Source organism: Gigantopelta aegis, chromosome 3, assembly GCF_016097555.1.
Source record: "Gigantopelta aegis isolate Gae_Host chromosome 3, Gae_host_genome, whole genome shotgun sequence".
NCBI lineage: Eukaryota > Metazoa > Mollusca > Gastropoda > Neomphalida > Peltospiridae > Gigantopelta > Gigantopelta aegis.
Window position 1 is genome coordinate 69,550,757 of NC_054701.1, and position 111,518 is coordinate 69,662,274.

At 37.7% G+C, this 111,518-nt stretch overlaps 3 protein-coding genes across 4 annotated transcripts in view; all 3 read left to right on the forward strand.

The window, feature by feature from the left end:
* The first annotated feature begins 35,164 nt into the window (after nucleotides 1-35,164).
* LOC121392071 lies at nucleotides 35,165-49,542 on the forward strand. The gene is made up of 3 exons (XM_041523457.1): nucleotides 35,165-35,441; nucleotides 40,110-42,063; nucleotides 49,483-49,542. The coding sequence occupies exons 1-2, from the start codon at nucleotides 35,185-35,187 to the stop codon at nucleotides 41,749-41,751; spliced, it is 1,899 nt and encodes a 632-aa protein (XP_041379391.1). The 5' UTR covers nucleotides 35,165-35,184; the 3' UTR covers nucleotides 41,752-42,063; nucleotides 49,483-49,542.
* Nucleotides 49,543-55,705: 6,163 nt separating this feature from the next.
* Nucleotides 55,706-87,375, forward strand: LOC121368986. 2 transcript variants are annotated; one of them, XM_041493770.1, is made up of 8 exons: nucleotides 55,706-55,837; nucleotides 57,455-57,614; nucleotides 74,276-74,336; nucleotides 77,686-77,807; nucleotides 80,000-80,137; nucleotides 84,610-84,656; nucleotides 86,495-86,535; nucleotides 87,279-87,375. In XM_041493770.1, exons 1-7 carry the CDS (start codon nucleotides 55,823-55,825, stop codon nucleotides 86,531-86,533), a joined length of 582 nt encoding a protein of 193 aa, XP_041349704.1. In that variant the 5' UTR covers nucleotides 55,706-55,822; the 3' UTR covers nucleotides 86,534-86,535; nucleotides 87,279-87,375. The 2 variants fall into 2 exon arrangements, with proteins under 2 accessions (XP_041349704.1, XP_041349705.1); XM_041493771.1 differs by having other exon boundaries at nucleotides 57,455-57,608.
* A 23,079-nt stretch (nucleotides 87,376-110,454) lies between these two features.
* LOC121368810 (potassium voltage-gated channel subfamily A member 10-like) overlaps nucleotides 110,455-111,518 on the forward strand; it is a gene marked incomplete at its 5' end in the record, with an annotated part of 9,635 nt that continues 8,571 nt past the window's right edge. The window contains 1 exon segment of the mRNA XM_041493556.1: nucleotides 110,455-110,496. Coding sequence (XP_041349490.1) covers nucleotides 110,455-110,496 — 42 coding nt within the window.

Below are 111,518 nucleotides of genomic sequence, written 5' to 3' on the forward strand. Positions count from 1 at the left end.
ATACTGTTGCCAATACATCTATATTTAATAAGATATGGACAATAAATACTATTGTAATTTTGAACTTGTAAAGTAACAACTTTGCCATTGTTTAATTATTACATATTATTTGGAAATAAAATAATTATTAAATCATAAAAATAATTACTTAATCATGCATACAAATTTTGATATAAATACAAATTATATATTTTGTAGCCCACATCATAATTATTATATTAATAATTATCTTATCATTTCAAAAATTGTTAAAATTTATAATTAACATTACCTGAAAATTGCATCAACAAAATTATATTCTGCCCAACCTGCCCTGTCCCCTCGACATTCAAAGTACACGGAAACACATCGGTACTAAATATAGATTATACTAATTCAGATTCCCGTTGTTCGTTTCTCTTATATGGCAACCCAAGCTGTTATAATACACATAAGACGTATTGCAACTATGTGTTAGCTACAGAAAATAAATGACAATATGTAAGGCATGTAAAAAGTTAATATGATAACTTTATTCTATGTAAACCAGTAATCACTAAGGCTTTGCTTCACCCCCAAAGACCCGGATGATCGGTAACAAGGCCGTGTGACGTCACGCCGGTTCCGAGAATGCATAATCCCGCCCACTTCTGTTTTTACCCCAAACCTGAGACGCGCAGCTGACCGGCGCCTCGCAGCGAGCCAGGCGTTAGAGTAATGCGGTCTTTGACGCTAACTTAATCCATTACACACTACATGTCTTTTGGTGTCCGGTCTCCTTTAACATTCGGCCATGTGCTGACACGTAAACATAGATCTGGCACTTCGCCAGATAATAAGCGACCCTGGTTCAGTAAACGGTGCAAGCTTCTACGAACAAAATATTTTGAGGCAAAAAAAATGTTTCTCGAAACATAAAACTATAGCAAATAAAATGAACTTAACAAACGCAAGTAAATGCTATAAGAAATATATATTTAAATCTTATTCTCATTACAAATTTAAAACAAAGCAGAACATGAGGCTATTAAAAACAAATGACTCCAAAGAATTCTATAAAATAGTTAGAGACAAAAAGCAGGACAGAAAGTGTACCACCGGTTGAAGACTTTGTTAATTATTTCAGTGAATTAAATAAGGACCTATCGGCTGATACAGTGCCCGACATAAATATTGATGATCTCGCAGAACAAGTAAGCAACGATGATATCATAAATGGAAGATTCAGCGAGGACGAAATACTAAAATCAATAAAACAACTAAAAAACAATAAAGCAGCAGGTGTAGATAAAATAATTAACGAATATATTAAATCGACAGTCCCATTGCTCCCATTCTATGTTAAACTCTTTAATACACGTTTAGACCATAGTGTGTATCCAGAAGAATGGCTGACTGGAATAATTATACCAATCTTTAAAAATAAAGGTAGTAGTTCATCCCCTGAAAACTATCGACCAATTACATATCTATGTTGCTGTTCAAAGTTATTTATAACAATATAAAATAACCGGTTAATTATTTTTATTGAAGAAAACGATGTTATGAGCGAAGCCCAGGCTGCTTTCCGCAGAGGTTATTCGACTATAGATCACTTATTTACACTTCATTCACTAATTGATATCCTGAAAAAAAAGAGAAAAAAAACTATATTGCGCATTTGTTGATTTTGAAAAAGCTTTCGATATGATCCCAAGAGCACATCTATGGCACAAGTTACTAGAAAATAACATAAATGGTAAATTCTTTAGAATCATATATCAAATGTATCAAGGTATAAAATCATTAATATTTGTAAATAACAATAAATCACCATTATTCGCATGCCATAATGGTATACGTCAAGATAAAAATTTATCCCTGATTTTATTTTCCCTGTATCTAAATGATCTAGAAACCAATTTACTTAACCACGGTTGTGAAGGTGTTTCTTCCATCGCAGATAATAAAAATAACACACTAGACATTGGAATACATCTTATGTGCTTATTGTACGCTGACGATACTGCTTTACTAGCAACAAGTGCGGTCAATTTACAACACACATTAAATATATTCGATCAATATTGTAATATTTGGAAACTTAAAATAAATACTATAAAAACAAAAGTCTTAATTTTTAATGGAAATTCTAAAGATTATAAATATACTTTTAATATTGGAAAAACTACTCTCAAAAATGTCAAAGAATACAAATATTTAGGTGCCATTTTTACTAAACTAAATAAATTCAAAAATACTAAGATTAGACTTAAACAATAGGCGACAAAGGTTATGTATTTCGTTCTGGCAACAATCTAAACCATCTCTATTATTATACAAATCAATGATGAGAGACCATATTAGCAATGGAACTAACTATAACTGGATTGCTGCTGTTAAAAATATATTAGATCATCTAGGAATGAGTAATATATGGCTACCACAAACCTTTCTACCGGTAAAATGGCTATCACAACAAATTAGCATACGACAAAACGACCAGTATTTACAAACATGCAAAAATAATATCTCAGAATCGTAGAGAGGTAAAACCTACGAATATTTCAAAGACCAATTAAATTTGGAAAATTATCTTAATATTATTCCTGAAAAATTATGGACTGTTATGATAAAATTCAGGACTTCTAACCATTATTTACCTGTTCAGACAGGACGTTGGAATACAGTTTTATTAGAAGATAGACTTTGTACTATTGGTGATGAAAACGACATAGGAGACGAATTTCATTATTTATTTGTATGTAGTTTTTTCAATAATACCCGGAAAGAATGTTTACGTCCATATTATTATATACGACCAAATATATATAAATTTAGAGAACTTATGAGCAGTAAAAGAATAAGCACACTAAAAAAATTAGCTAAATTCATGAATATAATTTTTCAAGTATTTAAACGCCCATAACAATAACAATACCCAACAACAACCAAAATTACCATACATTAACCAGTTAATGAAACTAAAGGTCAACATACAACTATACTTGATATATTTTAAATCGTATTACATTATTTAATGTCTTATTGTTATTTTATTAAAATTTAATTTTTATTATTATTATTATATATTTATTTTATTTATATCTATATATTTTAATACCAATAATTATAAAGTACACAGTTGTAACTGAAATTTTCTGAATAATTATATTTTACAATATACCTCTACTCTGTTACATCGCAGAATGCATCTATATTATTAATACACATATCTCTATAATGTAATATCATGTATTTATATTACTAATACACATATCTTTATAATGTAATGTAATGTTATGTATTTCTATTTGTATTCATATATGTACCAAGCAATGCATTCCTATTATTTGTATCCTCCTGTTAACCATCTTGTCAAAATCAGAATATGTATGTTCCTCTTACGCCGTTGCATAACGGCCTGAGTGTAATAAAGTTCTGTTCTGTTCTGGATGCCTTCTCTTCCGGACTACGATGCAAATTTAAGTACAAAAAAACCTTTCATGTAGTAATTAGCTCTGTTTACACCGGCCCCTGCGCGTGCTGTAACCTCACCGTGGTGCAGGGGTGTAACATTCTCTTTGAGAATGGCCAATGCAGCACAAATTGAAATTTTGAGTAAAAGTCAGTATCTATCTGTGATATTTGTATTTTTGCAGTTCTTTACACTGTTTTTATTTAAATCTTGAAATTTTATATTGATGTTGATCATCACGTTATTTGTTTGCATTACCATAGTTTGACACCCAATAGCCGATGTATTTTTCGTGTTGGGGTCGTTAAACATTCATTCATTCATTCATTCATTCTGTCTACACCGGCGTGCGATCCTGCCCCATTACAATCTACACCGGCATGCGATCATACCTACTGTCTGCCAGTGGTCACCGTTTAACAATGACGGCAGTTCACCGGTAATTAGGACACCACAGAAAGTGTTATGAAATAATCGCGCCTTTTTGAATGCTTAAACAATGAAGAACACCTGTAGTAACGGGTGTTGATAGCAAGAGAAATTGTATTATTATTTGCACTGATTTGTCTAAGACAATAAATTCAGATGCCTATTTTATGTGATATTAATCAATAAAATAATGTTATTTATTCTGCTTGTTGTTTTAAATGCGTTCTGATCTGAACACATATTTTTATTACCATCAAATGTTAATATCCCACTTTCAAAAGAAGGGACTGAAATTGTGTCCTGTTTTTTACAGTTAGGTAGGTAACTAGGTTAACGTGTTTATATACCACTTCCTCATCAATCGAGGTACCATTAGAGTAGATGTACAAATGTGTTAAGACCAAAATGTCCAAACTAGCGTCTGTTAAGAATCAGCTGTTTTTCGAACAATCGTTCTCTGCTAACTAACTGAACGCCTGATGCTACGTCACAGGTCTGAGGCGGGTCAAATCGACTGAGCAGTGGGTTTTTCCCCCAAGCGTTTTACAAGAAGTAACTTTATTAATAACTGGGATGGTATTTTTGTTTTTTATTTTTAATACTGTAATGTTTATGTATTTGTTTTATATACTGTGTATTAATAATGTGCCATGATTGTGGACCTTTAAAACAATTTCGACTAAGCTGTCGGCCATTTATATCAATTTAGTAGAAGTAGGACAAAAAGACACAATTCTATAGTTTTTGGAAACGGTTGGCAAAGTTGCCAATCTGATTGCAACGTTGCTAGCGATAATTCCCCTTGGATAACACTACTTACAATTTTGTTTCTGGATGTTGTCAGTTGTATGTGGTATTCGTGTGTTATTACCACACAGATGCAGTTCATATATATTTTAAAATACATTTTATTACAAGTTTTAAATGGTTTGTGTGGCGAATCATGGGCGTCGATCGGTTGGGGGGGGGGGGGGGGGGGGGGGGGGGGGGGGGGGGGGGGGGGGAGACGCGTCCGCGTCACTTTTCAACGCCGGGGGACAATCTATATAAGTGTCCCACCCACTTTTTCGTTTAGCAAACGCAACAACACCACCAACAAAAACAACAACAGCAACAACAAAAAACAAACAAACAAAATTTAAAGTTTAACCACTAATGTGTAGCTTTATGATTTTCATTGACATTCCTTTATCACACACACACACACACACACACACACACACACACACACACTAACACGAGACAACGCCCCCCCCCCCCCCCCCCCCCCCCCAACACACACCCACACTTTTAAAGCCGGATTGACGCCCATGTGGCGAATAGAAATGTGTGATTAGTAGGTAACAAGTAGACCTACTTACAACTTACCAGAATTGTTTTACACTGCCTAATAACCACGGTTAGTAGCTTTAAGATATTTCTTTCGGACGCTAATGATTTACCCCAAAATATATGGACACGACATCCATTACTGAAATCTCAAAATTACCATAATTGTAACAAACAAATAAATATAAATCATGTGTAATAACCGCACAATATTTTACTCTAAACCACACAATTATTTACCCTATAAATGTTTTTTACCTAACTGCTTTACTCAAAAAACATAACCTTCAGTTAGAAAAACGTTGCTTTATGGCGTGTAATACAATCTACATAACTGTAACTAATATTTATCTTTGAAAATATGTTTGCACTAATTGTGCAGTAATTGTGTCTGTTATATATCAATACTTATGAACGAAAATGCAGCCAATAGTAGGAATAAACATGTTCTTATAATGGATGTAATGGCTTCTCTCATTCAAATACCAAATTTTTTATCTTGATTTTATAGAACAAGAAGAAATATACTGTGATAATACTCTCAATCTTATTGTAACACAAATATGGGAGAACTGTTTGAAATCAAAACTTTACTCGTACACCCCTTCAGTAGGGTGCCTGGAAAAAATTTGTATATAACAAAACGTATGGGTTTGCAGAGTATTGAATGTGGTTATGCACCTGGCGTAAGATTCAGGATTTAGGCTTGGGTCCACACTACATGGCCGATGCTGACTGTCGACTATTTTGTGGCATGAGGGATGCTCTCGCCTTTTTTGCCATTAGGTGGAGTTTAGGAGGATATCGAACACCTTAAAGCTGTCATGCCGCAAGATCCACCTGAAGTCGAGGACTTACTTATGTACTTTGATCGTAAATACGTCAGTGGTTCTTTTCGACACATTGAGCAGCCACTCTGCTCCTGTCCTGTGGAACGTTCATGATGCCACAACCATCCTCGTACGAACAACTTGTGTGAAGGTTGAAACAAAATGTGGGCTACTGTCGCACCTCAACCTGACGGGTTATTGAATTGTTTCAACATGAGCAGGCGACAGTGAGCACCATCATCCAGCAGGATGCGGTTGGCAACCCACCTCGACGACAGGTTCGACGACGCTATGTGCAGTTGCAAGAGCGCCTTTGCAACCTGTGTGTCGATTGTCTAAGCCTGTGACAGAATTTCTCCGTCGCATCGGGTGGAACATCCGTTTAAATCATCAACATTGAAAACAAAGAACATTGACTAAAACTCTCAGTGACAAAATGTGTTCGATCTGTCTTTCATTTCTTAATATATTTTTTAATTACAAGTTGTGACTTTTTCACCTGTGACCTTTTTTCCTAGATTCTTCAGTAGCATGCAATCTCTCAACACCGCAGCGTTGTCGATCCAACAGCTATTGCTTTATCCGTATGACCAACGTGAACATGTTTGCAAAGCTGTATGACTGAGCAGTTTCGAAGGACAACTATTTATAACAGTAATAATGACATGCGAGTCGCACGTATATTTCTTGGAAAAAAGAAAGAAAGAAATGTTTTATTTAACGACGCACTCAACACATTTTATTTACAGTTATATGGCGTCAGACATATGGTTAAGGACCACACATATTTTGAGAGGAAACCCGCTGTTGCCACTACATGGGCTACTCTTTCCGATTAGCAGCAAGGGATCTTTTATTTGCGCTTTCCACAGGCAGGATAGCACAAACCATGGCCTTTGTTGAACCAGTTATGGATCACTGGTCGGTGCAAGTGGTTTACACCTACCCATTGAGCCATACGGAGCACTCACTCAGGGTTTGGAGTCGGTATCTGGATTAAAAATGCCATGCCTCGACTGGGATCCGAACCCAGTACCTACCAGCCTGTAGACCGATGGCCTAACCACGACGCCACCAAGGCCGGTTCACAACTGGTCAAAGGCCGTGATATGTGCTTCCCTGTCTATGGGAAAGTGCATTATAAAAGATCCCTTGCTGCTAATGGGAATTACCAAATGTTTGACATTCAGTAGCCGATGATTAATTAATCGATGTGCTCTAGTGGTGTCGTTAAACAAAACAAACTTTAATGCATGCAAACCAGTTACACTGATTAGAAAAGGGGTCAAAATCGTATTACAAATTCAATTCAGGTTATGTAGTTGATTACAATTTAGGGCAATTCTCGTCCGGTGCATGGGTCGAAATTGGCTGAAATTCCTCCCTAATATTCGGTATGGAAAGCTACAAATTCTGCCGGCCTGAATCAAAACCTACCGAAACAAACATGATTGACATGATGTGTGAAGACAAAAAAAAAATAAAAAAAATAATTGCCAGTCCGACGGAACGACAGGCAAAAAAATCTCCCGACCCATGGTGATGTTGATAGGCAAAAAAACCCTGAGGTGGTAAATAATTTAGCTAACATTTCAACAGTGGCGTAGATAGCGGGCACGGGGGCCATGTCCCCCATCCTCCCATCGCATCTTTTACTTTTTTTACTGTATTAAATGCCATCAATAGTGGGCCCCCCTCCGCCAAACACACACAACGCCAGTGCATTTCAAGTCAGGGGCGATTTGGCCTAAGATACGATGGGTCGCAGAATCGATCGCCCTCATAGTACTCGAAGATTTCCCCCTCACCAAACCAGCATTCCACGGCAGGTATATCAAACGCCGTGGTATGTACTATCTTGCCTATGATAACATATGAAATATCTCTTGCTGCAAGGAGTAGGAATTCTGTTTTAGCCTATTTGATTTAATCTATGTATCTGTATTAATGTAAATAATATGTAAGGTTTTCACGACGCTCTGTGTACAAAAATAATATGCTTTGTCAAGAAGCTGATGGACCATCAAGGTAACCTTTTTTACTTTTGTGGAATGTAAATTATTTACAGTATGTATTGTTGACCCCAGTGCCAAATGAATGGGATTAAACTTCCATATTAAATAAATATATATATATATATATATATCTATATTTCTTTTTTCTTTTTTTAGAATATCAGTGTCTGTATATTCAATGTGTTTCTGGTCGTCTCAATATTTGTAAGAAGCCTAAACTGGAATAAAATATATTATAGGAAATAAAATGAAATTTAACCTAGTTCAAATATTAGAACGATCAGAAACACGTTTAATATACAGCCACTAATATTTTATGCAGAAAAATATATTTGATATGTAATTACATATGCAGCAAACTCAGGAATATCCCTTTAACTTTATTTGAACTAGGTTAAATTTCATTTCATTTCCTATAATATGTTTTCTCGTACGTACGAAATTATTTGAAGACAAAATCCAGTTTGGGCTTCTTACAAATATTAATACGATCAGAAACACACTGAATATACAGAACTGATATTCTAAGCATGAAAATATATTTAATATGTAAGTTTAATCGTAAAAATATTTTATTAGTCGGAAACATCTTGAAATGCAGCAAACTCGGGAATGTCCCTTTAACCAAAGGGTCTATTTTCACGGGTCTGCGACTTTGACAACAATTAACATGAACATTTCGAATGTTGTGTACCTGATAAAGTAGATTTTATACCTTTGGGATCTTCGCTGTCTGTCTCGTTGCATGTGGGTCCATGTCGACCTTTCACGCAGTCATTGGTACAGTCCGATCCATCGAAAGAGCACGCACCGCCATAACACTCTTTGGGGCAAGAGTTGTTGCAATATAGTTCAAAATAGCCATTTTTGCATAGAGTACAAGTGCCAGTTGTCTTGTTACAACCATCTATAATGTCACAGTTGTTGGGGCATCTCAGTGTACATTTATCGCCATACCATCCGGGAATACACGCCTGGCAGTCTCCGTCGCACGAAGAACAGTTGTAGCTCCAAGCGACATTTATCTTGGAAACATCTGAAATTAACACAAAGGTCTAATACGATTATACATCAGGTCCCCGTCCCACAAAGCGATCTTAGCTTTAAGATCACCTTAAGTATATAGCTACCTTATGCACTAAGGTGATCTTAGTGCTAAGATCGCTTCGTGGAACGAGGTCCAGGTGATCAACCGGCCTCGGTGGGATCGTTCCTCCACTGTAGATGATGGCATTCATTTAAATAATTATGTTCAGGTTGGTATATGTTTTCATCTGTACATAAACAAAAATATTTAAGGCTGGAAGGTAATAGATTCGTATTCCGATACCGACTCCCACCGGAAGTTGATTATAACGATTCGATGCAGAGGTGTATCCACTACATTTTATCTAAATGTATTACAAGTTTGTAGATTAACCAAACTTAGTGTCCATTTTCACAGGTTGAAACTAGGATCTGCGACTTTAACGAATAAGCTAATATGCATATAAAACGTTTTTGGGTTGTTATTTTGTGTGTTTGACGACATTTTATCCAAAACGTCGCTTCACATGCTACGGCATAGCATATAAGGTCATTCAAAGATAAAACGAGACAGTGTGGGGGTGGGGTGGGGGTAAGGGTAATATAAAGAGTGGGTATGTGTTTTGCTTACCTCTATCTTTTGCAGGGCAGCTACCAGAGAATCGGTCACAGGCACTATTATTATGACACCGGGGGCACGGTTTGTTGCAGATGTCCCCATAGTATCCGGGGATACACCGTAAACATGTCCCAGTACAAACGCTACACTTTTCGTCATCTTGGGGTGGTGTAGTCTTTCCTGTAAAAAAAAATATATATATAATGTTAATCAGTTATAGAAGCAACAACTATTACAAAAACTACCAACACGCTATTGCTGGTAGTCATTTTACAACCATATTTACGTTGAAGGAGGTAATGTAATGTAAATAATAATTATATTATGATTTTATTTATATTGCTAGATGCTAAGTAGGCCTTATAGTAGGCCAGCACTCCCCACCCCATTCGGCTATGATAGCATCTTTACATAGTTAACAAACATACATATTTCTTTGGGAATCAAGTTTATTTGTGCATATGACATATTAAATATAATATATTATAAGAAAGAAAAGTTTGTTTTGTTTAACGACATAACTAGAGCACATTGATTTATTAATCATCGCTATTGGATGTCAAACATTTGGTAATTTTGACTTATAGTCCTAGAGAAACAAATACGCTACATTTTTCCATTAGTAGAAAGGGATATTTTATATGTACCATCCCACAGACAGAATAGCACATACCACGGTCTTTGATATGTCAGTCGTGATCCACTGGCTGGAACAAGAAATAGCTCAATGGGCCTACCAACGAGAATCGATCTTAGACCAACCGCACATCAAGCGGGCGATTTACCATTGGGCTACGTTCCGCCCCTACAAAAAAGCAGCCACTGCACAAAAAGCTTCCTTGTTCCACTTGATTTACCCTCTCTTTTTGAGATGCAAGATAAAAACAATAACATGAAAATTACGTATGTTGTTGGTTTTTTCCAGTTCAGTGGAAATAGGAAATTCCGTCTGGAAAGTGTCGCTGACTTCTCCGTTCTTACCTTCACTGGATAAAGCCGATACCTACGTTATCTCCTAGATAACCATACACGTTTGGTAGCTAATCCTCCATGCACTACGATCGTTGTCAACAAGTATCCAATCCACCATCCCCTCCCAAACCAAACCATGTATAGTGTTAACCACTTACCATTAACTGCACGCACTTTTATTTAAATATAACGCAGAACAAATTATAAGAAAAACATTAATGAACATTCCATTTTGAAACGTCACGCTAGTCATACGGATAAAGCAATAGCGGTTGGATCAATTACTCTGCTGTTATGGCGCCAACTTGGAAAATGCGATAGGTAAAGAGAAATGTTTTAATTTCCTATAGATTTTTTAAGTTATTCTTTCAGAGTTTGCTTATGATTTGAAACGAAATATAGTTAAATAAGTGTGTAAAGGTTGGAAGTGATACCGTTGATATTAAGTCTGCAAACAAATAATATGTTTTCATAATGATATATTTTCAGTAAAATTCAAGTTTTATCCCCTGTATTCTTACATTTAAAGCCATACAATGTAATACCTGTTATACGACTAAAATTAATAGTTATATAAGAATATATACTGAAAATAACAAGGTGCTGTCTGCTCTGGAAATATACGCAATATTAATTCAAACAAAAACATTTGGGCTCTTTTGGGATAAGATATTTTGTGGGTAGAAGTAAAATATAGTGTGGTTGCGTATTTTCATCGAGTAAAATAACTTGCGGTTAATTTGGGGGGTTTTTTCAAAATAATTTATAATTCTTTTTTTTTCTCTGTTTTTGACTAATTAAATATAGCCTTTTTAGCGATTTAAATTACATACCCGATACATTTCGTTTTTTGGAATACCAGTGTTATTTTACGTCCTAATACGTATGTGTGTGTATGTATGTGTGTGCGTATATATATATACTACTCAAAAGAATTTAAGGGTCAAAAATTTATAACCAAATAAGTTTCAGAGTGTATTAGATTGATGATGTAAACTACACCAAAAATTTAATTTATTGTTCCATATTTACAAAAAAACACAAATAAACGTCACTGTATACAAGAAAGTCACATGACATGCTGTCAAAGTTGAAGGTTGTCAAACATGGATTTTACACATTAGAACATTCGTTTAATAGTGTGTGAATCCACCCCTGGCGCGAATACACTCGACACATCGTTGCCTCATGCTGTTGATCAGACGTCTGAAGAACTCTTGGGGAATCGCCTGCCATTCTGCCATAAGAAGTTGACCCAGATCATGAAGGTTGGCCGGAGGGGCATGGTTATCCCGAACTCTCCTGCCTAATTCGTCCCAGGCGTCTCTATTGGGGCCAAGTCAGGCGAATATGCTGGCCAATCCATCCTGGCGATACCTTGTTGTCTGAGAAAGTCCGTTACCACCCTGGCGCGGTGGGGTCTGGCATTGTCATCCTGCAGAACTGCCCCGCCGCCAATCTGCTGAAGGCCTGGGAGAACCAACGGCCGGATAATCTCATTCAGATAGCGGATTCCATTCAGATTGCCATCCACCACATAGAGGGGGGTCCTGTGGTGGATAGAGATGCCGCCCCACACCATGACGCTGCCACCACCGAACCGGTGACGTTGTCTAATGTTAACATCAGCGAAGCGCTCCCCATGACGTCTGTAGACACGAACCCGACCGTCGTTGAACTGGAGACTAAACCTGGACTCATCAGTGAACATCACTCGACCCCACTGAACACGTTGCCACCGCAGATGAAGCGTGCACCAGTGACGTCTGGTCATTCTGTGACGTGGTAGGAGTGGTGGTCAACAGCCTGGCGACGGCAGCGTAGATTATTGGCTCTCAGACGATTGCGTATGGTTTGATCAGACACTCGAGTTCCAGTCGCAGTCCGCAGATTGTCACGTAATCGGCGTGCAGTGGTTGTGCGTTGACGTAGAGCCATATTAGTGATGTAGCGGTCCTCTCTATTTGTAGTGCTTCGGGGTCTTCCCGAACGTGGACGATTTCGAACAGAATTCGTTGCTTGGTACCGTTGCCACAGTCGGCCAACGACACTCTGACTGACACCAAGTCTCAGAGCAACATTTCTTTGCATATTGCCATCCTGAAGCCAAGCAATAGCCCTTCCTCGATCTTCGATAGTCAGCTGAAGTCGTACCATTGTCGAATTTGGAGTGTGCACCGTACACGAACGCAAGCTCCAATTATACGGAAATTCAGCATTGGGAACATGGAATAAACGTGCAAAGCGTGCAAATGAAGCGCTTGTGAAAAAGCAAGTTATGGGCGTTATGCCGCCCCTTTTCACGTTTGGCAGCCCCATTTGTTTTTCTGCACCCCTCTTTATTTTTCGGCATCCTGTTATAATTTGCAGCACCCAGCTCCGCTATTTGAAGACACACAGGTTTTTTCACACTGGAAAACATCAATCAGTCTGCACACGGGGCATCAAAGGAAACAAGCCGCGTTGTGTACGAAAGCCCGGCTGACGAAAAACTTCAATAGCTTACGGCAGTTACCGTAACGTAATTTAACACTATTTTTAACAGCCTCTGTTGTATCCTATACCAGTATCAATTTGTATGTTTGATATACACAATAACAGTTATATTTTATTTTAGCAATGAAAACTGTCACATTTTATTTTTATCGTTTCAGCAATCTCCAACTAAAGCGATTTATTTGGCGCATAATTTGTCACATGATCAGAACGGTCATTCTCTCTTTTGTGTCTAACTCGTGTCTGATATTTTAGCCTCAATTGCAGATTTAATTGGTCGTAACTGATGATTTTTACTTACTGTCATTTGTTTATTCAGCAATTCCTGATAAAATATTAGAAACGTTTAATGTTTTAATTTTTTTTTTTGGGGGGGGGGAGGAGGTATATCACCGCTTATAAATACAAAAGTGGTAGTGTTCATTATTAAAATCATTTATCTTGGGTGCCAAATAGTATATACACCGCTTTTACAAAAACGAAACTACTTTTTTATCGATCAATGCGATCGATTCACTCGGTGAAGATGGGAACTAAAAAGAATAGAAAAATGTTATCCCACAGTAGGGGATCGCTTAAAAAAAAATGTCTTTATTATTTTTCAAATATCTTAAAATCTTTATTAAAATAATAATGTTAAAACTTTATCGGTTTTGAAAAAACGAATACCTGTGAATGTCGGACCGACACTCTGTTTTAACTGAACATAGTTTTAACGAACAGTGCACAAAAAAATAAGGCAGCTTGTACATGGTACCAACTCTTCAGTATAAGATACCGAGGGGCAAAATAAAGGATAGGTATTTCCACAAAGTCGACCAACATACAACGATATAATGGTAACCAAACGTGCCTCTTTTTTAGCTTTTCAGTTGTTGGTTGGTTGTTGTTGTTTTTTTTTTTTTTTTTTTTTTTTTTTTGGGGGGGTTGGGGGGGTTGTAGGGGTTTTTTTTAAATGGTGGGGTGGGGTGGGGGACGCGCGACCATCCTCCTTTAATTTTCACCCAGCGAGAACACTGTATATAATTTAATGTTATCCATAGAACAATTTTCATGTCATATTCATCGAAAACTGGTCTCAGAAACACCAGGTTCCGTTAAATGTTAGCTTATGCTAGTAGTCAATTTATAATAAATTCTTATTTATTGAAGTTTATTGACATTGGTTTATTGGGCCCGTTCACAGACGGCAATTTGTTTTGTTTTTAATTGCCGTGAGTGATAAATTCTTAAGTTCGAGCCCTGTTATATGGATGTAATGGCTTCTCTCATTTCAAATACCAAATTTTTTATCTTGATTTTATAGAGCAAGAAGAAATATACTGTGATAATACTCTCAATTGTATTTTAACACAAATATGGGAGAACTGCTTGAAATCAACACTTTACTCGTACACCCCTTCAGTAGCATATCTCGAGACCGCAGCGTTATTAATCCAACCGCTATCGCTTTATTCGTATGATCAGCGTGGACATGTTCGCAAAGCTGTATGACTGAGCGGTTTCAAAGGACAGTTATTTATAACAGTAATAATGGCCTCAGACCACAATTAATTTCGCTATATGTTTCTATATAGCCTTAGTGGCTATAACATTTTTATTAATATCAGCAGGCCCATGAAGTTTTGTATGTTCCTTTGCCTGCATGGGGGACACATACCCTGAAAAGGACAGCCCCTGTTGTCCAGCTCTTTCTCCCAGCATATTGGTTTAAACAGACACACCCTCTAAACCAGGCCGGAGTACACCCATTTTACACAAAAAGCACTACTTTTGCATGGGCCGGAATTACCACAAACAAGTCTTCAATGTCAACAAGTTACACATGTTTACAAACTACATGCTCTCCCCTGTCACTTCAGTCAAACAGTTGCCACTTCATAGCTGTCTGCCATGAAATAATCACAGTCAAACAGCAGACTACTTGCGCTGTGAAACTTCCGGATTTTGGACAACCAAATGGGAAGATAACTGTAATCTGAGGCCTAATGACATGCGAGTCGCACATATATTTCTTGGAAAAACGGGTAACTATAGCCAACCCGGGACGCACGCATTTCTTGATTGTCGACCTGTCATGGTTTGTTGATTTAAAAAAAAGCCCGTACGGCTATGAAGGCACGTAATAACTACTGAGGTGGTGGAACGATGTTAAACAGACACAGTACGGCGTTTATTGCATGCAAGGGGCGAAATTCAACAGTGACGTAGATAGGACGGCACGGCGGCCATACCACCCGAAATCGAATATTTTACTTTTTACTGTATTACATTTTACACACACACACACACACACACCCGCCACATACACACACACACAATATACACTCCAGGCTACGCCAATGCATTTCAATTCAGGGACGACTTGGCCTAAAATGCGATGGGTAGCAGAATCGATCGCCCTCAGTACTGGGGACTTCCCCCCTCATCAAACGCCGTGGTATGTACTATCTTGCCTATGATAACATATGAAATATATCTTGCTGCAAGGAGTAGGAATTCTGTTTTAGCCTATTTGGTTTAATCTATGTATCTGTATTAAAGTAAATAATATGTTAGGTTTTAACGACGCTCTGTGTACAAAAAAAAATAATATGCTTTGTCAAGAAGCTGATGGATCATCAAGGTAACCTTTTTTACTTTCGTGGAATGTAAATCATTTACAGTATTTATTGTTGACCGCAGTGCCAAATGAATGGGAAAACATTACATGTTCTATTAAAGGGGCATTCCTGAGTTTGCTGCATTGTATGATGCTTCCGACTAGTACAATATTTCTACGATTAAACTTCCATATTAATTTTTTTTTAAATTGTTTAGAATATCAGTGTCTGTATATTTAATGTGTTTCTGGTCGTCTTAATATTTGTAAGAAGCCCAAACTGGATTTTGTCTTCAAATAATTTCGTACGTACGGAAAAACATATTATAAGAAATAAAATTTAATTTAACCTAGTACAAATATTAGAACGATCAGAATGAATGAATGAATGAAGGTTTAACGACACCCCAGAATATAATTCAATTTGCATGTATAAGCATGTGAGCTATAAATGAAATATAATTTAATTGTACAAATATGTATATAATGTATTATTAAAAGCAAACATAGATCGATATTATCAAATTTGGATTATTAATAGAACGACAAAACAAAGTATGTGGATAAAGCCACATTTTACAATTAGGTCATCTAGGAATAATTATATTGTACTGTATAATATATGTGCTGATATGTGATGATGGGAATAACACACACACACACACACACACAGACAGACAGACAGAGATACGCACACACACAGATACGCACACACACACAGACATACACACACACAGATACGCACACACACATAGACAGACACACATACACACACAGATACGCACACACACGCACACACATACACACACACACACACACACACACAGACAGACATACACGCACATACACACACACACACACATACATACAGACAGACAGAGATACGCACACACACAGATACGCACACACACACAGACATACACACACACAGATACGCACACACACATAGACAGACACACATACACACACAGATACGCACACACACGCACACACATACACACACACACACACACACAGACAGACATACACGCACATACACACACACACACACATACATACACACACACACACACACAAATACATACATGCATACATACACACACGTACACACACACACACAAATACATACATGCATACATACACACACACGTACACACACACACACACAAATACATACATGCACACACGTACACACACACACACATACACACACACAAATACATACATGCATACATACACACACACACATGGACACAAATGCGGAAGCACAATGCCAGACAGACATTTTATTAACGTTTCGCCTTATGTACAAAATAAAACAAACATAAAAGTATAAAAGTCATTCCTTGTGGAATTACGCCAGCAAAATAATAAAAATGTCAAAACTTTAAAAGTATGAAATGACCACTTACCATTTAATCCCACTATTAAAACATACAGGAGCACAAGCAACGCCATTCTCCTATCCATTTGTGAATAAACCAGACCCCAAGCACGTCCTCGAAATAAGTGGTCAGAAAACGACAATATCTCAGTTACACGGTTACAAGATGGTTGACAAAAACAAAAAAGATTCGTTTCTATAAGAAGGAGGAAAATAAATCCTTTGATCAGATCTACGACCCCAAACAGTGATTGTTGAATACCGCTCGAGCTTAAGCGTGGAGAACGAATCCGACTAACAGTGTGGGTATGTTGCGTCTGCTAACATTATATGCATAGCTCGGGAATACCCGGCACTTCTGTTTAGAAAAGGTCACTGGGTGTATCTCATTCATGGACCTACCGTTGGCAATGTTGGTCTTTATAAAATAGCAAATACGCAGAAAACGAAAAGCGTCCGGACACTCATGATATAAAATATCAAGTGTTTATCTGTGGTCGTTCAGTCACGAGGACTGCACAATGCTGGTATTACACAGTGACAGTATTGTTATGCTAATTATTGCCGTTTGTATGTTACTGAATAATACTGAATGACAAGATGGTTTACAGTAGGGTATAAATAATTGAAATACATTGCTTGGTACATATATGAATACAAATACAAATACAGTACATGATATTACATTGTAAAGATATGTGTATTAACAGTATAAATATATGATATTATAGAGATACGTGTATTGGATACATTCCGTGATGTAACAGAGAAGAGATATATTGTAAACTATAATTATTCAGAATATTTCAGTTACAACTGTGTACTTTACAGTTCTTGATATCACAATATATAGATATAAATATTTTGTGTATTTCAGTTTTTATAAACGTGTATAATTTGATGTAAAAAATCAAATTAAAGTTTCATAAATTAACACTAAAGATGTAAAATAATGTAATACGATTTAAAATATATCAAGTATATTTGTATGTTGACCTTCAGTTTCATTAACTGGTTAAAGTAAAGTTTGTTTTGTTTAATGACACCTCTAGAGCACATTGATGATTAATCATCGGCTATTGGATGTCAAACATTTGGTAATTCCCGCGACATTTTCTTAATGCAGAAAGGGATCTTTTATATGCACTTTCCCACAGATAGAAAAGCACACACCACGGCCTTTGTTCAGTTGTGGTGCACTGGTTGAAATAAGAAAAACCCCAATCAGATCCACTGATGTGCATTACTTGGTTAAAGTATGCTAATTTTGGTGGTTGTTACACATGGCGCAGAGCCTCGCTACGTAATACATAATTACAGACACAGTCTGGTTAACTTCAAATAGCACTTGTAATAATTATTAGCGCCGTTTCCTTCTTTCTTTTTTCTTCTTTTTAAAAAAATAAATGTTATTACGATTACTTTAGAATGTCACGATTACGATTACGATTACAAGATAATTGAAAGTAATCGATTACGATTGCGAATGCATTATCTAGCAATCATGATTACATTTCCACAAATCTACTCAAATAATGAAATGATGTTACCACGATGAAGTTATGCATTTTATTTTACAACCATTTCATTCATTAAAAGACATAATGGATAATTTTGGATTATTTATTAAATTATTACAAACATTTATAAACGTATGTATACTGCAGGGAGAGAATCAGTTTCCAAAACCAGATTTATTATTCTTAAATTTGGATTATTGATGAAAAGGTACCCATAACCATAGGTATAAATATTGTATCAATGCATAACATATATATATTTTGTTGTATTATTGAAATAAACCATAATTAGTAATTGCAAACTGTCTGATCACTATTACTTCTTTTTTTTTATTGTTTGTAGAACGTATACCATTTAATACCATCCACAAATTATTATTATTATTTTTTTTTTAAATCTATAAATGAAGAAATAAAGAACGAAAGAAAGAAAAGAACAAACAGGTAAATAAATAATTAAATTGATATCTGCATACATATACATGTGCACAAGTTGCTTATTGCATTTAATTGTTGACATTCTAAAAATGACTATTATTAATGAATCGATTTACAGTCATGCTTGCTTTGTGCCATATTATAAGGATCCAATTGTATCGGTGAAAATTACAAGTGTCTTGGTCTGGGTGTGTTTATTTTGGTATCATTAGAAGCGCCGCGTTTCGTAGAACATCTGTTAAAATCAGCTTTCGGGAATTTTTATCAGACCCCAAACAGTGAGTGTTGAATACCGCTGGCGCTGAAGCGTGCAGATCGAACCCGTCTAACAGTGTGGGTATGTTGCGTCAGATTACATTGTATACGGGTACCTATATATAGCTCGAGAATACCTGGAAATTCAAACACCTGGACAAAATTCCCCGGAACAACAAGCCTTGCCTACCGGTGTCAACACAATTGCACGAGTCTTCCCTGGGTTGTCATGCCACGGCCAGAAGAGGTCAGGCCCTTTCTAAAGGGCCCTATGGGCAACCTAGGGAGACACCACAGCATCATAGAGGTCTAATTAACGAGCTACTCTCGATTCACTAATGTCAACCTAGGGAGACACCACAGCATCTTAGAGGTCTAATTAATGAGCTACTCTCGATTCACTAATGTCAAAACCTATACTAGCTCTGCCAATTACTTTTTGACCGACCGTTCAAAATTGCGCCAAATTTCCTCAATCAAAATTGCGCACCTTTTCTCTTTGGCATATAATTGTTCCATTCAAAATTCCATAGCACACCCCCCCCCCCCACCCCCTCTCCTCCCCTCAATCAAAATTGCGCACCTTTTCTCTTTGGCATATAATTGCTCCATTCAAAATTCCATAGCACCACCACACACACACACACACACACACCCTCCCCCCACCCCCACCCCCACCCCCGCCCCGCCGCCAATAACGACTTGGTCGGGATGCTGGTGCTCCCTTGCACCTGCCAGTGCAGGCGGTAATCTTCGTAGAAATTTCTACTTTCTGTTTTGGTATTTTTAGTCTACTGCCTTGTGGTCTTTTTAATTTTTAATTTTTTTTAGGAGGTGAATTTCTTTAAAAACGTGAGGGGTCGCACGTTTTTATCCACTCGAATCTCTCGATACTACTAACAATGTCTCAAAAGAAGACGCGGGTGGGGGGGATATCTATACTCTCGTGGAGCGTGTGCAGGTTACTACCAAATAAACTGTAAGAAACTAAGTCTTTAGATTTCATTTGTAAATATGATGTAATATGTCTGTATGAATGTTGGATAGATTCTAGTGATATATCAATTCCTAATTATAGCACATGCACTGTACACAGAGAGCACGTAAAGTCAACCAACCAAACTATTTGCATGCCATTATTACCTACCTGACCGGCCTCGGTGGCGTCGTGATTAGGTCATCGGTCTACAGGCTGGTAGGTACTGGATTCGGATCCCAGTCGAGGCATGGGATTTGTAATCCAGATACTGACTCCAAACCCTGAGTGAGTGCTTCGCAAGGCTCAATGGGTAGGTGTAAACCACTTGCACCGACCAGTGATCCATAACTGGTTTAACAAAGGCCATGGTTTGTGCTATCCTGCCTGTGGGAAACGCAAATAAAAGAGCCCTTGTTGCTAATCGGAAAGAGTAGCCCATGTAGTGGCGACAGCGGGTTTCCTCTCAAACTGTGTGTGGTCCTTAACCATATGTCTGACGCCATATAACCGTAAATAAAATGTGTTGAGTGCGTCGTTAAATAAAACATTTCTTTCTTTATCACCTACCTGAGCCTATCTGGTGAAGATATAGCAATGCCGTACTAATTTCCTATGCACCTAGTGGTGCATATTGACAGGTGCATTGTTCATTGCTGGGACTGGATTTAGCGCAGTCGGTTGAGTGCTCTCCTGAGGTGCTTGCGTCGCAGGATCGAACCACCTCAATGGATTCAATGGATGATTGTTTTTTCTCGTTCCAACCAGTGCACCACAACTGGTCAAAGGTTGTAGTATATTATTCCTGTCTGTGGAAAAGTACATATAAAAGATCCCTTGCTGCATTAGGGAAAATGTAGCGCGTCTCCTCTGATGACTACAAGTCAGAATTACCAAATGTTTTACATCCAATAGCCGATGATTAATTAATCAGTGTGCTCCACTGGTGTCGTTAAACAAAACAAACTTTATCTTTTTATTTGCAATAAATGAACAGTCCATTATGATTGGTTGGGCAGTAACTATGTTAACATAACGGGATTATTTTTTCATTCGTAAAAAAACTTTAAAGAGACATTCCTGAGTTTGCTGCATTGTATGATGTTTCCGACTAATAAAATATTTCTACGATTAAACTTACATATTCAATATATTTTCTTGTTTAGAATATCAGTGTTTGTATATTCAATGTGTTTCTGGTACTCTTAATATTTGTAAGAAGCCCAAACTGGATTTTGCCTTCAAACGAAAAAAAAAAGATTTTAAGAAATAAAATGAAATTTAACCTAATAGGCTAATACACATATTAGAACGATCAGAAACACGTTTAATATACAGCCACTAATATTTTATGCAAAACAATATATTTGATATGTAATTACAATCGTTAAGAAGTCTCTGTTAGTCGATAACATATTAAAAAGTGCAGCAAACTCAGGAATGTCCCTTTAAGGTCATTAACATTCCACAACTTTTACTACAAATGGAATACAACTCGCTGTTGCAGGAATTAAATTTAAAATAGAAATTAAAAATAAGTAATGATTAGGAAAAACACCATTAAATAAAATTATTTTCACAAAAGAAAAACAATACATGTTTAAAACAAATGTTAATGAATTAAACAAAGATATCACCGCTAAAACAATATCCGAAACAATGCACAAGTTAAAGTAAAATAAGGCATGTGGTTACCATAATGTTTTTAATGAATATTTTATCAGTTGTGGTGATGTCTTTGAGCCCTGCTTATTGCTAATATTTAATAGTGTTTTTAAGTTGGGTCATTTCCCACATAGTTGGTCGGTTGGTTGTATTATTCCTATTTTTCAAAAACGAAACATTAACGATTAAGAGATTACAACAACATTTAAAATATTAAAATATTGGATAAACCTGCGAAATTGAAATACTTGTGTTCTAAGAGAACTGTCTGAGTTAACCACTATGTATTAAGACAACTGATTAATGAATGTTAAACGGGAACTAAATGAGCTTGTTTTAAACTATATATAGGATTTAACACAGGTTAATAACAGTAGTTACAATAGTATTAAGGAAAGGATACGCGACACATGTAAGAAGAATTCATTTCATTTCAACTTATTTTCGTGCTTATATATCCAATTAAGGTGTCCTGGGCACACACCTCAGCTATCTGGGCTGTCTGTCCAGAACAGTGGGTTAGTTGTTAGTTGGTTAGAGGTTAGTGATGTAAGAAGCTTGGATACAGCCAAACAACAGCAATACCAAAGGAGAATCTCTATTAACATCTGCTAAATGAATTTAAATTACAAATGTACCTTCGAAAACCAACAGACAATTAGCATTTAAAGGAAATAGTACAAATTTGAATATCTGCTCATAAACTAAATGTAGACTCCGGCCGGTGTCACATATAATTTGCACTCCTCAGGATTTGCACTCCCCAGTCAGCATTATACGTAGAATAAGCACTCCCCAGTGCATATTATACATGTAATATACACTCCCCCAGTCTATATTTTATGTATAATATGCACTCCCTCTGTATAATATACACTCCCCCAGTCTATATTGCAGGTAGGCTATAATAATTTTTAAACACTCACATAATGATATTTTGTTAGTGTTGTTTAGGTTTGTATGACCAGTGCACTTTGTAAACTTTGATATGCATCTCTGTGGCGAATCTAGATGGGTATATGAATCAGAGGCGGACCCAAGGAGGCCAAAACGTTCCTGGATCCGCCCTTGCAAATTTGTAGGACAAATGGATAGACGGAGAGAAAGACGGATAGACAGAAGGACAGAGATGAAACCTATAACACTCTCCGGTTGGACCGATAGGCAACTGATAATGAATGTGCATTATGTTCATTGAATAGTACTTAAATTATAATATATCCAAAGTTCTTTAAAAAGACAATTAATGTAATCAGTATTTAAAGGGACATTCCCGACTTTGCTGCAATTTTTAAGATGTTATTGACTAACAGATACTTTTTAACGATTGTAATTACATATCAAACATCTTTTTCTGCATAAAATATTAATGGCTGTATATTAAACGTGTTTCTGATCGTTCTAATATTTGTACTAGGTTAAATTTCATCTTATTTCCTAAAATATTGTTTTTTCGTACGTACGAAATTATTTGCGGACAAAATCCAGTTTGGGCTTCTTACAAATATTAAGACGACCAGAAACACATTGAATATACATACACTGATATTCTAAACAAGAAAATATATTTAATATGCAAGTTTAATCGTAGAACTATTTTATTAGTCGGAAACTTCTTATAATGCAGCAAACTCAGGAATGTCCCTTTAAACATAGTAGTGGAGAGTGCATACTATATGTATAATAATAACAAAAGGAGTGCAAATAATTCAAGAGGAGTGCGTATTATACGTATAATAATAACTGGGGGAGTGCAAATTATACGTATAATAATGACTGGGGAGTGCATATTCTTGGGGAGTGCAAATTAAATGTTACACCGGTATAGAGGTATTAATAGGCAAGAAAGAGTATGCACATTTTGCAATAACAATGAGGTAGAAGATGAGCATCATTTAATTATTCAGTGTTCAGTATACAGTGTTTTAAGAGAAAAGCTTTTAAATGTTTACATGCTAGTGTTTTCATACTTGTTCAGCTTCTATCCATAGAAAACAACAAAGACTATTGCAATAATATAAAATCATACAGGTCGGTTTGTCTGTCTCTATCGGTGTTTATTTAAATGTACCTTCAATGTATATGTATATTTATTTTGTAAACTCACATAACATGGTATATAATTTATATAAAATAATTTCTATTATCACTTTTTAATATTATTGTTACTTTGTTTTACGTTTTATTTTACCTATTTATTTCTGTTTAGTTATATGTATGTGTGTGTTTTTAGTTTCCTTATACACATGAGGTGTTTATATTCTATATTTTTCTTTATTTTTCTTAGTATGTATGATATATTTGGTTTATTTTATCCATATATTGTATTTTTATGCAAGAATGTATTTTTGGATAGTGCTAAAGCTAAAGCGCTCCTTACCATTATACAATATTGTAAATATGTATTTATCATAATAATGCTGTTTTTATTATAAAAGAAAGAAAGAAAGAAATGTTTTATTTAACGACGCACTCAACACATTTTATTTACGGTTATATGGCGTCAGACATATGGTTAAGGACCACACAGATATTGAGGGAGGAAACCGCTGTCGCCACTACATGGGCTACTCTTTCCGATTAGCAGCAAGGGATCTTTTATTTTCGCTTCCCACAGGCAGGATAGCACAAATCATGGCCTTTGTTGAACCAGTTATGGATCACTGGTCGGTGCAAGTGGTTTACACCTACTCGTTGAGCCTTGCGGAGAACTCACTCAGGGTTTGGAGTCGGTATTTGGATTAAAAACCCCATGTCTCGACTAGGATTCGAACCCAGTACCTACCAGCTTGTAGACCGATGGACTAACCACGACGCCATCGAGGCCGGTCTGTTTTTATTATAAAACTTATAACTTATAAGTTTCCGCCTCTCGATGATTACCTTTGTGGCTTTACTTCTGAATGCCTACGAGGTTCTATTTTATCACGCCACAAGGTCAAATTAATTTAGTAGCAGCCTTTCCGACCCCTCTTTCACGAGCTACTACAGTACTTAGTCATCGAAACCGAAACTACCGTACTATTATGCAAGACTACAGTAAAACCTGTGTTAAGCAGCAACTTTATAAATCAACCACATGTCTTAAGAATCCACCTTACGTATCTCACACTATCTAATATAATATATCCGGAACTGCAGTAATCATCCACGTTTTTAAAGATGCTCTTTCTATCAGTCTAATAGGTTGCTGCATTGAAACGGGTGTCACTGTATATACCCGGGGTAGATTTCCGGGAAGCTAACCTGTGATTTTCCAGAAATAAATGATTCACCCGAACAGTTATCTTGTTGTCAAAACAGTTTAGCTAATGTCTGGAAATATTGTCACACATATTGCATATAATATACGGACGCTCAAATGAGATGAATTCGGGATGATAGAGGTATGTTTATTGAAATGATCCTTCTCGTTTTAATTTAGCCCCGGTCACATAGCGCAGTCGGCTCAGGCTTGTATGGTGACGTATCTCCGCCATGTTTGGGGCGGGACGTACCCAGTGGTAAGGCGCTCGCTCGATGCGCGGTCGGTGTGGGATCGATCCCCGTTGGTGGGCCCATTGGGCTATTTCTCGTTCCAGGCAGTGCACCACGACTGGTATATCAAAGGCCGTGATATGTACTACCCTGTCTGTGGGATGGTGCATATAAAAGATTCCTTGCTGCTAATCGAAAAGAGTAGCTCATGAAGTGGCGACAGCGGGATTCCTCTCTGAGTATCTGTGTGGTCCTTAAGCATATGTCTGACGCCATATAACCGTAAATAAAATGTGTTGATTGCGTCGTTAAATAAAACATTTCTTTTTTTATTTATTTCTCCGCCATGTTTATTCACTGTAAAACGTTTGTCATTTATACTGTAAAAGGAAAATATTATTTGTATAACGGAAACTCGCTACATTTGAAAATATTATGATTGTACCGTAAACGTAGTACATACTGCATTTAAGACGGTACTGTTTTGTTTTGTTTTGATTTCAATTTAAATAATATTACAATTCATATTTACAATTTATACCATACAAAACATGCACCGGGAACAAAGTGAGGAAAGGGTCTTTCACTTGGAGCTTCTTGCCATTTAACCGCCCGGCTAAGAAACAATCTCGGAAGCAATCCCCTAATTTAGAACCCGCAGGACCAGGAAGTAATCAGCTGAACCACATAATTGTGGTATTTGGGGAGGGGGCGGTTGTTGGGTTTGTGTGTGGTGGTGGTGGTGGTGTGTTTTGTTGTTGTTGTTGTGGTGGGGTTTTTGGCGGGAGGGGGGGGGGTTGTTATAGTGATGATGTTGTTGATTGTTTCGTTGTTTTTTTTACCTCTTTTATTTTCTTATTGTTGATTGTCTTGTTGAGATTTGGTGCGGTTTTTTTTTATTATTATTAATTTGTTTTGTTGTTTTTTGTTGTTGCTATTGTTGTTTTCTTTCGGGGTTTTTTTTTGGAGGGGGGGGGGGATGTTGTTTTTTTGGTTGGATTTTGGTATTTGTGGGAGGGGGTTCTCGACTGGAGTGCCCTTTCTAACAATTAAAGGGACATTCCTGAGTTTGCTGCACGTTTGAAGATGTTATATAGAATGACAAAGACTGTTTAACGATTGTAATTACATATCAAATATATTGTTCTGTATAAAATATTAGTGGCTAAATATTAAACGTGTTTCTGGTCGTTCTAATATTTGTACTAGGTTACATTTCATTTTATTTCCCTTTTTTTTCTTTTCTTTTTTTCGTACGTACGAAATTATTTGAAGACAAAATCCAGTTTGGGCTTTTTACAAATATTAAGACGACCAGAAACACATTGAATATACAGACACTGGTATTCTAAACCAGAAAATATATTGAATATGTAAGTTTAATCGTAGAAATATTTGATTAGTCGGAAACATTTTACAATGCAGCAAACTCAGGAATGTCCCTTTAAGAACAATTCATCATTCACAACATACAACTCTAAATAACTGCCCTGAACACACGTCTCTGAACATTATTATTTATTTTTTTAAATTGGAGAGCATGCCTTGCCTTCGACAACTCCAATTTGCCATTTTTAGAATTTTGTGACTCTACTTTACGTAATCCTGGACCCGCCCCATATCTCTTAATAACCGTAGTTTAAACTAAACATCCATTTCTCTTTTTCAGGTGGTGGAAGTCGTCTCACCGAATGTGTCTCTGTCGGCGTGTTCTTCTAGCTTACTCGGTAGACATTTGTTTCTGTTCACACAAGTAAACTGAGATATACCATGGGAAATGCCAAAATTGCTTTCGGACTTTTCGTTTTGTTTTTTTTCCTGGATTTCTCTCTCACCTTGAGGGAAGAGGATATTAAATGCCTGACTGCTCGTCGCGAGAGAAACCTGATCTGTCCCGATGGATGCCAGGACAAATTTTCGGGTAATAACTGTAACATGCCATGTCCAGTTGGGTGTACAAAATGTGACAGAAGCAATAGAAACTGTAATTATAATTGTGTTAACAAACGTTTTGGATTTAATTGCAACTTCCCTTGTCCCCACTGTTCGCAGAGATGTGATAAACGCGGTAATTGTTTGCATGAAATAACGAAGTCCGTTCAACCCACTGTTACCATAAGCAGTACAAGTAAGCAGACGTTTTTGTTTCTTTGCGACATGGCATTAAGCAGCTGAATGATTTGTAAAGTGCTTAGTTCCTTGCTTAAAACATGATTTTGTGCACAGCCATGCGCGCATTCAGACGTCTATTTGTTTATTTAAAGGTAGGATCAACTCAAACAAGAGCCTTATGTGTTGGAAAGATGCATACCCGGACTACTTACACATACTGACACTTTAACAAATGAAAAACCCGTAATTTTAGAGTTAATAAAAACACATGATTATTCCTGCTAACTGGGGGCAGCCATTTTGTTTCGTTTTTGTGACGTCCGGTTTGTATAGCTTGGGGCGAAGTGACGTCAGCTCCGTCCATCTTCTCTATGCACAGTGTAAACAAACGCTCTAATTTACGACAAGGCGCTTCGCTTTCATCAACCTTACTTGTAAAACAACATAAATGACTTGATAGTATAATAAACTATTTAACTAAATATATTTCAGGTTACATCAATAGAACGAAATAGTTATAGTATTTTTCTTTTTTTTTTAAATCCAAAGAAAAAAATGCATACTATTAGGCCTATTGGTAGGGCCCCTTCGAGCAAAAACTACCACTCACGATACCCAAGTGATACTTTTCTTTTCTTTGGGACGACGTAATTGGTCACTTTTGTGATTTTAGATGGGAATGTCTACTTAATCAAGGGTTTTACAGAATTACTTACAGTAATAAAGCAGGGCGGTTAGTAATGTCCATTACGATTTGAGGTGTATCCGTGCTGTTATCACACAATACCCTGTGATCTTCATAAAAGAGGCACGGCTTTTTAGTGTGTCTAGACACCTGCCAATGAAGGAACCACAGAAAGGCCACGGAAAGAAAACCAATTAACCAAGAAAACACTCCCGATTATTGTTTCAGTACGTGGGTTAATTTATGTACGAAACACAATACAGTTATTTCAACACTTTGACAATGGGTGGTTTATTTTGTATTGCAAAATAATATATCATTGGTGCTGGCTTACTAGGATGGATATAATTACAGAACATTGCGATCCATCTGCAAAAATCAGGTATGTTTTGTTTCTTCAGTTCGAAGACTAATTCCTGATGTGACACGTTAGGTATTACGTAACCACCAGCTCGCCAGAGGGCGTATTCACTGGGATGGTACAAAATGGCTGCGCCCGTTATATATAATAGCTGTCACATTTAACCGTTTTATTAATTAACTATACGATTATACTTGTTGATATTAAAGGGACATTCCCGAGTTTGCTGCAATGTTTTAAGATGTTATCGACTAATAAAATATTTCTACGATTAAACTTACATATTAAATATATTTTCTTGTTTAGAATATTAGTGGCTGTATATTAAACGTGTTTCTGATCGTTCTAATATTTGTACTAGGTTAATTTTCATTTTATTTCCTAAAAATATTTTGAAGACAAAATCCAGTTTGGGCTTCTTACAAATATTAAGACGACCAGAAACACATTGAATATACAGACGCTGATAGTCTAAACAAGAAAATGTATTTAATATGTAAGTTTAATCGTAGAAATATTTTATTAGTCGGAAACATCTTACAATGCAGCAAACTCGGGAATGTCCCTTTAAGCAATAATATGTATTATATATCGTTGAATATGCATACCAGGCCAAATGCCTTAATTGTCCCCTCCTTTAAGCGGTAGGACTGTTTTAGCGACTGCACTGGTGCGCTATAAAGTGGCACGGCTCCCACTGGAGTTAGAACCGTATATCCTAGTCAAGACTAGCTCTGCTCTGTAGACAAAACACCTTGTAATGAGTTATAGGCTTTAAAGGCGCTCTGTCACGGATGGTTGACCTAATTAATGACCTAACAAAGTATTATCATATATATATACATTTGATTTGTCGCTAAAAGTACTTTATTTAACCATCTAAATAACTACCATAACCCACTAATTACTGATATTTTGTAAAAATAATTTAATTATGTCAACGGTCCATAATTCAGGAAAACATAACGGCTATTTGGAGCGAAGAGGTGTGACGTATTATTTTTGTAGTCATGTGATGGGCAATCCCCGAATAACTGCAATGTCAAAACGATTTGCTAAGCTCGTGTAACGAGAACGCTTGACCATCCTATGCAACGTAGGGTAAATCGAAAGTAAAACAATGAAAATAAGTTATAAACATGTACTGAATAATAATAAGCTTATACATTAATTTATTTTAGCAACAGAAGCATTTTAAACGGCGACGATTCGACTAGTTAGGCCTTTGCATGTACAGATAAATTTATCATTTGTTGTTCGCGGAAAAATCTAAACACCTAATAAATTTATTATTATATGCCATAACCCCATGGGTAATTACAAATGGCTTGGAATAGGAATTACTACATTTTTAAAGAATACTGTGTATTAGACGGTGTTTTTATACGAAGTGGCTATATATACGACGGCCGTGTATATGGCCTCCGCTAACGAGGGCTGCCTATAAACACAGCAAAAATGTACATAGGCGGTAAATAAGTATTTGATTGATCCATATTGCCGAACCCACTTGGAACAAGAGGAATAAATACTAAGTACAAACAGGGGAATGGGGGTTGAATATGAATCTAGCGGACCCTTTTGTGTACGTTTTTCATAGACACCTACCCTGTGTTTCTGCCGGAAATAATTTTTTGGGTATGGCGCTATGAAATTAAATATTTACAATGTGTTTGCTGAATGCAACAGCAGTCGATAGGGGGTATGGGGGCCTCCCACCAAAATAATATGGGTTAGGATTATGAAAATCACACAGTAATAATAAAGAGTCATTAATTTTGTCAAGGTTAACTTTAAAAATTTAAATCTGCAATAAAATTTGGGTATACCCATTTTACCCTGCTACCGTATATGAATAGCGTAATATTGCCCCTGCAGTACTATAATAATATTATTAGTATTAGTATTATTATATATGAATGAATGAATACATACATATAAATAAATAAAATTATCAGTTTCTGAGATTATCTGAAAAAGAAAATAAATACACACCAACTACGGACAGTACACAAACTAATAGCGGGGGCTTGTAACTGAAAACAGTCGGAAGGAAACGTATTATCTGTTCGCTGCTTGAGAATTATACTGTTCTATCGACGAAATTGGGTCAAATGGAGTTATGGGTGTCATTGGAAAGCTGACATTATAATCTTGAAGATTAGTTGCAAACTGTTACTTGTAATAAAGATATTAACGGCATTATTTTGTTCTATCTCAAAATAATCACTCGATCTTAATGTTAAACTGTTCTATCTTAGCTGACCAGTCATATGTTATCAAATATGACATGTGACACCAAAATACTTTGATGATAGTAAGTTCAGAACCGGTCATTTTAATGTATTGAAATCAGGTACAAATATATCTCCAAGAACAAGTTTATTGTGTTTGTAACCAAAATGGAATGTCAAAGTAAACACATGCAAAGTTTCATTAAAATGTATTCAGAATACAAATTGTCATTCGCACCCCTTGGATCCTCTGCTGAAATGTCATTGACTTGTTCCCGCATGACGAGTTTATTGTTGTTGTAGGCAATAATCCTAACCCATAGGGTTCTATCCTAGATAGGTTTGTAACAGATTTCCCCGAGATAACAAAAACATTATTTTGTTATCCGATTCGTGTGTCACGCAAAACAGAAACTCTATCACGCTCACAGCATTGAAATAGTTTATCGCCAGATCTAGTGTCCAAATTATTCAGCAAAACTTTTGTGAACCAGGGCTCTCTTCAATTCAGGAAGTAGATAATCTCCACAGCAAAATTGAAGGTCAAAGAGCACTATGGTCCATTGAGTTTTGTTCGTTTATTGAAACAAGTCGGTACACAGCCTATGGTCATCATTCAAATGAAAGCCAGTATGTTCTTAGATTATCAGTCTATATCAAAATGCCTAAAGTTTCATGATATATTCTTCACAAAATTGAAAATGATCAGTATTTCATCTCAGAAACCCAAAGTAGCACATTTTAAATTATAATTTTCAGGTGAGGAAGATGAAGGTAATCTTTGACAAAAAGTAAGAAACCAAAACACTAAGTTCCAACTCCCTACCCCGTCTGTGTTAAAACCGATTCCATAGTTAAGAAAAGACAAGATCATAAATCCATGCTTAAATTCATGCCGTTAGATAACATGGCATACATGCATGCAGTGCATCCTACATGTATAGTTACAGACACAATTATAGGTACAGTTAGTTAAAGTTGCAGTTTCAGTTGCAGATGAAGCTATAGTTAAAGTTTGCAGTTACATTTACCTTCACAGTTATAGTTACAGTTGTGCCTACCACCGTCTAAATCATGATTCTCTCATTTACTACAGTCGAAATTACATGTACATGTTGTAGTTGTTTACCATCGGATCCCATTTCTTCTGCAATGTGTTTAAGGATTGTTTTATGTTTTTTTCTTCTTTTTTGTGGTGGTTTTCTAAAAGTAGCATGCTTCCTTTGTATTTAAGATTCGAACGCTATTTTGTTGACGTCAAACGTTATAGACTGATGGACACCAGAACAATTCAAAAGAAAATTACACCTAACTAAATTACAAAATGGAATTACTGTTTTCTCTATTAACGTCAAACAGTTTCCAGAAGTTGGCCTTTTGTTTTTGTTTTACAAGTTATTAAAAGCACGTGTTTTAATAGAATACTAATTTTATTTAATGCGTTTCAGAGTTATAACTAAGTGCTGTAGTTTGCATTGCCAAAAACAAAACAAATTTATATTTTTCTATTTGTTACATGGATATCATTTATTAAAGTATATTTGATCTTTACGAAATATGTTTTCACTTACTGGAAACTACAGGATAAAGAAAATGTGAAATTTGCATTGACTATTCCACTAGAACCGTATAATTTACTGCGTAAGTTTCATTTGTTGTAATTATTATGTTCTATCTCAAAGTGTTATTTTGTTGTTTTGGAGTATTTACTAATATTTTGTCGAGTTTTATATGCCCAATTGACAGTGTTCAAGTTAAAAATACATATGATATACCCGGTGCCTTGTAATAAAAGCTTATTTAGTAATACCAACACCTCAAACTTTCAAATTCAATTTCCCAACATTTCGAAAAAGTGCAGATAGAACAAAATAATTCTTAAGCAGCGTGTTTTCGAACCGTCATTGTACTATTATTGTTACAGATAAGCATAATTAATAACTAGGATTCGGGAACAGTACTAACAGTTTAGCTAGTTTCGCAGATCGGTACGGTTAGAGGACATTATGTTGTGTATTAAGCAAATATGATTGTGCCACAATGTTTTTTTATCTGTGCAGGCACATACCCATCTCCTTGTACAAGCAATTTTGTTTTGTGATACATTTTTGGGGGAACATGTCTCGACCCCTCACCGTAAATTTCGCTCGGCTCCGTGTATACCTCCTCCCCATGCTAAAATCCCTGCGTGTGCAGTGGTACTGTGTACGGAGCTCCGTAAAAAACACGAAACACAAACAAACAAACAAACCACAAACACAAACAACAAACAACAAACAAATTAAACAACAAAATAACCCTCGCTCCCCCCTCATCCCCCAAAATAAAAACAAATAAAAATAAAAGAATAATAATAATCGCTTGCTTAATCCCCTGTTTAAGAAAAACAATTCTGTTGTTTTTTCCTCCCGATAATTGTCCGACGGAGCGTGTCACCCCCTATAAACGTTGCTTACCTCAGTCTAGACCCCCCCCCCCCCCCGCTAAAATTCCTGCACACGCGCCCGCAGTGGTCCTCTGTACGTTAGCTCCGTAAAAAAAGAAGAAAAAACAAAAACAAAAACCAATAATAAAAATAATAAAAAATAAAAATAAACCAAATAAATAAACCAAATAATAATAATAAACAAAAATCGTGAGTTTATGTTCCAACTATTTATTAGTTTATTTCAGCGTATTCGCCGTGTTTTGTTGTTGCTGTTGTTGTTGTTTGGGTGGGGGTTTTTTGGGGTTTTTTTTTTTTTTTTTGGGGGGGGGGGTTGGGTTTGGGTTTTGGTTTGGTTTTTGGTCTCTACGGCGACCGTGCACTGTATATACAATTCAAAGGTACTTTACACGGCTGTCCTATATATAGCCTCATCAATACTCGGTTTTGTCGTACGTTTCAGACTCCAAATAAAAGAGTTCCAAGTTTAAAAAATGAAGCTGCTCACAGGTTGTCATGGGATTCCCTCAATCATGGTTCAATTAAAATGTTTTGGGTGATACAATAGCAAGGTGTGGTATTCCAGATTAATGTAATTGTCATTTATAATCCATATTTAGAGAAATAAGGCCCACTAAATCTATGATTGAGCGCCTTTAAACCTATAAACCTTCAAATGGGCGGGATGTAGCCTAGTGGTAAAGCACTCGCTTGATGCGCGGTCGGTGTGGGATCGATCCTCGTCGGTGGGCCCATTGGGCTATTTCTCATTCCAGCCAATGCAATACGACTGGTGTATCAAAGGCCGTGGTATGTACTATCCTGTTTGTGGGATGATGCATATAAAAGATCCGTTGCTACTAATGGAAAAATGTAACGGGTTTCCTCCTTAAGACTAGATGTCAAAATTACCAAATGTTTGACATTCAGTAGCCGATGATTAATAAATCAATGTATTCTATTGGTGTCGTTAAACAAAACAAACTTCTACTTCACGACTTTATCATAACTTCTTTGGAATCAGTCTCGTGCAGAGATTTGTAACCATCATGAATGTTAGGCCAAACAAAATAAATTTCTGATCTCTGGTCAGCGCGCGCGTCAACTGAAATCACGAAATTTTGTTATTTCATTTATGATGCTACCTTCATCATGTTGAATATGTACTTAAATATGCTTGAAGAGCTTAATGATATCTAAAATAAATACATTTTAAAATAATGTAATAAGCTTTGCTCATCATTTACTAAAAGGCCTACTGGTTCCATTTGGCAAATAAAAACTGCATTGCTTTCTACTAAAACTATTAAAATTCCAATACAGCAAGGTCTGTATGCTGTCTTGGGCCGTTAGCTGTCTTGGACCGTTAGCTGTCTTGGACCATTAGCTGTCTTGGGCCATTCGCTGTCTTTAATTTCTTGCTTCTGATTGAGTAGCATGGCTTGTTTTAAAAACATGTGCGACCAAAGTCGAAGTCATAAAAATTGCCTTGGCTATATGGAAAATGTAACGGAAAATATTTAGGGTACCAAGGCAAAGAAAGGTACACCATTGTCATTGAGGATGGACCAAAGCAGATGAGGAGGACGTGTATGCTTAACCTAAAAAAGCCGCATCGCAGCATCAATTCTGGAACTTTGGAAAGACCAAAGACCGACATTTTAAAATATTTTTGGGCCTGCTTCTGTTCCACACTTTTTAAAGTTTTATAAATTGTCTAGGTGTATTAGTGGTAACCGGAGTATCTCCAGAATAAACGAACAGCCGCGGAATGTTCATTTACTCGTTACAACTGACATTTCAGAGTGCCGTTTGCTTTATTTTCAGTGGTTATTCTTAATGTCACATCGGGCATGGTGCAACGTTTCAGTGAAAAAATAACAAATCCTACACCTGTAATGGATAATGTGCGGGATGTTACGCAGAGTACACATATAGCTTCCAGTAAAACACCAGTGGGAGGTGTTCCGGAAGTTACGCAGAGGGCGCACAGACCTTCCAGTAAAACACCAGTAGAAGGTGTTCCGGACGTTATGCAGAGTGAATCTACTATATCATTGAATAAGCCCGTTGTTATGCTGATGGCTACAATTATCGCGGTGTTCGTCGTATTATTATTCAGCTGTCTAGCGAAATACATCTATGTATTACACACGTACGTATGTCTAGCTTGACCAATTAGTATAATTATTGTTTTTCTGCATAGTATTTCAGTACTCATAAACATTTTATTATCTGTAAAACGAACGTTAATGAATGTTTATGCATCCATCTTCTGCATATGTCCGCAATATATTTATAAAAAGTAAATATAATTATACATGTATACTGCCTACCTTCGTTTATCCAGTATTTTACCTTCATTCCCGTATTAAAAAGAAACTTCATTTATACACATTGATGGTAATTTGTTAAAGAAAAACTGTTTTTATTTATTAATCCCCTACTTGTCCAATCGAAGGTGACTATAGGTTTCATCTCCGTCCTTCTGTCTCTCTGTCTGTCTATCTGCATGTCCGTCCGTCTGTTCCACATATTAGTTTTCCAGACGTTTTTTATTTTCACAATGCCTGGAGATATTGAGCTGAAATTGTGTATATAGCTTTATTATGTACTGTTACAGTTCAAGTTTGACTTTCATGCTGATTTATCTATTTTGACAGAGAGTTATGGCCCTTGAACTTAGGAGATACAAAAATTTGTTTTCCCGACTTTCTTTTGCAGGGGAGGGGATTTAGCTCAGTTAGTTGAGTGTCGCAGGATCACACCACCAAGGTGGATCCATTCAGCTGATTGTTTTTTCTCTCGTTCCCCCTGCGCGTGCTGTAACCTCACCGTGGTGCAGGGGTGTAACATTCTCTTTGAGAATGGCCAATACAGCACAAATTGAAGTTTAGAGTAAAATTCGGTGTCCGTAAAATTCTGTGATATTTGTATTTGTATTTTTGGCACAGTTCTTTACACTGTTTTTGTTTAAACCTTGAATTTTTATATTGATGTTGATCATCACTTTATTTATTTGCATTACCATAGTTTGACACCCAATAGCCGATGTATTTTTCGTGCTGGGGTGTCGTTAAACATTCATTCATTCATTCATTCATTCTCTCGTTCCAACCAGTACACCCAACTGGTCAAATGCCGTGGTATGAGCTTTCCTGTCTGTGAGAAAGTTCATATAAAATATCCCTTGCTGCTAATGGGAAAATGTAGCAGGTTTACTCTGATGATTGTGTTTCATAATTACCAATGTTTGACATCCAATAGCGGAATATTAATTAATGTGCTCTAATGTCGTTAAACAAAACAAACTTATCTTTTCTTTTGCAATGACTCAAAATATCGAGCTGAAATTTTATGTATAGCTTTACTATGTTCTGTTACATATCAAGTTTGACTTTCATGGCAATTTATCTATTTTTCACAGTTTTAGCAGTACTCTCAGAATGCTTGTGTGTATATATATATATATTTCATTCATATAGTTTATATTTTGGTAACAATAAAACATAACGTTTTAGCTATAGCTACAACTCGGGGCAGGACGTAGCCCAGTAGTAAAGCGCTCGCCTGATGCGCGGTCAGTCTAGGGTAAATCTTTGTCGGTGGGCCCATTTTGGGCTATTTCTCGTTCCAGTCAGTATTCAGCAACTAGAGTCATAAAGGGTATATGTACTATCCTTTCAGTGGTATGGAAGGAAGGAAATGTTTTATTTAACGACGCACTCAACACATTTTATTTACGGTTATATAGCGTCAGACATATGGTTAAGGAAACCACAGATATTGAGATTAGCAGCAAGGGATCTTTTATATGCACCATCCCACAGACAGAATACTACATACCACGACCTTTGGTATACCAGTTGTGGAGCACTGGCTGGAACGAGAAATAGCGCAATAGGCCCACCGACGGGGATCGATCTCAAACCGACCGCGCATCAAGCGAGCGCTTTACCACTGGGATGCTGCACATAAAAGATCCATTTGTGCTAATTGCTAAGAGTAGCCCATTGTGTGGCGGCAGCGGGTGTCCTCTCTCTCTTTGTGTATATTTCCGACGTCATATAACAGTAATTAAAATGTGTTGAGTGAGACGTTAAGTAAAACATTCCTTCCTTCCATCCTTTTTGATAGTTACCTTTGGAGGTAAACCTTCACAAAAAGGCATTTATGCTTGAGTCCACGATAAATCCATTGAAATAGTGCTGCTACTTGCTCAAAGTTGTTTGGAAGTAATCAGTTAATTTTAATCTTATTTAGTAAATTGTAATGACTGTCATTAAATACTCTAAAAAAGAAAACAACTTTTTGTTTTAGGAAAAAGACTGCAATATTTATATTACGACTCCATCATCATGTAGCCCAGTCGTAAAGCGCTCGCTAGATGCGCGGTCGGTCTAGGAACACTACCCGTCAGTGGGCCCATTGGACTATTTCAAAGTATACTAGTATATCAAAGTCCGTGATATGTACTACCTTGTCTGTGGGATGATGCATATAAAAGATCGCTTGTTACTAATGGAAAAATATAGCGGGCTGCCTTTCTAAGATTCTCGATCTAGCCAGTGCACCACGACTGGTATACCAAAGGCCGTGGTATGTGCTATCCTGTCTGTGGGATGGTGCATATAAAAGATCCCTTGCTGCTAATGAGTAAATGTAGCGGGTTTCATCTCTGTGACTGTGTCAAAATCACCATATGTTTGACATCCAATAGCCGATGATTAATAAATCAATGTGCTCTAGTGATGTCGTTAAACAAAAAAAAACCTTATCCTCTCTAAGACTTTGTCAAACTTGCTAAATATTTGACATCCAATAGCCGATTAATAGTAAATCAATGTGCACTAGTGATGTTAAACAAAATAAAAATAAATCATCAGCACATTTTAAACTACGACATTTTGGTGTGTAACACGAGCTACAGGGTCTTCCAAATGAATGGAAGCCAATTAATCGTAGTTGAGAAAGTGTGCTGTCAAACATTTGTTTCGAAACTAATGTAACAATTTGGTATTAATATACAGCAATTTATAAATTGCAATAGGGCTAATGACGCACTCATTATTGCTGCTAATGGAACATTGTAGCCTTCCTCTGAAGACTATCAGAATTACCAAATGTTTGACACCCAAAAGCCAGTGAATAATATTCAAACAGGGCGCGGTCGGTCTAGGATCGATCCCCGTCGGTGAGCCCATTGGGCTATTTCTCATTCTACGACTGATATCAAAGGTCGGTCATGGTATCCTGTCTGTGGAATGGTGAATACAAAAGATTCCTTGATACTAATGGGGAAAATGTAGCGGGTTTCCACTCTATGATTATATGTCCAAATTACGAAATATGTGACATCTAATAGCCGATGATTAATAAATCACTGTGTTCCAGTGCTGTCGTTAAACAAAAAAAACTGTAACGTTTTAATTATTCAAAGTGCTTTATTGGTGTCGTTAAGTAAAACAACTTTTAACTTTCACAGGCAATTCTGTGGTGTTTATTTAAAGTTTATTATTTTATTAAAGAGGCTGTCTGAGTTTTCTGCCATTGGTAAACTGTTACTGACCAGCAGAGCCTTAAATCTAATCAATTTAAACATTAAAGGGATATTTCTGAGTTTGCTGCAGTTTTTAAGATGTTATCAACTAACAGAGATTTTTAATTACATATCAAATATATTTTTTTGCATAAAATATTAGTGACTGTATATTAAATGTGTTTCTGATCATTCTAATATTTGTACTAGGTTAAATTTCATTTTATTTCCTAAAATATTTGTTTTTCGTACATTCTAAATTATTTGAAGATAAAATCCAGTTTGAGCTTCCTACAAATATTAAGACGACCAGAAACATATTGAATATACAGACATCTTACAATGCAGCAAACTCAGGAATGTTTCTTTAATTATATATTTTTTAAGAATATCAGTGTCTGTATATTTGGGGATTTTGTTTGCGTTTCTGGTCGCCCTACTGTTTATGGTAGTCCAAAGTTCATTTTATGTCGTAATATATTTCATTTCGTAGTTCAAACATTAGGACGACTAGAAAGACATTGCATATACAGACACTGATATTCTAAACAAGATATATTTAACATACGTAATTTTAGTCGTTGAAATGTCAAAATGGCAACAAACTCAAAACAGTCCCTTTAAAGGGACATTCCTGAGTTTGCTGCATTGTAAGATGTTTCCAACGAATATAATATTTCTACGATTAAACTTACATATTAAATATATTTTCTTGTTTAGAGTATCAGTTTCTATATATTCAACGTGTTTTTGGTCGTCTTAATATTTGGATGAAGCCCAAACTGGATTTTGTCTTCAAATAATTTCATACGTACGAAAAAACTATATTTCAGGAAATACGATGAAATTTAACCTAGTACATATATTAGAACGATCAGAAACACATTTAATATACAGCCACTAACATTTTATGCAGAAAAATATATTTGATATGTAATTACGATCATTAAAAAGTCTCTATTAGTCGATAACATCTTAAAGTCTGGGCAAACTCAGGAATGTCTCTTTAAAATATAATTTTGACCACGGCGAAGACGGTGAAGTATGAGAGAAGAACCGTGCGGTCGAACACGATACTCGTTTCAGTTAAAAGCAGTAGGTCGTTTCTAGGCGCACAGGAGTCACATACCATGCACTTTTAATAGTATTAGTGAAGTCCTGTTTCAGAGGTTACCGATGAAGGTTATGATCTACGATCTAATACACTAAGAGCGGATGCCTTACAACTGAGCTTAATTCTGTTACATATCTGTTATAATCTGGTGTCTGGTACTTTTATTACAGAAGGAAAGAGCGAAAAAATCAGGAAACAGCCGAACAAGAGCCGTTGTCGAGCGGAACCTTGACGTCACACACGTATGCGGAGATTGACGAAATTAACACAAGTGTTTCTGGTCAGCGACCGTTTGAAACGCCAGCAAGACAATCAAATATGGCGACATCAGCGTTAGGTCATGATATAGGTCCACAAAACCAGAGCGTTTCTCAAACACGTCGAACATTATCAACAGGTGCACCCGACTTATCCTCAATGTATATCCATCAAGCAAGGCCGTCAAATATGTTGACGTCTGGTGATCTTAGAGTTTTAGGTCATGCTGTAGGTCCACAAAACCACAGCTTCTCTCTAACGCATCCAACATTATCAACAGCTACACCAGACGTATCCTCAATGTGTATTCATCAAGCAAGGCAGTCAAATGTGTCGACATCATCTGGTTATCTTGCACCTTTAAGTTGTAATGTGCCATCAGACATTCAAGATCAAAGAACAGCTGATAATGACGCATGCTCAAAGTGCATCCAGCCTGTAGCATCACTAGGTGATGATGCAACCGTTTTTAACCAGGACGAATTTAAAGCTCAACCAACAATACCAAATATATGGGCATCATCTGGTTGTCTCAGACGTTTACGCCCGCGTCCAGCGTTATCAACAGTTGATCACAGTGTTTCCTCAATGCATATCCATCCTGTGACATCAGAATGTGATATTTCTGATCGGGTCGATTTTAAATCACGAGCAACAGTAGCAAATGGTTCGACACCAGCGAGGTGTGAAGGACCATCGAGGCGCCAACAGTTAAGGCTAGCTAATCTTAACGAAACGTCAGCATGTATGCGCTTTGTGGTGTTGCGCCATCACAATTCAGGTTGTTCAGTTCAGGACATATGTAAAACGCAGGCAACATTACCAGGCGTGTTGACATTGAGTAGTCCAGCAAGACATATGAAGCGCCTGAACGAGAAATTCATGATTGAACAGCGTTCATCAGCTGACCAAGTCCAGTCTTCAATCCCTATAGACCCTATTGTGTTACAAGGCCGTGATACAGGTCGGCCAGATCAAGGTGTCTTTCAAACACAAACAGCATCATCAAATGTAGCAACATCAACTAGTTCTCTTAGAACACAGAGTTGTAATGTTGTACCACTGCCATTGAAAGCTCGAGAGCAAAGAGCAGCGGAGCACAAGACCTCGATAAATACCCAGCCTGACGATGAAGATCATTTATGTCAGAGCGAATGTAAACCGTATTCAGAATTACCAAGCATGTCTAGATTGACAGTGTCTGGTAGACCTCCACGGTTTAATGGAACATTAAGGTTTGAGGAATGTTCTCCAGCCGACCGAGTTCACTCTTCAGACTATATAGATCCTGTGACATTACAAGGCCACGAAGTGGCTTCACCAGATGGCAGCCGCATTAAGTTGCATGCAACATTACCAAGAATGTCGACGTCGGCTAGGTCTGTTGGACCAGAAAGGTGTAATGGACAATTAAGGAATGGAGGGTTTACTCTAGCTGATTCATTTCAAACTTCAGTATATATAGACCCTACAAAATTACAACATCAAGGCATCGTTCAGTCGCATGCAACATTGCCAAGAATGTCGACTAGGTCTGTTAGACCTGACATATAAAATTATGTAACAAACAATTAAGGAGTGCAGGGTTAAAGAGCGAACGAGTTTACTTCAGCCGACCGAGTATTATCTTCGGTCTGTATAGATCCTATAACATTACAAATCCATGATGTGTGTTCACCACATTAAGGCATCATTCAATCTCAAGCAACGTAACAAAGAATGTCGATATCGACCAGCTGTTACAGATCTCCCAGCAGGGAGTGGCGGTCCTTCTAAGGACGAACACCTGATAGTGGACCATGGAAGCAATCACGACTTTGCCTAAAACGTCCTTTCGACTCTACCTTGTGCGGATATACAAGTTTGGTAAAGGAATACGGTTTTTGTCATTGAGATTTGGTAGATATGTACGGTTTAATGAATGGGGTAGGTGGCATTTTGCTTCTTCTTCTTTTCTTTTTCTTTTTTGTGTGTGTGTTGTTTGTTTGTTTGTTTTGTTGGGATTATGTTGTTATTGTTTTTTGTTTTGTTGTTTTGGATTTGGTGTTTTGTTTAATATATAACCAATGTTTTTGCAAGTAACACATAGAAATACAGTGGGGCTTTTGTTTTTAGAAAAACAATAGTTTTAATGAAGGTTTCTTAGACTTGAAAGGTGTAGTGGATAAGTAAAATTGAAGAGTGTACTCCATATGGTCGAGTTCAATCTTCAGTCTATAAATCCTATGACATTATAATATTAGTATGGGCAGTTGTTAAATGCATACATCATGATCAAATATTACGCCACAAACGAATTCTTTAACTGCTAGACCGTTGGTGTGTAGCAGACCATTAAGTAACAATGTTCGCAGACTGAGGAAACAAACAGAATACTGGAGAATTAATTGTTATATAACACCCACCGCACTCCCACCCCTACCCCTACCCCCACCCCACTCTCACCCACCCACCCCCCAAACCCTAATTATGAAACAATTTTTGTACAATTGGGTTTTTGGAACTAACCCTAATGAATAATCAGACTGTGTGACATGAGCCTTGACTCGTCTCTAGATAGTAATTATCATGTACTCAGAAATATAATTCACATCACTTTGAGTTCTAGGGTCACAGACGAATTTGTAGTGATCATAAACTCAGAAATATAATTCTCATCACTTTGAGTTCTAGGGTGACAGACGAATTTGTAGTGATCATACACTCTGAAATATAATTCACATCACTTTGAGTTCTAGGGTGACAGACGAATTTGTAGTGATCATACACTCTGAAATATAATTCACATCACTTTGAGTTCTAGGGTCACAGACGAATTTGTAGTGATCATAAACTCAGAAATATAATTCTCATCACTTTGAGTTCTAGGGTGACAGACGAATTTGTAGTGATCATACACTCTGAAATATAATTCACATCACTTTGAGTTCTAGGGTGACAGACGAATTTGTAGTGATCATACACTCTGAAATATAATTCACATCACTTTGAGTTCTAGGGTCACAGACGAATTTGTAGTGATCATAAACTCAGAAATATAATTCTCATCACTTCGAGTTCTAGGGTGACAGACGAATTTGTAGTGATCATACACTCTGAAATATAATTCTCATCACTTTGAGTTCTAGGGTGACAGACGAATTTGTAGTAATCATACACTCTGAAATATAATTCTCATCACTTTGAGTTCTAGGGTGACAGACGAATCTGTAGTGATCATACACTCTGAAATATAATTCTCATCACTTTCAGTTCTAGGGTGACAGACGAATTTGTAGTGATCATACACTCTGAAATATAATTCACCTGGCTTGGGGTTATGGGGTGACAGAAGAATTTGTAGTAATCATACATTCAAAAATGTAATTCACATGACATTTACGGACACTAATGTCGATATCGACCAGCTGTTACAGATCTCCCAGCAGGGGAGTGGCGGTTCTCCTAAGGACGAGCACCTGATAGTGGACCATGGAAGCAATCACGACTTTTGCCTAAAACGTCCTTTCGATCCTACCTTGTGCGGATATACAATTTTGGTCAATGAATACAGTTTTTGTCATTCAGATTTGGTAGATATGTACTGTTAAATGGAGGTGGGTGGTATTTTGCTGCTTCTTTTTTTTTTTGTGTTGTTTGTTTTGTTGGGATTTTGTTGCTGTTTTTGGGTTGTTGTTTTTGTTGTTGTTGTTGTTTGTTTTGGGTTGTTGTTGTTGTTGTTGTTGTTTTTTTTGGGGGGGGGTGTTCGGGGTTTTTTTTTGTGTTTTTTTTTTTTTTTGGGGGGGGGGGTATTTGGTGTTTTGCTTTAATATATAACCAATGTTTTTGCACGTAACACATAGAAATAGAACATTTTTGTTATTTCCGAAAAAGTCTGTATAAATCCTATAAATTATAATATTAGTATGGCTTTCATATCAGGGCACCGACCTCGGTGGCGTCGTGGTTAGGCCATCGGACTACAGGCTGGTAGAAACTGGGTTCGGATCCCAGTCGAGGCATGGGATTTTTTATCCAGATACCGACTCCAAACCCTGAGTGAGTGCTCCGCAAGGCTCAATGGGTAGGTGTAAACCACTTGCACCGATCAGTGATCCATAACTGGTTCAACAAAGGCCATGGTTTGTGCTATCCTACCTGTGGGAAGCGCAAATAAAATATCCCTTGCTGCCTGTCGTAAAAGAGTAGCCTATGTGGCGACAGCGGGTTTCCTCTAAAAAAAACCGTGTCAGAATGACCATATGTTTGACGTCCAATAGCCGATGATAAGATAAACAATCAACGTGCTGTAGTGGCGTCGTTAAATAAAACAAACTTTACTTTTCATATCAGGGCATGTTTTAAACACATTCATCATGATCAAATATTACGCAACAAACGAATTCTGCAATTGCTAGACCGTTGGTGTGTAGTAGACCATAAAGAATACTCGAAAATTAATTGTTATATAACCCCCACTGCACTCCCCCTCCCCCGCCCATTCCATTCCCACCCACCACCACCACCACCCCCAACTATGAAACAATTTTTGTACAACTGGGTTTTTGGAACTAACCTTAATGAATAACCAGACTGTGTGACATCTGAATACATATTTCACAATATGTACAAATCGCCTCCTGGTAACTCAGGTATATTATTCTTCCAAGTTTTTTTTTACTACTCAAAAGAGTCAGTTGATCTCGATGGGGTTTTTTTCCAGACCGACATCAACGTAAGTTTATTATATTTTTCTACCAGAGGAAAACATATAATATTGTAATCTAACCATGGGTTATTTGTATTACAGTTTTAAAAACATGAGGAATGTGTATGATATTTTGAAATCAGTCTTCCATAAGAATACATGAGATATTGCTTACAGTCATGACATACTATAGTCCGTCCCATCATTCTATAAAACTGTTTTCTGTCAATAATTTCAGTTTGGTTTCACGTAAGAAGAAAAGTAAAATTGTTTTGGAACTAACAAAAAAAAACTACCATTTTTGTATGCAAATTATAAATCGGTCGACTCATAAATAAATAACGTGTATTCTAATACAACTTTCATATAAGACTTTTTTCCATTGGTTAATTTTCGTGATAAATTGGACGATAGACGTACACTGTCATGGGAAACCAGGATTTAACACCACAAAATTCCGAGAACTCGTCCGATATGCTGTCACTTAGCGTCATGTGGGGTGTTTTCGTTAGTATATTAATTCCGCGTCTTTCATTATATTTAAACGTCCATATAAGTAATGTTAAAAACAAATTAGCTACTAACTTCAGATGAAAATGATGTTATTTTTACTATTTTGTTATTATTTCGTGCCATGGTAACTTTTAACACGTCGTTAGCAGCAATCAACGTGCACCCACCCAAGTAAGGCCCTGTCACTGATCGATCGCAGCAGTCACCAACATGTGTCTTGTGGTCTGCTCTTCTAGTTTGTGTTCTCAAAAGGGTGCAAGCAGGTTCATCATAAATAATTATATCATAATCTGAAGTAACTTATTTTTGTTTAGAACATACTTTTTGGGACAATAAAATTGATAAAGAAGACGAGGTTGGCAACAGTTATATAAACTTGTAGACCTACTCCATCAACGTGGATTTTGTACAAAATTATACCAGGCGAATTCCTCGAAATAATTCAATACGAGATTGAAACACCGCTCACAACTGTAAAATCCAATCATATCCATATGTCTTGCAGCAGAAATTAACAGCCAACGAAAATATTTCTTTTAGTGTATCCTGTATTACAATAAATCATGTTCAAAACACAGACTAGAATACCAATAAATGCCTTTGGTTCGCTCCTAAGTCAGTGACGTCATGTGAAGAGAACGAAAAAAAAACCCAAACAATTACGTCATACTTTTACTTACTATAAGCGTTTTCATTGAATATCGTAAGTAAGGAGAATAGATAATTAGGTTTTTAATATTTGTGGGATTTCTTTAATAAAAACACAATAAAACTGCTTACAGATACTTCTAATAGGTGTAGTATTAGAATAGGGATAAAATCACTGTGTTTCGTTGTTAACTATAAGGATTTATAACAAAATTTTCCATTAGAATACGTATGGTATTGTTATAAACATCATGGCCCCTCAGTGGTATGTAAATGATATTGTGATTTATCCTATAACTTACCCATAATATCCATGTCATAAATCCATGTGATAACTTAGTGTATTAACCCAATTAAAGGTGTATGCAAATTTGCAAGGTCTCTGGGTAATAATGTGCTGTTGTCAATTAGTCATTTGGTTACAAACCAACAAGACCTGTCTACCCGAGGTAACGTTTTCGTAAGATTTAGTTAAACGTCAAACTAATTTGTGCTAATCGTGATGACGTCATATTACCGATGGCGGCGACTTTAGTACTGTGATTTACTAAATATCGAATGGAAATGTTAATTTAGAAGTTTTATAGAATAAAAAGGATTCGCTACTCGTGGTTTTGTTTTTTAATACGTAACATATTAACTCGTCTAGTTAATCGGTATTTGTCTCGGCAGAGGGCGGGACGTAGCCCAGTGGTAAAGCGCTCGCTTGATGCGCGGTCGGTTTAGGATCGATCCATTGAGCTATTTCTCGTTCCAGCCAGTGCTGACTGGTATATCAAAGCCCGTGGTATGTATTATCCTGTCTGTGGGATGGTTCATATAAAAGATCCCTTGTTACTGATGAAAAAATGTAGCGGGTTTCCTCTCTATGACTGTGTCAAAATGACCATATGTTTGACATCCAATAGCCGATGTTTAATAAATCAATGTGCTCTAGTGGTATCGTTAAAAAATAAACTTCTTGTGTCGGAAGAGTCTCGACAAATACCGATTAACGTAGACTGGATTGATATTTTTCATATTAAAAAAACACTCGTAACGAATCCTCTATATATCAGTGATATTGTTTTAAGCTATGGCCTATTAAAGAAATCCAAACTGCTGTCTTATTTACATATATGTCTTCACTGGACCATTGGCTTTTGATTTCTATTTTAGATTTGCATAACAATAATTTTCAGGGGCAGGATTTAACTCAGTCAGTAGAGCGGTCACCTTAGGTGTTTGGGTCATAGCTCTGAAAGTACTCCGTGGACCCATTCGATTTTGTCCCGTTCCAAACATTGCTCCGCGACTGGCATACTGAAGGCCGTAGTGATGTATGTGTAGAAAATACATAATTATCAGTGGCGGATCCAGAAAATCCATGGGGGGGGGGGGGGGCAGTGATATGAGGTGGAATGCCAAGGGAACTTTGAGGGCGGTTTGGAGGGGGATCGTACAAAAATTGAAAATTAATATATAATAAAATTATAACTATCGCAAAATTTAGGGGGGCGAGCCCCTGAACCCCCCCCCCCCCCCCCCCCGATCCGTCTCTGATTACGATATATCCCTTGCTGTTAATGGAATCATTTAGCGGACTTCCACAGAAGCCTTAGTGTCAGAATCACCAAATGTTTGAAATCCGTTAGCCCCTGATTAATTAATTAGTGTGCTCCAGAGGTGTCCTTAAACAAAAACTAACTCATTTTCAGCTTAAAAACAATTTCATATCTGCTTCTAATGACCACTGAATGTTAGATCCGGCTTTCCTTTTATCCTGTGTGTTTATAATAGGTTATATTACCTACCTGTTGATACCATAGCAATAAAGATATATTTGACGCATGCAATAATGTTTTGTTTACTGATTATTTTAATTAGCATTATAAACCATTTGGAGGGGAATGTATTGTAACCACGCAAAGGACTTTTGTTTCGCACTTATTATTTTTTGTTACATATTTCTGAGGAAGGTTCAGACTTATATTTGGTTGTCAGTTGGGTCTCACAACCAGATAAAGTTTTTAGAAGATTTAATTGACTTGGTTAAAAATGGAGTAACCATTTGGGTTGCGTATGGCAGGGTTTTTGTTTTCTCCAAAATATTCTTCTACGGCCAGCATTACCAGTGAGATGACTCTACAGGTATGTAGTAGACAGTAACGCTGCTTCCATCAATCTGATGTCTCATGTCGTTTTGGGGAACTTATTGGATGCAATGCAATAGCATTGGTGTTACAATGGGAGGGTGGGTTGCGCAACTGAAGGTAATTGTCCCACCTCCTAACACAATCAGACTGCAAAACAAACTACCAAAATATAATATGGGAGACTGTATTACAGAATGGTCATCTTCAGCTTTAAACTATTTTTTATGTCGATGTTCGTCGAACAATATCATATTCCGAACATTTCTGGGAACTGGTCTGCACAGATGTACCACGAGACATAGTATAAACAGGCCAGTTTTTTTGTCTACTCTGTATAAATAAAGATACAAATGTGGCTTGTCCCCCCCCCCCCCCCCCCACACACACACACACACACACACACTCCAGATATCATTCCAACGTTTCTGATAAATCATTTGTTTTAAAAAAGACGAAACATTTTAATAGTCTATACAGCATCATGGGTGCGGATGAGAGGGGGACCACTACATGAGTAATCTTAAAGTTTAATTTAAATTATTAACTATCGTCTATTGGATGTCAAACATATGGTAATTTTGACATATAGCTTTAGAGAGGAAACCCGATACATGTAGTAGCAGGGAATCTTTTATATGCACCATCCCACGTACCACAGGCTTTGATACATCAGTCGTGATGCACTGGCTGGAACGATTAAATAGACAAATGAGCACATCGACGGGGATCGATCCCAGACCGACCGCGCGTCAAGAGATGGGATGTAGAGCAGGATCGATCGCCTTTGACATACTGGTAACTCACCGCACCCAGCCTGTGCTCCAAAATAGGTGCAACAAATGCCGTGGAGTGTACTGTCCTCTTTATTGGAAAATATGCCTTGATGCTTTCTGCAGTAAGAGTAGTCTATATATAATATGGCGGTAGCAGATTTCCTCTCTATCTCTGTCGGTGGATCATCTGGGCTACTTTTCGTTCTAGTCAGTGCACCACGACTGGTATATCAAAGGCCGTGATATGTGCTATCATGTCTATGGGATAGTGCATATAAAAGACCCCTTTTTACTAATGGAAAAATATAGCGGTTTTTTCCTCTCTAAGACTATGTCAAAATTATCACTTCTTTGACACCCAATAGCCGATGATGAATAAATCAATGTGATGTATTGGCGTCATTAAACAAAACAAACTTTAACTGTTTTAACTATCTCTAGACAAAGAGATTAAATAATCATGCTAGACACCAAATTGTGGTTAAAATGTGCCGAGGTGTCCATAAACACATACGTTTTACCTTTTCAGTCCGTAATTCAGAAAATTCCGACCCCCTCGCCATCTTGGATTTAACGGATGTAACACAAAATACTGAAAACAACTATAGGTAAGTATTCAAGCAATTGTTTTTAAAATCAAAAACCATTCTAACAAATACACGCATATGTAGCCTTCTATTCATCCTCCATTGCTGTATTGTTTAATGTCCCAATTCCTGTTCTTGTCTCAGTCCACTGAATTAATATTGAATTGTGTGATGATCACCGATCAAAATACTTTTGTTATCTCGCCGTGCTTCATTTTCAATGTCCCGCTATTGGTTTGTTACAGGCTGATTGCCAAATTTTTATTTTTCACTTTTTAAATTATTATTTTTGTCCGATTTGTGGATTGTTAAATGTCCGAATTATCTGTTTGTGTAATGACCGTCTCCTCGGTGTATTCTGATACCGCGGTACTGGACTGTTGATCACTATTCTTTGATTGTCAATGTTCTCCGACTGATGGATAGTTATTCACTGATTTCTGGATTTTTGTTTGACCCAGATAACCAGCTACTGGAAATGGTCGACTACTGAATGGTTACTGTTCGACGTTTAAAATGAGTATGTTTGACTATGATAATAAAGTTGACGATGAAGTTGACATCGGAACCTTTCGGTCCTATTTAAAACTGCATTCTGGAGTATAATTTCATTTCAGTACACGTCCATTCAAGATAGATCACCTACGATAATTTTCATACTGTCGTGCACCATGTGTCCATATCCTTTAGCTATAGTTGTTCATAAAAAAAAAATGTATTCTTCTTTATTCAGCGCTCAAAAGCAAGGTGTTTTTCCCCGCTGCCTTATGGTACAATATATTAAATTATATGCCTACAGACGTGTGTGTTGCATTAAGTCATTTGACGATAACCGGGCATGGCGATAACACACGTTTGCATTGTGCATTAGTAAATAATGTGATAATATAATTAATGGTGATGCTTTTCCAGCTTCAGACCGAGAACGTCTTGTCGCTTTTAAATGATGACATGATGCATGTTGTTGTTTGATGACGACGGCCCGTTATAGTTTCTGTTCTGCTGTTATGAGTATTACAGTTGTTTATAGAATGACACATGTTTTGTCCCCGCTTCTCGATTGCAGTAACTGCAGCTGCAGCTCAAATGATTTTTGCCGCAGTTCATTAAATCGATCCTGGTAGTATTCCAGCGGTTTGTGGTAGTTCTCCATTATCCAGCAGTTCTTGAAGAACATAATTTTAGCGACCTTTCTTCTCTTGCTGCCAATAACAACCTCGCTTGCCAACTGGAACTTGGTTTGGACAGTGCTCACTGCAAAGAATTCATTGTCGTAGTCCCCACACATAGCATCATTGGAGAATATGCATTTGTCTAACAGGACATCTGGAGACAAGAGAAAGCAGTAGATTAGCAGCTGGTCCGTCTCGGCCTCGGACAAGGTATCCATGTTTTTGTAGTCCCTTAGACGTCGTATGATGGCCTCTCCGCCCATGTTCAGGGTTGAGGACACACAACTGATGTAATACATTAGTCTCGACTTGGGAGAATCCGTGGTAAGAACAACGTCAAAACCTATCTGTTCGATGTCTGTTCTTGTCTGCGTAATCGATAGACCGGCCATAGTAGCAATAAACCAGACAGGGAGAGTCTAATAATGTCTCTCGAACAGGTGAAACTAAAAGTTGCCCAACAAGGAAGTTTATAATGTCCTGTCGTGCAAAGGCTTCTGATATGAGATGCGTATCAATGACCCTGGGTCATAGGAACGATATATATATGTTTAAAATAGAGTAGGATGAAAGGGAAACGTACATTGTTGTACTCAGGTGGGGGGCCTGGTGTCCCCTAGCCCTCACCCACGGTTCCTTTGGGTCTGTCGACCTCTCTCTCTCTCTCTCTCTCTCTCTCTCTCTCTCTCTCTCTCTCTCTCTCTCTCTCTCTCTCTCTCTCTCTCTCTCTCATCTCACGTCCACTCTAATTTGATAAATGTTTTACTTTCCTAATGCACCCATAGATATGTATTTACTAAGCAGAGTTGGATTACATCTTGTGTTGACGTCAAGGTTTCTTCAACTCATATCAATTCCCATTTTCGGCTGCTAGTACGCATTGTGTTTACATTGTCATATAAAAGAAAATTAAGTTGCCGACAGTGTTAAAATTAGAGCTAACATATTATTAGAAGAAGAAGAAGTTTTTTATTTAACGACGCACTCAACACATTTACCTACGGTTATATGGCGTCAGACATATGGTTAAGGACCACACAGATTTTTTAAGAGGAAACCCGCTGTCGCCACATAGGCTACTCTTTTACGACAGGTAGCAAGGGATCTTTTATTTGCGCTTCCCACAGGCAGGAGAGCACAAACCATGGCCTTTGTTGAACCAGTTATAACATATTATTAAGTAGTGTGTCAATTTTAATTTAATCTGCCTGCTTAAAATTTATACTTTAATAAAATAACGTTAATATATCGGGAATAATCAAAGGGTGGGAATTCGTTTTATTGTTGTTGTTTAACGTCAACCCTAGAGCGCATGTATTAATCACGTAGTCATCAGAAGAAACCTGCTACATTTTATCAAAATAGTTGGACCAAACCACCCCCCCCCCCCCATTGACCCCCCCCCCCCCCCCCCCCCCCCCCCCCCCGCCCCCCCCCCCCCCCCCCCCCCCCCCCCCCCCCCCCCTCTCTCTCCCTCCCCCCCCCCCCCCCCTCTCTCTCTCTCTCTCTCTCTCTCTCTCTCTCTCTTGTTCTATCTTCGATCACCTCTCTCTCTCTTCCTCTCTCTCTCTCTCTCTCTCTCTCTCTCTCTCTCTCTCTCTCTCTCTCTCTCTCTCTCTCTGTGTGTGTGTGTGTGTGTGTGTGTGTGTGTGTGTGTGTATCAGAGACACAGAGAGCAGTAACGAAACGAATCTTGTATATGCACTTTGCCATAGACATGCCGGCACCACGGCCTTTGATATATCAGTCGTGGAGAAAGTCTAATAGATCCGCCTTGGATATTCGATCTACGACCTAAGGACTTTACCGACTAAGCTAAATCCCGCCCCTTATTGATAACAGATAACAGTATTAACTTTACGCAACAAAACGCTGTCACATAGTACCCGTCCGAGCTGCACTTGTTTTGATCTGTACAAATATGTCCCTGGCACTTTGCCATGCATACGGGCTCCCATTTTTGTGAAGGGTGCAGGCTGAGTTTTGCCTGAATTAAAACGGAAATGTCCGAATGTGGATAACACTATGTATTCACATTAGCATTACTTTCAAACGGCTATAAAGGTCTGTAAACGAACCACTAAGCATTTTTTACATGGATTACAACTAATATTATGAGTGTAGAATGATGTAAGGACATAGTGAAAAGGTTTTATGCAAGCTCATTTTGCCCGAATATCTCTATCGGTTTTGCCCGAATATGGGGATTTGCCCCCCCCCTCTCTCCCCCCCCCCCCCATCTCGTATACTTTCCCAATAGTAGCCCGAGTACTCTGCCATTCACCATTCGAGAGCTAGATGGACATTTGGACAGTTTTGATCGGTCTCTACCATTAGAGATAACTGTATAGCGAATACAGGGAATGTCAAAGATTCTCGCTTTAATACAACCGCATGTTTGACATTAAATACCATTTTCGAGTTCGCCGATAACAAATATTTCACAAATATTAACCAACAATACACACACTACAGGAAGTAAACCGACAATACCCCCATTTCAATAATGCTCCGGTTAAATACGTAGGTGCTGACGGGTTTCTTCCTGTAGTGTGTGTATTTGTGGTTAATATGTCAAATATTTGTTATCAGCGAACTTCAAAATGATCAATGTAATGGTATTTAACGTCGAACATAGGTTATTGTTGGTGCTAGAGAGGAAAATGGTTTATTTAACGACGCACTCAACACATTTTATTTACGGATATATGTCGTCGGACATATGGTTAAGGACCACACAGATATTGAGGGATGAAACCCGCAGTCGCCACTTCATGGGCTACTCTTTTCGATTAGCATCAAAGGATCTTTTATATGTACCATCCCATAGACAGGATAGCACATACCACGGCATTTGATGTACCAGTCGTGGTGCACTGGCTGGAACGAGTGTTAGAGAGGAAATCTGCCCGGTGGTAGGCTGCCGTTCCGTGTTTTCGCTCTACAGTACATCTCTGACGGATGAGACCGATCATAACCGTCCAAATGTCCGTCTAGCTCTTGAACGGCAGAATATTCGGGCTAACATTAACTTGAGTAGCACTGGCGTATGTATGTATGTATGTACGTACGTATGTATAAAATTTAATAGTTTAAAAACACAGGATTGATTGGAAGGGCATTTCCCCCGTGCTCTCCCTACTCTCTACGCCACAGAAGAGTAGTGACAGTTGAGTAAACGGGAGAAAACATGTCATCTGAATTACAAAATGTACCTTTGACCTAGGTTGGGTCAACAAGTGCGCAATGTTTTCATAGCACGTATAATATAACAGACTTGTTGAGGGTTTTGTTATAGTTTTTAATTATTAATGTTTTGTTTTGTTTGGAGGGGATTTTTGTTTTTTAGTTTTGTTTGATTTTAGGGGATTGTGTGTATCCCTAATATTTGTGTGCACATTGTCCTGTTTCGAAAGTCTGATTGACAATCACGTGTATATATGTATGTCATGTATGTATTATATATGTTTATATATATATATATATATATATGTTATATATATATTATCGTATATATATATATATGTATGTATGTATTTATGTGTGTCTGTGTGTGTTTTTGTGTGTTATATATATTATATATACATGTTTGTATGTGTATAGATAATGTGTTGTGTGTTTTTGATTTTTACTATTTTGTCTAACTTAAATCACCATTGCGTTAGTGTAATAACTTAAATCCCAAAAATGTAATGCATGTGGTGGAAAAAATAGTTTTTCCTCTTTGATCGAAAGTCCAGCACTTTGAAACAACTTTAAAAATGCTTGCAGCGCGTTGTAGCCGTGTGATGCTCCAGGGCGCCCATAAACAAAACATCATCCAAAACATGGACCATGGACCCTGTTTAAAACTGATGTCCATGCACCATTCATAAAAAAACATTAACAAATTGGCTGATCCGAACTATGACAAGCACATGCTGGGCACGTGCCTACTAGTTATATCTGTCACAGCTCGTGCGCAGTTACAATTAGGTGTGAAACAAATCCTGTAAAGACTGAGCCACCAGGAAATCTCCTCTCTCTCTCTCTCTCTCTCTCTCTCTCTCTCTCTCTTCTTCTCCCCCCCTCTCTCTCTCTCTCTCTCTCTCTCTCTCTCTCTCTCTCTCTCTCTCTCTCTCTCTCTCTCTCTCTCTCTCTCTCTCTCTCTCTCTCTCTCAAACATAACGAAATTAGTGTTATATACAATTTTGTTTGTGAAAAGTAGAATACATAATGTTGGCCATAAATATACATTATGTCTGAGCCATCAACGACTCACGATGATCGGAACAGTTCTGACAGTTTAAAATGTTCCTGAATGAATGTCTAACGACACCCCAGTACGAAAAAGACATCGGCTATTGTGAATGAATGAATGAATGAATGAATGAATGTTTAACGACACCCCAGCACGAAAAATATATCGGCTATTGGGTGATGATGACTGCAATAAAACATCGATCAACATCAATATAAAAATTCAAGGTTTAAACAAAAACAGTGTAAAGAACTGTGCAAAAATACAAATACAAATATCACAGAATTTTACGGACACCGAATTTTACTCTAAACTTCAATTTGTGCTGTATTGGCCATTCTCAAAGAGAATGTTACACCCCTGCACCACGGTGAGGTTACAGCACGCGCAGGGGACGGCTATTGTGTGTCAAGTCCATGAATGAATGGCCAACATTAATTTAATATTTCGAAATTAAATTAAATATGCAGTGTAAATTGCAGTGCTGAAATATACAAATATTACAGGTAGGTCAAATTAAAATTTAGAATAAAATTCAGTCTCTAGGAGAAATTCCAACACAAGTTCAGTGTGGAATTGAAGTTGCACTTTAAATGTAGAATACATTCTAATGTCAGTCATGCATCAGTGACAAATCTCTTGTAGCCACAGAAACGTACGACTGCTCCTCCCCCCACCCCCACCCCCTTCACGCCTTCAGATGTTTTGCTAGTATAATTCTAAATACGTTTCTGTTAATACAAATAATTTTCTCAGCATGTAATGGACATAATAGCAAGTCATTCAGTCACAATTGTGGCAATTATATACCTAATCGGTGTGCTCTGAACGGAATTTGGTTTATGCTAAAGCCACATCGGACTGAATGCAATGCACTGGAGCTTGGTAGGTTTTATTTCACTTTTTAAAATTCCTTCTCTTTTCATCCTCCTGCCTTTTTCTTCTGTTTTTCTTCTTCTTTGTCTGTTTTCTTCTTCTTCTGATTCATCATCTCCCTCAAATGTTTTTCTTATTACTAACTGTATTATAGCATGAGACACCATACTTTTGAAAACAATGAATAGCACCAGTGAATAACGCATTAAACTGCCTTAGAGTGTGTGTAAGTAATACATAAAACGCAAAATTGTTTTAAAGTCTAATGTTTATAAGAGAGGGTAAAAAACATTGCACATTAAAAATGCTATTTACTTTAAAGCTTAGTAACATCTCAGTCTTTAGTAAAACCTCCACCTTAGAAACAACTCAGTCAGTTTACAAAATCAAAAGTCTGTCTATTCAAAATGTCTTATCCAAATATTTTACTTTTGTTTTTACTTTGACGTTTGGCACTATATATAAAAATTTAATCACTATAAACGAATGTGTCGCGTTGTTCTATTTTGAGTGGTCAGTTCAGAATTACTTTTCGTAAAAGATAGGGATAATATCATTGATTAGGACGTTCATATAAATCAAACGTTTCAAAATTATGCATGTATTAAAAGCCATTTTAGTGAACATATAGATTTTTAGACCCGTTCATATATTTGTTTGTATCAATATAATTTGCATTTGTTTCAATACCTAATGCCCAGCAATGTGTTGGCTATGACTTTTTCTACTAATATTTTGTCTCCTTTCAATACCTAATGCCCAGAAATGTGTTGGCTGTTACTTTCTTCTACTAGTATTTTGTCTCCTTTCAATAACTAATGCCCAGAAATGTGTTGGCTGTGACTTTGTTCTAATAGTACTTTGTCTCCTTTCAATACCTACTCCTGCCCGTGCTGTAACCTCATCGTCGTGCAGGGGTGTAACATTTTCTTTGAGAATGGCCAATACAGCACAATAAAATTCAGTATCTATCTGTGATATTTGTGTTTTTGCAGTTCTTTACACTGTTTTTGTTTAAATCTTGAATTTTTATATTGATGTTGATCATCACTTTATTTATTTGCATTACCATAGTTTGACACCCAATAGCCGATGTATTTTTCGTGCTGGGGTGTCGTTAAACATTCAATCATTCATTCATTCATTTCTTTCAATACCTAATGCCCAGAAATGTGTTGGCTGTGACTTTGTTCTACTAGTATTTTGTCTCCTTTCAATACCTAATGCCCAGAAATGTGTGGGCTGTGACTTTTTTCTACTAGTATTTTGTCTCCTTTCAATACCTAATGCCCAAAAATATGTTGGATGTGACTGTGTTCTACTAGTATTTTGTCTCCTTTCAATACCTAATGCCCAGAAATGTGTTGGCTGTGACTTTTTTCTACTAGTATTTTGTCTCCTTTCAATACCTAATGCCCAAAAATATGTTGGATGTGACTGTGTTCTACTAGTATTTTGTCTCCTTTCAATACCTAATGCCCAGAAATGTGTTGGCTGTGACTTTTGTATTTTGTCTCCACATTATATATAAATAATATACCTACATACTAGTATTCTCTCATTTAGAATATATTGTTTTGTTCAATAATTCTTAGATTTAGCTTTAAATTATGCCTCTTTTGTCAGAACAAAATGATCCTTCCGGTTCTGATCGTTTGTCTTGTCCTGGGTGCAGACGCGACTCCATTTCCTGACAACTCTGCCCAGCACCCAGCAGACGGCAGTCAACATCCGACTACAGTCGTCCAGCACCAGGAGTCAACTCCAGCACCTCAACAAGGTTCCTGTTAGTTACTATTACGGCATATAATGTTGTCATAGATAAATGTGTGTACATGACTTCATAGTTACAGGGGCGTAGCGTGATCTGGACCTGAGAGGAAGGGGGTCTCGAATATGAACCAAGTGGACCATTTTTCTATTTTGTTTTTGCACCACCAGAAACTCCATATGTATAAACCTGTATGTTTTAGTTCTGAAAGCGGACCATTTACTTCTGCGGGGGGTGGTCCGACCCCAAACCCCCTAGAAACTTTGCTTTGCGTCGTCGATCAACCCCCCACCCCACCCCCAATCTCAGTCACCCCCTTCAGTGTCTACTTGTTTCTGCCGTGCCTGCTTATGTGCACCATCACCCACCCACCCATCTCTCTCTCTCTCTCCTCTCTCTCTCTCTCTCTCTCTCTCTCTCTCCTCTCTCTCTCTCTCTCTCTGTGATGGAACATGCTCTTAAATTTGTTTTCGCCTGTGGCGATATTAATTGTTGTAGAGGGCCGTTTGCAGTTCCAATATGCACTTAAGCCCAGGTGGGCACTTTGTTACGTAATACCTCTGCGCGACGGTGGTCGTGCTCTTTCCAATACACACCCAGACTAGGTGCGGAGGCCATGTGGCCAGTAGTTACGTAATACCTCCGCGAGTGCGGTTTTTACGACCATGATTTTGGCGACTAGGCGTCAGCAAGTCTGGCCATCTAAGGAAAATTGTCGTCTTGGTCGCTGTGGAAATATCACTTGTAGGTATTCGGTGCCGCGATGTACCCCCAGGCGATACTGGGATTTTATAATAAATAGCTAGGGTTTTAGAGATATCAGGGAGAAACATATTGGAAGGCTTCCAGGGAACGCGTCCGTTTGGACTTGGTAAATATTATTTCTGCTCTGTTGTAGAGGACCTAGGTAAACTGTAGGTTATTGTCTTTATTGTGATAGGTACCAGTATTAATTCTGTATTACAAGGTTACTGAATGAGTAGTTAAGGGTTAATTAAAAATTAACCAGTTAGGAAAAGAGTTGTAATTCCTTTATTAATTAAGTTCCCCTGGAAGCGTTTCTCAATTATCACACGAGTGGGTGTTGTGTCACGGTGAAGTGATTAGAATATTGTGTAAACTAGACACCTAGAGATTAACTAATTAAGTGATCAGTTCTGGGTTGTTATTATATGTTGTTGTTAATTAACTACTGCGGCAGTACATTTGTCAGCGTAGGTTAATACAGATTCCAAAGTGTATTGTGTTTTTGTTGTGTTTTCTAGTGAACTAAACGTGCTATATTATATATACTTTAAATAAGATCGTATCTGTGATCATACCTAGAGACGAGCCACGCGGGTATAACTGCCCGTTACAGAGAGATCTAATAGATATACAGTTAGGAGAGATATTTGGATAATCGTGTTTTATTCAGTTACGGGTATTATAGGATCCCCGTGACAGGAGTGAAAATTGGGGGGTCGTCCGGGATCTGAAACGGGACATGCATATTTAAAAAAGTATTGTTTGTAAATGGGGGCTTTATAAATTATTTTTACAAATAACTAGAAGTAGCAACGTTGTTCACTAGAAAATTAATTAATAATAAGTGCGTCATATCTAAACATGGATAAGAATTTGCTGGATAGGCCTACGCTCAGTGTAGTGGAGATTAAGTGAGCACGTAAGGCCGAATTAGTTGAAATCGCGGGTGAGCGAGAAATTGATTTAACATCAGCTAAAACCTTAGGTGATATAAAGACAATTATTATCCAGGAAGTTTTTGGTGATAGGCCTGTTATGGAAGACAGTGAGATTGTTCCAGAGATAGAGATAATTGAGTTAAGTGTGGAACAACAATTAGCTTTTAAAAAGCTTGAGTACGAAAGAGAAGAACGTGCATTAGATAGAGAGAGAGAAGAGAGAGATAGAGATAGAGATAGAGAAAAAGAAGATAGAGAGAGAGAAAGATAAGATAGAGAGAGAGAGAGAGAGAGAGAGAGAGAGAGAGAGAGAGAGAGAGAGAGAGAGAGAGAGAGAGAGAGAGAGAGAGAGAAGAGAGAGATAGGGATAGAGAATTCCAGTTAGCAAAATTAAAAGTGGAACATGAGTTAAAGTTGAATACTGAAGCAGTTAGACGGGAAGCCGGAAATGGCTTTAACATGTCGGAGGCTTATAGATCAGTGCCTGTATTTGACGAACAGGAGGTAGTTATGTTCTTCCAACTTTTTGAACGGGCCGCTAAGCAGCTAAATTGGCCGCAGTCTAAGTTTAAGGGGAAGGCTAGTGTAGCTTATAATTCAATGAGTGATGAGCGAGCAAGTCAGTACGACCTAGTTAAGGCGGCAGTGTTGAGGGCGTATGAATTACGACCTGAGGATTATCGTTTACGGTATAGCGAGTTGAGAAAAACGCAGGGTCAGTCTTATAGTGAGTTTGTGGCTAAGAAGGCAGGAATGTTTGATAAATGGGTGGTGTCTCATCAGGTAGAGTCATATACCGAGTTACGGGAGTTGTTGATCTTACAGGACATTAAAAATGGATTACCAGTTAGCTTACGTATTCATTTAGAGGATCGTGATGTCAAAAACATAGAGGAGGCAGGCATAGTGGCAGATGATTACGTGTTAATACACAAAGCTCAGGCAGTACAGGGTAGCTCTTTACAACAGGGTGATAAGAAGAAATTTCAGCCAGGTTTTCCCCGGGAAAGTAACTATCGGGGAGAGTCTTCTAGTTGGTCAGCTAGTCAGGCAAGGAATGTACCTGGTGGGCAAAGTAAGGATAAACCTGCATTATCAGCCAGTGCACGAACTTTTCGTCCACATTGCAGTTACTGTAAATAGGATAATCATCTTGTCGGGGACTGTTTTAAAAGGAAACGCGATAATGCACAAGTGGTCGGTTTAGTGAGGTCAGCTCCATTAGCGAGAGAGTTAAAGGTTAGTCCCATGGAAGAGAAAGTAAACCCGTATGTGTCCACTGGTATGGTTTGTGATGTAAAACAAGAATTGAGTCCTAAGGCAATATCAATCTATCGAGATACCGGGTGTAGTCAGTCACTGATAACGTCAGAGTGTTTAGCTAGTATTGAGAATTCAGATACAGGACGTAGTTTGGCCTTAACCTCGGTTACTGGAGAAAATATGGTTGTCCGGTTACATAACGTTTTCTTGTGTTCGAAGTTTGTGACGGGACCAGTCATTATGGGTGTTGTGAAGGACTTACCTGTTGAAAACATAGGAGTTTTGTTGGGTAATGATTTGACTAGTCAGTGTTGTCAGCCGAAATGTGACCTATTGTTAATTAAATACAGACTTTTCCAATGGAAGAGAGTGAGGTTGATGAGATCAGATATCCTGCGTGTGTAAAGACTAGGGCTATGGCCAGAAGGGTAACACCAGACCCAGAGGATATTTGTGATTTGTCTGATACGTGTGTGAGCCATGAAATTGAAGTGGATGAGGTTGTCAGTAAAATGGTAGATAAGTCAACTGACGAACTAAATGTGGTGGGACCTGTTGACCTTCTGCAAAGGGTAAATGAACCAGTTGTGTTTGATAGAGGGGACTTACCTTGTAATAGACAAGAGTTAATTCTAGAGCAGGGGCTGATCCAAATTTGTTGGCAGCTCGCACTACCTTGTTAACTGTGGACAAGGGAGTATTAATGAATAAGAGAGTTAGAGATAGAAAGGATAGGAAGCAACTGAGCCATGCTCAGAGCAAAATAAAATCAGTGTTTGATAGGAAGGCTAGGAGTCGGGAATTTAAACCAGGGGATAAGGTGCTGCTGTACTTTCCCATTAAACGGGGTTCATTGCAGAACAGGTATTTCGGGCCCTATGTTGTGCACAAACGGGTTAATGAGACAGGGTATGTGATAAACACTCCTGATAGGGTTAGGAAAAGTAGGTATTGTCACATCAATTTGCTAAAAGGTTATTTTGACAGACTGCCGATAGTTCCAGAGTTACCGGTCCAAATTGAGAGTCACTCAGTTTCCTGTGATGACGTCAAGACTGCAGAGAGAAAATTAACCAACAACCAGATTCTAGCAGACTTGAGCCCCCAGCGAGCAAAGTTGACTACGTTGATACAAGACAATGTTTCCATTTGTCAGGACCTTCCAACGGTTACCAGTACCTTAAGCCAGGATGTGCGCTTGGAACCCAACGCTACACCGATTCGACAGCATGCCTATCGGAGAAAACCTGGAAAACGTGCGACACTGAAAAAGAAGGAAACGAAGTTCCAGTGGTCAGATGAATGCAAGAAGTCATTCAACCGTCCTAAGCAGATGCTCTCCTCGTCTCCCGTGATGGCAGCACCAGACTACCGAATGTCGTTCAAACTGGCTGTGGATGCCAGTAACGTGGGAGCTGGAGCTGTGCTGTTCCAGGAAGACGAAAATGGACTGGACCATCCTGTAAGTTTCTTCTGCAAAAAGTTTGACAAACACCAGGTGAACTATTCCACTATAGAGAAGGAAGCTTTGGCCATGGTACAAGCTCTGAAGCATTTTCAGATCTACGTGAAGTCGGCATTGCATCAAGTGGTGGTCTTTACTGATCATAATCCGCTTACCTTCATTCACAGAATGAAAGCCACCAACCAGAGAGTTTTGAGGTGGAGTCTTCTTCTGCAGGAATTCCCAATTACCATTGAACATATCAAGGGCACATCCAATGTAATCGCTGATGCCCTGTCCCGAAGTTGAACGTTATGATAATGTGTTGACATTCTTGATTTCTGTTTTGTTTTTATATATTTTATTGTATACCAGGGACTCAGACTCAGTGTGATTACTGGTAGTCACCTTATTACTATGTGTTATAAATGCCCGGATGCGTCGGTTAACGCACATTTTGTTTTAATGTAGTATATTTCCCTATTCCTAGAGTAGAGGAAATATCCTTTTTGAGGTGGGGGGGTGTGACTGAACATGCTCTTAAATTTGTTTTCGCCTGTGGCGATATTAATTGTTTTAGAGGGCCGTGTGCAGTTCCAATATGCACTTAAGCCCAGATGGGCACTTTGTTACGTAATACCTCTGCGCGACGGTGGTCGTGCTCTTTCCAATACACACCCAGACCAGGTAAGGAGGCCATGTGGCCAGTAGTTACGTAATACCTCCGCGAGTGCCGTTTTTACGACCGTGATTTTGGCGACTAGGCGTCAGCAAGTCTGGCCATCTAAGGAAATTTGTCGTCTTGGTCGCTGTGGAAATATCACTTGTAGGTATTCGGTGCCGCGATGTACCCCCAGGCGATACTGGGATTTTATAATAAATAGCTAGGGTTTTAGAGATATCAGGGAGAAACATATTGGAAGGCTTCCAGGGAACGCGTCCGTTTGGACTTGGTAAATATTATTTCTGCTCTGTTGTATAACCTTGATGTGATTGATGTGACTTTAAATATTTTAATACTGTATTATACCAATATTATTTAGACGGTGCTGCCGGTAATCTGACGCAGTAAACTGTAGGCTCACTGTTCTAATATATATAAAGCTTAACCAGTCATCCTAGAGGACCTAGGTAAACTGTAGGTTATTGTCTTTATTGTGATAGTACCAGTATTAATTCTGTATTACAAGGTTACTGAATGAGTAGTTAAGGGTTAATTAAAAATTAACCAGTTAGGAATAGAGTTGTAATTCCTTTATTAATTAAGTTCCCCTGGAAGCGTTTCTCAATTATCACACGTGTGGGTGTTGTGTCACGGTGAAGTGATTAGAATATTGTGTAAACTAGACACCTAGAGATTAACTAATTAAGTGATCAGTTCTGGGTTGTTATTATTTGTTGTTGTTAATTAACTACTGCGGCAGTACATTTGTCAGCGTAGGTTAATACAGATTCCAAAGTGTATTGTGTTTTTGTTGTGTTTTCTAGTGAACTAAATGTGCTATATTATATATACTTTATATAAGATCGTATCTCTGATAATACCTAGAGACGAGCCACGTGGGTATAACTGCCCGTTACAGAGAGATGTAATAGATATACAGTTAGGAGAGATATTTGGATAATCGTGTTTTATTCAGTTACGGGTATTATAGGATCCCCGTGACACTCTCTCTCTCTCTCTCTCTCTCTCTCTCTCTCTCTCTCTCTCTCTCTCTCTCTCTCTCTCTCTCTCTCTCTCTCTCCCCCCAACAGTGGTGATGAGGCCAGTATATTTCACTGTCATTCTGCTAAGGGAAAAGAAATTAATGTCATCTTAATATATACAACCGTTACTGTTTCTATGACCCGTTTAGTTAGTGCAAACACTCTATATTCCTCTATATCTAGCTTTTAGGGTGTACACCACCAAATGAAATTCAATAGTAATGACAATAGTAACATATATGACTACTTTCAGCGTATCAATCGACATATACACCATATATATAAATACTACCACCCCTCACCCTTAAAGTAAATCAGACAAAAATAGGGGTTAATCTGCTTATTTCAGACATAACAGGTAGCGTCTATGACTACCCTAGTTCCGCACACGATTTGTCATGCTATTTTTAGTAGGGCTCCGTACAATGGTAGCTGGTACATTCACACTAATTACCATAATGTACTGGCCAGATGAACCAACATTTTATCACATCAAACACCGTCGCATTGCGATATTAACTGCTCTATCAAACATTAGGTGCATCTCGAACTTTGACCCAGCTATATGTTATTTGGCTTTGTGCTACCTTTAAAGATACTTAGTAATCTTACATTGTATGGCATTTCTTTCTAAATCTTAGTTGTTGTTTTTGTCGATGGCTTGTTTAGTTGTTGTTGTGGCGGGTTGGGGGTTTTATCGGGATTTTGTTGTTGTTTGTCAAGGTTTGTTGTGCTACGTTTCATGAGGTGGGTTTGTATTTATATATAAACTGACGATCAAAAGAAAGTATACCAATTTTTTTTATTATAAATAAACACAATACATGTTCATGGAAGGTTAGATAGGTTCCAGTATTGTTCGTTACGTGACTGGCAGGACTGCAGACAGCCAAAGAGGACCGCCATCTCCGCATCTTACGCTTACGTAACAGATAACTCACTGCGACGTCATCTGCAGCGACTGGCCTTGGACGTCATTAGTCGTCACACTGTACGTCATCGACTACGACAGCATGGTATCAGGGCCTATCGACCATTCAGAGGGATGACATTGACGAAGCAACATTGACTTCGACGTTTACGTTGGGCACGTCAGTTTCAACGTTGGCAACATCGGAACTGGCAACGTGTACTCTTTTCTGATGAGAGCAGGTTCCAGTTATTCGGAGCTGATGGCAGGACTCTGATATACCGACGTGCAGGAGAGAGAACAGCTCTGTGCTGTGTTCAGGAGACTGAACCGTTTGGTGGTGGATCTGTGATGGTTTGGGGCGCTATCTGTGGCTAACAGCGGACAGACCTTATTGTCATTGACGGAAATCGCATACCGTTACATCAACCAGATTTTACGTCCCGTCCTGATACCGTTCTTGCAACACCATCCTAGACTCTTGTTTCAACAGGACAATGCCAGACCTCACACAGCTCGTGTGGTGCAACAGTTCTTCGCCGCAAACAACGTCAATGTTTAGCCATGGCCAGCCCGTTCACCTGACCTGTCGCCGATAGAACATTTGTGGGATCATCTTGGCCAGCGAATTCGACGTCGTCCTAACTCTCCAATGAACGGGGATCAGTTGATACAGGCACTGAGGTAGGAGTGGAGGGCAATACCTGATGTCGTCATTAGGCGCTTAACAAACTGTTCGACGTCTGGTTCATGCTTGCATACTTGCACATGGTGGACATACACGCGATTGAAACATGTTCTTTGTGGTCAAATTTATTCACCTTCGTTATGACTGGTCCTTTATGAAATCGCACATTTCACCCCTAGTGCTGTTGTGCACTGTGATGTTATCATTTTATGGGTTTTATTGAGTATACTCGTGTTTATTTATCGCCAAATTGTTATACTTTCAAAATATAACATTTGCATCAACTTTTGTTTTGTGTTTTTAATACTTTGAAAAAATAATTGGTATACTTTCTTTTGATCGTCAGTTTATATATGTGTGTGTGTGTGTGTGTGTGTGTGTGTGTGTGTGTGTGTGTGTGTGTGTGTGTGTGTGTTACAACCAGATTCGTTCGCCACTCCACAATCCCAAATTTTCTGGGGACAAAATAAATGCTTATGTTCGTAATCCTTTTTAAATGTTCTGATTTGTCACACATCCTAATAGTTGCAACAAAAATCCGGTATCACCAAACGTCTGCCACGCACACGTCAGTTATACTGTATTGAGCTTTCATTGACATTACAACAATCAAGAATGCACAGGGTGTGCAAAGCAGAACAGCCTGACCAAGAAGCTTGGCGTTCTACAGGCCATATACTTTTGTTTTTGTTTAAAGGGACATTCCTGAGTTTGCTGCAATTTTTAAGATGTTGTCGACTAACAGACGTTTTAACGATTGTAATTACTTATCAAATATATTTTTCTGCATATTAGTGGCTGTATATTAAACGTGTTTCTGGTCGTTCTAATATTTGTACTAGGTTAAATTTCATTTTATTTCCTAAAATATGTTTTTTTCGTACGTACGAAATTCAGTTTGGGCTTCTTACAAATATTAAGACGACCAGAAACACATTGAATATACAGACTCTGATATTCTAAACAAGAAAATATATTTAATATGTAGATTTACTCGTAGAAATATTGTATTAGTCGGAAGCATCTTACAATGCAGCAAACTCAGGAATGTCCCTTTAATAACACCAGAACCTCTCCAAAGGCAGTAATATAATATGTAAATGACATGGCGGGATCTCAATGGGCAACTGTCCTTGGTGTCATTGCTTGTCTGATGAATTTCAAAATCAATTTAGAGTTTTTTTTTAAGAATTGATCACGGGGGAGCCGCAATAATTATGTTATGTGTCGTGTGTGTGTCGAATGTTTTCCTCTATACATTTCCCTTAAAGGCGCAGACTTTAGTTTTAACCCCTAAAAATGGACACTAAATTTGGTTAATCTACAAACCTGTAACCTGATAAAGGTTTAATAGAGTGAAACTAAAGTCTGTGAGATTTAAACGGGGATATGACGTCAAAAAAAATACATGTAGATTAGAGTTTGGCTCGATAACCGTTTTTTCTCAGACGAATGTGCGTTTTTAGAATTGTGAAACAATTTATTTCGGGGTATTACAAAACCATGGATAATCTAAACAGTAAGACGTGTTTGTTTCGCTTGTGCACACTGCACGTGCTTTCGTGTGCTCGACTTGGGGGTCCTTCATTTCGTTGTTTTTGTCAGCGAAATGAAGTTTTCTACTGGGATGTATGCGGCCATTGGAACTGATTGAACGCTGGAACGCTTCTCGTTTCGACAGTCTGCACCACCAGGTTGGATTCCTTTTCAGCGAGATTCCTCGCCTCCACGTCATTTCTCCGCCTGACTATGTTGACTTGTTTTTTCGTGACTCGTATGACGGCCATTCTTCAGAACGCCACGGTTGTTCGCGTTTAGTCTCTACATGTCCGAGCCTGTCCTAGCAGCACTGGAAGATTGACCGCCCCACTCTAAAAAGAAATAGGAAGCGGGGTCGGCCCCTACTACTCTTTTTCTAGACTTTACATTGCTTTATAGTGATACCATCTCGTATCCTCCGGAGTCGGGCCCGTCCGCACCACTATACCAACCCATTATGACTGGACTATACCCTAGTCTGATACTCTACTCGTTCAGACGGATCCGGCTTCTCAAGATCTGTATTTCAGCACAGCACTACACCTTCAACGTCTATCGACTGTCAATCTAGGGGTTTTCTTGACGGGATGCAACCCATCTCGTCCCTTTAAGCTGTGCACCCAAACGGCCTTAACGAAGCCACTCGCGTGGACATATCGATCGGACTTTAAAACGTTTAGATCTGCGTTCTCCATCCCGAGTCAGGCCACCGTTCTTATCGGAGGTCGGACTCGGGATGGGCGTGTTCGAAACCCTAGTGGTATATGGGCACGTTAAACTAGTTATCATCAAACAAATATGGATAATCTAAACAGTAAAATATAAGTAACTTCTAATTTCAATAATCAAAACGGCTCTAATAGTGAAAAATACGCCGTAGTGTAGGGTCTGTTACTTGAATATCTAATGGTTTAAATACCAAAAAAAAGAGTATTTTGTGGATTGTGGCTATATGAAAAAAAATGCCTTCATTTTGTGATTAATTCTGAAAAAGTCATAACTACACCAAAATAAATATAGACATAACACAGCAAAGAAACTAAACAGATGCATGAAGTACAAAATGTAACAAAATAGTTTGACAATTGTTTTATATTCCTCAGAAAATAGTAGACTTTGATGCAATGTAATAAATAATTATTTAGTACGAATATGAGGATTTATATATTTATTTGAGGTTGTTGTTTTTTCTTCTTCTTTTTTCTTCTTCTTTTTTCTTCTTCTTTTTTCTTTCTTTCTTATTTTGTTTTGGGGGTAGTTTTGTTTTTTGTTTGTGATTTGTTTTTGGTGGGGGGCTGGAGGATTGTGGATGTTGGGGTTTTTTGTTGCAAAACAAGTGGATTTTATTGTGAATTTTTTTTTAAGATACAAAATTTTTGAAGATTTCGGTTTTTACTGGTGTTGGGGTATGTTTCATTAAAAAAAACTTATTTGTGTAACATTTTCATGGTTTGTTGTTTTGAATGTATTCTCTTTTAAAATCCATATTTAATACAGTTTTTAAAAGTGTTTTTGACTGAATTAATCAATACAACAAAGCATGTTATTAACTCATGAATGCTCAAAGGGTTTTCTTTATTATTATTTCATTTGCGGTCCACATTTTAGTCATCTACATTCGTACTAGATTAATATAGTCGTCTACAGTAACAGAATTCCATGCCAGATGTTCTGTTGGTGTACGCCGACATTGATTGTCACTAATATAGTTAATTGTTGACAAGCTGTGTTGTTCACAGCTATTGACATTTGTAGTTTTTATGAAAATAACTCTAAGTAATGAGCGCACAATAATTCGAGCGAAATAAGTATAAAGCATAGGCGTCAGAAGCAGGGTTCGGTGCGTCGGGCAGCGTGTATCACATGTTAAGTGACAGCAAACTCGGGATAGGCCCTTTAATTAAAACCTGATTAAATACAATAATGTAAGTAAAACACAAAAGTGCTCTAATGCGTGTACACACAAGCTCCCACCCACCCTCCACCCCCCCCCCCCCCCCCCCCCCACCACCTACTAATAGTAGTACTTAGTGATTGGAATCGGTTGGGATTTCATCATCGATCATCGGTTATAATCGGTTGGCACCAACCGATCAACTTTCGATTACACAATCAGTTAGAATTACATGAACATAAGAAGGCTTTGAATTATAAGGACCATGTACCTATTGTCGTGTGCACTTGGCAAATGGCTAATTGTACCTTTATTAACTATTTAATGTAAAACAAATTATGTACACATGAAAACAAACCCAAACCACCGTATATTTCCATTAATGCGACCATCTAATTGGAGGAACAGTTACAGTTAACATTTCCCCACAAAATCGATTATGGATTTTCATAATCGATCATCACATCATTGGAACACCACTAGCAGCACTATACTATAGCGGCGGAGGATGAGGATGTCAGGTGGGTCCAGGTAACGTAGTGTGTATATTAATTTTCATAATCGATCATCACATCATTGGAATACCACTAGCAGCACTATACTATAGCGGCGGAGGACGAGGATGTCAGGTGGGTCCAGGTAACGTAGTGTGTATATTAATTTTCATAATCGATCATCACATCATTGGAACACCACTAGCAGCACTATACTATAGCGGCGGAGGATGAGGATGTCAGGTGGGTCCAGGTAACGTAGTGTGTATATTAATTTTCATAATCGATCATCACATCATTGGAACACCACTAGCAGCACTATACTATAGCGGCGGAGGATGAGGATGTCAGGTGGGTCCAGGTAACGTAGTGTGTATATTAATTTTCATAATCGATCATCACATCATTGGAATACCACTAGCAGCACTATACTATAGCGGCGGAGGACGAGGATGTCAGGTGGGTCCAGGTAACGTAGTGTGTATATTAATTTTCATAATCGATCATCACATCATTGGAACACCACTAGCAGCACTATACTATAGCGGCGGAGGACGAGGATGTCAGGTGGGTCCAGGTAACGTAGTGTGTATATTAATTTTCATAATCGATCATCACATCATTGGAACACCACTAGCAGCACTATACTATAGCGGCGGAGGATGAGGATGTCAGGTGGGTCCAGGTAACGTAGTGTGTATATTAATTTTCATAATCGATCATCACATCATTGGAACACCACTAGCAGCACTATACTATAGCGGCGGAGGATGAGGATGTCAGGTAGGTCCAGGTAACGTAGTGTGTATATTAATTTTCATAATCGATCATCACATCATTGGAACACCACTAGCAGCACTATACTATAGCGGCGGAGGATGAGGATGTCAGGTGGGTCCAGGTAACGTAGTGTGTATATTAATTTTCATAATCGATCATCACATCATTGGAACACCACTAGCAGCACTATACTATAGCGGCGGAGGATGAGGATGTCAGGTGGGTCCAGGTAACGTAGTGTGTATATTAATTTTCATAATCGATCATCACATCATTGGAACACCACTAGCAGCACTATACTATAGCGGCGGAGGATGAGGATGTCAGGTGGGTCCAGGTAACGTAGTGTGTATATTAATTTTCATAATCGATCATCACATCATTGGAACACCACTAGCAGCACTCTACTATAGCGGCGGAGGATGAGGATGTCAGGTGGGTCCAGGTAACGTAGTGTATATATTAATTTTCATAATCGATCATCACATCATTGGAACACCACTAGCAGCACTCTACTATAGCGGCGGAGGATGAGGATATCAGGTGGGTCCAGGTAACGTAGTGTGTATATTAATTTTCATAATCGATCATCACATCATTGGAACACCACTAGCAGCACTATACTATAGCGGCGGAGGATGAGGATGTCAGGTGGGTCCAGGTAACGTAGTGTGTATATTAATTTTCATAATCGATCATCACATCATTGGAACACCACTAGCAGCACTATACTATAGCGGCGGAGGATGAGGATGTCAGGTGGGTCCAGGTAACGTAGTGTGTATATTAATTTTCATAATCGATCATCACATCATTGGAACACCACTAGCAGCACTCTACTATAGCGGCGGAGGATGAGGATGTCAGGTGGGTCCAGGTAACGTAGTGTATATATTAATTTTCATAATCGATCATCACATCATTGGAACACCACTAGCAGCACTCTACTATAGCGGCGGAGGATGAGGATATCAGGTGGGTCCAGGTAACGTAGTGTGTATATTAATTTTCATAATCGATCATCACATCATTGGAACACCACTAGCAGCACTATACTATAGCGGCGGAGGATGAGGATGTCAGGTGGGTCCAGGTAACGTAGTGTGTATATTAATTTTCATAATCGATCATCACATCATTGGAATACCACTAGCAGCACTATACTATAGCGGCGGAGGACGAGGATGTCAGGTGGGTCCAGGTAACGTAGTGTGTATATTAATTTTCATAATCGATCTTCACATCATTGGAACACCACTAGCAGCACTATACTATAGCGGCGGAGGATGAGGATGTCAGGTGGGTCCAGGTAACGTAGTGTGTATATTAATTTTCATAATCGATCATCACATCATTGGAACACCACTAGCAGCACTATACTATAGCGGCGGAGGATGAGGATGTCAGGTGGGTCCAGGTAACGTAGTGTGTATATTAATTTTCATAATCGATCATCACATCATTGGAATACCACTAGCAGCACTATACTATAGCGGCGGAGGACGAGGATGTCAGGTGGGTCCAGGTAACGTAGTGTGTATATTAATTTTCATAATCGATCATCACATCATTGGAACACCACTAGCAGCACTATACTATAGCGGCGGAGGACGAGGATGTCAGGTGGGTCCAGGTAACGTAGTGTGTATATTAATTTTCATAATCGATCATCACATCATTGGAACACCACTAGCAGCACTATACTATAGCGGCGGAGGATGAGGATGTCAGGTGGGTCCAGGTAACGTAGTGTGTATATTAATTTTCATAATCGATCATCACATCATTGGAACACCACTAGCAGCACTATACTATAGCGGCGGAGGATGAGGATGTCAGGTGGGTCCAGGTAACGTAGTGTGTATATTAATTTTCATAATCGATCATCACATCATTGGAACACCACTAGCAGCACTATACTATAGCGGCGGAGGATGAGGATGTCAGGTGGGTCCAGGTAACGTAGTGTGTATATTAATTTTCATAATCGATCATCACATCATTGGAACACCACTAGCAGCACTATACTATAGCGGCGGAGGATGAGGATGTCAGGTGGGTCCAGGTAACGTAGTGTGTATATTAATTTTCATAATCGATCATCACATCATTGGAACACCACTAGCAGCACTATACTATAGCGGCGGAGGATGAGGATGTCAGGTGGGTCCAGGTAACGTAGTGTATATTAATTTTCATAATCGTGGAACACCACTAGCAGCACTCTACTATCGGCGGAGGATGAGGATGTCAGGTGGGTCCAGGTAACGTAGTGTGTATATTAATTTTCATAATCGATCATCACATCATTGGAACACCACTAGCAGCACTATACTATAGCGGCGGAGGATGAGGATGTCAGGTGGGTCCAGGTAACGTAGTGTGTATATTAATTTTCATAATCGATCATCACATCATTGGAACACCACTAGCAGCACTATACTATAGCGGCGGAGGATGAGGATGTCAGGTGGGTCCAGGTAACGTAGTGTGTATATTAATTTTCATAATCGATCATCACATCATTGGAACACCACTAGCAGCACTATACTATAGCGGCGGAGGATGAGGATGTCAGGTGGGTCCAGGTAACGTAGTGTGTATATTAATTTTCATAATCGATCATCACATCATTGGAACACCACTAGCAGCACTATACTATAGCGGCGGAGGATGAGGATGTCAGGTGGGTCCAGGTAACGTAGTGTGTATATTAATTTTCATAATCGATCATCACATCATTGGAACACCACTAGCAGCACTATACTATAGCGGCGGAGGATGAGGATGTCAGGTGGGTCCAGGTAACGTAGTGTGTATATTAATTTTCATAATCGATCATCACATCATTGGAACACCACTAGCAGCACTATACTATAGCGGCGGAGGATGAGGATGTCAGGTGGGTCCAGGTAACGTAGTGTGTATATTAATTTTCATAATCGATCATCACATCATTGGAACACCACTAGCAGCACTATACTATAGCGGCGGAGGATGAGGATGTCAGGTGGGTCCAGGTAACGTAGTGTGTATATTAATTTTCATAATCGATCATCACATCATTGGAACACCACTAGCAGCACTATACTATAGCGGCGGAGGATGAGGATGTCAGGTGGGTCCAGGTAACGTAGTGTGTATATTAATTTTCATAATCGATCATCACATCATTGGAACACCACTAGCAGCACTATACTATAGCGGCGGAGGATGAGGATGTCAGGTGGGTCCAGGTAACGTAGTGTGTATATTAATTTTCATAATCGATCATCACATCATTGGAACACCACTAGCAGCACTATACTATAGCGGCGGAGGATGAGGATGTCAGGTGGGTCCAGGTAACGTAGTGTGTATATTAATTTTCATAATCGATCATCACATCATTGGAACACCACTAGCAGCACTATACTATAGCGGCGGAGGATGAGGATGTCAGGTGGGTCCAGGTAACGTAGTGTGTATATTAATAATCGATTTCATAATCGATCATCACATCATTGGAACACCACATCATTGGAACACCACTAGCACTATACTATAGCGGCGGAGGATGAGGATGTCAGGTGGGTCCAGGTAACGTAGTGTGTATATTAATTTTCATAATCGATCATCACATCATTGGAACACCACTAGCAGCACTATACTATAGCGGCGGAGGATGAGGATGTCAGGTGGGTCCAGGTAACGTAGTGTGTATATTAATTTTCATAATCGATCATCACATCATTGGAACACCACTAGCAGCACTATACTATAGCGGCGGAGGATGAGGATGTCAGGTGGGTCCAGGTAACGTAGTGTGTATATTAATTAATAGAGGTTCTAACTTTATTTGTAATCCGGTGTAATATATAATTTTTGTTTATTTTGTTTTATTGGGTTGTTGTTTTTTTGGGAGGGGTATTATTTTAAAAAAAATTACTTTATTATTATTTTTAATTATTATTGCTGTTGTGTGGTTGCTGTTTGTTTTTGTTGGAGTTTTGTGTGTTGTTGTTTTGTTTGTTTTTTGTTGTTTTTTGTTTTGTTTTGTTTTGTTTTTTGTTGGGTTTTTTTTTGGGGGGTGTCTTTGAAAATGTTATTGTTCTGTAAATATGCACACTTTAAAATAATAATAAGATATACATTACTAGTATATTTAACTAGTTGTAAAATTCAATGGCTTGCGAAACAGTTGGGCTGATTATATAGTCAACAGTCTCGATTTGGTTTAATCCATTGCATAAAATTCCAACATGACTCTTATTTATCTTCTTTCTGATATAGCCAACACTAAAGGGAAGAAACCTTCAAACCTGATCACAATTCAATCCGGACATATAAAGGTGTACGTACACATTTTTATTCGTTTTCATTTGTTCTTGTTTGGTTAATTAATTATTTTAATGTTGCAAATTACCGTTAAAATTATTACATTTATTGAAGAGACTTTTAATTTAATCTGAGGCTAAATGTCAAAATCTTTTAAATCTGTTAAAGGGACATTTCTGAGTTTGCTGCAACTGTTAAGATGTTATCGACTAACAGACACTTTTTATCGATTGTAATTACATATCAAATATATTTTTCTGCATAAAATATTAGTGGCTGTATATTAAACGTGAGTCTGATCGTTCTAATATTTGTACTAGGTTAAATTTTATTTTATTTCCTAAAATATTTTTCCAATTTGGGCTTTTTACAAATATTATGACGACCAGAAACACATTGAATATACAGACAGTGATATTCTAAACAAGAAAATATATCTAATAATATGTAATATTTTATTAGTCGGAAACATCTTACAATGCAGCAAACTCAGGAATGTCCCTTTAATGCATGCGAGTTGTTAGTTATTACAACACTGAGGGGCAGTGTGGTTCTGTTTGGTTTAGATGGACAGGTTTCGTATCTATTACTTTAGATTTGCCTTTACCATAGTTTGACACGCAACAGCAGATGTATTTTTCGTGCTGGGGTGTCGTTAAACATTAATTCATTCATTCATTTTGTTTCGTATCTATGGCTGGACGTAATCCAGTGATAAAGCGCTCGGCTGATACGTGGTCGGTCTAGGATCGATCAGCGTCGGTGGCCCATTGAACTAGTTCTCGTTCCAGCCAGTGCATCACTACTGATATATCAAAGGCCGTGGTATGTGTTATCCTGTCTGTGGGATAGTGCATATAAACGATCACTTGCTACTAATGAATAATGTGGTAGGTATCTTTTTTAAGATTACATGTCAAAATTACCAAATGTTTGACATCCAATAGCCGATTATTAATAAATTAAATGGTGTCATCTATCTTCGTTTCACATCTGAACGACAAAACTGTTACCATAATAAATATATATAGTTTTTAATCTTCTCTATACAACGCACTCAAAAACAGGCAAAGGATGAAATAGATAAATGGATAATTTGTGAAAAATGTGGTTTGTTATTTAATTTTGATCACAAGTTAAAGTTCCAATATCAAAGCTGTAAGTGTCTTACTACACCATTTTATGTTTTACGTTTATTTGTGACAAATAACTGTTATCATGAAACTACGAAAGTTTAGTGATACACGTTTTCGGTTACGTTAAAAACATTAAAATTTGTATTGTTTAATGACACCACTAGAGCAGATTATATGGTTATTGGTTGTCAGACATTTTCAGACATAATTCTGACATTTTATTTTCCATCAGAAGCAAGGGAAATTTTATATTCATATTCCCAGGACTAGGACAACACATACCACGGCCTTTGACATACCAGTCAGTTTACAGTTATTTACAATCATGTGTTGAAAGGTCAGTGATCTGTCTTGCAAAGAAAATGTCAAAATAATTTAGTAATTTTCGTCATTGTATTACTATAATTATTTCTGGTTGTGTGAAAAGAGCAAAATACATGTATGAACGTATGTTTAATGACAGTGGCTATTTCTTGTCTGGAATATGGCTATTACAGCTATTGGTAAAGTAAGAGAAGAAACCCGTTGATATCAGTATGGGATTTTTCATATACGTCAAGAGGGAACCAGTGGAATGACATGACTATATATTTAATAATCCTAAAATTCAAAGAAAAGATATTATTAAATTTTAAACGTATACCAACTCACAAAACAGTTTGCACAAAAACTTTCTGTGTAAATAAAACGTTTCTTGACTATTTACCATCAAATTGTGGATTAAACTTAATTTTTAATTTAAAAAATGAAGATGAAAGTTTGTTTTGTTTAACGACACCACTAGAACACATTGATTTGTTAATCATCGGCTGTTGGATATCAAACATATGGTCATTTTGACACAGTCATAGAGTGGAAACCCGCTACATTTTTCCATTAGTAGCAAGGGATCTTTTATATGCACCATCCAACAGATACCAGTCGTGGTGCACTGGCTAGAACGAGAAATAGCGCAATGGGCCCACCGACGGGGATCGATCCCAAACCGACCGCGCATCAAGCGAGCGCTTAACCACTGGGCTACGTCCCGCCGCTTTTAAGATGAAAGAAAGAAGTGTTTTATTTAACGACGCACTCAACACATTTTATTAACGACGCACTCAACACATTTTATTTACGGTTATATGGCGTCAGACATATGGTTAAGGACCACACAGATTTTGTTTAGAGGAAACCCGCTGTCTCCACATAGGCTACTCTTTTACGACAGGCAGCAAGGGATCTTTTATTTGCGCTTCCCACAGGTAGGATAGCACAAACCATGGCCTTTGTTGAGCCAGTTATGGATCACTGGTCGGTGCAAGTGGTTTACACCTACCCATTGAGCCTTGCGGAGCACTCACTCAGGGTTTGGAGTCGGTATCTGGATTAAAAATTCCATGCCTCGACTGGGATCCGAACCCAGTACCTACCAGCCTGTAGACCGATGGCCTGCCACGACGCCATCGAGGCCGGTTCTTTTAAGATGAAGACAAGATGCTGGAATAGCCAAGATTTGCAGTTTCGCCTTCATTGTTATTAGTAATCAACAAGCATTCTGAGGGTACTGCTAAAGCAAAACATTTCCAATACTGGGCCCAATAAATTTTCATATATCCTATTCAAGAGCTAAAGCTCTATCAAACATGGGTAAATCCCCATCGAAGTTGAACCGATAGACATACAGAGACAAAACATATTATCCCCTCCGATTGAGCAAGTAGGGTATTAATATTGCATTACGCACAGGCTATACAACAATAGTACTTTGCCTTGAGGTTCCATCATTTGCCTTATTCCATGTATCACAAATGGAGATATTTAACCCATAGAGTTTGGTCGTATTTGGTAAAGAATTTTTATTTTATTTTGAGAATTTTGTTTAAAAAATGTAATGATAATTGGTGTGCATTTAAGTTAATAATATGTAATTTTTTATATAAAAACAATGGTTTATCTTTATTCATTATAGTTTATTTGTTTTGTTTAACAGCACATTGATTTATTAATCATCGGCCATTGGATGTCAGTTACTCATTATAAAGTTGCATGCTTATTCATGGGTTCTCTTCTGTCGCATAGGGACAATACGAACTTTTAAATACCAGTGTGAAGTGAACACATACTCAGATTCCCAAGGTCAGTGTGGCCATGTCAGAGTTTTGTTTATTACTGTCTGTTACAGAGACAGCGTGGTAATGGTTTCGTGTTGGTCATCACAACAACACTGTGCTGGTCATTGTGTTTCAGGGCGCTTAAACAGACCACGATTGACGTCCTCACAGAGATGTTCAATAGAATCGACAAGGACAAAGATGGCTTCATCAGCTCTGACGAACATTCAGTCATGTGGAATTCTATAGACACCGATGGTAAACTATATATACAGTAGAATCTCATTGGCTCGAACGCCCAACGGTCGAACCTACCGGTATTCTCGAACCAAGAACAAAGTCCCGATTTTTCTCTCTATTAAACCCTTTTATTTTGATGCTGATTGGTCGAATACCCCTGGGGTCGAACAGAAGCTTTCTCTCGAACCAGTTTATTGGTCCGAACTGTAAAATTGAACATATTTAGCTCGAACGGCAACGTCTATCCGAAGAAATATAAAAAATAATTTACGTATAATGTTTTCGTCGACCCTTTCACGCTTATCGTGTTGTTTATTTAGCACCTGTCGGTAATTATCTTTCAGGTACAGGTAATCGTTAGATGAATGAACCTTGCAAGTAAAATCCAATCAACTCATGAGTCAATCAGACCATCTCGCCCAGCCGTTTTAGGGAAACATGCGAGGTTGTCCGATTGATTTTTGTGTTACAGAAGCACCCGACAACGGCCGAATGCATGGTTCGAACTACCCGATGGGTCGAACAGACTTTGATGCACCGACAGTGTTCGAGCCAATGAGATTCTACTGTATATATATATATTTATATATATATATATATATATATGGTGCCCTGATGCTTGTTGTAAAGTCAGTTGGTTTTAATAACACCACTAGAGTATATTGATTAATTAATCATCGGCTATTGCATGTCAAATATTTGGTAATTCTGACTCGTAGTCTTCAGAGGAAACCCGCTACAGTTTTTTCCAATAGCAGCAAGGGATCTTTTATATGCATTTTCCCACAGACAGGAAAGCATATACCACGGCCTTTGAATCGTTCCACTGAAGTGGTTCGATCTTGCGACGCAAGAAGATCAGGCGAGCTCTCAACCGACTGAGCTAAATCCCCCCCCCCCCCCCCCCCCCCCCAATGCTTGTTGTATTGCCATCCCACTTATTTTAGGCTGGGTACGGCTCTATGCCATAAATAGCTAGCCGACCACGATGATACTACACGAGTGGGCGTTTGTTACCATTTATGTTACAAGTTGTTTTAAAACGTATCTAATACTAACGAGCAAAAGCGACATGGATATGTTTTTAAACGAGTTGAAAGATAAATAATTTACACACATATATACTTACAAACACAGACACACACTTGCGCGCACGCACGCACACACACACACGCACATACATATTCATAAACACACACATATCCATAAACACACACATATTCATAAACACACATCAGGCGCGGACCCAGGGGTTTGTAAAGAGGGGGACTGCGCCGGACATGATCAGAGGTATTTGAACAGGCTTTTATTTAATTTTTTCTTTGAGGTTGGTGAAAACAAAGTGGAGCGCAAGCCCCTCGGCGTTGCTTCCAGTCCAGAATCCGCGCCTGCACACACACACACACACACACACACACACACACACACACACACACACATACATACATACACGCACACATACACACACACACACAATCATACACAATCACACACACACACACACACACACAATCACATACAATCACACACACACAATCACACACACACACAATCATACACGCACACACACACACGCACATACACACACATACACGCACACACACACACAATCATACACAATCACACACACATACACACACACACAATCTCACACACACACATACACAATCACACACACACAAAATCACACACACACACAAACACACATATATACACAGACACACACAGACACAAACACATATATACACACACACATACACACACACAATCACACACACACATACAATCGCACACACACAGACAATCGCGCACACACACACAAACACACCCGCACACACACAGGCACACACACACACACAATCACACACACACAATCACACACACACACGCACACGCACACATACATGCACACACACACACACAATCACACACACACACACACACACAAACAGACACACACAAACACATATATACACACACACAGACACAAACACACACACAATCACACACACACATACACACACACAATCACACACACAGACACAAACACACATATATACACACACACATACATACACACACACACACACACACATATATACACACACACACATATGCATATACACACACACACACACACACACACACAAACACACACACACACCTTCTCGTGCATCCGCGCCTGTCTGTATGCTATATTTTGTTTTAAGGTGACGACGTGTTGTCGACAGAAGAGATATCCACAAGTCACACAACCTGGTATGAAGCGTTTGCAGGCGACGTCAACGGGGACGGCATTATGTCTCAGAAAGACGCCGAACACGTGATTAAGGCCATGGATCTGGATGGTTAGTACAGTGATAAGGTTTTGCAGCCACACCGTTACTGTTACGGATAGCGATACGTTGTGTGTAAGTGGATCTGGATGGTTAGTACAGAGATACGGTTTCTCAGCCACACCGTTACCGTTACGGATAGCGATACGTTGAGTGTAAGTGGATCTGGATGGTTAGTACAATGATAAGCTATAGCAACCACACCGTTACTATTACGGATAGCCATACGTTGAGTGTAAGTGGATCTGGATGGTTAGTACAGTGATAAGGTTTCGCAGCCACACCGTTACCGTTACGGATAGCGATACGTTGAGTGTAAGTGGATCTGGATGGTTAGTACAGTGATACGGTTCAGCAGCCACACCGTTACCGTTACGGATAGCGGTACGTTGAGTGTAAGTGGATCTGGATGGTTAGTACAGTGATACGGTTCAGCAGCCACACCGTTACCGTTACGGATAGCGGTACGTTGAGTGTAAGTGGATCTGGATGGTTAGTACAGTGATACGGTTCAGCAGCCACACCGTTACCGTTACGGATAGCGGTACGTTGAGTGTAAGTGGATCTGGATGGTTAGTACAGTGATACGGTTCAGCAGCCACACCGTTACTGTTACGGATAGCGGTACGTTGAGTGTAAGTGGATCTGGATGGTTAGTACAGTGATACGGTTCAGCAGCCACACCGTTACTGTTACGGATAGCGGTACGTTGAGTGTAAGTGGATCTGGATGGTTAGTACAGTGATACGGTTCAGCAGCCACACCGTTACTGTTACGGATAGCGGTACGTTGAGTGTAAGTGGATCTGGATGGTTAGTACAGTGATACGGTTCAGCAGCCACACCGTTACTGTTACGGATAGCGGTACGTTGAGTGTAAGTGGATCTGGATGGTTAGTACAGTGATACGGTTCAGCAGCCACACCGTTACTGTTACGGACAGCGGTACGTTGAGTGTAAGTGGATCTGGATGGTTAGTACAGTGATACGGTTCAGCAGCCACACCGTTACTGTTACGGACAGCGGTACGTTGAGTGTAAGTGGATCTGGATGGTTAGTACAGTGATACGGTTCAGCAGCCACACCGTTACTGTTACGGACAGCGGTAGATCTGGATGGTTAGTACAGTACGGTTCAGCAGCCACACCGTTACTGTTACGGATGCGGTACGTTGAGTGTAAGTGGATCTGGATGGTTAGTACAGTGATACGGTTCAGCAGCCACACCGTTACTGTTACGGACAGCGATACGTTGAGTGTAAGTGGATCTGGATGGTTAGTACAGTGATACGGTTCAGCAGCCACACCGTTACTGTTACGGACAGCGATACGTTGAGTGTAAGTGGATCTGGATGGTTAGTACAGTGATACGGTTCAGCAGCCACACCGTTACTGTTACGGATAGCGATACGTTGAGTGTAAGTGGATCTGGATGGTTAGTACAGTGATACGGTTCAGCAGCCACACCGTTACTGTTACGGACAGCGATACGTTGAGTGTAAGTGGATCTGGATGGTTAGTACAGTGATACGGTTCAGCAGCCACACCGTTACTGTTACGGACAGCGATACGTTGAGTGTAAGTGGATCTGGATGGTTAGTACAGTGATACGGTTCAGCAGCCACACCGTTACTGTTACGGACAGCGATACGTTGAGTGTAGTTGAAGAAGTTTTCTTTTATTTAATGACACCATTAGAGCGCATTCATTTATTTATCATCAGCTATAGGGTGTCAGGCATTTGGTAGTTTTGACATAGTCTTAGGAAACCCCGCTTCATTTTTCCATTAATAATAAGGGATCTTTTATATGTACCATCCCACAGACAGGTTAGCATATATCATTCTCAGGAGTGTTATACATTATCAATTAACACAATTGTGTTATAAAACAATTTAGAATGTTTATAATCAACGCTGGTCTTTCTGAAACAGTTTCTGATAAAATGGAGAATTGTCTGGGTAAAAATAAAACTACACATATGTATGTATGTATGTATTGATGTATGAATATCTATATCCTTTTAATAAACAAGGTCGCCGAAACGGGGTTTGTTCACACCCCGACCTCTTTCCATTATACCGACGTGTTTCTCTCCATGGGGCTATTTGCACTACGACTAGCATATCAAAGTTCGTGGTATGTGCTATCTTGCCCTTGTTATTAATTTTAAAATGTAGCGGGTTTCCTCTAATACTAAGGCCAAAAAAAAAAAAAAAGACTTGGTGATCGTCCCTTTGATCACACAAATCAGGGTGGGGGAGGGATCTTTTTTGTTTTGTTTTTTCTGTGAAAAACTTTATAAAACCCTGGAGACCATTGTTTTTGCGGGAGTAGCAGCCAACAGCGTATGCGCCTGAATGTTGTAGTTCCTTCACTAGCCGCCAGTTGGACCTGGTGATTGTTAAACCCGTTACGGTGCTTACGAAACTTGAATTGCTGCTATCTCGACGCATTTTTAACATTTTTTAACAAAATAAGAAATAAAATAAATTCAGGGGCGGGCGCATTTTTCAGGTACGGGCATCAACACCAACACTTTTCTTTTTTTGCCTAAGTGTCAAAATTACCAAATAAAATGTTTGACATCCAGTAGCCGATGATTAATAAATCAATGTGCTCCAGTGGTGTCGTTAAACAAAACAAATTTTAACTTTACATCTGATTCTGAGCGGGAATCATTCCGTTTAGTTTTGTTGAGAAAACTTCCTGTTAACTCGGTTGGTAGAGCGCTAGACTCTCGTACTGAGAGTCGGTTGTTAGAATCCCCTCAATGGAGGTTGATTTTTTTATTGCACTTTTATAACGCGGTGCCTATCCTCGCCCACCTTTTTTGATTTGTCACATTTCTCCTAGAATTTAACCCCACGTGAATTTTGTTAATTGCTGCCTAATGACAGCTTTGACACTCGATTTTTTTATTTTTAACCCACCACTGTCAAATTATTCCAAATCGGCTTTAAAATTATGGAGACTGCTTAGTGCATTAAGAAGAAGTTTGTTTTCTTTAATGACATCACTAGAGCACATTGATCAATTAATCATCGGCTATTGGATGCCAAACATTTGGTAATTTTGACAGCTTTAGAGAGAAAACCCGCTACATTTTGCCATTAGTAGCAAGGGATCTTTTATATGCACCATCCCATAGACATGATAGCACATACCACGACCGTTGATGTACCAGTTGTGGGGGCCTGACTGGAGCGAGAAATAGTACAATGGGCCCACCAACAGCCCGACAAACTGACCTCGCATGAAGCGAGCGCTTTACCATTGGGCTACGTTCCGCCCACAGCTAGGGGAGGAAAACGCTCGCTTCGTTCATTTTATTCGTTTATACTCACTTTGTGCTTATATCCAATTAAGGTGCAAGCATGCTTTCCTAGACACATACCTCATCTATCTGGGCTTTGGGGTAGTGGGCTGGTGGTTAGCTGTTAGTGGTTAGTTAGAGAGAAGTTGGTGTAGTGCTCCTGCACCTATCAATCGCCCTAGAGTTGGTACCGGGCTGCGAACCCAAAACCTGCCAGCCTTAAGTCTAATATCTTAATTAGTGTGCTATATCGCTTCGCGTTAAACCAAATGAGCTTATTAAGATTTCTATTAACTTTTTTACTAATTGCTATTTTCAAAATTCTGCCCATTTTCTGCCCATTTTCAACTCTACTCTTTATGAATATGGAGCCAGGGGCCTAATTCACAGGGGATGGCATGTAGTTTGTAAACATGTGTAACTTGTTGACATTAAAGACTTGTTTGTGGTAATTCCGGCCCATGCAAAAGTAGTGCTTTTTGTGTAAAATGGGTGTACTCCGGCCTGGTTTAGAGGGTGTGTCTGTTTAAACCAATATGCTGGGAGAAAGAGCTGGACAACAGGGGCTGTCCTTTTCAGGGTATGTGTCCCCCATGCAGGCAAAGGAACATACAAAACTTCATGGGCCTGCTGATATTAATAAAAATGTTATAGCCACTAAGGCTATATAGAAACATATAGCGAAATTAATTGTGGTCTGAGGCCAGTTTAGTTAATTAGGCCCCATTAAAATAGTTCACGAACGTTTGCGTCACTCGTCGTCGCTGAACATGGGGCGGGAACCAGTCAAAACATTCGCGAACGTTATTAGCTTTGTTCTAATTTGACTGGTTCCCGAAGTGCTCATTAATGTGTAACTTAAAAATGTGTTTAGCGGGCGAAATGGATAAACGTCTGGCTGAACTACCCCCTGTTTTTTATTACAGTAACAAAATGCTCTGATAGTATTAAAGGGTTCTGGAACGACTCATGTTGGTTGTACAAAAACAAAAACATTTACATTCTTTTTTAAATGGCTGAACGCGTTTTCTGTCAACGATTTCATTCAATTTCTGTGGGTCATGTTTTTCCAATGATTTATCGTTATTTCTAATGGTGGTCGGAGTACGAAAAAATAAAAACTGTATATTTTAAGCTGATCATATTAATCTTTCTTTTTTTCTTTTGTAGGTGACGGGAGAAATGGACTTGATGAATTTCTTGTATTTATCGGTTTGGTAATTACGTACACCTATTGCTGTTATACAATTAAATATGGAATGTGTTTGAAGCCACTACATTATAATTTTTGACATCAAAAATTATTAGTACATGTGAAAATATCGTGGTTTTTATGTAAAGAAATATGTTCATTCCGTGGTACTTCTTTTGGTACCGTTCAACAATTACATAATGTATAATTTGGCATTTTACCTCATAAATAGAAACAGGCGTATGTTTAAAAAAAACCTTAAAACAAAATAATACACTTCCAAAAACAGAGAGAGAGAAATGTTTTATTTAACTACGCACTCAACACATTTTATTTACTGTCATATGGCATCAGACATGTGGTTAAGGACCACACATATATTGAGAAAGGAAACCCGCTGTCGCCACTTCATGGGCTACTATTTTTGATTAGCAGCTTCCCACAGACAGGGTAGTACATATCACGGCATTTGATATACCAGTCGTAGTACACTGGGTGGAATGAGAAAAATATGCCTCAGTGTTTAAAAGCTAGGGTCTGTCCCTTTAGTTTAATAAAACAATACTATATCAGAATATACAATATATCATTGAATGAGTGAATGTTTAGCGACACCTCGCAGCTCAAAAATGCACGTCAGCTATTGGGTGTTAAACAAATGCATACGAATATGGCTATTTAAAATCACTAATAATAAAACACAAATGAAAACATCAAAGTCACTGAAATGAACGTCAATGAATTTTGTATGTGATTTTTTTTTTATTGTTTGGGGGCTGGGGTTTTTTGGGAGGGGTTGGGGGGTGTTTTGTGTGTGTTGTGTGTGTTTTTTTTTTTTTTTTGGGGGGGGGGGTCATCGAGATATGAACGCAAAAAACTCTAGCGCCGTTCAGTCAATCATATTAAAGTGTATCGGCACAAAGAAAATTAAATTGGGATGGTGATACGAAAGTGTGTCTTTTTATCTATAGCAAATAAGCATATTGTATTTTGTTGGGTGCCCAGCCATGTTGGCATCAGGGGTAATGAAAAGGCAGATTCAGCTGCCAAGTCTGCATTGGATTTGCCTCATGCCATGGTTGGTGTACCGTATACTGATTTTAAACGTAGTATAAATCAATTTATCTTTTCGACTTGGCAACATGATTGGGACGGTTCGGTTGCGAACACGCTTCATGCTATCAAGCCAGTCTTGGGGGAGTGGCAGTCCTCCTATAGACAGTGTAGGAAGGATGAAATAGTCTTGTGTCATGCTCGCATCGGTCATACTTACTTAACCCATTCATTTATTTTGAAGAAGGATCCTCCACCTCAGTGTGAGCACTGTCAGTGTACTCTGACGGTACGCCACATTTTGGTGGAGTGTGCTCATCTCAAAGAAACTCGAAAAGATATTTTTGGACAAACAAATGTGATGAAATCATTTCGTTTCCATCCAGAATTTGTACTACAATTTTTACGCGATACTGACTTTTACTCTGTAATATCTGTAATATTTGTATTTTTGCACAGTTCTTTACACTGTGTTTTAATTTTAACTGTTAAATTTGTATATTGATGTTGATCATCACATTGTGTTACATTTACCATAGTTTGACACCCAATAGCCGATGTATTTTTCGTGCTGGGGTGTCGTTAAACATTCATTCATTCATTCATTCATTCAATATTACATGATCTAATCCCGGTCCATGTGTACTTTCAGAGACATTTTAAATCCGTACACTTTTAAAGCGCGGTCGGCTATCGCGGTAGATTGGATTTTGACTCGATTAGTAGTATAGTCATAAACTGAAGAAAAATTAACATAATTAACTATTGTTTTATATTATTATTATTATTATTATTATTATTATTTTACAGGTAAAGACTCAAAACGAAGACTCGCACAATTACAGATAAAGGTAATGTTTTTGCAGGTTTACATCTCAGTTCAGTATAATGTGTTGTTAACTTTGTCTGTAATAACAATTTACAGCCTTATGGAAAGCGTTATAAAAATATATAGGAAATATAAGAAAATGTGTATCGAACTCTGTATAAAATTTGAAAACACAGAGTGTCCAAGTGTAGATTCTCGAAAGGTATATTCAAGAGTATGTTGGTCTTATTAGTTATATACATAAATAAATAATAACAATAAAATACTATTGATTAAAAATTACCCTATTGGTACGCTCTTCTAGACGCGTGCTTGAGTGTATACGTGTGTGTGTGAGAGAGAGAGGGAGATAGACAGAGAGAGGCAGAAAGAGAGAATATGTGTGTGAGAGAGAGAGAGAGAGAGCGAGAGGTGGGGGCAGAGAGAATATGTGTGTGTGTGTGTGTGTGTGTGTGTGTGTGTGTGTGTGTTTAGCACGTTAGTATTATAAAAACTTTTCGTCTTCTCTTATTTAAACACTTCTTAAATGCACGGTATATTTTTGGTGCATTATTTGCTTTGGATCTAGAGATAGGTAGGTACATAGGTAGACAGTCACACTCACACGCACGCACGCACACGCACGCACACACAGACGGGGGTAGAGAGAGAGATAGTGCGTGTATGAGAGTTGTGTGTGTGTAAGTGTGCGTGTATCTGTGTGTGTGCGTTCACATATACATACCCAAACATCCTTATTACTTTTTTATTTTTGCATATTTTCAGCACAAGCCTGACGGGAAGCAGCAGTAACTTGAGATCAAACTGTATTTTGTAATGTAATGCTGTAAACACTGAAGAAAACAATAAATGATTAACATATTTTGCACTTGTTTTATTTTAATCGCCATGTGACCGTATACTAGTCTCAGACTACCAACTGTCACGACGGAGTTGGCCAACTCGCCGATCTCTTGACTTCAACGACTGTCCATTTCCTAGTTTGAGGACTCTTGCAACTCGATTCTCGGCGTATACAATCTCGTATCTGAGCGCATCAGTCGTATGTCGGGAGTAGGGGAAATCACACCGCAACTGTTGAGTTGGACAACTCCATCGTGACACCTGGTAGTCTGGTCCTTGCATTATACATCAGTATTCATGGTCTACTTTCAGAACCACGTTGTTGCATGATGGAATACGACGACGTGTGTTATGGTGGTGGTGGTTGTACATTTGTTAGTCACGGTGGTGATAATGATGTCAACATTATATACACTTGGTTACCTTGTTCAACTAAATGTTGTGTCGGCTACAAGAATATATACTAAACAAAAATATAACATTAAAGGGACATTCCTGAGTTTGCTACATTGTAAGATGTTTCCGACTAATAAAACATTTCTACGATTAAACTTACATATTAAATATATTTTCTTGTTTAGAATATCAGTGTCTATATATTCAATGTGTTTCTGGTCGTCTTAATATTTGTAAGAAGCCCAAACTGGATTTTGTCTTCAGATCATTTCGTATTTTAGAAAATAAAATGAAATTTAACCTAGTACAAATATTAGAACGATCAGAAACACGTTTAATATACAGCCACTAATATTTCATACAGAAAAAATATATTTAGTATGTAATTACAGTCGTTAAAAAGCCTCTGTTAGTCGATCACATCTTAAAAATTACAGCAAACTCAGGAATGTCCCTTTAACATTTTATTGTATATTTTTATTTAGGTCAAAATGGACCTAACCAATTGCACAAGACATTGATTGATAATTTTAATAGACACAAAAACTAAAGGGGTTCAAACTGAATCATTTTAAATAAATTAAAACTAAATTAATATTCGCGGTTATTTTGATGTTCAGTATACATATTGTACATACGTATTTTACATTTATGTACATAATTTGTTATAGTGTGACACTGGGGGCGGGGAACGTCCGCTTTCTTTTATCGCATTCTTAGCAAGGTAGCCAATGCACCACGACTTTTATATCAAAGGCTGTGGTATGTGCTATCCTGTCAGTGAGATGGTGTATATAAAAGATCCCTTGCTACTAATGGAAAAATGTAGCGGGTTTCTTCTCTGTAAGTGTCAAAATGACCATATGTTTGACATCCAATAGCCGATGATAAATAAAAGTGCTCTTGTGGTGTCGTTAAAAACAAACAAAAACTTTCATAATAAGGTATTTGAAAGGTAGTTTTTAAAATGGACATTCTGAAAAGAAGAATGACAAAGACTGGATTAGCTCCGTTACTAATTTATCGGATACATATTATGGCAAGCGTTTTAAAGGGACATACCCTAGTTTTTAAACACTAATGTATATTTTTGACTATTAAAGCCGTTTTTGATAACTGAAATCATACTTTACTTAGATTTTATGGTTTAGATTATCAATTTCCGTACATTCGAAGTGTCTTTGGTCATCCTGGTGGTTTTAATATCACAAAATGCATTTATCATAGTTTTAAAAACGCACGTGCATCTGAGAAGTAACAGTTATAGAGTCGAGTTTTAATCCGTTTTCAGAGGGTATTTCACCATTTCAAAGTCACAGACTCATGTTTCACTCATTGTAACTTTATCCAAATGTGTTTCAGGTTTGTAGATTAACTAAACTTAGTGTTAATTTTCACGCGTTGAAACTAGGGTATGTCCCTTTAAGTAGAACAGCTAAAGGCGCGAGAGACGCGAGCGATTTTTTTTGAAACCACTGATTTCAATTGAAGCATCCTAACTGCACGCGCGACGCGACAGATTTATATGTCGTGTCGCACGATACGGCAATTGAAATCAATTTTTAGAAACCATTGATTTCCATTGCTGCATCCTAACCGCACGCGTACGGCGCGACAGATTGATGTAGTCGAGCGACAAACACATATTAACTAATCAAACAACTTTTACTTGGCGGTTTCATCTGTTGATAACAATTTTAAAAAGAAGACTGTCGTTATGTCTGGTTAGGATTGAACTATTGTCGCGTTGTTCGTGTCGTTCGCATCGCTCGGTTAGGATACAGCTTAAGCTTAAGCTGTATCCTAACCGGACGCGTGCGACGCGAGCGATTATTTTAGAAATCATTGATTTCAATTGTCATATCCTAACCGGACGCGTGCGACGCGACATATTTATCTGTCGCGCAGTCGAAAATAATCGCTCGCAACGCTCGCGGCCGGTTAGTATACAGCTTTATGTGTCTCGGTGATGTCGTGGTTAAGTGATCGGACATAAGGCTGGTAGGAACAGGGTTCGCAGCCCGGTAGCTGCTCCAACCCAGAGGGGGTATTAACGACTCGGTGGGTAGGTGTAAGACCACTATAGCCTCTTCTCTCTCACTAACCACTAACTAACGCACTGTCCTGCCCAGATAGCTGAAGTGTGTGTGTGTGTGTGTGTGCCCAGGACAGTGTGCTTAAACCTTTATTGGATATAAGCACGGAAATAAGTTGAAATGAAAAGGTTCCTAAACTACAGCACTAATACAGTTGTCGTCCATTCGATTACGGTTAAGCACGCTTTCCGGGGCATACACACACACCTCAGCTATCTGGGCTGGCTGTCAGAGACCGTGGGTTAGTAGTCTTACACCTACCCACTGAGTCGTTAAAACTCGCTCTGGGTGAAAACCGGTACCTGGATACGAACCCAGCACCTACCAGCCTTTAGTCCGATGGCTTATATATATATATATATATATATATCCCTCTCTCCTACCTCTCTCTCTCTCTCTCTCTCTCTCTCTCTCTCTCTCTCTCTCTCTCTCTCTCTCTCTCTCTCTCTCTCTCTCTCTCTCTCTCTCTCTCTCTCTCTCTCTCTCTCTCTCTCTCTCATATTACAGTACTCCCATTACTCATTAGTCTACCTTATGATACATTTCATTACTTCTATTACTTATTAGATTGTCCTTACTGATTTATTCATATTATCCCTTAGGCTCATATTGTTACATATTGGTATTAAAAAAAGATGATATTTTGAAAACATTTGATATCACGGATAGAATGCGTTTAAGGTCAGATAAACATTACTTGACAGGTATCCAATGACAGATATTTACAATTAGGCACGCCGTGCTTGGTGGTGTAGTGGTTAACCCGTCGGTTTTAAGGCTGATAGGTACTGGGTTCCACCCAGAGCGAGTTCAACGGCTCAATGGGTAGGTGTAAAACCATCACACTGACTTCTCTCTCACTATTACTACTAACAACCAACCACTACCCCACTGTCCTGGACAGACAGCTCAGGTGGCTGAGGTGTGTGCCAAGGAGTGGTGCGTACTTGAACCTTGTTGGATATAAGTAAGAAAACAAATATAAATGGATGAACCCTTATTCCGATTTTTAAAGGGTCTATCCTGAATTGTCTGCCATTGTAAGATAATTCCGGATAACAAGACGTTTTCAACGACTACAGTGACACTATAAATATGTTTTCCTGTTTACAACATCAGTGTAACATTAATGGCAATATCATATTTACATTAGTGGATACAACGATGTTTTGAAGGATATGAAGCCGGTGTTGGTGGGGGTTGTTTCTCATTCCAACCAGTGTCCCACAATTATTTATACAGTGAAAATCTAACTTCGCTTCCATGTGTCTAACAATTGTGTGACGTAATTTGTCATTCTAACATAATGGCAATGTTCGGGTTAGTGAGTAGACAACAATGTATTGAAGGATATGAAGCCCATGGGGTTTTTCTCATTCCAACCAATGCCCCATAATTCTCAGATCATTATTTATACAGTGCTTCCAGGCGGCCAATAATTGTGTGACGTCATTTATTACTGTACCACGCTTTGGTGTTGGTCTCTTTGAAAAAAGCGTGCGGTATTTGTCTATACACTGCACACTTTTAAAACCCCACCTCTCAAGTGCAGAGAGACTCGTGATTGGTCAACATTTGTTCACGTCTATTCTTAAACTCGAGAAAAATCATTCAGCCAAAAATGTCAAATAAGTAATACTTTAATTGTATAATATAAACAAAGAAACATTGTTCCATATCCGAAGAATGCCACAACTTGGCTAATGGGTCGTTAAACAATTACGTAACGACCGGGAGGTGGGTGGGGGCGGGTTATCACCGGCTGTATACGAAACGTTATGCACGCGCTATCTCAAGCAAATGTTTTAAATACATATTTCCACCGAGTGGATCTTTTGATCCAAAAACCTTGGGCGAGTGTTCTACCGATTGAGCTAGATGCCGTCTTCTCTTTAACAGATGATTTTCTGTTTATAGACCTTTTTTGGTAAATTATTTCAGTTATTTGCTGTAAGAAAAAAAGTAAAAGTGTTTTGGAAATAACAAAAAAGCACAATCTGTGTGTGCAATTTAGAAAACAATCGGCTCAGAAATAAATAATTTGTATTACATACCATAGTAAGAAAATGACGATGGGAACTATAGATGAATTTCTATATAGTATTTATTACAAACAAGCATAAATACAAACATAAATAGAGGATAATAAACGAGTTACCAGTTATTATCAAATTTATGTCCCGAATGAAAACTATTTCATGAGGAGCATAAATTTGATAATAACTGGTACCAATTTTGTTATTCTATTTATTACCTCAGCTGTTTTTTCTCTAAAAGCTTTTATTTTCGACGCACATGCACGAAGGCCAACCTGTATAGGATCGATGTAAACCACTTTACGCACTGTTCTGAGAATTACTATAACGTTGTAATTTAATCACGTTCATAGATAATTTAAAAAAACACAAGTTCTCTTTATTCTGCTTCCAAATCTATAATGAATAGCATTAAAATGACATTTTGTTATTAATTTAACACCAAAAACAAAGACAGTAAAGGCAAACTCTTTAAACTACATGACGTCATTTTGTGTGTTTGACAAATCGTGATGACGTCATATGTAGTACCGACAAAGTCATTGGTTTGTAAGCGTCAAATTGTTCAATAGTATTTTATTCGTTAGACCAATGCAGAATATTTCTCACTGAGGAAATATGGAAAATATTTTCCCTGTTATGAGTGACTGCTGGGGTAATAAAATGCAATAATCTTGGTCAAATTACATCATAATGACAACAAAAGCAGGGTATTGACGTACGTCACATTTCAGAGGGAGAGAGGTTACGTAATTGTTCAAGTAATACATGAACAAAATAACAACAACAACAAATAAAATAAATAAATAAATAATATAAAAATAAAAACGCCTCTGTTCATACTATGGATTTTACTACAAGTTATTAATGTCTGAGCGGTTTGTTTTCTAATTTGTACACAAAAATGGTATTCTTTTTGTTATTTCCCAAACACATTTACTTTTCCTGTTATGTTAAACTAAATTGAATGCTTTTTTATATATATATATAAAATTGTAAAAGGATAGGACGGACGCAGCTGTAACAGTACAACTGTAAACGAATATTCCGTGATTTTTCTTCTAAAGTAACAATGTTCTAGCTAGCATCAAATACCAGTATTTGGGATTGTAGTAGATGCTTATATACCGTTTAAACAAGTCTGAGCCAAATGTGCTTATCGCATCATGCAACGTCATATATGGGCGTGGTACAAATCAGTTACCTCATAAACTTACTCGTGGTATGCATGGTTATCTGCACCCTTTCGATGTTTTGATTGACAGCCGATATTGAAACATCGAAAGGGTGCAAATAACCATGCATACCACGAGTAAGTTTATGGGGTAACTTCAACCTGTAATGTAATGGTAATATTCAGCTCTACGGGTAGAGCGCTCGCTTGAGGTAGGATATGTAGAATACTATATGAAGTCTATTGTTTTTTTAATAGTGCCAACCAGTGCCTAACCATTCTTGGGTCATTGTTGATGCTGTGGGAACCAAACTTCGTTTCCAAGCATCTAATAATTGTGTGACGTCATTTGTCATTGTATCATAATGACAGTGTTCATGTTAATAAACAGAGAGGGATGTCGTGTACGATATAAAGTCGATGGGTTTTTCTCATTCCAACCAGTGTCCCACAATAATTAGATCATTGTCGATACAGTGGAAACCAAAGTTCCCTCCCATGCGTTAAACAACTGTGTGACGTCATTTGTCATTGTAACATAATGGCAATGTTCAACTTAGTGGGTAGAACGTACGCTTGAGTAGCGATGTCGTTTAGGAGTAGAACATGAACTCCATGGGGGTGTTTCTCTTTTTTTTTCTTGTCCTAATCAGGGTCCCACAATAATTCTCAGATCGTTGTTTATGCTGTTGGATCCAAACTTCGCTTCCAAGCGTCTAACAATTGTGTGACGTCATTTGCCACTGTAACATAATGGCAATATTCAGCTTTATGGGTAGAGCGCTCCCTTGACGTACGATATGTAGGATATTAAGAAGTCTGTTGTTGTTTTTACTCGTGACAACCAGTGGCAAACGATTCTTAAGTCATTGTTGACTCTATGGGAGCTAATCTTCGCTATAAAGCGACAAACAATTACGTGACTTCATTATATTTGGTCACTGTAACATAATGACGATATTAAGCTTGGTGGATAGAGCTCGATGTCGTGAAGGACATGATATCGATTGTTGTTTGATGGGGGGGGGGGGGGGGGGTCGTCCTAACCAGGGCCACACGCTTCGTTGTTTATACTGTTGGATCCAAACTTCGCTTGTAAGCGTTTAACAATTGCGTGACGTCATTTGTCATTGTTTCATAATGTCAGTAGGTTAGTGCGTTGAGCGCACTCATTTAAAGCTCAATGCCTTCTAGGGTATAAAGTGGATCGTTTTGTTTTCGTCCCAAACAGTGCTCATAATCGTCAGTCTATCCCTATTTTTGTTCCATTAGGTAATAGAATCTAACATTTATGCCAGATCCATCCGCCCCACCCTGCTCTTGATGATCAGTCTATCCCTATTGTTTTCACTAAGTAGTAGAATTTAAGTAGTAAAATATCCCAATTTTGCACCGCAACAAAAGGTGTTTATTGAGGGGAAATCTTTATTCGGATGGGCTTTACATGGAACATTTTGTTCAAAATCGCGTCGCGATTCGATACATAACTTTTTGAGCTCGCTACACCATTTTAAAACATTAAATAGTAGTTGCTAATACATTTTCAATTGACTAAAAATATCGCTAATCAAACTTTTGTAAACTAAATGTTCCCTGTCTTATTTTAGGAGGACTACATAGTACATTGTGCAGTGTGCCTAACTGGCCTATAATCCAGGTAGTGGTGTTCAATTTTTTAAGGTTGCTTTTTCCCCCCTTAAGTTAATAAAATGTTGGTCATATGTTCCGATAACCTACGTGAATCAGAAATCCATTGGTAGCACTTTTTATGATCACTATCATGTCAGCCATCTGAAATTTAAATTGGCAATTATTTTCATATATTACTAGCTAACTGACCACAGCTGAGGCTAAACAAATTTGTTTTATTTAACGACACCACTAGAGAAAATTTATTTATTGGGGTTTTTTTTTTTTGGGGGGGGAGGGGTTTGTTGTTTTTTGTTTTGTTTTTTGGGTTTGTTTTGTTTTTTTATTAGGAAAAGAAGAAGGAAAGAAATCAAAAGGAGTAAGGATTAAAAAGAAAAGGAAAGAGGAATGGAAGAATCTAGCTAAAAGGAATAAAATTTGTACTGTATCTGTATTTCCAAGCAAGCTGTGTTTATAAAAATTCACTCATTGATATTTATTATAAATACTTTAATTTAAAAGGTCAAGCCAGGGGGTCCATTGTTTAATAAATAATTCAAAGTTACAATTTTTAAAAATAATATATATTTTCTATATCAAATTGTGTTTGTAATATGTCTTTAACGCTGTTAAAATGTAAAACAAAATGTTGTACTTTCATACTATAAATATAATATTTGACGTTAATTGTTAACCAATTTACAAAATATTTGTTTGTGTTATTAATCATACCAAATAAGACAATATCTTTGCTGAAATTAATTTCAATTCCTGTTTTAGATAATATCCATGCTTTTACATTTTTCCATATATTATGAACCTTTTCACATTTGATAAATAGATGTTGCGAGGTTTCTGGATCATTATTACAAAAGTTGCAAATATTAGAATCTATATAATGGATTATGTGTAAAAATGTATTAGTTGCCAGGACCTATGTAAAATTCTATATTGAAACCAGGATAAAGTCGTATCTTTTACGTTATGAAAATGTATAACATAATACATTTCCCATTTCACATACAAACCCTTCATTGGCATACTTTATTTGTGATTTTGGAGTTACTGTTTGGGTGTTTAGTATATTGTACATAAAATTCCAGCCATGTTTATCTTTTAACAAAATGTTTAGCTTAAAAGAGGAAATTTGATGTTTTAACATAATAAAGGTGTCGTCGGTTAGGTCGTGTGAGTTATATATAAAATATTTAACAGCATTTATTAATGAAGTATATTGTAAAATGTTTGTAGTTATTTGACAGTTTTGTATGAATTCTTCATACACCATAAAATCTCCTAATTCATTTAATAGATCACTTATAAAAATAATACCATTTTGGATATATTTATGATAGAAAAAAAGGTTTTTTGTCGGTACATATTTTGCTGTTTGTACCAGATACCTAAAAGGTTTTCTATACTTTACGGATTTTGTTTTTGTTGTATTTGTAGCCAACTGTGTAGGATATCTCTCCAGAATACATTTAATATTTCCTTTTGTTTTTTCACTATGAAATGGTCGCCGTATATAATCAAGTCAGTTGTGGATAAGCGCGTAATAGATTTGAATATATTAAACCACTTTGGATTACTATTAAACATTCGTCTAATCCAAATACTTTTTAAAGCTATTGTAAAATTATGTATATTTATCATTTTAATACCTCCGTTTATATCATTTTGGGTTATTAAACTACGCTTCAGTTTCTGAGAACCACCGTTCCAGATAAATTTTAAAAATAATATGTTTAGTTGTTTTAGTAATGTTTCTCCTAAATGGGTTAGTTTGGGCATTATTAAAGATTTTAAAACTGTTCTTCTTCCTAATACGGTTAGTCTTCTAGTAGACCATATTTTTTATTAACTTTTGTATTTCCGTCATTTTTTAATCATAGTTTAGTTCAATAATTTTATCTAAATTGACTGAAAATGTAATTCCAAGTAAAGTCAACTGTTCTGCACCCCATTCTAGTTTCCATTTGGTATGATGAAAGACCTCTTTTGAATATTTTTTATTTTCTATCTATATAGCCTTTGATTTGGTCTAATTTATTTATAGCCCTGATACTTGTTCATAATAATCTAAATTGTCAATGTACTGTGTAGGGACTCTGGACTACCATTGAGAATAAAACTTGTATCGTTTGCATACTGTGATATTAAATATTCTTCTCCATTAGGTGAATTTCTAACAATGATGCCAAGGATTTCAGCACATAAAATAAATATATAAGGGGACAGAGGATCACCTTGCCTACACCCTCTTTCTAAGTTAATCGATTCAGACAAACTCGTTTTGTATTACACTTGATCTAGAGTTATTATAAAGCGTTTTAATCCAGTTTTTTTATAGATATTTTAAAATTAAAAATATCAAGTGTTTTATATATAATGGACCATGATATCGAATCGAAAGCTTTTCCAAATCAGTTAGAAGTAGTAACCCTGGAATGTCATCCTTAATAAATCTTGTTTTGTCTTTCTCTATTATTTTATCAAGAACTTTTTTTATTCTATTTGCAATACAACCAGAGGCCATTTTGTAGGTGCAGATTAGAAGTGTTATACGTCGCAGGTTCTTTCAAATTCTTTGGAATGCATGTAATTATACCTAATTTTTGTACCTCAGACATCTCTTTAATAGCATAACTATAATTAATGGATCGAACAATAAGCTGTCCAATATCATACCAGAAACATTTGAAGAATTCAGTTGTAAACCATTCGTTAATGTATCGAATTTAAAGTGAGACACCATTTCAAAAAATATCATCGTCATTTTGTCTAGTTGATGCGGAATATAGATTTGGATAAACATCCTTTTTACTTTTAAAATTTCTTCTTGATCCTTAACTTCTCTTCCATTGTCCAATTTTAATTTTGAAATCAATTTACTATATTCTGACGCCATATAACCGTAAATAAAATGTGTTGAATGCGTCGTTGAATAAAACATTTCTTTCTTTCTTTTCTTACAATTTACTATAGAAATTCTAGATTCCAAATTACTAAAATATTTTGATGGTTTTTCACCTTCTTCAATCCATTTGGATCTTGATCTTATATAATGACCTTTAAGTTTTTCTTTTATCAATTCTAGTAATTATTATTTTTTTTTTTCAATTATTTCAACTTGGATATGTTTTCAATTCTCTCAAATGTTTTTATTTCATCACATATTTTTTGTTCTAATTCATTTTTATTTTTCGTTTTGTAAACAGAAAACGCTATAGTTTTCCCACTTAAAGTTGACTGTTTATAACAAATTGTAATTTGTCATTGGGAACAGTGTTTAAATTGTTTAAATCATAAACAGGTACAGCATATTGACGTTTTACTTATTGATTGTTTCTTTCACAAGGTTTATGTATCCTCTATCTGTTAACAACCGGCCTCGGTGGCGTCGTGGCAGGCCATCGGTCTACAGGCTGGTAGGTACTGGGTTCGGATCCCAGTCGAGGCATGGGGTTTTTAATCCAGATACCGACTCCAAACCCTGAGTGAGTGCTCCGCAAGGCTCAACCACTTGCACCGACCAGTGTTCCATAACTGGTTCAACAAAGGCCATGGTTTGTGCTATCCTGCCTGTGGGAAGCGCAAATAAAAGATCCCTTGCTGCTAATCGGAAGAGTAGCCCATGTATTGGCGACAGCGGGTTTGCTCTCAAAATCTGTGTGGTCCTTAACCATATGTCTGACGCCATATAACCGTAAATAAAATGTGTTGAGTGCGTCGTTAAATAAAACATTTCTTTCTTTCTTTCTATCTGATAACAATGAATTGTTAAATTTCCAAAGTCCTCTGCCTTTCTTTATTGTATTTAAATTGACGTCAAAACGATGCCGGCATGGTCTGACCTATAACTGTTTTCATTATCTACCTTTTCAACCAAACATATTAAGTTATTAGATATTAGGAAATAATCTAATCGAGCTTGTTTAACTGGGGTTTTTTCCTCCACGTGTATCGTTTTAATTTTGGGTGCAGTTCTCTAAATGGGTCCTTGATATAAAGTATTTCTATAATTCCAAAAGTAGTTTTTTTCGCTTTTGGATGGTTAACATGCTTATAGTTCTTAGTATCTAATTTGTTATTTAAAACGAAATTGAAATCTCCACATATTATATATTTTTCATTTTGGAATTCTTCAACATAATTCATCTACATTTGGTCCATATACGTTTACAAGCATTATTCTTTCACCTTCGATAGTTATTTCAACAATAATAAAATTTCCCGAATTGTCTTTCTTTGTATTGTGTATTTTAAATTCACAATTATTATTAAACATTATTGTAACACCTCTTGCGTTTCCTGTATAAGAACTAAACAAACATTTGTATCCCCACTGAGTCTGAATATATGGTTCTAATTGCGTATCTTGCAAACAGTAAATGTTGATTTTGTTTTTAAATAGTTCAAAATAACTCTTCTCTTCTGCGGATCCACTAAGCCTTAACAATTAAGAGTTAAAATTTTAAAAGTAGCTATGGTGGCCGTCTAACCGCTAAAACGTTATAGTGTTTGCTTGGAAATATTCTCTAATATAAACTATAACAGTTACAATAATAGCAGTGAATAATAATAATAACAATAATAATAATAATAATAACAATAATAATAATTGTTATTATGATTATTACCACCATTACGACTACTACCATTATCATCATATACCACAAGCCTTGAGTCTCATAACTACAGGTATTAGTGTTGGAGTATATACAGCACACTAATTTGTCAATCATCGCATATTGGATGTCAAACATTCGTTAATTTTGACATATAATTTTTCCAGTAGTAGCAAGGGATATTTTACAGACAGGATAGCACATACCACAGCTTTTGATATACCAGTCGTGGTGCACAGGCTGGGACGAGAAATAGCCCAATGGGCCAACCGACAAGGATCGATCCCAGCCCAACCGCGCATCAAGTGAGCGCTTTACCTCTGGGATACGTCCCGCCCCCACAGCCGAGGCCTACATGGTTTTCAGGATTATTGTTTTGGTGGCGTGGGACGGGGAGGGGCGCAAAAACATTAGTGTCCTAGGGGCGCCAAATACTCAAATACGTCTCTGGCCTCTGGCCCCTGGTTCTTTTCAAAAATGTGCAATAGTCTTAGAGGTAATTGTTGTATTGTAGATCAACTTTCGTGATCAAGGAAGGAAATGTTTTATTTAACGACGCACTCAACACATTTTATTTACGGTTATATGGCGTCAGACATATGGTTAAGGACCACATAGATATAGAGAGAGGAAACCTAAACTGTGGAGTTTATTCCGTCAACCCACATGCTGGTTTTGTTGAACCAAATCAATTCGCATTTCTGATCGTGTTAACATGTTCTAACAAAACTGATATAAGCAGCGTATCAGCACGTTTAATCTACCTTAAAAAAAACCCCTCCTGTCCCGAAACCGGCCACTGGCGATGTTTGAGGTCGGATCCGGGATGGGCGTGCCTGGACCTACTTTTGGATAGGGGCACGTAAAAAGAGTTCCCATACCCTTAAAAACAAATTGGGAAGTCACATGGTATTTAAGATATTTAATGGATGAATCTTTGTTTGTTCTTTATAAGTTTTGTTTTGTGGGTATACTGTACTGGTTAGAACCTCCAGTGCAATGTCCTTAATATGAAATAACATTATATTAGTTTATCTTTTATGTCAGCAAGTTTCTTCAGACCCATATATTAAAAGGGCACCGGCCTCGGTGGCGTCGTGGTTAGGTCATCGGTCTACAGGCTGGTAAGTACTGGGTTCGGATCCCAGTCGAGGCATGGGATTTTTAATCCAGATACCGACTCCAAACCCTGAGTGAGTGCTCCGCAAGTCTCAATGGGTAGGTGTAAACCACTTGCACCGATCAATGATCCATAACTGGTTCAACAAAGGCCATGGTTTGTGCTATCCTACCTGTGGGAAGCGCAAATAAAATATCCCTTGCTGCCTGTCGTAAAAGAGTAGCCTATGTGGCGACAGCGGGTTTCCTCTAAAAAACGGTTTCAGAATGACCATATATTTAACGTCCAATAGCCGATGATAAGATAAAAAATCAATGTGCTCTAGTGGCGTCGTTAAATAAAACAAACTTTGTTTTTGTTTTTAAAATGCAATGCAGAAAAGATATAAATATCATAACGTTTCTTGAGGAACTAATTACCGGCTGATCTCGTCTTCACGAAGTTATCAAAAAGACATCATCTCGAAAAGTAAAAAAGTGTACTCACATATTGATCAAATGAAAGAAAACAAAATATTGTCCGTTGACAACGTTTTATGCTTGGCGTACACCCACCGATTAACGCCAAACTACTTTCGAGTCGGCGGCAGTCTGAAAATGTGCATCTCAACGCACCAGCCAACGCGACAGTCTAATCGGGGCAAAACTGGAGAATAGACGCGACTTTGCCCTGCACTTATTCTCGTTCCAGGGGACGGGACGTAGCCCAGTGGTAAAGCGCTTGCTCGATGTGCGGTCGGTCTGGGGATCGGTCCCCGTCGGTGGACCCATTGGGCTAATTCTCGTTCCAGCCAGTGCACCACAACTGGTATATCAAAGGCCGTGGTATGTACTACCCTGTCTGTGGGATGGTGCATATAAATATCACTTGCTGCTAATCGAAAATAGTAGCCCATGAAGTGGCGACAGCGGGTTTCCTCTTTCAATATCTGTGTGGTCCTTAACCATATGTCTGACACCATATAACCGTAAATAAAATGTGTTGAGTGCGTCGTTAAATAAAACATTTCTTTCTTTCTTTGATGTCGAAAATAATGCAAGTGATTAGCCAGGGTTTGTAATTTTGTCCTTTTAAATGTTGAGATGATGTCGACCAACAGAGATTGTTTAACGACCTTAATTAAACATTAAATAATTGTTTCTAATAAAACATAAGTGGTTGTATAGTAAACGTTTTTCTGATCGTCCTAGTGTTTGCATTAGGTCAAACTTTATTTTATTTCTTTATATATATTTTGTTCGTACGTACTAAATTATTGGGATACCAAATCCAGTTTGTGCTACTTATAAATATTACTATTATTGGGACGATCAGAAATACCTTGAATGTACAAACACTTACATTCTAAACATGAATTTATATTTAATATGTAATACTAACCGGTACAAAATGTCATTAGTCGAACACATCTCACAATACAGGAGAGTCCCTTTAAGCTTGTTGTCTTTATTACATCCAATTAAAGGGATATTCCTGAGTTTGCTGCAATTTTAAAGATGTTATCGACTAATAGAGACTTTTTAACGATTGTAATTATATATCATATATATTTTTTCTGCATAAATATTTAGTGGCTGTATATTAAACGTGTTTTTGACCGTTCTAATATTTGTATTAGGTTAAATTTCATTTTATTTCCTAAAATATTATTTTTTCGTACGTACGAAATTATTTGAAGACAAAATCCAGTTTGGGCTTCTTACAAATATTAAGACGACCAGAAACACAATGAATATACAGACATTGATATTCTAAACAAGAAAATATATTTAATATGTAAGTGTAATCGTAGAAATATTTTATTAGCAGCAAACTCAGGAATGTTCCTTTAAAGCTCGGTCGTACGGTAGCCCGTGTACTAATTTAATCAATGGAACTAACACTTATTATTAGAGAAGTCGTATGTTTGAAGTTTAGTGTACACCTGGGCCCCGTTCCACGAAGCGATCTTAGCACTACTATCGCCGTAAATATCTATCAACGCGACCTACGATTGTCAGCCCGTTCCACGATGTGGCATAAGCCTACTATTGTCGTAAATTATGGTGAAATTTTACAATTGTTGTAAGCCACTAACCTAAATGTCAAATGAAAGTTAGATGATGATTTGATAATTATCTAATAAGGATACTAACTTTCTGTGTGGAAATGGATCTAATATATACCAAATACATTTTATGAAACTCGGCATTCGATGAAAAAACGGGGCGGGACGTAGCCCAGTGGTAAAGCGTTAGCTTGTTGCGCCGTCGGTCTAAGATCGATCCCTGTCGGTGGACCCATTGGGCTAATTCTCGTTCCAGCCAGTGCTCCACAACTGGCGCAACATAGGCCGTGGTATGTACTATCATGTCTGTGTGATGGTGCATATAAAAGATCCCTTGCTGCTAATCGAAAATAGTAGCCCATGAAGTGGCGACAGCGGTTTCCTCTTAATATCTGTGTGGTCCTTAACCATATGTCTGATGCCATATAACCGTAAATAAAATGTGTTGACTGCGTCGTTAAATAAAACATTCCCTCGATGAAAAAACATTCAAGGCCATGTGACTTTCACAGGAATTATCGTTTTGCAATTAAACTGGCAAAGTTACTTCATGGATGTCCGATACCAATGAATACATCTAAGATGTTCCGAAAAGTCGATAACCAATTTATTATTCAACTTAAATCTGCACTTCTTTGCAAAGAAGATATTAATTGTTAAAGGGGCACTTACGACTACTTTAATGTTGCTTTGTGGAACGGCTGTAAAGTTTACGGTGCAAGTTGTAAACGTTACTTTACGTTACTACAATAATTAACTATCGATATGTTGCCTATCAGTGCCTTGACAGCAATGCATCGATACTTAATTCAACTATCGATAACTATTGCGATTGTTTGCTCAACTATCGATAGTTTCGATAGTATGTATAGTGAATTATGATCTACGACCAACGCATGATTTCACTACCTAGTGACATTATTACAAATAACTAAGTACAAACACAGACATACACACAAACACAAACATACGCACGCCCACATACACAAACACACACACATGTACGTACATAGATACATACATACATACATACATACATACATACATACAACACAATACAATACAATACAATACAATACATATTAAAAGACTGAGGTAAATAGTTTTGCGAAATAGCTAGTCATATTACTGTTACCAATCGATTCAAGAATTAAAGGGACATTCCTGAGTTTGCTGCAATTTTTAAGATGTTGTCGACTAACAGAGACTTTTTAACGATTGTAATTACATATCAAATATATTTTTCTGCATAAAATATTAGTGGCTGCGTATTAAACGTGTTTCTGATCGTTCTGATATGTGTAGTAGGTTAAATTTCATTTTATTTCCTAAAATATAATTTTTTCGTACGTACGAAATTATTTGAAGACAAAATCTAGTTTGGGCTTCTTACAAATATTAAAACTACCAGAAACACCTTGAATATACAGACACTGATATTCTAAACAAGAAAATATATTGAATATGTAAGTTTAATCGTAGAAATATTTTATTAATCGGAAACATCTTACAATGCAGCAAACTCAGGAATGTCCCTTTAACAATACTATTGCAATAGTACTATGACAATTCCAATACTATCACAATAGTATTTTAACTATCGTAATACTATTGCAATAGTAGAACTAACCGCAATAGTCACCCCTGCAATTAACCTTAGCTACGATTATTTCGTGGAACGGGGCCCTGGAAATTAATTAAGCCGCATCCAGTTTTGACCGTTCGCTTATACATTTTTTGTACTTCTAAAGTAACTGTGAACATTTCGTGGATTTGAAACAGTGAAATTAATGTGCTGTGTATACAGAGGATATGTGAAAAGATTACCAGCAATTGACTCTGTCGTTACATCAATATTTAATGTAGGCCCTATTCTACGGGGAAAAGACAGAAATCGTAAATAGGCATGAAAATGTGTGGTAATTAACTATGGAGCTGGTATCACAATGATGTGTTTCTTCATAAGTAATTTATTCATGCCTGGTCCAGCTCTGGCACGCGACAAATTCGCCAATTGCAAATTTAAAAAACAATTGGCGAATTTTATTTTCATTTGGAGAAATAATTTCATGTAAAAATTGGTATTTTGTTACAAAATAACTGTGTTTCTGCTAGTTTTTAAGTTTAATAGATAATTTGACGCAATTTTCTGCTGATCAAGAGCTAGCCCTCTTGGTAAATATTTCAGCGATTATACTTACATATGTAAAATTTTCCTTTCAATATCAGCGTCTTAAATTCTGTCAGCACCAACAAATACTTGTAGAAGCACTGGATTTTGGCTGCAAAACAATTCTGATGTGCTTAATTAATTCCCTGGAAATAAATGAAAATTAACGTATTAATATTGAAACAACAGAAAGCAGGGATATACAGCCAGCTATGGTCGGTCTTGAAAATATATTTAATTCATTAAGGGAAAAACTAAATATTCTAATGGTCGTATACTAAAAAATTCAGCAATCCCATAGACGACAATAGTAAACATATATCTGCTGATCCAAAACTCGTTATCAATCGACATGTAAAACACCACGGATCAGGTTAAATGCTACCGCCCCGCACCCGTTAAAGTGAATTCAGATGCTTAAGAGATTGGGGTCAAGCTGCTCATTAATCATTGGGATAAACGGATAGCGTCTGAAAATGACTAGTTTCACTACCAAAAATTTTAGTACATATATGGCTTTACCTTCAGGTATATACATACATGAAATAAATCAAGCCCACGGCTACTTGAATCACAATGCTACTCAGATCAAGAAATAAATATTGTCTATATTATTCAGCCCAGATGAAACTCAGCCAACACACATTTATCACCAATCACAGGACTTCTCTATCAAACGTTGGGTGCACCTCGAACTTTGACCAAGTCTGAAGTTATTTGGTTTAGTACTACCTAATGGAGTTTCTGAGGGGAAACTGCACATAATATATAAACGTAGAGACATTTTGGGCCGAGAAGCCTGTTTATGTCTTACATGCGTGTAACTACAAACATATACAATGCTTAAACACCTGCGTTTAAATGGATAGTCCTGAGTTTTCAACCATTGTAAAATGTTTTCGATCAATAAAGCCTTTTCGGTGACGTAAGATACAATTTAAATAAATGTTCTTATTTAAAATATCAGTGTCTGTATTTACAAGGTGTTTGTTGTTGTCCTAATGCTTGTAGTTGCCCAGACCGGATTTTACCTCCCAATAATTCCCGTACATACGAAAAATATATATATCACAAATTAAAGTAAAAACTAAGTGCAACAAACCGGCCTCGGTAGCGTCGTGGTTAGGCCAGACCCTGACTCGGTATGTTTTGGGCCTTAGGGTTTCACCTGCATACCTAGCCATTTAAGTGAGCTATCACTCTCGATCGCCATCACTCAGCTGACTGTAGTTCAAGGAGAGTAATCGTTTGCTTACCCTTAGCATGTGAATTTAAATGGTATCAGTATAGTAATATATTAAATGGCTCTACATAATCTAAGTTAGAGGAACATATTAATCACTCTCGTTAATGTTTTCACGGCTGGGTCTAGCGTGCGTTGGCGGTTTCTATATATACTCTTCAAAAAAAGTAGGGGAACCTGAAATATTAATGTTATACGTTTCGACCACAGACATCTTAGTAAAGAACGGTCAGGTCTGTTTATCAACACACCGAAACACACTCCATAGTTTGCACATGCATCACGCAGTTGCCCCGTACACGTGCGTGGGATGTCATTCTTGATTTTGTTAATTTCCAAGAAGATCCATTAATCACTGTGGAACATTATTTCTGTCAATCGTTTTCATTCTGTTGATCATACAGTTGTTATTGTTTTGTTTTTAGTCATATTTATTGTTTGAATTTGCGATTTACTGATTAAAAAAAACGCCAACTTTCAAATTTCACTTCTGACCCCAATCGTCCTTCAAGATCTTTGGTGGTCATGAAACCTACCGTAATACTGAACTACCGGTTGTAATGTTTGCCCAATTAATTCACTATTATCATATAACCATTCCCCACAGCTAATATACCTTACAATTTTGGCAGTTGTAAATTCTGATTAGAGTTCCCCTACTTTTTTTGAAGAGTATATATTGGTTATGTTTTACTTTATTACAAATTCATGTAATATTTAAAAACAAATCAATATTACATATACGAAGGTAACATTTTATCATATCAATTATTATAAAGTCAGCCCATGCATTCAGTGATCCAATGATCTGCATGTACATGCATATAACTACATTAACAATAGGTTGCGGACAAAGACTGCAATACAAACTAATTACTACTACATGCACAATTCCATCTTCCAATTTTCCGGATTGTGCCATCATGAACCCAAGTCGATTATAAAATAAAACCACTCACCGATTACAAAATCAGCTGTATATTAATATATCAATAAATCCAGGCCAACGAGTGCAAAACTGAACCCAAATTAACCAACGTCATTATTTCATTCCAGTCTGTAATACAAAATCATTTGTTGTCCGTAATGTGTGTTCCTGAACAAAATGTTCAACCTTTTACAGATGTATAACAGGTAATATGAATTTTGAAAGGGAAGACAAGTCGCAACGTGGGAAGCTGTTCTTTATTATCTCTCCCTATGTCATGAACGCTTACACAAGTTGTTGTGTTGTTGTTTTTTATCATCATGTATCATACGGGCTGATCCAGAAGTATTCAGGGGGCGCCAGCATCATTTGTTATAATCCCAACAACCAATACAATCAATCAAATAATTTTGCATTTATTGCCCACAAAATCTTCGTGGAATCACAATCCATAACAATAAATTATTGGTGTCTTTCCATTATCAACACCCACCCTTATCTGATCGTTTCTGAAACCGCCCTAAGTCATTGTCCTGTTTTTATAGCCATCTAATCCATTATTAAAAACCTAGTTCAACTTGCTGACGCCTAAAACTAAATACAAATCACTGTAATTGAAGCTATAACTATGTTTACAAACTGCATAAAAGCCTGCGGTGGTTATTCCGTTCGGCTATTTTATAGAAAGTCGTGGTTCCAATATCAGACTTCCGATTACGATAAGCGACTATCTGGGGGTTTACCAAATTCTCGTATTAATGCATTGAACCCAGAGAAGATTTGGGAATAGAAATACAAAAAAAACATGCTTTGCAATTGCACAAAATTAAAACAAAATTTTAAAGATATCTAGAAAAATATTCAGTATTGATTTTTGTTTTATTCGCTACCAGTTATTTCTAAATATATGTTATTGAAGTTTCTTACACACCCGTTGATGAGAACCCCATGCGTTATTTTTTATTACACATAGTTGTTTACACACGTATGTGTGTTAACAATTTCAAGACATACGACTGGCTGCTTCTAGGTGATGAACAGGTCACGAGTGCTATATGTCCAATAAAAAAAAAAACACGTGGAACTCGATTACACTGTGACGTATAGTTAACCTGGCAATCGTGTGTCTGTGACGCGTAAGTCAGCTACTAAAATGAATGAATGAATGAATGAATGAATGAATGAATACTTAACGACACCTCAGCACGAAAAATACATCGGCTATTGGGTGTCAAACTGTGGTTTAGTGCAAAGGGTTGTAAATATCTTTTAATCGATAAAGATGTTAAAATTTGCTTAAAACCTGGTTTTGGAGGATATGTAAGAAATAGAATAATACATTCTTTCGCTCGTTAGATACATTTTAAAACTACTCGTTGTGGGATAAATGGAATTTAACGGCCACTCATGTAGTATGCTCTATAAATACAATGGTGTTCAAGTGGTCTTCGAAATATATACATACATACATACATACATACATACATACATACATACATACATACATATATATGATAATAAACGAGTTATCAGTTATTATCAAATTTATGTACCGAGTTAAATAATTTTCACTAGTCACGAGCTTTAGCGAGTGACAAGTGAAAATTATTTCACGAGGGACATAAATTTGATAATAACTGGTACCGAGTTTGTTATTCTATTTATTACCCCCAGCTATTTGGGGTTTTTAAAAGCCTTTATTTTCGATATAGCCTACATAGGCTACACGTCCATGTATACAAAAACCACGTAAACTACTTTACTCTTCTGGGTATTGCTTTAACTTTGTATTTTATTCACGGTTTACAGATAATTTTCAAAACACAAAGTTCTATATATTCTGTAAAAAAAACAAATCTATAATGAATTGCATTAACTACCATTTTATTACAAGTTTAACACTGAAACCAGAAAGACGTAAACGCAAACGCTTTAAACTACATGACGTCATTGTGTGCTTTGCCAAATCGTGATGACGTAATATTTAGCACCGACAAGGTGTTTGGTTTGTTGGCGTCAAATCGTCCAATTGTAGTGTACGTTAAACTAATGCATGATAATTTCTCAGTGATAAATTATGATTTTTATTTTCCCCGTTATGAGTGCCTGCTGGGCTAATAAATAAATAAATATATATATATATATAGTCAAACCTGTGTATAACGGCCACCCAAGGGACATGACAAAATTGGCTGTTATAGACAGGTGACCCTTATATACAGGTTCAAAATTAGAACCCATATATTAAAACATATCACAAGTGTCGCATTTTTAAACTATTCCCACACTAGCTTGTTTATGTCATCATTGTCTGTTGCTTTCTTCTGCCTTTTTCTTTCTTTCTATCCCCTCCCTCAATCTCTCTCTCTCTCTCTCTCTCTCTCTCTCTCTCTCTCTCTCTCCTCTCTCTCTCTCTCTCTCTACGATCTTCCTCTCTCTCTCTTTTCACCCTCTATCTCTCTCGCTCTACTACGATCACCTCTCTCTCTGTCACCCTTCTCTCTCTCTCGCTCTCTCCTCTACGATGCTCGAATCTCTCTCCTCTCTCTCCTCTCTCTCTCTCTCTCTCTACGATCGATCACATCCCTCCCCTCTCTCTCTCTCTCTCTCTCTCTCTCTCTCTCTCTCTCTCTCTCTCTCTCTATCTCTCTCTCTCTCTCTCTCTCTCTCTCTCTCTCTCTCTCTCTCTCTCTCTCTCTCTCTCTCTCTCTCTACGATCACCTCTCTCTTTCACCCTTCCTATCTCTCTCGCTCTATCTACGATCTCTCTCTCTCTCTCTCTCTCTCTCTCTCTCTCTCTCTCTCTCTCTCTCTCTCTCTCTCCTCTCTCCTCTCTCTCTCCCTCTCTCTCTCTCTCTCTCCTCTCTCTACGATCTCTCGTACATCTCATCCCTCTCCTCTCTCTCTCTCTCTCTCTCTCTCTCTCTCTCTCTCTCTCTCTCTCTCTCTCTCTCTCTCTCTCTCTCTCTCTCTCTCTCTCTCTCTCTCTCTCTCTCTCTCTCTCTCTCTCTCTCTCTCTCTCTCTCTCTCTCTCTCTCTAACTATCTCTCTCTCTCTCTCTGATCACCTTGGTGAGACGTACTGACATTTCGATGACATTACAATCACAAATGGTTCGGTTTGGGTTTCTGGGCTGTGATGATCGATAATGAAATCCATAATCTATTGATTGTTGTTCAAAATGTTAACTGTACCTTTTCCTGCAGATTAGATGACGAATTACACGTGACATATGTTGTGGTTTGGGTTTCTTTTTGCTGAATAAGCCGTACTTTATTTATTTCATTTTATTTTATTATTATCCTTTTTCAGATGCACCAACAGCGGCACTTACGATAATTTAAGTCCATGCACATGCATTATATAGGGATTTTCATGGTACATTGAAGTTTGATCGGATCCTGGCATGTGTAGCACCTTTTACCTTCGCTTTTACGGAAAGAAAATCATTGCTATAATCTAGTACACGTAATGTTAGTTTCTGACTATCAATTGTCAGCAGACAGTTGGCCAACTCTACGGTTGCGTTGTAATTTCCCCAACTCCCGCGCGTGGACATATCGATCGGACTTTAAACGTTTAGATCTGCGTTCAAAATTTTAGGTCGAAATTACTTCTTTTTTTAAATATTATTAAATAGTCCGATCCTCTCTTCTTTCTCTTATTTAATTTTGGACTGTCCTTCTAAAATGCTCCAAATTATATAAATATTCGGCCGAGCAGTCAATTCTTTTTTATTTTTCGCTTGTAACCTTTTTTTCTTTTTTTTCTTTAATCTATTAACTTTTTTACTAATTGCTATTTTCAAAATTCTGCCCATTTTCACACACACACACACACACACTCCATCCCGAGTCAGGCCACCGATCTTATCGGAGGTCGGACTCGGGATGGGCGTGTTCGAAACCCTAGTGGTATATGGGCACGTTAAACTAGTTATCATCATCACCAACTCCCGACTTACAACGGGTGCGCTCAGATTAACAACGAGTGGGGTATTCGGCGAGAATCGAGTTGTAAGAGCGCTCAGACTAGCAACTGGACAGTCGTAGAAGTCGTATACGGCGAGAATCGAGTTGTAAGAGCGCTCAGACTAGCAACTGGACAGTCGTAGAAGTCGTGACAGCAGAAAGTTGGCCAGCATTCTGTTGGCAGTTAATCTGAGCGCACATGTTTACGTCGGGAGTTGGAGCAATTACAACATCGTCGTGACAGTTAACAGTCTAACACTAGCATTAGTCGACTGCGGGGCATGGATCGCCGTTGAGGCATGTGCCCAATTTCACAAAACATCGTAAGCCTAGTTTTACACATAAACGTAAATCTACGACTAAACCACAGTTTTTATTACTATTATAGTACAACAAATATAATTAAAAGTACACATGCTCCATCTTCTGTAATGAGGTAATTTTCTGTGTGAAATAGATGCCAAACAGATGTAAATTTATGCCCGTTATAACTGCACTAGTCGCAGACGTAAACTTACGATGTTTTGTGAAATAAGCTCCAATTGTGAATCCGCTGTTGGTTTAACCGAGGGAGTAAACATGCTGCTGTTGTTTCATATTGGGATGGAATTAGTATTGATTTTCCTCTTCCTATTGTCACTGAAACCGAATATAGTGCGTTCAATATCGCATGTTTGTATCAGAGTAAGTCTATTAAATTGATCAAAGATAAACTACTACA

Coding starts and splice junctions, on each gene's coding strand:
- LOC121392071 (XM_041523457.1), top strand. CDS start 35,185: ATGGATAATGTGCGGGATGTTACGCAGAGTACACATATAGCTTCCAGT. Junction 35,442..40,109: donor TACATCTATGTATTACACAC/GTACGTATGTCT, acceptor CTTTTATTACAG/AAGGAAAGAGCGAAAAAATC.
- LOC121368986 (XM_041493770.1), top strand. Junction 57,615..74,275: donor AGCACCTCAACAAGGTTCCT/GTTAGTTACTAT, acceptor TTTCTGATATAG/CCAACACTAAAGGGAAGAAA. Junction 77,808..79,999: donor GAATTCTATAGACACCGATG/GTAAACTATATA, acceptor TTTTGTTTTAAG/GTGACGACGTGTTGTCGACA.